Source organism: Spinacia oleracea, chromosome 2 (genome assembly GCF_020520425.1).
Source record: "Spinacia oleracea cultivar Varoflay chromosome 2, BTI_SOV_V1, whole genome shotgun sequence".
Taxonomy (NCBI): domain Eukaryota; kingdom Viridiplantae; phylum Streptophyta; class Magnoliopsida; order Caryophyllales; family Amaranthaceae; genus Spinacia; species Spinacia oleracea.
The window spans coordinates 48,713,144-48,857,322 of NC_079488.1; the positions used below are offsets into that span (position 1 = coordinate 48,713,144).

The 144,179-nt window shown below is 37.8% G+C and overlaps 5 protein-coding genes across 11 annotated transcripts; 2 read left to right on the forward strand and 3 right to left on the reverse strand.

Moving 5' to 3' along the window:
* Window positions 1-24,947: 24,947 nt before the first annotated feature.
* On the reverse strand, window positions 24,948-31,347 carry LOC110775559 (U4/U6 small nuclear ribonucleoprotein PRP4-like protein). Of its 2 annotated transcripts, none has more exons than XM_056836770.1 (6): window positions 31,107-31,347; window positions 29,781-30,744; window positions 27,408-27,861; window positions 27,126-27,323; window positions 26,956-27,037; window positions 24,948-26,320 (listed from the first exon to the last, which is right to left on the reverse strand). In XM_056836770.1, the coding sequence occupies exons 2-6, from the start codon at window positions 30,737-30,739 to the stop codon at window positions 26,139-26,141; spliced, it is 1,875 nt and encodes a 624-aa protein (XP_056692748.1). In that variant the 5' UTR covers window positions 30,740-30,744; window positions 31,107-31,347; the 3' UTR covers window positions 24,948-26,138. The 2 variants fall into 2 exon arrangements, with proteins under 2 accessions (XP_056692748.1, XP_056692749.1); XM_056836771.1 differs by having other exon boundaries at window positions 24,948-25,224; window positions 31,107-31,346.
* Window positions 31,348-34,488: 3,141 nt separating this feature from the next.
* Window positions 34,489-37,209, reverse strand: LOC130467406 (protein FAR-RED IMPAIRED RESPONSE 1-like). Its single transcript, XM_056835909.1, has 4 exons — window positions 36,975-37,209; window positions 36,150-36,411; window positions 35,010-35,520; window positions 34,489-34,710 (listed from the first exon to the last, which is right to left on the reverse strand). Exons 1-4 carry the CDS (start codon window positions 37,207-37,209, stop codon window positions 34,489-34,491), a joined length of 1,230 nt encoding a protein of 409 aa, XP_056691887.1.
* Window positions 37,210-38,162: 953 nt separating this feature from the next.
* Window positions 38,163-78,003, forward strand: LOC110775558 (CBBY-like protein). Of its 6 annotated transcripts, none has more exons than XM_021980166.2 (11): window positions 38,163-38,522; window positions 51,033-51,082; window positions 51,172-51,235; window positions 51,660-51,708; window positions 53,742-53,810; window positions 55,124-55,185; window positions 56,853-56,933; window positions 58,338-58,492; window positions 58,575-58,659; window positions 67,044-67,187; window positions 77,593-78,003. In XM_021980166.2, the coding sequence occupies exons 1-11, from the start codon at window positions 38,269-38,271 to the stop codon at window positions 77,702-77,704; spliced, it is 1,125 nt and encodes a 374-aa protein (XP_021835858.1). In that variant the 5' UTR covers window positions 38,163-38,268; the 3' UTR covers window positions 77,705-78,003. The 6 variants fall into 6 exon arrangements, with proteins under 6 accessions (XP_021835858.1, XP_056692753.1, XP_056692752.1 ...); XM_056836774.1 differs by having other exon boundaries at window positions 38,193-38,522; window positions 51,033-51,078; window positions 51,665-51,708; XM_056836775.1 differs by lacking the exon at window positions 53,742-53,810 and having other exon boundaries at window positions 38,192-38,522; window positions 51,033-51,078; window positions 51,665-51,708.
* On the forward strand, window positions 38,530-48,567 carry LOC130467849 (uncharacterized). The gene is made up of 2 exons (XM_056836777.1): window positions 38,530-44,785; window positions 48,258-48,567. The coding sequence occupies exons 1-2, from the start codon at window positions 44,069-44,071 to the stop codon at window positions 48,378-48,380; spliced, it is 840 nt and encodes a 279-aa protein (XP_056692755.1). The 5' UTR covers window positions 38,530-44,068; the 3' UTR covers window positions 48,381-48,567.
* A 20,010-nt stretch (window positions 78,004-98,013) lies between the features above and the next one.
* Window positions 98,014-102,941, reverse strand: LOC110775560 (protein CHUP1, chloroplastic). The gene is made up of 7 exons (XM_021980170.2): window positions 101,940-102,941; window positions 100,794-101,669; window positions 100,574-100,705; window positions 100,273-100,454; window positions 100,069-100,180; window positions 98,492-98,635; window positions 98,014-98,345 (listed from the first exon to the last, which is right to left on the reverse strand). The coding sequence occupies exons 1-7, from the start codon at window positions 102,714-102,716 to the stop codon at window positions 98,265-98,267; spliced, it is 2,304 nt and encodes a 767-aa protein (XP_021835862.1). The 5' UTR covers window positions 102,717-102,941; the 3' UTR covers window positions 98,014-98,264.
* Window positions 102,942-144,179: the final 41,238 nt, after the last annotated feature.

Here is a 144,179-nt window from a genome sequence, read left to right on the forward strand (position 1 = left end):
TGCATGGCTTCTTGCTATTGCTTGGAGCTAGGGCTCGTCATAGCTTGTTTGTAAGTCGCAGGTTCATCACTTTCAAGTAATAGAACGGCATAGCTCTCGTTCGTCAAAATACCTAAGTATCTTACCGGTTGAGATCTATATCTTTGTGATCTACGCGGGGTAACATTTCTAGATTGACCATGATTCTCACCAGATTCTTCTAAAGATCTCTGAGTTTCATCCTGAATGTCATCTTGAGCATTCTCTAGAGTTTGTTGTTCGACTCGAATTTTTTCGAGGTCTACTTTTCTCCCACTTGTCATTTTGGAAATGTGATCTTTCTCCAAAAAGACACCATCTCGAGCAACAAACACCTTGTTCTCAGATGTATTGTAGAAGTAATACCCCTTTGTTTCCTTTGGATAGCCCACAAGGATACATTTGTCAGATTTTGGATGAAGTTTGTCTGAAATTAATCGTTTGACGTATACTTCACATCCCCAAATCTTAAGAAAAGACACATTTGGAGGCTTTCCAAACCATAATTCATATGGAGTCTTTTCGACAGCTTTAGACGGAGCTCTATTTATAGTGAGTGCAGCTGTATTTAGTGCATGTCCCCAAAATTCTAATGGAAGTTTGGCCTAACCCATCATTGACCTAACCATGTCTAGCAAGGTTCTGTTCCTCCGTTCCGACACACCGTTCCATTGTGGTGTTACAGGAGGAGTCAATTCTGATAGAATTCCACATTCTTTCAGATGGTCATCAAATTCATAGCTCAGATATTCACCGCCTCTATCAGACCGCAGTGCCTTAATCTTCTTGCCTAATTGATTCTCTACTTCACTCTGAAATTCCTTGAATTTGTCAAAGGATTCAGACTTATGCTTCATTAGGTAGACATAACCATATCTACTGAAGTCATCAGTGAAAGTGATAAAGTAGCTGAAACCACCTCTAGCATTTGTACTCATTGGTCCACATACATCTGTATGGATTAAACCCAATAGTTCATTTGCTCTTTCTCCAACTTTAGAGAAAGGTTGCTTTGTCATTTTGCCAAGTAAACATGATTCGCATTTACCATAATCCTCTAAGTCAAATGGTTCTATAATTCCTTCCTTTTGAAGTCTTTCTAAGCGTTTCAAGTTTATATGGCCTAATCGACAATGCCACAGATAGGTGAGATCTGAATCATCCTTTTTGGCCTTTTTGGTATTTATGTTATATACTTGTTTGTCGTGATCTAATAAATAAAGTCCATTGACTAATCTAGCAGATCCATAAAACATCTCTTTAAAATAAAACGAACAACTATTGTCTTTTATTAAAAAGGAAAATCCCTTAGCATCTAAGCAAGAAACTGAAATGATGTTTTTAGTAAGACTTGGAACATGGAAACATTCTTCCAGTTCCAAAACTAGCCCGGAGGGCAACGACAAATAATAAGTTCCTACAGCTAATGCAGCAATCCGTGCTCCATTTCCCACTCGTAGGTCGACTTCACCCTTGCTTAACTTTCTACTTCTTCTTAGTCCCTGTGGATTGGAACATAAGTGTGAGCCACAACCTGTATCTAATACCCAAGAAGTTGAATTAGCAAGTATACAGTCTATAACAAAAATACCTGAAGATGGAACGACTGTTCCGTTCTTCTGATCTTCCTTTAGCTTCAAGCAATCTCTCTTCCAATGTCCCTTCTTCTTGCAGTAGAAGCATTCGGATTCAGAAGTGGGTTGACTGACCTTCCTCTTTACAGATTTGGCGCCAGTTTGCTTAGTTGGGCTGGCCTTGTTTCCACCTTTCTTAGCATTCCTCTTCTTTCCAGATTTCTTGAACTTGCCCCCACGCACCATAAGCACATCCTGCTTATCACTTTTGAGCGTCTTTTCAGCGGTCTTCAGCATACCGTGAAGCTCAGTGAGCGTTTTGTCCAGACTATTCATACTGTAGTTCAGTTTGAACTGATTATACCCGCTATGAAGAGAATGGAGGATGGTGTCTATAGCCATTTCCTGAGAAAATTGCTGATCCAGCCGACTCATATTCTCAATGAGTCCAATCATTTTGAGAACATGTGGACTTACGGGCTCGCCTTTCTTAAGCTTGGTCTCAAGAATTTGCCTATGAGTCTCGAATCTTTCGACTCGAGCCAGATCTTGTAACATGTTCTTCAACTCACTGATGATTGTGAAAGCATCTGAGTTGATGAACGTTTTCTGCAGATCTGCACTCATGGTGGCGAGCATTAGACATTTCACATCCTTGTTGGCATCAATCCAACGATTGAGGGCTGCCTGAGTGACCCCGTCGCCTGTGGCTTCGGGCATCGCCTCTTCTAGGACATACTCCTTTCCTTCCTGCATAAGAACTATTTGCAAGTTCCTTTGCCAGTCAAGGAAGTTTTTCCCGTTCAACTTCTCCTTTTCGATAATTGATCGAATGTTGAATGAATTGTTGTTTGCCATATTTAAAACTACAATTGAAAAGAATAAACAAATAAATAACCATTCACAGTTTCTCTTAATAAACTTAAATTCTAGCATACATGCATAATTCAATGTTCATTAAGCATTTTATTCAAGTTATGTGTTCCGGCAGGTGTGAATAAAATGATTCCAAGATCCTAAAATCATTGTAGAACTAAGCACAGTTTGTCGACTTAATCCTAAAACATCTTAGGTAAGCAAAAGCCTTTTGCTAATAGTCTAGAAACTATTCTTGGTTGATAGGTACGTCTAAGAACTTATTAGGTAAACCTATCGATTTTGCCACGACATAAAAGGACTCCTTACTTATATCGTTGAGTTTCACCAAAACTAACATGTACTCACAATTATTTGTGTACCTTGCCCCTTTAGGACCAATAAGTAACACCTCGCTGAGCGAAAACTATTACTAGATTGATGTAAAGGATATCCAAGCAAGTGTATATTTTGGCATGGCACCTTTTAACTCAATTTTTAAGTTTGGAACTTAAGGCTCTTACTATGTTGGTTAGATTTTAAGTGAACTAAAATCCTTAATCATGCAACATAATCAAGCTTTTGATCTCATGCATTTTAAGACATATTTAAAAGCAATAAATAACTTAAAACATGCATAAGATAAATGTGATCTAGTATGGCCCGACTTCATCTTGAAGCTTCAACTTCAAGGTCCGTCTCGAAAATCTCCGTGGGAGGCACCATTTTCTTCAAATAGGATAAGCTATAATTAAAACTAATTACAACTATTTGATGGTACGCAGACCATATTTGAATTAAAAAAAAAACTTTGGTACTTTAGACCAATTACATTCAAATTAATGGTACGCATACCATATTTTCTATCCTATTTGGGCCATACTAGTCACTTCATAACCTGCAAAACAGTACATATACAATATATACCATTCACCCATTCATTATCATGAATGGCCCACATAGCTGGTTAGTAAAACACATTATGCATCACATAAACATTTGCAGCAATTAATCAAGGGCACCAATAATCTACAAATTATTCAGTCCTTATTAATTCTAATCAAGTTGTTTTAACCTTAAGGATTTGTAGACCTAATCCAGAGTTTATGACTAAAAGTGCTCCCACTTAAACCAATAAATTCATATGCTTTACTAATTTTAAACATAAAAATGTATTTCTAGTCTAACCGGAAACATACAAATTTAATTAAAATTTAAAGCTTATATAAATTTATAATTGAATCCAAAAAGTTTAATTTAATTTCAGTCGTATTTAAATTAATTCATGATTTTAATTTTAGTAAAATAATTAGAATAAATAAAATTTATTATAATTACAATATTCAAAATTAAAATCCAAGAAAATAATTTAAATTATTAATTTTAAAATTAATTAAAATTACGTAAACTGAAAATTTCAAATTAAAATTTCAAAACGATCTAATCGCAACGCAACAACTCCACGCATCGCACGCCCATGGGCCACACGCACACAGCCATCGCTGGCCATGTGCGCGCAGCCCATGCGCTGCGTCGCATCGCTGCTGCTCACCATCGCAAGGCATCACGCGAGCTGGTGCTCGCTGCGCGCGCCAGCGCTCGACGCACGAGCATGCTGCCGCAGCCCATCGCTGGGCGCAGCACTCGTCGCACGTCGCAACAAGCAAGCTGCTTGCCATCGCTGGGCGCAGCGCTCGTCGCACGTCGCAACAAGCACGCTGCACGCCATCGCTGGGCGCAGCACTTGTCGCACGTCGCAACAAGCACGCTGCACGCCATCGCTGGGCGCAGCGCTTGTCGCACGCACAATAGCGCTCGCTGCGCGCGAGCGATCGATGCTGGGCGTAGCACTCGTGGCGCGCGAGCTTGCGCTCGCTGCGCGCGAGGCTCCGCACGCTTGCGCGAGGCAGTGCGCGCTGTGGCGCAGCTCGCTTGCTGCCCACACGCGACTGCTCGTGCCTTGCTCTCGCCCTCGCCCATTCGCCCATTGCACACAGCCCACGACACAAGGCAGGGCTGCTGCCTTGTGCTCGTGCACCATGGCCTTGCTCATTGCATTCGTACCGCATGGGCGACGAGCTCCCTTGCTCGTCGTCACATGCCCGCACTATACAACACCCCTTAAGGGTAACACGTAGCGTCCATTGCTTTGTGCGTGCAAGTTATATGAGCGAATCGCATAAAAATTTAAAATTTATATTCAAAATTAATGACATATTAATAATTAATATTAATTTCATAATTTTAGGGCGAAAAATCGAAAATTTATTATTCAATTGATTTCCGATTAACATGGATTCAAGTCTAGGTCATAAAAATTTAAAATTTAACATAAATTTACAATTTTTATGGTGGTTTTTAATCATAGGTATCTAATTAAATTATAACTAATTATGAAAATCAAATTAATTCCAAATTATTCCAATTTTCAACAAATTAATCATAATTACAAATTAGATTGCATAATTAACAAGTCTAGGCATTCAAACTTGTTAAACATATACAGTAGGTCAATCAAAAATTCAAGATTTATCAACAAGAATCGCAAATATTTAATTTAACATCTTAAATTTAAGAAATTTTGCATTCGAAAAACTAAAACCTTCGAAAAGTCATAGTTAGGCTTCGAATTTGAGATTTCTGGGTTCGGCCGAAAAATATTGTTTTTGTCAAAATTTTAGAATGCCTTTTACATGCGGATTTGACACAAAAATCACTCGATTTGGATGAGTAACGAAGAAACTGCCGAAAAATTGCGTACGTATAATTAAATAAACGCAATTTGCAATTAATTAACAATTATGAAAATTAATCACCCCTTTTAATTCTTGCAAATTTGTAATATTTAACCATGTTCATGCAATTTAGATTATGAAAATAATAAGAGGCTCGTGATACCACTGTTAGGTTATGATACATATGACAATTCATAAATCATGCGGAAAAACCATAAAGCCAGGAAAGCATATTATTTACACATAATCATTTAGCATAGTTTAGATGCATACTCTTTGTTGCGTGCCTTCCCTAGCTGCGCCCGAACCGAACAAGAACAAGTCTTTAGGACTCCAAGTGTCGTCCCTCCGTAGATAGTCCACAACACGTCCGGATCCGCCTTAAGCTTGACCAACTAGAATCGCCCTTAAGGTACTTAGAATTTTCGGCACTTATAGGCTATTGTATGACTGAATTTTGCTCTCAAAAATCACTTTGAATACTTGAATACTCTTTTTAAATATGTGACCCTAGGCACCTATTTATAGAGTTATGGAAAAGGATTTGGAATCCTATTAGGATACTAATTTATTTAATTATAATCCTACTAGGACTCTAACTAAATCTTTTAGGATTAGATTTAATCATTTGACAAATCCCGGTAGCCTTAGGATTCGAGTAACACACTTCGAGTGATACGCTAGCACCGCACGCCGGCCTTGCGGCCCACGCACAGCGCCAGCCCACTCGTCGCAGCCCCGCGCGCGCGCCAAGGCCATTGCTGGGCCTGGCCTTGCGCTGGACCGGGCGTGGCTTTGTAGCGTGTTTTTGGGCGCTTGGGCTTGCTGAGCGTAGGCCTGGCTTCGTGCTGGGCCTTCGTCTAGCAAGTCTCGTCCGATGCTAATTCGTACGACGCGCTTCCGATTAAATTCCCGATTCCGGAATTTATTTCCAATACGAACAATATTTAATATTTCCGATTCCGGAATTAATTTCCGTTTCGAACAAATATTTAATATTTCCGTTTCCGGAATTATTTTCCGATTCCGATAATATTTCCGATTCTGACAATATTTCCGTTTCCGGCAATATTTCTGATTCCGGCAATATTTCCATTTCCGATAATATTTTCCGATACGTACCATGTTTCCGTTTTCGGCAACATCTACGACTTGGATAATATTTATATTTCCGATACGATCCATATTTCCGTTTCCGGCAATATCATCGTTTCCGGAGTATTCATTTCTTGCCTGTGACGATCTCAGCTCCCACTGAAACCAAGATCCGTCGATTCCGAATATCCATAGATGGAGTATTTAATGCCATTAAACACTTGATCTGTTTACGTGCTATTTGTGTGACCCTACGGGTTCAGTCAAGAGTAAGCTGTGGATTAATATCATTAATTCCACTTGAACTGAAGCGGCCTCTAGCTAGGCATTCAGCTCACTTGATCTCACTGAATTATTAACTTGTTAATTAATACTGAACCGCATTTATTAGACTTAACATTGAATGCATACTTGGACCAAGGGCATTATTTCCTTCAAGAGGGCCCTCCATGTATGGTCCCCACCAAGGCTATGGCCAAGGAAGTGGGTATGATAGCCAAAATCGAGGTGGCTATAGAGCTCAAGGCTATCAAAGCCAAGCGCCCTATGGTCAAGCTCAAGGTTTTGGCAATCAAGGCCAATACAACCAAGGGGGTTATAATCCCAACCATCAAGGTGGAGGGGGTTATAACTACTCTTATGGGCAATTTAGGGGTGCCTCAAGTGGGGGTTATCCTTTGAACTCGGGAGTTCCTTATGGTGCATCTCAATTGCCACCTCCCGGATTCAATGGACCGAGGACCTTTGGCAACCAATATCAAGCAAACCTTAGTGGTTATGGCGTTGCACCCCCCACCACTCCCGCCTCTCAAGTCTAATCTTGAGGCTCTCATGGAGTCGTTTGTGGGGGCGCAAGCCAAGAAGAATGTTGAGTTTGAGGATGGATTCAAACAATCCAACACTCACTTGAAGATGATTGAGACCCAACTTGCTCAACTAGCTAGCATTATCAAAGAGCAACAAGTGCATGCTAGTCTCCCACCCCAAAGTCATACTCCAAGGCAAATGAATGCCATAGTGACAAGGAGTGGGAAAATCTTAGATGATGTTCCTCGAGCTAGTAAGGTTGCTAAGCCTAATGGGGAGGATCAAGGGGGAGTCATTGAGTCTAGAGACAATGATGTGGTAGAAGAGGAGCCTCCCATCAATGATGTAGGTGAAACTCCTATACCAAAGGAGGCAACTCTCCTACCTCTCCCCACTCCTAAACTTCTCTATCCCCAAAGATTCATAAGGCACAAATTGGACGTGCTATTCTCAAAATTCCTTGATGTTCTTCGAAATTTGCACATCACCCTCCCCTTTACGAAAGCATTGAAACAAATGCCTACCTGAAATCTTGAGTGGGAAGCGGGATTGCGACGTAAAAGAGACGGTGAACCTAACCGAGAATTGTAGTGCTATCATTCTCAACCAAATTCCACCCAAACTCAAGGACCCGGGTAGTTTTTCTATCCCTTGTGCTATTAAGGAGCTTGAAATAAGCAATGCCTTGTGTTATTTGGGTGCTAGCGTTAGTCTCATGCCTTACTCGGTGTTCGCCAAGCTTGAAGTTGGTGATCTTGTCCCAACTAACATCACCTTGCAACTTGCCGACCGTACGTTCGGTCAAGTACCCTATTGGCAAGGTTGAGGATGTACCCTTGAGGGTTGGTGGATTAGTGATCCCCGTCGACTTTGTAGTCCTAGACATAGATGAGGACGTGCACGTCCCTATTATTCTAGGCCGCCCATTCTTGGCTACGGCGGGGGAAATTATTTATGTCAAGCAAGGGAACATTACCTTGAAAGTTGGGAAGGATAGCTTATTTTTTGACTTGAACAAAGCCATGCGTTATCCTAGTTCCACTAACGAGAAATGTCTCTTTGTTGACTCTTTTCATCCCATTGTGAATGACATGCACGAGCACTTTCTCACCACTAATGATCCACTTGAGCTTGTTCTTTTGAATAGACATGGTTTAGGTACTTTAGGGCTCTAAGTGGCTAACTACAAGGAGCTCTTGGATGCCCCACCACCTTGAGCTCAACCCGAGCAATGCATGCTTGTGTTGGATGGGAAAGAAGCTTTGGATGCATCCGAAATTGGTAAGGAAGCTCCCAAGGTAGAGCTAAAACCTCTACCTTCGAGCTTGAGGTACGCATTTGTCGGACCCAACTCTTCTTACCCCGTGATTATCAATTCCTCTTTAGATGACGAGCAAGTGCTCAAGCTCACTCATGTCTTGAAACGTCATCAAAGGGCTTTGGGCTACACTATTGGAGATTTGAAAGGTGTTAGCCCAACCCTTTGCATGCATCATATAGAGCTTGAGGACAACGCCGTACCACATCGTGAGAGGCAAAGAAAACTTAATCCACCTATGGGAGAGGTGGTTAAGAAGGAAATAATGAACCTTTTGGCGGCCGGGATTATCTATCCTATTTCTAATAGTCGATGGGTATCCCCGGTCCATGTGGTTCCAAAAAAGGGTGGGATGACGGTAGTCAAGAATTCACATGGAGAACTCATTTCCACCCGGACGGTAACCGGGTGGCGCATGTGTATTGACTATCGCCAACTCAATCTATCCACTAAGAAGGACCACTTTCCTCTACCATTTATTGATCAAATGCTTGAACGTCTAACCAAACACAAGTATTTTAGCTTTCTTGATGGTTATTCCGGGTTCTTTCAAATCCCCATAAACCCGAAAGACCAAGAGAAAACTACATTTACTTGCCCTTATGGGACATTTTCCTATAGGAGGATGCCATTTGGGCTTTGCAATGCCCCCGGGACGTTCCAAAGGTGTATGATGAGTATTTTTGGTGATATGCTTGAAGAAGAAATGGAGGTGTTCATGGATGACTTTTCGGTGTGAGGATCCACCTATGATGAATGCCTCATCAATCTTGGAAGTGCCTTGCGAGGTGTGAGAAGGTCAACTTGGTGCTCAATTGAGAAAAATGCCACTTCATGGTGGAGGAAGGAATTGTTCTAGGGCATAAAGTCTCTCACCATGGGATCAAGGTTGATAGAGCGAAAATCGAAGTCATAGAGAAGTTGCCTCCCCCGGTGAATGTTAAGGGGATCCGTTCCTTTCTTGGGCATGCCGGATTCTATAGGCGATTCATTAAAGACTTTTCCTCAATTGCTCGACCTCTTACTAACCTCCTACAAAAAGAGTGTGATTTTCACTTAAATTCCGCATGTCTCAAGGCCTTTAACACAATCAAGAGTGCCCTTATTTCTACTCCCATAGTTCAAGCTCCGGATTGGTCTCTACCTTTCGAATTGATGTGCGACGCAAGTGATTTCTCGGTTGGGGGAGTTCTTGGTCAACTAAAGGACAAAAAGTTCCATGTGATCTATTATATGTCAAAGACTCTCAATCAAGCTCAAGCCAACTACACCACTACCGAGAAAGAATTTCTCGCCATTGTGCATGCATTTGAGAAGTTTAGGACCTATTTAGTAGGGTCAAAGACAATTGTGTACACGGATCATGCGGCTATTCGCTATCTTATGGCGAAAAAGGAGGCCAAACCGAGACTCATTCGTTGGGTTCTACTCCTTCAAGAATTCGATATTGAGATAAGAGATAAGAAAGGAGCCAAGAATGTGGTGGCCGACCACCTATCTAGGCTAGAACTTGGGAGTGTTGCTCCGGATGATGTCCCAATCGAGGATGCTTTGAGAGATGATACTTTGTATATGGTTGGGAGTTCCCAACTCCCTTGGTTTGTAGACATCGTTAATTACTTGGCTTGTGGGGCGATCCCGGAAGATCTCACCACTCAAGAGCGCCGCAAGTTGAAGTATGATTCTAGGCGCTATATTTGGGATGAGCCCACTTTGTTGAGGCGGTTCCCGGATGGCCTCTTAAGGAGATGTGTTCCGGATGAAGAGTTCCCTAGTGTCCTTCGTATGTGTCACTCCTCCCCTTGTGGTGGCCATATGGGAGGTGATAGAACCGCTTCCAAGATTCTTCAAAGCATGTTGTGGTGGCCTACCCTTTTTCGGGATGCTTGGGAATTTGTCAAATCTTGTGATCGTTGTCAAAGATCGGGTAATATTTCCAAGAGACATGAAATGCCACAAAATCCCATCCTAGAGTTGGAAGTGTTCGATGTGTGGGGAATCGACTTCATAGGTCCCTTCCCTTCTTCTTATGGCAACCTCTACATTCTTGTAGCGGTTGACTATGTTTCCAAGTGGGCGGAAGCCATTGCATCTCCCACTAATGATCATAAAGTGGTAGTCAACCTCTTCAAAAAGATCATCTTTCCGCGTTTTGGGGTTCCTAGGGCTTTGATTAGTGATGGAGGGTCCTATTTTTCCCATGGTAAGTACAAGGCTCTCTTGCGGAAGTATGGTGTCCGTCACAAAGTTGGTGTGGGCTATCACCCTCAAACTAGAGGTCAAGTGGAAGTCACCAATAGGGAGATCAAGTCTATCTTGGAGAAGTCGGTTGCCAAAAACCGCAAGGATTGGTAAATAAAACTTGATGACGCCTTATGGGCGTATAGAACGGCTTTCAAGACGCCAATTGGGATGACTCCCTACAAACTTGTTTATGGCAAGAATTTCCACTTGCCGGTGGAGCTTGAGCACAAGGCCATGTGGGCCATCAAAACTTTGAATTTTGAGCTCACTAGTGCGGGTGAGCGGCGCTTGCTCGATCTCCATGAGTTAGAAGAACTCCGCATGAATGCCTATGACTCAGCAAGCATCTACAAGGCGCGTTCTAAATAATATCATGACGCCAAGATTGAGAAGAGAGAGTTCAAGGAGGGGGAGAAGGTCCTCCTTTATAACTCTCGTTTGAAGTTGTTCCCGGGAAAACTAAAGTCCCGGTGGAGCGGTCCGTTCGATGTTGTTCGGGTTTTCCCCCATGGTGCAATCGAGATTCGGAATGATGATTCCGGATCCTTCAAAGTGAATGGGCATCGGCTCAAACACTATTTCTTGGGAGACTCTATTGGATCTTTTGCTTCCTTAGATCTCAAGGACCCCCCATGAATTTGGGGGGGGGGGGGGGATTCGTCAAGCTAATGACGTTAAACGAGCGCTCCCGGGAGGCACCCCGCGGCTTCAATGCATTGTTTTGGTATGTTTCATTGCGGTGGGTTCACACTTTTCACCTTTTTCCTTACCCGTCTTTATTTTGGTGAGTTTGTTCGGGTTTTAACGGCTCTTTGTGGAACTTGCTCCCACGACAATTCTGATAACATCCTTCTAACTCTATTGCATACTTTGGGGGACGGGCATACATCATGTTGGGGCATTTGGTTGGATGGGTAGTTGTGCCCCTCCTTGCTTGGTTTTAGGCCGTGAGGACATGGCCTAATTCTAGCTTGGGGGGAGTTTTGTTGTGTGGTTGGCTACTTGTTGATGCTCATTGCTATGAATCATACCATTATGTGCTTGTTTCTTTGTTTTTAGATTGATTTAGTTTGATTTTAGTTTCTTTTCTTTTTGTTTGTCTTGTTTGTTTCTTTTTGTTTCCCTTTTTGGTGTGTTTTCTTATTTTCTTCCTTTATCTTTTGTGTTGATTTCCTTTTCGTCAAGGCAAGTTTTTCTAGGTTTTCTTAGGCAATATTCTTGATTGGGGCATATAAAATTAGAACTTGTAGATTAGAATGCTTTTATTCCTAATTGGTAGATTTTTACACGGTCCTTAATGTCTTGGGTCGAGTCTAGGGTTTGGTGTCAAGAAAGTTGGTTGAACTATGGGTAGCATGCGTCATGAACTCTTGGCTTGTGGTAAGATGGTGTCGATTTCTCTAGTGATTTGAAGCCGGAGAGAATGGTATTTGCTCCCTTGTGAGGTTCATGCTCAAAAATAAGCCCAAACACATTTTCATATATTGAGTGGCATGGATCCTTAACATTGACTTTCTTATCTCCCGAGTTTGACCATTTCCTTCCCGAGACCGCGACCGAACTACTTTATGGGACGATAGAGGCATTTCTTTCGGTGACTACTTTTCTTTTTAGTTTAGGACTCCATTTTCTTATTTTTCTCATATGTTTTTGTTTGCATTTGCCCCTTTGCTAGCCATTTGAGCCTTGACCCTTCATTTCTTATGAGCACATTACAAGCTTAATAGCCTTTGTTTTGTTTTCACCCTTAGAAGTGATAGTGAAGCTTAGAGTTATGATGCTTGTTGTTTTGGAGTAATTATGCAAAGTTTAGGAATGAATGTTGTTTGGTATGAATGGCAAAGTTTTGGAAGAATGTTGTATATAGTGAATAATTGTTGCAAAAGCAAAAAAAAAAGAGTAAAGTTTTGAAAAAGCCAAAAATAGAGAAAAAACAAGGCATGAAAAGTTTCATTTGAAACACACAAAAAAAAGAGGAAAATCAAATCAAGGAAAAAACGCAAAAAAGAGTTGTAGTTTAGAATTGTTGTTGAATAAGCTTGGGGGTACCCCAAATAAGTGGTACGAGTTTGTGTTTGGTTCAAAATGCTTGAGTTTAGTTCTATCATTGCGCTTCACTTTAGGTATGAGCACCAAATGGCCAAATTTGTTTCGCGCCTTACCCCTAGCCTACGTTACGCCCTAAAAACCCTCTTGACCCTTTAGAGATGAGTCATTGTCGGTGGAGGGAGGATTTGGTCAAGCTTAAGGAACAAGGTTGTCATGCTAAGATGTCGGGTAGCCTAATATTGATTTTCTGGCGCCTTCGCGGTGTTTTGTGACGCTATTCTCAAGGGTGGATAAGATCTAGAGATTTGACGTGGTATGCCCGGATGTAGGGGGATTGATTAGTGCTTGCCCTTAGTTCACTTTGCTTGATGCTCGAATATTTCACTCGGTTTAGGACATTAGTTAGCGTGTACTCATTTATTTGATTAGTAATATTAGTGTTCTTCTATACTTGTTCCATAATAAAGCCCATCTTGAATTTTGTAGTTTAATTTCTTTTCTTCTTTTCTTTCTTTCTTTTCTTGGTTTGTGTTTTCCATTTTAGTCTTGCCTTGATTAGTTTTGCTAGATTTTGATTTTGGTAAATTTTTAGAATCTGATTAGTTGCTCATTCTTCCTTAGTTGAGTTTAGTTTGCTAGAGACTAGCAAACGCTTAGCTTGGGGGAGTTTGATAAGCGACATTTATGTCGCTCTTAGCCTAGGATTTTATGTTAGTTTTTATGATTTTTTATAGTTTTTATAGCTTTTTGTGTGAGATTTATAAGTTTTGTTCCATCTTGTGCCTTATAGGTGATCTTGATGAAAAATGATGGAAATCAAGTAGATTTGAGCCAAAATAGGGCTTGTGCGGTCGAGTGGCGTTTTGTGCGCCCGAATAGAGCAGTGCAAATGGACTTAAGGAATTTCCGATTTTGTGCGATCGAATGCCCTCTGTTGTTCGGTCGCACAGAATGGATTTCTGAGACAGAATGTCCCAAAGTTGGAAAACGACCGCACAAAGCCTTATGTTCGACAGCACAACATTTGTTCGACCGCACAGCTTTTTTTGTTCGACCGCACAAAAGTTGTGCGCCCGATTAGTTCTTCTTGTTCGATCGAATAGAGCTGCAAAGGAGACTTGAGCCAAAGAAATCCCATTCGAACGAACAGGATTTTACGTTCGGTCGCACAGGACGAAGGAAATGATCTTCGCTGTCTTCGCTCGCACAGGACCGCATTTGGTCGAACAAAGTCATTTATGTTCGGTCGCACAGTGGGTACGTGCGACTGAATCGCTGCGCGGGCTGCTATTTTTCGAACTTTGGCTTCTATTTGAGGAAACTTATAAATAGATTTTTCGATTTATTTTGTGAGAGGAGAATTTTAGTTGACAATTAGAGATTCCAAAAGTAGATTTTCAGCAATTCTAGAGAGAGAAACTCTCCTCCATTCAAGCTTCAATTTGTAATCCTTCTTAACTCTTCTTCAATTTTGCAATTTAATTCTTAGTTTCTTAATTCTTGCTCTTGCTTTGTTGTTAATTGTTCTTCAATTCTATAATTTCTTGAATTCTTGATTTCATTGATTGAAGTTACTTTGATTTTCAATTTGTGATTTGATTGTGCAATTGAACTCTTAATTCTCTTCTCCTACTCCTTCAATATCATGCTTGCTAGCTTATTCTTAATGGATTTCTTGATTTCTGGAATGACTAGTGAGTAGAATTAGGTTAGGGTAAGGGGAGAATCTAGGGGCTTAATTAGGGGAAATTGTTGATTGATTGTTGGTTGATTCATGTGATTAAATATGATTTGATGATAGGATATCCATGCTAGTTGAGTGGTAGTTGCAAATGCTATTCGATTAGAGTCACGTGGAACCATAGGATAGGTTTGGCGAGAGATTGTGGGCCTATCTTGTGTGATCAAATGGCGGTGCCTATTATATGCTAGTTAGTTTAATCTGGGATTAGGCGAAAGCTCTTCCGTGGATTAGACGCTTAGCGTTCCCTATCCGAGAGGTGGCGGGTTCGTCTTTAGATGCCATTTTCCTAATCACCATTTCGTTGCATGATCACCATTGCTAGATAGTTGAAATCATTTCCCCCGGTTTCCCTAGCCTATCCCCAACTCCCTAACGTTTCCCTTTCTTGATTCAATTTAGCATAATTCTTCGTTTTTAGATTCTTAAAAGTGACAATTCAAAACCAAATCCTTGTTCGAACTAGATTGACTTTAAAACTCATTAACCACCGTTTCTTTGGGACGATCCCTTTGCTTACATCTAGCCGGTAGTTGAGTGGTTTTATAAATATTGTTTTCATAGGTTGTTTTCTATCAACGACGGAAAATATACCTATCAACGCGTCACATGTATGTATCTTAGATTATGCTAATTGACTATGTGGCAATTAATTTGGATTCCTGGCTTAATGGTTTTTCCGCATGAAATATATGCTTTATATTTGTCATAACCTAACAGTGGTATCACGAGCCTCTAATTAATTCCATAATAAATTATAGTTAACATGGTTAAAGTTTATAAATTTGCAATGAATTAAAGGGGTGGTTAATTTCGTTGATGGTAATTAATTGCAAATTCGTGCGATTATTTAATTATATGTTCGCAGGATTTTCGGCAGTTTAGTCAATAATGGTCGGAATCGTATAATTTTATATATTGTCTACTTTTAAGTTTATATATACCATGCTTCACGATGTGGGGATCCACAGGTTTAGGCCTCTGGACGAGAAGGCAGCCACCATCGAAGATCTATCTCCATATGGCGTACCATAAAATGAAATTGAGCTGTTAAATTTTGGTCTCGTGTCAGGTAACTTTTGATGGCCTTGGAAGCTGAAGCTCCTAACAGGGTGGATGGTAGAACACGAGGGTCGGCCACAAGCTCTTCCCCGTAACTGGGAGTGTTAAGTAGTATCATCCCAGCTCCTCCTGCTGATTTTACTAATAAGCCCTTTTCAGTTTGGTCATTGATGCCACGCATACAGAGAACGTCCTTGCCTTTCACAAGGCTTGGTGATAGGGATTCTGGGAGACAGTACTCTGTTACCATTTTGCCACTAGTTGTTTCTTTTTATACAAGTGGCAGTTGCTTTGTTTTCTTTTGATTGCTGGAATAGATTGAGGAACCACGGAATTTTTTTCTGTTACTTAGCTTTACTAGGACTATGCTATGACCTGGCGCTTTGCAATGGCCTTTTTCTCCCAATCATGATCCTGTGTTTGATCATGTGAACTGATTATTGTAGATTTCATTTTCTGAAAACCAGGACTAGAACAAGTATTGTCTGTGCAGAAGGTCTGTATGACCTGCTATAACCTTCACCAAAACCTTTTTCTATCAGCGGCTACTACCATACCTGATTTGAGCGCATGACCTTCAGTGAGTTCATCATCAACTGCTATCATAGTTCAAAACATTAGTTGTTGCAGGCTTGTTCCTGAAAGAGCTGGGCTCCATTAACAACTGGGAATCCATTCCCTCCCACGTAGTTGTTACCATTGTTCGGTGTTGCATTAGAGTTGACACCACCAAGTCCGGTGAGCAAGGGGACATTGTTGTTAGGGATGATTGCACCATTGGGTTTAGCAAACGGGACTTGCACACTTACAACAGAGTTGGTTACAACACCAACGATTTCTTTGGCGGTTAGATTAGATCCTCCAAGGATATCATGCATGAAAAATATTAAACCAGGGTGGGTTCCATGTGCCACAGCTCCATCTCCACCAGTACCTGCACCAGTAGTAGAACCTCCTGTAGCAGCGCCTCCACCAGTAGCTCCACCTCCTGTGGAAGTGACTCTTGTATAAGGCTAATATATTATAAGATTGTTTTGTTTACTTTTAAATTTCTTTTTTTACTTTGGAGTTTCTTGTATTTACTTTTGAGTTTTTTTTTTAAATTACCTTTAGAGATAACCTATATATGTAGGAAGTAAGATTGTTTTGTTTACTTTTAAATTTCTTTTTTTACTTTGGAGTTTCTTGTATTTACTTTTGAGTTTTTTTTTAAATTACCTTTAGAGATAACCTATATATGTAGGAATCGAACCTACATCCCTATACTTCTGCATACTGCTCTACCATTTGAGCTAATAGGTTTAAGTACATTGATCTACTAACAAAATACCCCCACCAACCAGAACCTGCCCATATATTGTTTACTTTTGGATAATTTCTATTTATCTTTTCCATTTTTTGCTTTACTTTGGAGTCAGATAAATAAAAAGATACATGAAAGTGAAATATGATAACCAAAGCTCTACACACCAGGCAATTCCTCTAAACCAAACACAACTACTGCAAGACTCAAACCAGCAGACAAGATTACCCAATTCAGATCAGACTGCTGCACCAAAAGATCACAGATCAACATGAACACCGTCAGTCCACGATGCATCCCAACCTAAAGATATGCCATTTATGGGAAACGCTTATACGATTTCTCTTTCTTGCACTTCATTCTACTGGAACTCAGCCATACTTTAAGGTCTTGGGTCAGGCTAATATGTGCCCACTCATCTACAAAGATTTTTCTTACACTAAACAGAAAAGAGTAGAAACAGGCAGAGCAACCGTCAAAAACCGTTACATCCGTCTTTCAACATTTTTCAAGTTATTTAGTTTACTTTTACAGCAATTTTGTTTACTTTTGCACAATTTTGGTTTACAAAATTCCTTTTTGCTTCCTCCTATTTATGCTTAGCTTATGCCATCAGTTATTTGCAGTAAATAATGTCACTCAACATTCTATAAAAGCACTAAAATTCGTTAAAAAAACCGGGTTAATATCTCAAAAAACAGACACATATTTAAATAGCTATGATATAAGAAGAAACAATATTGATAGTAGAAGAAGAAACATAAAAAAAACGTATAAAATATCTCATTTACTTTAAACAAAACAACATCTACATTAAAATGAAATCAATCTACCCCAACTTTTCAGTCTACTTTTAAATTGAATCAAGGGTTTTATGAATTTCCAACTTGTTTCACGAATTGACTTTTCAGATTAATTGATTTACTTTTCAGATTAATTGGTTTACTTTTACCAGATTTCAATCTACTTTTTAAAATAAGAGGAAAAAAACTACGAGAAACTCCACACCAGACAACCTACATACTTGATGAAGAGAGAAAGAGAGTAATATATGATAACAAAATGACTTGTCACACCTCAAAAAGAGGTCGTCGGTCAGACAATGACAGCAAAATTGAAGCACCAGACAGAATGATGCTTAAGTAACCATCACTGAAACAATAGAATTCGTCTAATTCTGTAGAGACTTAGTTTACTCTAGAAGAGATTTCGTTTACTTTTGCTTATGTTTAGTTACTTTTAGTTATCATCCACACAAAAAGCAACAAACAAGCAAACAGAGATAACAACAAAGTATGACATGTAAGTACAAGAGGGAAAACCATCCACACAAAACACAACAAACACTAATAAAAGGCTTTATCATCTGGATATTTAGTTTACTTCAAGAGAGATTAAGTTTACTTTTGTTAAATTTTATTTACTTTAACACATTATTAATCAAGCTAACCGATTCACATACCAATCACAACACCCTAACCCCTAAACAGTCTGCACACTTAACAAGATGTTTAACCACATGCAAAACATGTTGCTTTTGTCTTTAAGAATATCAGTGGGAAAACATGCTTCATTGTTTCATCATACACCTGCGAATATAACGAGTGCAGGACAGTCTGAATGAAGAAGAATAAAGCAAGCATTAATTTCTATTTGTTAAAATTAGCAATGAAAATTGAATTAATTAAAAACCTAAAAATCTAATTGAACTAAATTGGCAGCATTTACCTCTATATTTGAGAAATTTGGAATGGGATCACGAAATTAAACAACAATCTTGACTAATTCAACTATGACAAATCAAAATTGTTCGTATCAACCTTCAAAATTGGAACAAAATTTAAGAAACGAAATTTTAATACCTAATCTAGGCTCAAATTTAGTTCGCAATCAAAATTTAAGAAATCAAATACATATAAATCAAACAAAATTCGAATGTTTACCTTTAAATTTGAGAAAATTGGCAGAAAATTCACCAAATGATACAATGTAGAGTCCGATTTTGAAATCGATTTGTAGATTCGAGTCAGAAGCTAAACAATCTCATAACAATTTGAAGAATTGGAGAGAGAAAATGCGTATTGGAGATCGACTTTGGGCAATTGTTGACGAAATTTTGATGAACCAGAAGGAAACCGAAGGAGGGGTAACCGCGCAACCAAATTCGCGAGATTTAATCTCAACTGTCCGTTTTGTTTTAATCCAACGGTTATCAAAGGTTCTCATTATAAGATGGGTTTGAGAATTGAAGTTTTTTTTGGGGGGGGGGGTAAAGTAAACCCCCAAGTCAAATGAAGGTTCCTCAAAAAGATAAACGGCCAACTGAAATAGCGGTTTACCTATTTAAACGGCTATTTCAGTTAGCGGTTTAATGCTGAATGATAAATAAAATTTTAGACCGGGTTGTTTGCTGCCGTGGACGATAATATGAGAACCAATAAAACATGGTGCGTATTTTTGGAATTTTAGCGTCTTCTAGCATTATTGCCGGAAATCGCTCTAAATAGTTTGGGAAAATAATATATGTAGAAAAGGATGGTAAAAGAGTAATCCACTCATTAGCGGTTGCAGTGTGTTAGCCGTGAAAGTACTCTGGTGTTGTTTCACTCTTTAATCATGATGAGTACCTTAATTTAATTTTTCTTAATGAATCCTATACTTTTTTTTTCATTTGTTGATCATTTATTCAATGAACCCACTCAACCATATTCCTTGGTGGTTGGAGATGGAGTCGTGGAGATGAAGATGACGATGGAGGTGGGAAGATGAGGGTGAGGGTGTTATATTGATGGTGGTTGGAGATAGAAGATGGGGGAGAGAGAAGATGAAGGTGAGGGGAGGCAAATTAAAAAGTACTCCATCCATTACAAATTACTCGTTGCACTTATTTTTGCACAAAGTTTTAGGTGATAAGTAGTTGTTTGGTTATCAATTGTTATTTTATTGAAAAAGTAGACGTGATAGGAGTTAGTGGGGTATTTTTTAATTTAATGAGAGAGGGTGTGGGGACAAAAAGATAAATTTAGTGGGAAGAGAGAGACAATATAATAAATGTGGGGTCATTCTTAATTTAGAAGTGTAACAACTAATCTGGGACGAACGGAAAAAAAAAGTGTAACAACTAATCTAAGACGGAGGGAGTAAAAAGAAAATGAAAAAAAAGGCTACATGATGGTAAACTTACCACAAAGGATCCATATGAAGATAAACCTAAAAGGTTGGATTATTATAATAATAATAATAATAATTTTAAAAAAAATCCTCATAGGTGAGACTAATAAAAGAACATCGTCCAAAGATATCAACTTAAAATGTCAGAATTAAGGCCCTGTTCTTTTGGACTTTATTGCAGTTCCATTCAGTTTAGTTCAGTTCAGTTCAGTTCAGTTCAGTTCAGCTCCATTCAGTTCAGTTCAGTTCAGTTCGGTTCAGTTCAACTTCATTCAGTTCAATTCAATTCAGTTCAAAATAACGAATTCATCTTTCTTTGTAGTTATTTTTATTCTTGATATTGCAATTAAAATTGACAATTATTACTTATATACGGAGTATATATATAAATTATTATTATCGTTATTATTACTTAAATATTACTATTATTATATTAATATTATATGTAATTATTGTTATTAATAAATAAATATGATTATTGTAGTTATTATTTATTATTATGAGTATTATTAATTATTATTAATTATTAATTATTAATTATTAATTATTAATTATTAATTATTAATTATTAATTATTAATTATTATTTATTAATTATTAATTATTAATTATTAACTATTAACTATTTTTTAAGACGACAATCTTTGACTGTAATTGTCTCAACCCTTTCTCTCTCTATCTTTCCTTTCAAAGAAGGAAACCCAAAAAAACTTCAAACCCTAGCCGCCGCCATCGCAGGCTCGTTGGTGGCCGGAGTTTAAGGTCGCCGGCGAGCCTGCCTTAGCAACCGATCAAACCCATCGCTTGATTCCTCTTGTTTGCGGTGGTTTCTCCGGGAGAGAAGAGGAAGACGGAGCCAAGCTTTCCGCCGACGATTGCTTCTACCTCCTCTTAGTTTGCTACTCTTCTCGTCGGATCTTAGTGTAATTAGTGTTCAATTCAACCGGTAAAGAGCTAGCCATCGTGTGTTTTGGGAAGGATTGCTTGTTCGGATTTTCAACCACCATCACCTAATTCAGATCTATCCTAAACGCCGCCGCCGATAATCTCGTCGGTAAAAGGTAAAATTTTAGGGTTAGGGTTTCTATTTTGGATTAGGAATTGCTAGTTTAAGGTGTTGATTCGAATTTCTAGGGATCTTTGGTTTAACTTTAAATTATTCCGTGTCGCCGCCGTCTTGTAGTGTCGGAAAATGCCGATCTAGACGGTAAAGGTAAAGATTAGGAGTAGGTTTTGCCCATTTTTCGTATCCCTTTGGCTTTAACTTCAAATTATTCCTTGTCGCCGCCGTCTTGTAGTGTCGGATAACACCGATCTTGACGGTAAAGGTAAAGATTAGGAGTAGGAGTAGGTTTTGGCCAAATTCGTGTCCTTTGTAGTCCTTGCCTTGTTGTTTATGGCTTTCTCTGGTTTTAGTATGTTAAGTAACTTTTGGGTTGTTTTGTTTATTTTGATGAAATTAGTTTGTTGGTGTCTCTTTGAACTGGTTAGCAAATTCCCTGTGGTAGTTATGATTTTTGGTAATTATGGTTTTTGGTTATGGTCGTTGTGGGGATGCTTTAAGGAAGCAGTAGGGGTGGAAATAGATTGCAGGAGGATGAAGGTGAGGAGAATAAGTGTTAGGTTATGATACATATGACAATTCATAAATCATGCGGAAAAACCATAAATCCAGGAAAGCATATTATTTACACATAATCATTTAGCATAGTTTAGATGCATACTCTTTGTTGCGTGCCTTCCCTAACTGCGCCCGAACCGAACAAGAACAAGTCTTTAGGACTCCAAGTGTCGTCCCTCCGTAGATAGTCCACAGCACGTCCGGATCCGCCTTAAGCTTGACCAACTAGGATTGCCCTTAACGTACTTAGAATTTTCGGCACTTATAGGCTATTGTATGACTAAATTTTGCTCTCAAAAATCACTTTGAATACTTGAATACTCGATGTAAATATGTGACCCTAGGTACCTATTTATAGGGTTATGGAAAAGGGTTTGGAATCCTATTAGGATACTAATTTATTTAATTATAATCCTACTAGGACTCTAATTAAATAAACTAAATCTTTTAGGATTAGATTTAATCATATGACAAATCCCGGTAGCCTTAGGATTCGAGTAACACACTTCGAGTGATACGCTAGCACCGCACGCAGGCCTTGCGGCCCACGCACAGCGCCAGCCCACTCGTCGCAGCCCCGCGCGCGCGCCAAGGCCATTGTTGGGCCTGGCCTTACGCTGGACCGGGCGTGGCTTTGTAGCGTGTTTTTGGGCGCTTGGGCTTGCTGATCGTAGGCCTGGCTTCGTGCTGGGCCTTCGTCTAGCAAGTATCGTCCGATGCTAATTCGTACGACGCGCTTCCGATTAAATTCCCGATTCCGGGATTTATTTCCGATACGAATAATATTTAATATTTCCGATTCCGGAATTAATTTCCGTTTCGAACAAATATTTAATATTTCCGTTTCCGGAATTATTTTCCGATTCCGATAATATTTCCGATTCTGACAATATTTCCGTTTCCGGCAATATTTCTGATTCCGGCAATATTTCCATTTCCGATAATATTTTCCGATACGTACCATGTTTCCGTTTCCGGCAACATCTACGACTTGGATAATATTTATATTTCCGATACGATCCATATTTCCGTTTCCGGCAATATCATCGTTTCCGGAGTATTCATTTCTTGCCTGTGACGATCTCAGCTCCCACTGAAACCAAGATCCGTCGATTCCGAATATCCATAGATGGAGTATTTAATGCCATCAAACACTTGATCCGTTTACGTACTATTTGTGTGACCCTACGGGTTCAGTCAAGAGTAAGCTGTGGATTAATATCATTAATTCCACTTGAACTGAAGCGGCCTCTAGCTAGGCATTCAGCTCACTTGATATCACTGAATTATTAACTTGTTAATTAATACTGAACCGCATTTATTAGACTTAACATTGAATGCATACTTGGACCAAGGGCATTATTTCCTTCAATAAGTGTCCTCTCCTGTACCAAATTAGGGTGTTTAAGTTTTGGTGAAGTGCGTCTTTGGTTAGTGGTCTTGGCATTGGTGTTAATCTGGTTAAGGGAAGGAGGTTTGTGTGGAAGTAGGGCTTGTTGTTCATGGGGTTTGGTTGTTAGTTGGTTCTTGAGAGTTAATATTTCAATTAATTCTCATTTTAGGTTAGCGGTTAGATTTATTCTGGTCGCTTTCAAAATCCTTTATTTAAACGCTGCTCCTCAATTTTTGAGGGTTCATAGCATGCTTTCTGAGTCATGGGTAATGACTCTTTTTTGTGAGCAAAGTGTTTCGCTTACAATGTTGTCTCAACCAACTCGTGAAGGTCCTTTTCTTCCCCTTCTTTTCTTGTCTGTCAAGTGTCACAGGTTTCCAGAGATCTCTCCTACAGTCTACCATTCCAGCTTCGGGTCTGTCCTCGGCGAAGAAATGACAACCAAATGTGGAAATCAACCACTGGTTTTGAGCAACCAGGGAATACAAGGAGAAGCAACTAATTTAGTTGTGTTAATTATTTTTTGTATAATAGCTACTAAAGCCCAGTGTAATGTTTTGGTAGCTTTTAGTTATAGGTTGTAATCATGTTTTTAAGTTTTATGCAAATTTAAGCCTATGTCAAAAAAAAAAAAAAAAAAAAAAAAAAACTATTAACTATTTATTATTTTATTATTTATCATTCAGTTCAGTTCAACCAAACAAAGTTCACAAGAACAGGACCTAATTCTTCAGGTATCTTATTTAAATCTAAGTTTTGTGGGACTAGTTTAGGCTTTTAGCAGTTTGGTCCGATGGTGACCAGTCGCAATATGCTGGGTTGGCCGCAGTGGTGGAGGTTGACAAAAAAAACTTTAAATTATCATTACTTTTTTAAAAAAAGAAATACATAATTTTAGTTAAAGAGTGTCATTAATTTTTAAATGGTGATCCCTCTACCTATAATTTCTGGATCCGACACAAAAAATACTCTGTAATAGATTGAAAAATCCTCTAAATTTGACAGCACTGCTACGAGCAGCAGATGAAGGGGAGGAAATTCAATCATACATTCCGAGTGACATGCATTCCCCATTACATAAAATCTATATATTCGAGTGACATGCATTCTCCGTTTGCAGGTACTAACAAAAGATAGTTCTAGCAGATTTTAATTTATTATACTAAGTATATGTTAAACAAAAAACAAAGATGGTGAAGTGGAAAAGGTTTTTTTTTTTTTTTTTTTGACAGGAAGTGGAAAAGTTAATTGGTGATTCTGGTGAAGAATAGCAAATAATTCTTCACAAATGGGGAAGAGACGAACAGCAAACAAGTACTGTAATTGACACGCTCTTCATCTCTTCCCCGTTTGTAAAATATTATTTGCAATTATCAGATAATTATAATTGAGCAGTTTAATTTTTTTTTTCTTGATTCGATCTTAAATGTATTGAATGTTTATCAGTACCCCTAGGACTGCAAAGAAACATTCAGTCCAGTTCCTAATTGAAATTAATTTTACAAATGCATACCAAAATCACACATCAATCGGTATATCATGTACCATTAACAGTTTTAACATCACCCACCCACCCCCCCCCCCCCCCCACCCCCAACCCAACCAATATAATTTTATGTTAAGTAGGTAAAAGACTACTTCCTCCGTCCCTTAATACTCGCACCGGTTTGGCCGGTGCGGAGTTTAAGACATTTGAATTGACTTATTAATTTAATGGATGTTAGTTGATAGTGAGATATTTTTTAATATAGTTAGTGGGAAATGCGTAAGAGGTGGAGAGTGGTGAATGGAAGTGTGAATTTTTAAATGATTTTTTGTAGGGAATATGGGTGTAGGTGGGGTTAGTAAGTAATTGTGAGAAATAATATAATATTGGTATGAATTTTCATTTATAGAAGCGGTGCAAGTATTAAGGGACGGCCTAAAAAGGAAAGCGGTGCAAGTATTAAGGGACGAAGGGAGTACTAAATAACCAGTGAAATTATACTCATATCCTTACATGTAATTTCATTACCTACTGTAAAACTAATCGCTAATAGATAACTGATTTAACATTTCATAAAAACAGCTAAAGACAATCACCCAATACAACGGTTACAACCCACTGTCAGTTATCAGGTCAGTTAGAACAGTACAAAATTGCCTCAGTCCAAGTCCATCGACTTCTCTTCAGAAGGGACACTGCTCGACCAGAGCTTGATCGTCCGATCGTGCCCAACTGTAGCGATGCACTGCCCATCTGCCAAGCAAATCAAGATATAAAGTGCAAGCAAAACATATATCCTCTAAGAAACAACACGTACTTGAAATACCAAATTCTACTAAAATACATAAATAAGCAAGATTAACTGCATTATGGGATAAAACGATCCCACTTCTTAATCATTATTCAATGTGATAGTGCCCGAGTACTAGTATAACTCAGCTAGTCGTTAAAAAGGTTCCAAATTAAGACAACACGTATAAGCTGATTATCACAGCATAGCTTAGACATATTATTCAACTATATCAAGTTTAGAAGAGAAGATCAACACAAAAACCAGTTATATCAGAAATATTACTGTCCTAAGTTAATAAGGTCTCTACGTGTTCAGAATCAGCTTAATCATTCATGAGGTTTAATTTAACACTTTTGATTCTGAGACCTACTGGTACGATCACCAAACTCAGACACTCATAGAATCATAGGTGCGTACATATAAAACTGCTTATGATCTTCAAACCATTCCATGATCAACACAGTTAGGGGTTAGGGGTCGTTTGGTATTCATGTATGGGTAAGAGAATCAACTTGGATGATTCCCTTTGTTATTGTTTGTCATTCCCTTTTAGTCCTTTACCTCTTTTTCTTTTTCACTTACCCCTAAAGGCCTCTACATTGATACCCTACCCCCCAGGTTTTTCCATTCCCTTTCCTTCAACACCCTGGACCAACCATGGAACACCATCCACCACCTGCAACACCCTGGACCAACCATGGAACACCATCCACCACCTGCAACACCCTGGACCAACCATGGAACACCATCCACCACCTGCAACACCCTCACCAGTCAACCCACTCACCGTGTATCCACCGCAGCAACACCCACCTGGAACCACCTTACCACCATCGACCCACCACCCACCATTGTCCACCTCCCAGACCACCAGCTATACCCCCGAAACCACCCTCCCAACACCGTAAACTGCCCCTACCACCATGAAACCATCCCGAAACCACTCAAAATCACCATAAAGGCATAAACCACTCGAAACTACCACAAAACCACCCTCAAGCCACACACAAACCACCCTCAAGCCACACACAAACCACCTACACCCCTGTATCTCACCTGAAAACCCAACAACAAACCCTAAGATTTCGGGAAAAAAATCAATTTACAAGAATGAATAGTGCAAAATACCTTTTCTTATTGTTAATTACTTGGCACTCAATTGCTCTCAGTAGTATGTCTTTAAATGGTAAAAATTGACCTTTAAAACACCAAATTTGGCCTCTTTAGAGAAGAAAGAGATAGAAGAAGAAGGCGGTGCGAGGGGAGGGGGGGGGGGGGGCAACAGATCGGAAGGGTGGCAGGATTTACTGTTTTCCCGGCGGATTTTGGTTGTTTAGGTAGTCAAATTTCAGATTTGTTGCTCGAGTGAGACTTAGTGAGAGAAGGTGAGCTCTTAGAGATAGGTTACCCATACAATATTTTATATCAAAGGGTTTCATTTCTATTCCTCCCCTTTCCCTTTCTTCGGTTCCCTTTACCCTGTGTGAACCAAACGCCCCCTTAGATTTTAAGGGACAAATTGCATTCACTCGTATTTTAATCAAATTCAGTTTTTGAGTGGTAACTTCCATAAACTTTACCATGATTCCATCCCAAGGTGACAGTTATAAACTTGTAATGAGATGCTGCTATAAGTTCCCATTTTGCACGCATCACTTTTACTAACAGTTTACCAAGAGAAAAGATCTTACCTCCTGTGACATCTAAGGATGTAACTCTTGCTTCATGTCCTGACAATGTCCTGATAAGCTTGAAGTCTCGAGATGACCATACCTGATGAAATAGGGCAAAATGAGACAAAACACTCCTTGTAACTTGACAAAACAGACTACTGAGAGCAATTGAGTGCCAAGTCTCATACCTTAACAGTTGTATCATATGAAGCAGTGACCAAATAATATCCCTCCTGAGGCTCAAATTTGACCTGTGAAATAAGCTTTGAATGGGCAGGAATTATGTACAATGACTTTTTCTTTCTCAAGTCCCAAATCCGACAAGTGTTATCCTCAGAACCAGTGGCCAAATGATAGCCATTAGGAGAGAAATCAACTCCATAAACCTGAGAGGAAAAAGACAAAACATGAGTCAACAATCAGAGTTAGTATCACAAAAATAAATGTTAATGACAAGAGAAGAAATTTACAGGTTTGATGTGGCCTTCCAAAGCAAGAATACTTCTCCCTGTTCGAAGATCCCAGACACGTGTAAGAGAATCCAGTCCACATGATGCTACCAATGATCCATCCGGATGGAAAGATATGGCATAAACACTCCTGCTATGGCCTTCTTGAAGAAGCAACTCAGCACCACTTTCGATATCCCACAAACGCCAAGTTTTGTCAAAACTTGTAGTGCCCAAGTACTTCCCAGATGGATGGAAGGCAATACGAGCTAGGCGGTCTAAATGACCTTCAAATGTTCTCAATAAAGTGCCATCTGTGTTCCACAACTTTGCAGTACGATCAGCTGAGGCAGTTGCTACATTGTCACTTACAGGAGAAAATGCAACATCAGTAGCATGCACAGTGTGTCCCTTCAAGGCAGAGACCTTCTTCACCTCAGGCATACTCCATATCTTGGCAACCCCGCTAACAGAGCTAAAGAAACAAAACAAGCAATAAACAGACCATTAGTACTCGCCTTCAAAAATGAGAAACCAGTCTCATAATTTAGGGCAATGGCCCCGCAATCCTGGCTAATTGAATGCACAGTTAAGCACCATGCTCTCCATATCTTGACAGATACAACAGATTAGTCAGCTCAATTGTCAATCTAACTCTCATAATTTATAAATCAAGTTGGACAAAGAAATTTATCTAATTTTAATTTGACCTGATTACCTTTCCATCAGCACCCTGGCAAAAATAAAACAAGCCCTCGCAGAATTATGTCCAGAAAACATGCAAAGAAAACTTTACTTTTCTGACTTCCTAAAAACTCTATTACCCAACTCATCACAGTAGATCATCTGAAACCTAAATGGTCACACGTTCAACGTCTACAGAACCAAATGGATAGCAGTCGGTTCCCTCGCATTCAATATTTTCAATTCTTATTCTGGTTCATTCATAAATGACAAGCAGCAATTACCCGACTTACAATACTTCTCTTCAGGGCAAAAAGATGCTAAAGTCCTCTTCCCCCTTCCAAAACATGCATCTTCTCCATGGAGATTCTTTCTCCGTCATTTTCACATACAAACAAACATAACATTCTGATTCTTACTAAAAAAAATTCAGTTTTGCAGTATCTTTCGTTTCTTAAACATTATAGCCAAATTTGTGAAGAGATTTTGAAGCGAAAAGATCAAAGTTTAACCATATTGCATAAATTGTAGCTGAAAAGGTAAATTGGAAACACAGCAAGCACTCATTACAGGTAATTGCAATCTATTACATAAAATAACGGAAAGGAAGAGAAAGAACAAATACATAGATATTTCATAATTATTTTTAGCCAACCGAATGAAAACCTCCCAGCCCCACCCCCAAAACAAACTAAAAATATAGAAGTAAAAGAAAAACAAAGAGAACAAGCGCACTGAAAGTTCTGAATGACATGAAAAAAATTGAATACTATTGAAGGGGGAAAGGGGGAAAAAGTTCAAACAAGTTTTCTTGTATGAAAACAAAAATTCTATAGCTTGAGTAAACCCTCTTAAATCTTAATCACATAGCAAAAACAGAATGACAGGTAACAACAAGTATTGATAAATACCATCCACAGTCTGGTCACAGGCTCACAGCTTCCATATGAAGTCCAAATGGGTATTTGACAAGCAATAGATAATATGACGATCAACTCCTACAACTCCAAACTTGTATCAAGCCTAAGAAAAAATAGTAAAATACTTTGAAACCATTCAATATCTACAATGAACTGATATTATGAGGGAGGGTAATTTAGATATTATCTTAATTAGTAGCTTGGGGAATAAGCTAGGTAGTTGGGCTAAGGAAATTACACTATATATAGAGATAATTAGAGAGAGAAGGCATGTTGAATATTGTGGAGTAATTTGGTTGAGCTTTTAAGAGCTCATTGGGAGAGAAATCAAGCCTCTCGAATGCTTGAATATCGGTTACTTTTTGTACTTTCAGTTTATTAATCAAATCTTCCTTAGTCTCTTGATTTATGGTCTGTGATCTATGCTAATTCATAGCAATATCCAATCAGGCAACCAGTTTAAGAGAGAAATTAGAGAGCTAAAGAACCTATCATGTAGCAAGCGAAACAAGTTTTCTTGGATGAAAACAAAACTTATATATCTTGATAAATCTTCTCAAGTCTTAATCACATAGCACAAAACAGACAGGTAATAACAAGTATTGATAAATACCATCCATAGTCAGGTCACAGACTCACAGCTTGCATATGAGGCCAAATGGGTAGTTTGACAAACAATAGATAATATGATGATCAACTTGTATCAAGGCTAAGAAAAATACTTTGCAACCATTCAATCTCTAATCAGGCAACCAGTTTAAGAGAGAAAATAGAGAGTTAAAGAACATACCAGGTAGCAAGTGAATTCCCATCTTTTGAAAATGAACATCCACAAAGTGGGCGGTCATCACCAATCTCACTGGAATCAAGAACAAAAGTTCCTGCCTGTCTAAGAGCCCAATCGATTTCAGCATCCTCATCTTCATCTGGATCATCCCTTTTTCTCCTTGCACGCTGCAGACGCTGAGATGCTCTGACAATAGAGAACTTAACTAAAAACTTACGAGCATCCAGTAATTCTTGGGTCCCTTCCGTATAAAATGGATACTGAAGCATTTCTTCTTCAACCTCATCCTTAGCTGAAGCTGCTTCCTCCTCTTCCTCATGGGCTTTCATCAGCTTTTCCAATTGCCCCTCAGCATCAAGCTTAGCCATAAGCATCCGGAGCCGGTCCCGTCTTTCCATCTCTCTCTCTCCAAAGAGAGTAATAGGTTCACCAAGCCGCCGAAGCCGAGTCCGCACAGACATATCGTTTGTGGGAACAGCTAGAGCAGCAGCACGCCGTTTCATCATGAACTCACGCATAGCTTTCTCCTGCCGTTCCCTTACCTGGCGACTTTCCTCTGTGATTTCATAACCAGCAGAGGAACCCTCCACACCCATATCAGAATCTTGATCATCATCATCAGAGTCTGTGTCACTTGCCTTTACCTCACCATTTTGCGTAACAGGGGGGCGGACAGGTAGAGGAGCTAATGGTCTAGGCATTGCAGGAGGTACAGCAGGTAAAGGAGCCATTGGTGGGACAAGCACCGGAGGTGGAGCTGACAAAGGGATAACTGTAGGAGGAACTGACGGAGGGACACCTGCAGGTGGGAGAACAACAGATGTGGGGATAGTAGATAGTGACTGGCTCCCAGGACCAGTGATTGCAGTAGCTGGAACTGAAGTAGCCATCATGTCAGCATCAGCCCCCGGAGGAGTTGGTTCAGCAGCTGAAGCAGAAGGAGTTTCTTCATCTATCTCCATTGTGCCTATATAGGTAACAAAAACTAATATTTAGCCCATCACAGTCACTTAAAAAATGTATCAATTCCAGGGAATGACATTTCCTCAAGCTCAAGAATTCAATTTTTTTTTAAAGCTCGAAATCTTATTCAATCAAACCTAAATAATTTATAGAATTCATTCATTCAATCAAATTAAACTTTATTATTTATTGCTCTTTTCTACTCTGCTACCTCCTTAAAAACAACACCAAATTAACCCCCAAAAAATACTATTTAATCAAAAACAAATTGAAAAAAGGATAATGTGATTTTCATCTACAATTACAAACTGGGTATAGAACTATAGAGCTACAAAGCACGGAAACGCCAAAAAAATCACGACTTACCGTTTCCGAAACGTCCTGGAACGGGGAAACCGGGAAACGCGCGCCGAAACCGTTTCAGAAAAATGGAGACGTGTTTGAAACGAATGGGAAACGAGATTTCAATCTAATATTCACGTTTCCCAAGCAAACTTGCTGATTGTATCAAAGTTTTTCCGCCAGAAAACTGAAATTAGGTTGAAGAAGATAGGTTGAAGAAGATCTCAGTTACTCTGTATTTCACACTTTTTTTTTTTTTTTGATAAAACAAAACTCTGTATTTCACACTTGGATAGCCTATATTCCAAACCGTGCTACAAATTTGGGCCTGGCCCAGGTGGACAAATGGAAATTAAGGGTGTATTTGGTTCAGCATATTTTGGAATAAGTGTGAAATTATCCAACCTCATACTTAATGTTTGGTTAACTATTTTTATAAAATTTAAAATTTGGGGACCCACCTCCAAAACCCCTATGGTATCGAGTTCTCATACTCAAGGGCGAGGTGGGTATATGGAATTATATTAACTGAAAATAAAATCGACAGTGCAAACTCGATCAAACAAACACTATGACAGCCTAACTAATGTTACTCCACCACCGTCGCCGCCCAAGCTACCCAAAAAATCAATATCATAAAAATTATACTACAAAGTTATTACCCTATCGATTCGCCATCAAATCCCCAATGCTACCTAACGCCACCATCAACACCCCCGTAAGAACCCAAAATGACGAAATTAGAATATTGAAAAATAATTTAACTAAACATATCTCTGAATAAAATACCTAGATATATTGTTAATCGTCGAAATTTTGGACATTGAAGTCTAGATTTGTAGCTTCAATTGTAAAAAAACAACCACCAAAAATCAAATTTCGTCCAGTGATAGAAAAATGTGATGGTTAGAGTTGAAGCAAAGCGAGCGATTGTGGTGGTGGAGTTGGTGCCATATATCAAAATATAATGCATGCCTTTTATATTTTTATTGAATTTAGTTTTTTTTTCCTTACATCTTTAAGTAGAAGGAGGAAGGGAAAGTGTAAAAAACAAAAAGATAAGAATAAGGAGTAGGAGAGTATATTATCGGTATGATTAAATTCTAAATTTATTTTACCAAACAGGTGGAATGAGTTATGATTATCTATGTATCGTTGATTATAAACCCATGGGTTTAATACTCAAACATATACCTTATACTTGTGGTCGAACCAAACGGGGTCTAACTGAATAGTCAACAAAATATGGATATAACTGTATGCATTAAAAATATCATAAATGCCACTAATTAGAACATTGTACACAAAACTTTGACGTTAAATTTGTGTTTACAATGACAATGGGTTTTTATTTATTTTATCTCTTCTCCTTACTTTACCTCGTAATAACATTTTGAAAATTATTTTTTAAATTTTAAAAAGTATTCATTAATAATTAATCATATGTTAATCAACAATTTTTTTTATTATCTATTTAAATATATATTTTTTAATCAATCAATAACTTCAATAACTATATACTAAAATACACATCATGATTGACACGTGTCATCTCTCGATGTGTCTTTGACTTCTTTTTTTAATTTAATTTAATTTTATAATGTCTACTCCATTAAAGAAACTTTTAAAAACTATAAATTTTCTAATTTGTTTCCTTCCATATCATAGAACAATATACGGAGTATATTACAAGTAATATTACGAGTTAATTTATTATGGCAATAATCGAAAATAATACACTGCACTATTACTATTGAATTTCTAATATTAATATGAAAAATATCAATCACGTAACATGGAAAAAATTGCAAATTATACACTGCACTATTACTATTGATTTTCTAATATTGGTTTATATGTTACTAATTATGAAGGAAATAATGCCCTTGGTCCAAGTATGCATTCTATGTTAAGTCTAATAAATGCGGTTCAGTATTAATTAACAAGTTAATAATTCAGTGAGATCAAGTGAGCTGAATGCCTAGCTAGAGGCCGCTTCAGTTCAAGTGGAATTAATGATATTAATCCACAGCTTACTCTTGACTGAACCCGTATGGTCACACAAATAGTACGTAAACGGATCAAGTATTAAATGGCATTAAATACTCCATCTATGGATATTCGGAATCGACGGATCTTGGTTTCAGTGGGAGCTGAGATCGTCACAGGCAAGAAATGAATACTCCGGAAACGATGATATTGCCGGAAACGGAAATATGGATCGTATCGGAAATATAAATATTATCCAAGTCGTAGATGTTGCCGGAAACGGAAACATGGTACGTATCGGAAAATATTATCGGAAATGGAAATATTGCCAGAATCGGAAATATTGCCGGAAACGGAAATATTGTCAGAATCGGAAATATTATCGGAATCGGAAAATAATTCCGGAAACGGAAATATTAAATATTTGTTCGAAACGGAAATTGATTCCGGAATCGGAAATATTAAATATTGTTCGTATCGGAAATGAATTCCGGAATCGGGAATTTAATCGGAAGCGTATCGTACGAATTAGCATCGGACGAGGCCCGCTAGACGAAGGCCCAGCACGAAGCCAGGCCGTCGCCCAGCTAGCCAACGCGCACCATCGCACGCCAAGCCTCGACCAGGCCCAGCGCAAGGCCAGGCCCAGCCAAAGCCTTGGGCGCGCGCGCGAGAGCACAGCAGTGGGCCGAGCGCTGTGCGCCTAGCGTGGGCCGCAAGGCTTTCGCGGGTGTACGGTGCTCGTGCAATGCTTGTGCGGGAATCCTGAAGCAATCAGGATTCGAAGTGTGATTAAATCCTAAAACTATTAGATAATGATTATTTAATTAGAGTCCTAGTAGGGTTATAATTAAATAAATTAGTATCCTAATAGGATTCCAAAACCCTTTCCATAACTCTATAAATAGGTGCCTAGGGTCACATATTTTCATAGATTATTCAAGTATTCAAAGTGAGTTTTTGAGAGAAAATTCAGACACATTCCTTGACTAAAAGTGCCGAAAATCTTTAGTACCTTAAGGGCGATTCTAGTTGGTCAATCTTAAGGCGGATCCGGACGTGCTGTGGACTATCTACGGAGGGACGACACTTGGAGTCCTAAAGACTTGTTCTTGTTCGGTTCGGGCGCAGCTAGGGAAGGCACGCAACAAAGAGTATGCATCTAAACTATGCTATATGACTATGTGTAAATAATATGTATTCCTGGCTAAATGGTTTTTCCGCATGATTTATGAATTGTCATATGTATCATAACCTAACAAATTACTATCATAAAAAATATGATTTTACAATCTTAATAAATGAATTTCAACTGCAATATAAAAATTTAGAGAAATAATTTAACTCTTATGTTTCTTAAACTTAACTTATTATTAAACATAATTTCTATTCAATTTTTGAAAAAAGTGAAAATAAATTAATAATGCCGATGTTCAATTTGTAGTTTACGTACGTAGTATAATTCAATTTGCAGCATTGATCTCCAATTGGTTTCAAATTCAACTACTGTGACACACTTATACAAGCAATAGTTGAATGTCTTCTTAAAAGTTAGATCTCGTTTCAATGCCCCAAATCTGGTAATAGCATTCTGATGCAAATGCCATACACACAATCTGTGTCTTGAATATGGAAAGACCTGCATATACAACCCAATCTTAAGTAAAAAAAATTATTCAAGTTTTCCTAACTTTTACTACATCAATCCTGACTTTAAATACAAAAAGGCAAACTTTAACTTTTTATAACTCAAAACTACATAACTTTAACATTTCAGGTTCCCCTCAAGTTAATAGTTAGCAATATCAATATAAAACTTAGTACAGTGTAATAAAAATTAAGAAAAGGTCTTTACCAGTTTAACTAACTTTTTTGGTAATTACATTATAACTTTAGCACAGAAAACTACAACTTTAAGAATAAATCTTGGATTTTTACCTGATTGATGGCATTGTTCATTGCTGCATCTTGATCTGTAAAGATTGATATTGGACTTTTTCCCCCCATTGACTTTTTGAAAGTTTGTAGAAGCCACACAAACGACTCAATCTTTTTATCTCCTATGAATGCACAACCAAACATGCAATTGTTCCAGTGGTTGTTTATTCCAACTATTGGAGCACAAATTAGGTTATACATGTTTGTTCTATAGGTTGTGTCAAAAACCACTATATCTCCAAATATTCTATAGTCTTCCATCATCATACAGTCCCTCCAAAACAAACTCCTCAATTTGCCTTTTTCATCTAATCTAAATCTAAAAAAGAAGTTTGGGTCACCTTCAAGCTCTAAATACATTATGTCAGTTACTGCTTGTGCACCACCTCCTTTTATTTGCTTCATTTTTAACCTCGTGCAGTATTTTAGATGGTCTTTCTTCGACTGCCCTAAATTTTCTTCACCCCCAGCTTCAATTTCCATGTAGTTAAAGAAGTCGTGGATGACAAACCTGTCAGTTGAGCATAAAAGAATGTAAATAAAATAATAGTTTAGGCAAAAGGTTTTGTTTAACTTTACTCAACTTTTACTTCTTTAGACATGACTTTTAGTACAAAAAGGCTAACTTTAACTTTTAAAACTTTAATTGCCAATAACTTAACTTTAACACCTTGTAGTTAATTTCTGTGTTAAAGTTGTTGTTATGTAGGTTAAAGTTAAGGAAATTGTTGTCAAAGTTAAAGATAGTCTTCATTCTACTCTAACCTAACTTTTACTTTAAAAAGCTTAACTTTAACTGTAAGTGTGACTTTTATATTTCCAACTTTTATCTTAGAAGGTGATTGCAGTAACACAAGGATGAGTATCATAACAATAACTTTTACACATAATAACATTTTTACTACTAAAAATGTAAGTTTAACTATCAAAATGTAATTATTACCAGATTTTTGCATAGTTTCAATTGCCTCCCCTTTCTCTTCCGTTATTTGCCTTTCAGATCTATGCAAGTAGTGCCATTGACTTCTAGTTAATTCATGGTTGTGCATTATCACGTGATTAACAACCGCATATCTGCCTTCGGAATTCATTTTCACTCTCAAGCATGCCCTACATTGAGTTCTTGTGATTGGAACTTGCCTTGGTTTTCTCTCTTTTTTGGGCACTACAGGAACAACTGTTTGCACTTTTTTCTTTTTTTTCTTTCCATTGTTTGTTACTCCTGCTGTTGAACAAAGAAATGTCTTTTCAAGCACGATTCTTGTGCCAACTTTGAATCTCGTGTTTCCTTTCCTTATGGAAAATCCAACCGCACTAGCATGTTTTTCGTAGAAACCTAGAAGTTCCTCCACTGTTTCGGCAGTGTAACCCATAAGCGTTCCAACAATATCTTGATCCGGTTCTGTTATTGCAATTATTAAAAATCAGCAGAAATTTTAATCATAATACCCTAACTTTTACGCATAATATTATAACTTTTACTAAAACAAGGCCAACTTTTACTAAAACAACTCTAAATTCTATGCATAGAACTTTAACTTTTACTAAAACAAGGCTAACTTTTACTAAAACAAGCCTAACTTTTACACATGAAACTATAACTTTTACTAAAATAAGGCTAACTTTTTCTAAAATAAGTCTAACTTTTATGGATAAAACTATAACTTTTACTAAAACAAGCCTTATCTCTATTAAAACAAGGCTAACTTTTATGCATCAAACTATAACTTTTATGCATAAAACCATAACTGTAAATTCTCTATTAAAATCATGTTATAAATCTAAGCAAATATTCTAAACTTTACATTTCACATACTTAACTTTTACTCTGAAAACCTCAGCTTTAACTTTGTCATCTGTAACTTTTTCAAACACCAATATTTCAGCCAAACCAACACATTTACATAACTTTTACAGGAATATCTCTAACTTTTACATTCCATAACTATAACTTTAACTTTGAACGTATAATTAATTTTTCCAACGCATAATTATTCATAACTTCAGAATCATAAATAATATGCTGTTCTTCAGCTTCGATTTCGTTAGTTGCCTCTTCTTCTTCACGTTCCTGTGCCAAAGCATTGTTTTCTATACAATTGTTGAGAATTTCCTCCATTGTTGCATCTTGAATATCAGGTTCAACCGGAACTTGAATTCTTTGAGTTGATTGAATCATACTTCGAATTAGGTTTTCCATTTTAAATTTGATCGAAAATTCAATTGATTTCTCGCGATGCAAATTCCGCGATTTCTTCTGCAATTTTGACGCGATTTCAGAGATTTCGATCGCGATTCAGAGGTTTCGATCTCTCGTGATTCATAGGTTTCTCTCGTACGTATCTTCTCTCTCCTTTTTCTGCGTTTTGTTTTCCGTGAAATTTTGTGAGAGTTTGTGAGTTTGTTGTGAGTCAGCAGTCAGCTCCTTCATTTATTTCACACGTGTGTGATTTTGGTGCACATTACTCCCTCCGTCCCTTAATACTCGCACCGGTTTGACCGGTGCGGAGTTTAAGACATTTAAATTGACTTACTAATTTAATGGGGGTTAGTTGATAGTGGGGTATTTTTTTTAATATAGTTAGTGGAAAATGGGTAAGAGTGTGAATTTTTAAATGATTTTTTGTAGGGAATAGGGGTGTAGGTGGGATTAGTAAGTAAGTGTGAGAAATAATATAATATTGGTATAAATTTCCATTTATAGAAGCGGTGCAAGTATTAAGGGACGACCCGAAAAGGAAAGCGGTGCGAGTATTAGGGGACGGAGGGAGTAATATTAATGTGCACCTATTGCACCCAAGACAAAAGGTCTTGCGCGCACAAGGTGTACAATAAATTTATTGTACACCAAGATAACTTTAACCCATTTTTTTATAACTTTAACCTAGTTTGATTAACTTTTATATTAGTAAAAAAAAGTTGATAGATAAACATTTTAAAGGATTAAATGATTAATTTTATACGAAATACATTATTAGTGATTTTGATGAAATAAGTTTTATTAAAATGAAAAAATTTATCACTAAAAAATAAATAACTTTTACCCATATGAGCATAATTTTTAAGCATTTTGAGTTAACTTTTACTCTGATGTACAATAATTATTGTACAACCCTTGTAAATAAGAATTTGTGCTTACTGTATCTTTCCGTTAATTTTTATTTTTCATTTCCTTTCAGCTCAAAAAAAATAATTTTCAATTCCTTTCTTGATTACGCAGGAGTCGAGTACCGAAACCACATCTGTTTAGCGTTCATCAATGGAGGTCGTCACTGCAACCTCACCTATACGCTACTTCTTCTTTATTCAATCCCCAATCAATTCCGCATTCTCTCAGCAAATCTCCACAACGCATAATCATTCATGGCCGTCAATTTCATCTATTCATCTCAGAAGCTCGAGTTTCCGTCACAAAGGTCGATTCTCCCATCGGTTTGTGGCTTGCAATTCGCTTCAAAACTCCGCTGATGACGCTACATCTGATCGAATCGCTGTTCTTCTTGAAGTTGATGGGTAATCTTTTGGTCATTTTTGTTTTTCAATTTTAATTTTGCAATGGTTTAGAAATTGGATGTGTGAGTTTGTTGGAAGTTTTGTGCTAGAAAAACTGAGAATTCTTCAAAAATGATGGAACTGGGTACGATAGAGGAACAAAGAGTGATAGAGAGTGTTTCCAAATTATGTGGAATTGTCTTGGGTGACAATTGATAAATGAACCAAACAACTGTAGTAGGAGTTTGATTACAGATTGTCCTTGCAAAACTATTAATTTATTAGCGGTTTTAGTGTTCATGAGTGTCTTGGATTGATCAATATCGGATATTAACATAGCCTTCCATCCATCATCTTCATTAGTTAATAGGACCCCATCAAGTAAAGCCTGTTTAATGTTTCCATTAGTTTGCATGGACGGAACTGAATATTTTGCTTGTGTTTGGAAACCAAGTTAATGGTGGAAATGTGAGGAAATGTAAAACTATGGAAATCTATAGAAAAGTAAATACCAAGAAATATCTTGAAATCTCTAAATTTTTATTTGTTTGGTTATTTTTATGAAAAATTATAAAAAATGGAATACTGCACATTTTTCAATTGTTTAATTTTATTTTCGCGTTCCACAATCTTTTCATTACTTTTGAAGAAAAAAGTGTGGAAAATAAAATTGGCAAAAAATAACTATGTGATTATAACACATTTCATTTTCCTCACTTTTTCATTTAAATTACCAAACAAGTTAAAAAATAAGGAATTTCATATTTCCACAGTTTTACACACTTTTCTTCATTAAACTAGAGTTCCCAAATACACAAATTGAAGAGGTGTTAGGGAGACAAAGAAGAATGCAAGGACCCATTCGGTATCGTTTTGTATAAAATTATAAACCAAAATATAAAAGCCACAAAAAGTAGTTTACCTTTTGTGTTGTCAGTTTTCAAAATCAACATGATTCCTAAAGTATGATTATATTTTAGTTCATGATTCAACCTAAATCATATGACTTATAAAACCAAAAAACTAAAAGCTGAAAATTGGCAGTGATACCGTACGGGTCCTTAAGCCGATAGAGATAGAGAGCAAGTGGGAAAATATACCAAAAGAGGTATGTCGCAAACTCAAAGGGGCAATAAAAAAAGACGGAAGGAGTGTGCTTCAATAATAATAATTATTTTCAACAAAAGAATGGAAAAAAGGTTACTTTTTTTACACAAAAACTATAAGAAAAAAATAAAAAGGAAAATTGGCGTGTAACTACCTTTTAGTGAACAACTACTTTTTACTTTGGTTTTTGTAAACTACCTTAAACTATGCTTTTGTGTTGGATCCTCTTTGATGGGTTTCACATTTTAACACTAAGATATTTTTTTTGTTTTTTAAGTGTTTGAAGTGATTCGAAACTCATTTTTCTTATTTTCTTTAAGAATTTCACAGAGACCGATATTTCAAAACAATTCGTTTGATTTTTCACCAAAATTTATACGGAGTAATTCGTTTGATCCTTCACAAAATTTGAAAATGGAATCCTTACACATAAAGGAGAAGAATGAACTTTGAATCACTTAAAAAGATTAAAAAACGAAAAATGAGAAAACCCTAAAGTGGAAGTGGTTCCAATATAAAAACATACGGACTTTTCATGAAATACCCCTGAATTTTTGCGAAATTCGCCAAAAGCCCCTCGACTTTCAGAATTTCACCAAATGGCCATCACATTTAAGTATTTAACTTAATACCCAAACTACCCTTACTAATGACGCACCGTTAGTCATCCGTTAGCCTACTTTCAAATTCATCAAATGCCCATAAAATTTAAATTAATTCACCAAATACCCCTAGATGTAAACATAATTCACCAAATGCCCAAAACAGAAAATTAGCTTTTCAAAGCCCAACGACTAGTTTTTGTGTTTGAAAAGTAGTCGTTGCTTATTGTGAGTGTTTATTGTAGTTTATAAATTGTTTTGATAGTCTTATCTCATTTTTGTCATGAGCTTTCATTCAAAATCGTCCTACAAATGGGAATACAAACGAGAATATTGATGTTTGTAATCTTACTATTTGTTATCATGAAGTGAATCAATCAATGAGCAATTACTTCATATTTCATGAATCATAATTGTTTTTGCATATTTTGTTTGTGTGCTAAATTAAGAACTTTATTACCAAAGGTAGGAACTAGTAGAAACCAAACAAAGAAACAACAACCTTTAGAAAAGGGTGTACAGACCGCAACCCAAACCAAAAAAACACAACTAGCAACTACAAGGGGGAGCAGCCGGTAGCACAAAAACAGCAGCACATGTCACAGCAGAACTAGCAACCAGCAACCAGAAAGAAACACAGAAGCAGACAGTATACTTGAAGCAACCTGCAGAGATACGCACATGCTGAACCACTCCGTCTTCACCGCAAGTATAAAATATGTGAGGACTTCCAGGTTCAATAGCCAACTTGTGAGCTCGACTTTCATGGCTACCAAGTAAAGAGGTCTCCGCACGTCCACCTTCAAGAATTTGTGCGTGTCTAACTGAAAGCATAAATATATTACAAAGAAGTAAACTAAAAGTCACTAATGTCAAGACTAAAGCATAAGGATAAGCAGAAACGTATCCAGGCATATGAAAGAAGTTTACAAGTTTCCAATTACAAAGATCAGCCTCATTGCATGCTGTAATCTTCAGACCAGGATATAACCAACAAAAAATCATATTAGATTCGCAAACAAGTAAACAACCTTTGAGCAGAATAAGTCATGGTTTGTTTTCCCTCCCTAGCCCCCAACCCAAAAAGCACCACCAGGGAAATACCTGGCCATCTGCTGCGCAAGTCAGTGGTCCTCACTGAAAGGCATGGATTTTGCCTGAAACACGTTGTTACAATGACCAGAATGAAATGAGAGTTTGGCATGGCCAACTTCCCAATCCCATAATATAACTTTTCTGTCATCAGAGCCAGACACAAGAATGTCACCAGACACATTGAAGCCCACTGTATTGACACAACCTCTATGCTTCTCAAGCTTCCTCAAAATATCAAGTCTTAGAACAAGATCCCGGGCCACAAGTACAATTTTGTTACAGGTAATCTGGCTAAAACATAATTTTATACCTTATAAACATATACTATGTACAAGTATACTGAAATGCACTAAGAAAGCTTTGTCAAACAACTTAACCAATAAATTTAGAATCTTTCCATTTTTGGTACATAAGGTTGAGCAAATCCAAGCCCTATGACTCAATTATAGATTCTACTCCTCCAACACGGTAACTAAATTGCCGTCTACTTTATAAAAAAACTCCTAATCAAATATGAAATTAGCTTCTTCCACCAAGTCACGAGCAGTCACAAACTGCCTCTGAACTCATTTCTCACTCCTAAATTATCATTCCAATCAATTCGTCGTTCAATTCAATACTCATCATATTTGAACTTAATGGAATAAAAAATCGCCAAATGCTGAAAAATTCAAGCAATTTTCTCATAATCAAAACCCTCGATTATAACCAGAAATTGATCAGAAAAAACATGAGGATCAATCTAACAATGCCGCCTTTTTTTGGAGCCATGAACATGTCCTGGTAGGGTGTCTCTACTGCTTGGGGGTTGAGCACAAAAGCCCTTATCTTCGCCGCGCTGACCATGAACCACTTGGAGGGGGTTTTGAGGTAGAAATTCATATCGTTGACATGAATCTCCGGGAAGGTTGGGATCGGTGCATCTTTGCAGACATAGTGGTTGGGAATGTGATCGCCGGTGTCCTCCATAACTGGGATTGGGAGTTCCAGAGGTAGAGGTTGAAAGGGTAGGGTGAAGTTGGGATTTGGGGTCTTGCGACTCTTGAAATATCTGGCTATGTATGGAGGTGGTTTGGAGAAATCGTTGTCCTCCGACGACTCGTCGCCGAAGTCGAACATGTCGGAGTCCAGATCGCTCGAATCCAAGTCGATCGACATTTTCAGTTTGAGAGTGAGTGGGTGAAGAAGGGAGAGAGATGGAAGTTGGATTGGTATTCAGATTGGAGGAGAGAGAGTGGGGTTTTGTAACTGTGGGGGGTTGGGAGAGGAAAGTGAAGGGTTTTGACTGATTAATGCTTTCATTGATTATGGTGGAGGTGGATGGTGTTTTGGCTGATGGGGTATTGATTGGTGGACTTTTCGGTGATTGAAGATCCGCCGTTAGATTAGGATTAGGTTTTTGTTTGGATGATGTTTTTTTTCCGATCTTTTGATCTGCCTTGCCTTCATTGTTTTGGGCCCCCAGTTGTGTGTTATTCTCGATTTGGGCCACTAAATTTTGGACCACCTTCTTGACCAGCACAGGTTGCTTCCCACTTGGACCCATTTTCTTTTTCATTTGAAAACCTTGCTTCTGTTTAGGCGCCGAAATTTCTTGTCTTTTTTTGTTTCTTCCTTCCCCTTTTTCTGGACTTTTTGTTGTATTCTTACTTTTCCTTGTACTTTTCCTGTAGCTTGTCCTTTTGTTGGAGACATTGATCCATGGGTTAGGATTAATCTCCCCTTCTTCCATCAACGGTTGTTGATCCCTTTGGTTGTTGTCGCTGATTAGGGTTTCCTCATGGCTCATCTTTGCGCCGCTCTGCAGTTCTTTCCTCTGCTCTGTTTCTAGCGGACATCTGCCCACTCCATGGCCGATGGATTGACATAGGGCACAAAAGAACGGGGTTTCATCGTAGATGATCATTTGTTTGAATGCCCCCAACCATACTGCTTCCTTCCTTTGCAACGCCAAATCTAATAGTACTTGGATTCTTGCAAAACGCACTCTGTTTTGCTCAATGGCTCTGTTATCAGTTTTTATGAAGGTGCCAATCTGACTTGAAATTTTTGTAACACTGATACAGAATGGAACTCAATTGGTAGCTCCGGGAGGGTAATCCATACCGGAATCTTAGTGATTGTAGCTTGCGATGGCTTGAAACCCGGTGTCCATGGTTGCACTAATACCATGAAGTTAGTGATGAACCAGGGTCCATTCGATAATACATTCTCTCTATCTTTCTCTGATGGCAAGGAGACATTGTAGAAACCCTTCCCCAGGGCAACAATTGCACTGGCGACTTGATTTTCCATATTCTTTGCAGGGAGCTTTTGAGAAACTCCACTGAGAACGACTTTCCCACCACTTTGATAATTAGGGAGTTAATCCATCTTACCGAAAGGGATTCAGCTTCTGCATATTCAAGGCTAATGAAAGCATCAACCTTAGGGTCGAAGTTGGGGGGTGGGTTGGCGGCTACAATTGGAAGTAGGGAGGCATGGGAGAACGAGATTGCGAAGGGTTCGGGTTGGTTTTTTAGGGTGGCTGCGTATGACATTTTTGGTTTGGGTAAAGGGGTGGAGGAAGGTGGTTGTTGGAGGGGTGGTTGGGAGTGAGTAACCGTAGACGAGAACCGCTGTGGGCGAATCGAAGGGCTGCCTGGTGGATCTGGCGGTTGCGGAGGGGGGGGGGGCTCTCTCTCACTTTCTCTCTCTAGCTCTCTCATCTCTTTTTAGGTTGCCAAGCAGGTGGATCCTGTGCATCTCCCAGATTTGAACACAATGAAAGCCCTATGCCCGATTCTGGAGATGTTCGTCAGATGGTGGATGACAAGTGCAGAAGCAAAAATGGGTCAGCTGATAGTACCAATGGAGTTGGAATTTATGCACGACCCCATCCCGATCTTCCCTCAATTGCGAAAGACATGGCAATTGTCATCCAGATCCCCACTGAGAGGAACAGTTGGAGCCACGACCAATGGCCTGATGGTCATATCAACAACAGAGAGCTTCCCTCAGGTGGAGATCAAGACTTATCTAGTGAAGGAGATAGAGCAGGAAATTTGGGAAGCGGAGCTGGAGTTTGTGGCGAGGAAGAAGGAGTTATGGAGTATGAGGAGCAGGGACTTTATCGACAAGATAGATCCACTGACTCAGAAGAAGTTCAAGGAGTTCTCCAGAACTCGCAACACACCTGATCCAATGATTATTGTCGCCTGGAACTGCAGGGGTATGGCTCGTCGAGGATTCAGAACCAACCTCTACCACCTGTATACAGAGCACCGTCCAGATATCATCATTCTGACTGAAACCAAAACCAGCCAAGCCCACACCAAACATATCCTCAAAACCATCCTCAGCTGTCAATCTAACCCCTTCGAGAACTATGTTATGGCGGAACCGTATGGGCTATCTGGAGGGATCGTAGTTATGTGGGACCCCCGAATCAACTTCAAATTGATTGGGTCGGACCAACATGCTATTCATGGCATTGTAGAGGTAAACACTAAACCTGAGTATCAATTCTTTTTGTCTGCTATATATGCTAGTACTAAATACAAGAGTAGAGTGGAAACTTGGCATGATTTAATAGAATTAGCTGCACATATGAGTATACCATGGGTAGTTATGGGGGATTTTAATGAGGTCACGTCTCAATCGGAAAAATTAGGAGGTCGTCCAGTTAAAATGAAAAGGGTAGATAAATATATTGACTCTATGGATAGATGTGGTCTTATTGATGCTGGTTGTGTTGGAAGTAGATTTACTTGGTATAACAAAAGGAAAGAAAAACCTATCTACCAAAGATTGGATAGAGCTTGGACCAATATGCATTGGCTTGCCCGCTTCCCTTCTACTACTGTAACCACCTTGCCAAGAGACTCCTCAGATCATAACCCAATTAAACTAATTGCTAATCCTGAAAGAGTTGTTGCCAAACCTACAGAAAAAGATTTTAAAATGGAACCACTGTGGTATTCTCAACCAGGTTTTGCAAAAATGGTAGATGATAACTGGAGCAATCTAAATGCTGAGTTTGTGGATAAACTGACTAATTTAAAAAAATTGATGATTAGTTGGGCAAAAGAAAACATTGGAAATTTTTTCAAAAAAAAGAAAAATCTGTCTGCTAGAATAGATGGCATCCAAAAAGCATTGGAAACTAGACCCTTCAACAGACACCTTCTTGACCTGAATGATGAGCTCTCAAAAGATTTAAATCTAATTCTTGAACAGGAAGAAAAATTTTGGATGACTAGAGCTAGAACTAATTGGTTAGCCTGTGGGGATCAAAACACTAGTTTCTTCCATAAGTCAGTTACTGTTAGGAGGAGAAGAAACAGAATCACCACCCTTAATACTGAAGTGGGTCAACAAGTGGAAGGAGATGAGTTAACTGGTCATATTAGCAGTTTTTGAGTTAGGACCTCTGAAAGCCCCACTAAGAGATGGTCTCCATGCCCATGTATACCAACAACATTGGGGAGTCATGTGGAAAGACATACACAAGTTTGTGGATGAAGTCATCCAACTTAAGAAATTCCCAGGGAAAGTTAATGAAACTGTCATTTGCATCATCCCTAAAACTGAGCACCCTGAAACCATTAAACAGTTTAGATCCATTAGCCTTTGTAATGCAAATTATAAGATTGTGTCTAAAGTGCTGGTAAACAGAATCAGGCCTCACCTGAGGAACATGATATCCCCTAACCAAAACAGTTTCCTCCCTGGGAGGGGATGTGATGTCAACTACATAGCTGCCACTGAAGTTTTACACTCTATGAAAAACAGGAAAGGGAAAAAGGGGTGGTTTGCTTTGAAAATTGATTTAGAAAAGGCCTATGACAGATTGGATTGGAATTTCATTAGATTTTGCCTAGCTAGAAAAGGTTTTGACAAGAGTTCTTGTGACCTAATTATGGAGTGTATAGCCTCCCCCCAAACTTCTATCCTAGTGAATGGGAAAGCATCCAATAGCTTCAAAACCTCTAGGGGAATTAGGCAAGGGGATCCTATATCCCCCTATATCTTCATTATATGCATGGAATACCTCACAGACCTCATCTATGAGGCATCAGATCAAGGAGAGTGGAAACCCTTCTTTCTCAACCCCAATCACACACCTCATGTTTGCAGATGACCTAATTCTTTTTGGGGATACATCTAGGGAAACCTTACATAGCATGCAAAGGGTTTTGGACCAATTTTGGGAATGCTCAGGGCAGAAAATGAACAACTCAAAAAGCAAACTATACTTTTCCCAACACACCCCTGGTGATCAAAAGGATCTTTTCACTCTAGCATTACAAGTAGAGCAAAGCCCAGATCTTGGAACTTACTTAGGCTTTCCCCTCACTGATAAGAGGCCAACCCAAACCCAACTAGCCCACATCTGCAGAAATATAAAAGGAAAACTGAACTCTTGGAAAACCAAATCTTTGTCAAAAGCTGGTAGGTTAGTGCTGATTAAATCTTCCCTTTCTGCCATTGCTAGCTACTCCATGCAGGTGCTGTCCCTCCCCAAGAAAATTCTCCATGAGATTGACCAAACCTGTGCAAGATTTCTGTGGGGTAGTGAGTCAGAAAATAGGAAAGTCCACCTTATTGCTTGGGACAAAGTGTGTAGTGCAAAAGAAGTAGGTGGTTTAGAAATCAGATCTGCTCTAATCATGAACCAAGTAGCCATGACTAAACTCTGTTGGAAAATGAATAGTGCTGACAACTTAGCCATCAACTTAGTTAGAGAAAAATATGTGTCTAATAGAGCTTTTCCTGCCTCCTTTAAGACTGGGTCCCATATATGGCAAAATATGGGTAAAGGGTGGAACCTGTACAACCAACTAACTGGGTGGTGTATAGGAAATGGGGAACAGATTAATCTGTGGAATGATAACTGGACTGGGAAAGGATCTCTGAGGTCAATCATTGCTGGACCCCTTAACAGAGGTGAGGAGGACCAAACTCTTGACTCAATTATCCAAAATGGCCAGTGGAAACTGAATGAACTAGCTGCCCTATTGCCCACTGACTTAGCTAACTGGATTCAGGCTATACCTCTGCCTAACTTTGGTTGTGACACCCCTTTTTGCAAATTATCCCAAGGCCTCCACTTTGACTCAAAAACAGCCTACAATCATATTTGGAAAAATCAATTTCCCAGATCAGTTCAAAGTAAAAAATGGAATGCAATATGGAAAGCTAGATGTCCCCCAAAAATCAAAATGTTTATTTGGCTCTGTATATGGGATAGGCTGCCCACTGCATACCATTTAGCTAGCAGATAGATTATCCCTAATGCCCAATGTAAATTTTGTCCTAATGTCCAAGAGGATCAGGAACATATCTTCTACAGCTGCCCTAGGGCAGTTGAGTTCTGGTCAAAAGTCAAGTTTATCCCCAAAGTCAGATGCTCCAACTCAGATTTTCAAAATTGGTTCATGGAAAATATTTCTGAAAGTAAAAATGTAGATGAGTTAGACATAGAACATGCAACTGTTTTTATCTTCTGTATTTGGAGAATGTGGTTGAGAAGAAACTTGTGGGTTTTCCAGAAAGAATCTAAGCCCATTGAATTCTGGGCCACTCAAACAATTTCCTTGACTAAAGAGTTTGCCAAAACTGAAATACCCAAATCCACCCCCATCAGACCAATGCATATTGTTCAAAGCCCTCCCTTTGTAAGGTATATAGTTAAAGTGGATGCTTCCTTTTGCTCTACCTCTTTGCTTGCTTCCTATGCAATTATCTGCAGGGATAAGAACAACATGTACATAGATGGAGTTGCTGGAACCACAACATCAGTGTCAGCCACAACTGCTGAAACTCAAGCCATTTTGCTAGCTCTCTCCTGGGCTGCTGTCAATAAGTGGGAGGATACTGTGGTAGTCTCAGATTGTAAGGTGGCAGTTGATAGCATAGGCGAGGAAACAACCCCAACAACATGGCTTTCTAACTTATATGGAAAATGCAGGGAACTCCTAAGAAGCCAAAGAAGCCTGTTTTTGCAAGCAAGAAGGCGAGATTCGATGAAGGAAGTGGATCATGTAGCAAGGAAGGCAAGGAGGCTGCTGAATCTGTCGCATCAAGGAGTTAGTCTACACCCCCCCTAACAAAATCTGATAGTATATCTGAAAACAATGATATTTCTTTTTTGGAAACTTTAAATCCTAATCCCGGTTGCGGCTGTATTTTTGTGCCACATGAAGTGGATGGCTGTAATTTTGCTCCACCAAGAGTGGAAACTATCTAAAACTATGATGCACTGTAAATTTTTTGCTGAAGTAATGGATTAAGTAACTCTTACGAACCAAAAAAAAAAAAAAAAAAAAAAAAAAAATCTAACAATGCCGAAAAGATGAATTAGGGCAAAAAGGCGATTAAATCGAAGACAGGACAACAAACAAACAAGTCATCTCCAACATCAAACAAGTCATCTCCAACATCAAATTTCCAGAAACCCTAAACCCTAAAATTTGCGCAACAGAAGTTTGAAAATCGAAAAAAATTAGTGCAATTGTCATGACATACCTTACACGATGCGCGAACCTAAGAACACGAAATTCTGAATCTTTTGGGTTATTGAAGGATGCAGTTATGGTGAATGAATGAGGAAGAACAGGGGGGAGAGAGAGAGAGGTAGTTTAGGAGTAGCGTTTTTTTTTAAAACTGTTGAAAGGAAGGAAGTGATAGGGAAGGGTTATGGCACCCAAAATCAAAATAAGGGTAAAATGGTAAAGTCATGCTAACGGAAACTTAACGTCTGTTAAGTGCTGTGTTACTTCGACACTCCTCTTTTGGGCTCATACCCGTGTCGACCCTACACGACACTGAGGGTATGGAATCCGTACCGGATCCTTAGTCGGTCAGTCAGACATGGCTTGTCAGCCCCTGCTTTAAGAAAATATCCAATCTAGTTTTAATTAACCCTAGATGTGTTAATTAGGAATAAAATTCACTTTGTTTTTTGTTTAAAGCATGGGGCTTCTTTAAGAAAACTTTTTCAATTCTTTTTTTCAAAAGAAATTTAATTGTTATTTTCTTTTTCTTTAATTTATTTACTTTTCTAGTAATTTTTTTCCATGTCCCCGTACCCGTGTCTAAAATTAGGACAGGGTCCCCGTGTCTTGAAATTTTAACTTTACCAGGTTCGACACTCGGATCCATACCCGTGTCCGACACCCGAACCCGAGTCCGAGTAACATAGGTTAAGTGTAAGGGTAGTTTGAGTATTAAGTTAAATGTGAGGGGCATTTGGTGAATTTATGAGTTGAGGGGCATTTGGTGAATTTGGCGAAAAGTCAGGAGTATTTCATGAAAAATCCGAAAAACATAATTCAAGGTAGTTGTTTACAAAAACTAAAAAATGAAGTAAAAGGTAGTTGTTCGCAAAATTAGTAAACTAAACGGTAGTTGCTCGGAAATTTTACAAATAATAATGTAATTAAAAAAATCGGAGAGCAAGAGAGAGAAAGACTTAATTTCAAATTCTTTGTTTCTTACTTAACACCGCTGTGCTTTACATACCTCACCATAACAGGAGGTTCCAGAGTAATAAACAAACTTCTAAAATAATAAAAGCTAAGGGTGCGTTCGATATTGGTGTTGTAGTTTTCTGTTTTTTGTTATTTTTAAACCAAGAATAACTAAATCGTGTTGGGCTACACCGTTGTAGAAAACAACTTTTCTGTGCATCCTATACAAAACACAAAACTGCAACTGAAATTACAAAATCATCTCTCTCCTTTGTCATCTTTTTCCATCTCACTCTCGGTTTCTTTTGTTATCTTCTCCTTCTCTTATGCAATGACCGACAAGGTGGAGGGAACGGTGATCGAATATCTGCTATCGACCGACAAGGTGGAGAAAATGACGACGGTCTTAAATCGGAGTTTATTTTGATTCCCGGGACATCTTTTATACGGCGTGCCAAGGAAGAACGAACTAGAATCCAGCCCGAAAAGTGCAGCCGGGAGAGGCGAAGTATACGCACTTGCACTCAAAATTGTTCTAGAAGGAGAAGGGTAGTGATTGAATTGATCATACTCGCGGTCGATGATTCTAGATGGGTTTGTGGGGCCCTCCTCCATCTACTTGTCCCATGAGAGAGTAGGAAGAGCAATCTTTGATTGATCAGATACGAAGTGGCGTTAGAGAGATCTTCGTCCGCCATTGTTGATGTTTTTTTTAGAAGATGCAAATTCAGATTTTTTTTTTTGTCTTTTTTTTATATTCCGATTTATTTTTGCAAAGGAGAGAAGTTGAAGATATACATATTTCATGGCTTGAATTGAGCAATTAGATGTAATGAGAAGATTAAGCTTCTAGATTAACAGAGACGTAAAAAGAACTTTGATATGAAGCTCCCCATAATTTCAATTGACATTTGGTTTTAGTTTTTACACAAATTAAGAACAAAAGATGTTGTGGAGGTGGACAAATTGCTGCCACCTGGTGTACAATATTTACAAATCGCTGACATTTGGTTTTTCATTTACACATTAATAATCCTTAGTTCTGTTTCTATTTACCATCAGTTTGGGAAAAATGAGAAAACAAAATCTAAAAACGTAAATTGGAAATAATGCTGAACACGCCCTAAACTAGTAGGGTTTAGGCTATTTAATATCGCGCTCACCTGTAAACAATTGTAAATGAAATGAATGAAAACACGGTTTCGAACAAGAAATATTGGAAGTGTATAAGCTAGGGCTACGTAATAATGGGAATGTTTATCTTGTTGTTTCAGGGTCCTCATTGACGCCTATCGATCCGGGAACCGTCATGCCTTCAACGTAGGTGCGGCAGAGGCAACTAAGGATATTAGCTTGCTATTTTGAGAGGGTGATATGAATCCTCACTTTCCTGTTATACTGATATTTTGTCAGCGTTTCAAAAGCTTGGATTGGACTGTGCAAACTGGACAGAACCTATATATTCGGACCTTTCAAGGTGTGACATTACTTCTTTTCCTTTTCCTTTTTCGTTTGGTTTTTGTTTCAATTTTTTGGAGGAAGGGTCATGTAGGTGGTGTGGCTGGGTGGATATGGTAAGACAGTAAGGTGTGGTCTTTGGGGATGGGAGGGGAGAAGATGAGATAATTTGTTGTTAGTATTCCCGGAATCTGAATACTTGGCCAGGGTATAAACAAGGGGGGACATTACTTTAAAGTAGCTTCCTTTGGAAGCTCATAGCAACTTACAACATATGATATCCTATGGGTCATACATTAGTATTCTGAGTACCAAGTTACAGGTCTCCATGAGCTTAGTTCTGGAAATAATTTTCCATTGTTAAATGCCTTGGTTTATGCTCTGCTGTTCGAGATATGATATAACTATTTATGTCTTACTCAAGGATATTGTACCATTGGCAGAAAAGGCTTTGGCGATGAGGACAGAATGCTTGCTTTGTATTTCAACCGGGTTAGTGATACTCACTTCCCTAAATAAAGCCCTAGTATTATGTTGCACGCGAAGCGTGTTGATTTTGTTTGAGTTTAATATAATTTAATCAATTTTTTGAGGATATAGCAACCTTGAAAATGTCTAATTTGAATTTAGACGAATGGAGTATGTTATCCATCTTATTTGCAGGCAATGCAAGTAATACGCCTGGTTAAGTTTACTAATTAATTTATAGTTGAGACACATCTTTTTTTTACAATTTGAAGCTGTTTTGTACCATTGCAACTGATTTTAGAATTTTGACTGACTATATATTTCTTTTACTGATTCATGAGTATATTATTCTTGTATGAAGTTTCTAATATATACTGGTCAATCTTGTTTTAAAGTGATTGCAATTTTTTTTTCAATAAAAATATTGCTCTTTTCCATCTAGAAGTAATAGAGTTGGCGCATTTAACTTTTTTGATGTTTATTATGTGATCAGCGAAGGTTTGGTGTTCGACCGTTCATTATTTTGCTTCCTATTTCACATGCATAAGTTTGTTGAAAAGTATCTACTGGTCTTATTTGAAAGATATATCTTATACATTTACATGCATATATATCATATAAGTTGCTTACGAACAAATAATAATAATTTAAATTAATACAGCCTAAACTTTTCAACCCATTTTAACCTAACTTCTAGGATTTGATCCTTTCATCGAAGGAGATGTAATAGCTAAAGCTATGCTTTTGGCTTGTTGTTCCCTTTTTTAATATTCTTACGTCTATCAAGTAAGATTAATTAGGAAAGAGAATCTGAAGAATCCTAAGTAGATGCATTGAACTTCAACACATATACAGAGTAGATAGACTAGTTTTCATAGTAGGGGTTTACTCATTTTTTAGGAGAAGTTTTGTAGCGGGCATTTTACTGGTTTAGGTTTGAAAAATAAATATGTCTGGAGACAGTGGGAATTCATTGTGGAGGTAATTTAATATTGAGGTGAGAGAAATGTTAGATGGGAGGGAGATATTAGGTAATTTTATATTGAAGAAAGATAGTGTTGTGGGGTCCTATGTCCTGACTCCTGAGTGTTGTGTTAAATGTAATTTGACCTACGTGGGATAGAAGAAAAAGGAATGTGGGAAATCTAATGTGGGATAGAGTAATTCAGAATTGTAATGATCATAAAATGAGTAAAACGTGCTACGGATTTCAATTCTTGATACATCATCATAGGCAGCGAGGGTAGCATACTGACAATTGAGTTCAATATTTCCTCCGTTTTTTTTTCTTGCACCATTATCCTTTTTTGGAAGTTGCATATTAGTTGTGCCATTTTCTTTTATGGTATGTTTTTACGTGTTTTCTGGTATGTTCACACACTAAATACCCACTTTACTCTTACTCACATTTCACATTTTCCTAACCTTTTCCCTCTCTTTTGTTTGTTATCATATGGACAATTTTGATATTTACAATTTTTCTTAATCTTTGTGGCCAACCCAAATGTTTCAAGTTAAAAAAAAAACGGAGGAAGTATTTCTTTTTCTGGAGCAAAAGAAATTTAATGGAATTATAGGAGAGGGAATGAGATGTTATATTATTGATTTTCCAACTGTTATATTTAATTTTAAGAGATGCATTGTTAAGTCTAATGAATAAGAGATGATAGATATCATGAGCTCTTTAATGGAGGTGGTATATGTTGAGGAGTTGTTCTTAACTTTATATTTTTTTCAGAACTTCCTTGAAAGTAATACTCCTTTTATGTAAGCGGGTACTTGTTATGACAATAAGACGCCTTTGATGCTTGTTGCCTATGTTCTCTCTTTTTTTTACAAGTGAATTCTATTTCAAAAGCTTCTGTGTTGATGCTGAGATAAAGTAACTAGGAAGAAAATCAAAAGTTCACACTTTGACAACAAGGGGGGAGTTGGGTGTATAATAGCAATGAGAAACTTCTTGGTTCATCGATCGTCCCTTAAATGTGTATCACATGGTCACTGGTTAAGTTTTAATTCTCACTTGGCCCTTCTTGATTTCTTTCCTTTTTTAACAGATTGGTTGGCCAACATCATTGCCCACAAGTGAAAAGGATTCCTTTATGAAAAGTGTCTTAGAGGAAAAGGTTCTCCCTTTATCTTTTTTTATACTAAGGTTTTTTTTCTGAATGAGCATGATCAAAATTTCTGAAGATATGAGGTTGCCTAGAACTATTATATGATTTTTTTTCCCTGTAAATATATTTTAATAAGAACTTAAATCTTTTTGGTTCATGTAATCGTACAAAAAGATGCAATATAATTCGTATACTATACTAAAGCATAATTTAGTGGAGAAGTATATCATAAAAGTGATTTAGGGGTTTCAAGAAAATTCTTAATGCTGTAAAATGTTGTCAAAAATACTGTACACAGCATATTGCATTATTTCAAGTAACTACATTTTTATTAAAGATGTTGATAGAATAATCATCATTAGTACAGGAACTTAAGTCCATGCTACCGTTTAACAAAAGGTATGTCAAGTGCTCCATGAATCGGCAGCAAAACTTAGGTATCTGGAATTATAAGTGTAAACGCAAATTTAATTCTGCAATATAATGAACTCAAAACAGTGAACAAAATAATACTTTTTTTTTTTTTGTAATTTCTGGTACAATCTCGAATAATTCGGTCCACTGATTCGATCACCACATCAGCTTGAGCTTGTTTGATTTGTTGTCTTGAACAAGGGCTGCCGGGCTTGATCTCTTTCAAGGACGTTAAATGGAGGTAGAACGACACGTCAAACTTCTTGTGATTGTTATTCTTCTGCCATCGGGTTTTGATGTTGATTTGTTTGCTTTGAAGTCGTGTTTAGGTTTTCTGGAGAGTAGTATTTTTTAGTACTACGTTCAATGTGTCTGGCAAATGTTAATGGAGAGCTCTATTTATGTGGCTCCCCTAGGCTAGGGTTTTCCCCTAAACAAATAAATGGGCCTCATAACTTAAACCCACTTAAATAACCCAAATCCATTAAATAAACGACATTTAATTGAAATGGGCTCCTTTAATTTAAAACTGAAATTAACTAATTTATTTGTCATTTTTAATTAATAGAATAACCTTTTGACTTTTTACGAGACAAAATAATGACGTGGCATTTAACAAAATTTTAATGCCTACAATAAGGTAGTTATATGTTTATGAAATTTTATATAAGTTATTTTTCAGTTTACCGATATGGTTTTACTTATTTGGAGTAAGTTTTTAACTTGTATTTGGCGATTTCTTCAGCTGTACACATAATGATATTTGGTACTTATACCTTTGTGATGACTAGAACTCAGGAGAAGGCTTTTAACTACCTTCACTTTTCATTATGGGCAATGTTGTTAGTCTCTTGTATATTTTAATTTGTTCAATATACAATCCTTTGATGTTTATTGCACTACTACAGAAGAAGGCATTGGCTGAATTTGTGAGTTCAAAGAACACCCCTTTACGACCCGGGATTGAAAAGTAAGCTTCTTAGTCCTTTGAGCATTGATGAATTTTCATGTATTTCGACGAGGGAATTCTGTAGTAATGAATCTATGTTTGATGCTGGCTTAAGATAGTATGAGCATTGACGGAGACTTACGTTTATAAGTTTTTTGATGGAATTCCTTGCTATGGCATTGCACCTACTATCCGCTCACCCTGAATCAATTTCCCAAATCACATGAATGAAATACCATTTGTACCACTGAAAAAGTTATAGAAGTTCTAGTTTTTTGAAATATGCAACCAATTAAAAAATCCTTGACTGCTTTGAAAATGAAGGAAAGGGAAATTTCTCATGGTGCCCTTAAGGATTGGACACTTTGATGATATAATCAAACCCTTAAATTTAATAGTCAAAATGCCATTGTCAATATTGGTTGTCTAACACTGTTAGTGCTTATTTGGTTGATATGTGAATAAATCCCCATAGGAATTTCTATTTCATGGGAATTAAAATCCCACAGCAAATTCCTAGGAACCACAGGAATTTCCCAAAAATAGGTGATATTAAGAAAGAGAGGTAGTTTGCTACGGGATACACCGTCCTTGATCCTTTTCTTCAGTAACTGATCTCATATAGGCTTGAATTTCTCATTATTTATGTCAATCTTCAACCCCAGGGCCAAACCATTGGATCTTCTAAGTTCTGTGTCTCTCCCAACTTTTTCTTCTCTCTTTGTGTATTTCTTAAAGGCTAATGCTATGGGACGTAGGCAGCTGACAGCTGTGTAAATTCTTCCATCTCTGTTTCCTCTTTTTGTTCAGCACTAGAGCCTATCTTATTACAAAGAGGGAGTAGAATGTTATACATTAACAAAGTTGCCTATGTATGTTAGTAGGCCTGGAAGAATGTCTAATGATTGGGAGTTTTGAAGTTGTGCCCTTTACTTAATGAGATTGGGACTTGGGTTTTGGTGGTGTGTTGTGTTCCAGTTCCTCGACAAAGGCATCATGGTGTACAGGAGGCTAAAGGGGATGGATATCATTGACCTTAACATTTTGATCTAGCGTTTATTAGCTATTAATGGCTTTAGCTTCACCTTTTTATCGGTCTCTCACTTGTCGAATTTACTTTTATACATAAATAATTTGCATCACCTCCTGTAGATGTTTCCGTGTTTTACCTTATATACTCCAACTTTGCTTGAACTAGATCGCATGTGTAAAGCAATCGGTTACTAGCTTTTCCGAAAGTCGTGATCGAGTGTAATTAGGGTTTAGGCTGGGAGCTTCTTTGAAAGTGTTAGGATTGTGGTGGTGTTTGTACATATGCATAGGCTTCTTTATCTTGCATAAAGTTATGATGGAGGACAGCAAGCAATACGAGCTTTTCGAGCTTCTTTATGATTTTGTTTAGGAGTCTGGAACAAAGTAATTCATCCAGCATCTACGGGCTAAGCGAGGCTGGGGCTTTAAAGAGCTATTCGATTGGGAGGTTCAAAGAGTCTTGCATTATTTGTAATTTAGATTCCTAATTAGAGGACAGCTTGTCTTCTTTTTATGTACTACATTTTTTAGCTGATAATATATTATTTTGGCGATCATGTATTTGATCATACATATTACAGATTCAAAAGCATCTACTATTATTACTGTTTCCTTCCCATGGGGTAATGCTGCTTCGGGGTTTATTCTTTCTTCAGATTTATTGATGATGCATGCGACGAAGGAATATGCGTTGTTATTTTGATAGCATCCAGTAAATTTGGGGAAGAGACAGCAAGGTACATTTTCTATTAAGTTTTGTGGAATATTGTAGAGCTTATTGAGTTAGTATGATGTATGTATGGATTACCAGTTCCGTTGTCTGGAATTGTGTACAATGTCATATACCACTTGGAGCAATGCTGGACAGTAATAATTGATAAGTGGCTAGAAACTGTATATTGAACTGTAGAAGATCATTCACATTTTTTTGCTACTTGAAATTATATGATTTGTCCAACAAATTAATAAATATCCTATTTACTGTTAATTTTCAAGGTTTTTCAGGCTTGTCTTGCTCATGCTTTCATCTTATACCTTGTAGTGTTTCTGGTGAAGATGAATTGGATGGCTATGAAATCTCAGTGAAGGCCAGATTGTTAATGGACCTTACCCTTCGTTATAGTTAGTACGAAGTGGTATCTTGGATTCCCTTGGCCTTAATTGCGTTCATTTTCTGCGACCCTGTACTCCCTATCCCCCCTGCCCCCAATAACTAATGAGTTGTTATGTTTCAGTTGCACTGCCTCTAATTTTCCCCCCTTTCGTTTTCCCTTTTCTTTCCTGACACTTTCTTTTAGTATATTATTATCCAAATGACCCTGAATGTAAAGTATGTTGTTGCATTAAAAATCACTTTCCATAGAAGTACATATAGTTTGATCTTGTACAGTTGGCCATATTATGTTATTGTTTGGTGTGTGCGCCTCTAATTGTGTGTGCACACACTTATATTACTCCCTCCGTCCCATAATTATAGTCCCGTTTGACCAAAAACACGGACTTTAAGAAAAATGGAACATAGTACATGAAAAAGTGGAATAAAGTACAAATGATGATTGAATTGTATGGAAAAGTGGAATAAAGTACATGTGAAAGAGAATATAGTACATAGGAAAGTGGAATATAGTACATGGGTGGGGTTTTCGATACATTTTTAATTAATATAGTACATGAGAAAGTGGGGACCTTGGTAGACAAAATTAGAAACAGCCAAACAGGACTATAATTTTGGGACGCCCGATTTAGAAAACAGGACAATAATTTTGGGACGGAGGGAGTATGTAAGAAAACTCAGCCCTTGGTCACACTATTGAACTGCAGCTACATTATTTCTGTGCTTTAGGTGAAAAAGTTTCGGGCTGTATAACTTTTTGAGCTTTAGGTTCATCATTGAGGTCTGTAGTTTAAAAAAAAGAAGTAAACTTGACCAAAAATATATGCACATGTAGTTCAACAGTTTGACACCCTTGATGAACATGAAGTTTAAAAATTACTGTATGTATCTACAGCTGCTTTTTTTTCTTTCTTCGGAGTACTTCTATATGTATATATGTATATATAGTCTGCTGCTTAATTTAGATTGCATAACTGCCTAATACCTATTGATATTGATATTGATAGTCAGTTCTCGTTTGACTTAGAGAAATTGTTGAGAAGCTTGGCGTTGAAAGGATGTTGAAAGTTAAAGTTGTTGGGAAAAAAGAGATAGAGGAGAGTTTGTATGGGCAACTTATACTTGGTCTGGGAAAATTCTCAGGTCTGGACGAGGAACTTGCTAATGCAGCAAGTAAAGCAAGTAACTTCTCAGTCTTAAACTCCCATGTAGTACTTTTTAATTTCTACATGCTTAAAATTTGGGTGGTCCGCTGTTGGAATAGTTGCTGCTGAGAAAAAAAGGATTGCTGAGGAGGTGGCTTCCATGCTGAAGCTCCGCGTTGACATCAATACTGGCACACCTGAAAGGTTTTCTATTTCTGCTTTTTAACTCCTTTCTCTCTTGAAGCATTTACTCTTTTTTATTGATCGTCTAGTTATGGGTCATCTATAATTTTATACTAAAACAGACATTAAAACCAAGAATGACACATGTTATTTCTTGTTGCAAAATATTCCCGCCCAAAAACCATTTTCTTTAAAGTAACTATAATTTTTTTATATTACTTCCTCCGTTTTTTAATACTCGCAACGTTGGTCACTTGCACGTATGCCTATGCACAACTTTGATCATTAATATCTCTAATTTTTTTTAAGCAAAAATTATAAAAAGTTAATATTTTGAAAATACAAATTGAGACGAATATAGCAAGATCGTACGTGATTATCTTTTAACTTACATGTAAATCATCAACAATAGTTAAAGTAGAATGTGCGAATAGTGTAAAATATCCAAACGTTGCGAGTATTAAAAGACGGAGGAAATATTTTTTTTCTATCCATTTTTATAAACTGTTTATGTATGGAAAAAAATATTGGTTTATGGCAATAATAGATACCATGTAATAATAGTTTGCTAATTTTTTTGGTAATGTTTTAGTCAAATAGGTATATTAATAATGGAAAAATATTCACTCAATATTTTATTCAAATTAGCATATTAATCATATCAAATATTTTGGTCAAATTTTAACATATTAGGTATATAAAAATATGTAATACGTAGTAGGGCGAAAATTGCATATTAGATGAATAACTGAGTATGTTTAAGATTTAACAATTCCCTCCATTCTTTTTTGTTTGCTCCCTTTAAAGCGTAAATATCTCCAATTCTACTCGCGTAAATATTCTTAAAAGTTGATATTATAAAAATATACATTGAACCGAATCTAACAATACCGCGATGACTATATTATTTCTTATAGGTTAATGAGATTTATGGTCAAGCATTTTAAAGTGTTACCCAAACAAATGCACGTGGGTAAACATTAAGGGACAGAGGGAGTATGCGGTAGCTCAAGGGATATTAGTAAATATTTGAAAATGGTCAAAAGATAATTTTAGAATATCGGTGCGCGCATGGGACCTAACCTAGTTGTCGGATAAATTTGTGTTCCTTGATTCCTTGTGGTATTACTGTATGGTGCGCTGTTTGGTTTTAGTCTAAATTTATTTAGGATGTTTGACACGCATATTTCCTTCATTAACTCCTTAGACTTAATCTACTTCCTCCACCCCTTTTTAAATGCATATCACTTGCTATTTTCAGCCGTCCCTAAATTAAATGCATCACTTCTTTTTATAGTAAGTTATTACCATATTTTATTATTTATGTCTCCTCCCTTAATTCGTCCAGGGTGCCTGTAAATGAGAGTAATATCAATCCACTCAATTTTTTTATTCTCTCTCATGCCCCCCCCCCCCCCCCCCCAATTTTTTTTTTCAAAAAACTATCATCTCTCGTATGATTTCTTTTTGATGGTCCCCGCCCATTGCCGTTTTTTATTATAATAAACAATTCTCCCACTTGCCTACTTGTTCAGTTTAATACTACCAATAAATGAGTTACCTAAACCTCCGTGCTTTTACAAAGTGATGCATTTAAAAAGGGACGGAGGAAGTACGCTTTATTTGTTTTTTATGTTTATGAAGAAATAAAAATTCTCCCCGGGAGCAAATTAAATTTACCAAGTCTTTCAGTTGATTTCTCTCTATAAGAGATCAAGTATGTATCTTCTGTATATAAAAGACAATATTTATGTTTCAGAAAAAATGGAATATGGTGGGCCATGAAGTACTGGAACAATTTCATAGCCGTGTTTTTTTCAGGCATCATTCCCAAAGAATTCATTCAAACTTTCATTACATGTATCCTAAGGTTAAGGTTCCAGAAGCATTAAAAATTTGAAACTTCATATTCATTAGAAAATGAGAGGGAATATGACAGTTCTAGTGGAAACTTCCTTTCCACTAGAAGATTGATTTACCAAAAGTTTATGACAGTCTCTTCAGCTTTTCTGACTGAACTAATTATGAGATTTGGGATTCCCTAACCAGTGGAATATAATCCTCTAAATTATGTGTGCTACAGTTCCTTATAATTTTCTGCTCAGCTGTGTTCTTTTAACAAGATTCCCAACCAGCTGTGTGCTGTTGCAAGTTTACCCACTTTCTCTTTATAAGCCCTTTTCTCGTGAGCTACTCACATCTTTTATCATAGAAGAAAGATCTGGTGTCCTCGAATGTAATTCAGTTGCTAGACGAGACCTCTGCATCTCATAAGTACCATTCTTTGGAGACAACCTTCTAGCTTTGTTTCATAGACATTCTTAATTCACAGTAGCTGGTTAATTTGTTAAGCTCTTCCTCCAGCCTAGTTGATTTTAAATAAGTGTTTAATGAAATTTAGCTATAAGGCTCATAAATTCCCTTGAAGTACCTGATAACATTTTATCGCTCTTTGAAGTGTTTTGTTATTAAAAGAGTAGTTGTTTTGGTTGTCTAGCGGAGCTTTTTGGGAGTAAGAAGAAAAGGTTTGAGCTTCATTTGGATTTATATTTTTTTCATATATATATAAAGGAAAGGTACACGTTGATCTATGGTATCCGGTATCCCTATCTCAGGGATAGACCAAAATACAAAAGAAACTAAAATAAAAAGACAAAAAAACAATAAAATAAAATAAAATAAAGTACAAGCTTCTCAAGGAAGCCAAAGCTAAGCTTGTACTTCCCATGGAAACAAAACTCGCCCGTTCTGTTATGGAACGCCCGAGTTGTAACGTGTTTCAGAGCCACCGTTCCGAGAAACCCAGTTATATAACCGTGGAACAAAATTCACACAAAACTCGGCGCATTTCTGTTACATAACGGTGGGACGCTGTTATATACCGTTATATGGAATTATTGTTCTGATGAACCGTTTTAATTGCCGAAGAAGAACAACAAGTCGGAAAATGAAGAGAAGAAAGATAGAATTCAGAGCTGAAATGAAGATCTGAAATTTTGAAAGAAAAGAGGAAACAGAACTTTGAAAGAAAGATGAAGAAGGTGAGTACAGCGAGTAGGTCTTTTTTTTAAGACAGGTACTTTAGTAGAGTCAGTAGCCAGCAGTAGTACCGACTAGTCCCTAGAGTAGCCTTTGTCATTTTGACTCTTTGTCTTCTTTGGCAATTAATTTATAAATTTTTTAAAAAGGAAATTCCAGCTACTGGTTTTATAATCTTGTTCATAATTTCATATTTGTTTGATACTTCCGTATTTAAATTTGTAACTTCAATTTTCTGTTGTTATTATCTTATATTAACAGTTTATAACTATATTACTTCATAATTAATAAAAACAGTAAATAATATTATGTTTTAAATATAAAGTGTCCTATATAGAGCATTTATAATAGTTTTGGCATTAGCATGACATAAATATAAAACCTACGAGCTTAGAAACTGAAAAAATGACTTGTGTGAATTTCTTTTTAAAATTCACGCGGGAAGTCCGCGATCCGTTCTATTTGACCATTACAAGCGATTTCCGCGACGTCGCCATCGTTACCACGACTGTGTGTTTTTCCATGGTACTCCATAGTAGAAGCCAACTCAAAAACATGTCGGCGACACCAAACCACCAGGTGAGAACGAAGGAGCACACGTTGCGATAAACCACCAACTCGGCTTGAAGAGGTGCTGGGCTGGCTGCCGAAGTTGGAAGGGCAGAGTGATGAACCACCCAGAGTTACCTGGTTCGTGGTTCGCTTAGGTACGGGGTACGGGTTCGAGTTCGCGGTTCGCAGGTAGCTAATTTTAGGTTCGCTGATTTTAATTGTGGGGTAGACGTCAAAAGTTTTTTTAAAAAAAAACCGAAAATCTAAGTAAATAATGCAGGAAAAATTTAGAGGCCTACACCTGTCCTACAGGCAATAAGATAAATGAGATAAACATAAAAATAGGGGCCTACAGTTGTCCATCAGTCTAGCAAGCCTACAACTGTCTTACAAGCCCAACCACTCCAAAGTTCACCCTCAAAATTTTTTTTTTTTTTTTTTTTTGGGTGTTAGCACCCAGTTCACCCTTAGGGCTAATCCGGATTCGGGGCGAGTTCTGGGTGGTTAGGATCCGGATTCAAATATTGAAATTGTAAATAAATGTAATTACTTTGTTTTTACAGCTCATGTTTTTCCAGAAAGTACAACTGTCATTTAATACTTTGCCGAGGTTATGCTTTGCCCATATATGTAGCTTTTTTTTTTGATAATCAAATTAATTCATTGATAAAAAGTCATACGACATCTACATAAAGATTTGAATCTAACAAATACATAACAATCGAATCAAATAAAAACTTCCTTTCACCATAGCTACGATCGTAGTAAATCAAACATTATGTATACCCTATTTTATATCGCTGTGAATTACAGCCTTCATCGACGAGGGGGTCTATAGATCTGTTGTAGCCGTGACAAATATGATTTCCGTCTGATTCGTCTGATTATAGTCGAAAGGTTGACCTCCTCTTCGATCTCGCATAAATCTTTACCAAAGAAACAACCTGCACTAAACTAAACACACAAAACTTAACTAGAATCAAACCCACCATAGGGTAATTACTAGAATCAAACCCACCATAGGCCCATATATGTAGCTTATTCCTCTTTTATTAATCAAATGCAACAATGATAATTACCCATGACCCATGTGCAGACAAAAGTATAATAATAAAGTACAAAAAATAAAAAACAAATAAAAAAAAACCCATCATCGTCATTCTTCAGTTCTTCACCATCGAGTTCCAGTTACTGCTCTCATCCATGGTGTTTATCTTCAGCAACACGAAAGAACAAAAAAACAACAATTGACAATCGCAATCAATGCGTATGTCTTTCTCAAACAAAAGCCCCAACATATTTTATCTTCTCTTCAATCATTAAAATTGGGGTTTTGGTTTGGTTCGCGAAATATCGCGAATTGGATCGCCAGAGAACCGCGAATCGGTATGGGCGAACCGGTTCGCGATTCGGGGGAGTTACCAGCGAACCAGGTAATGCTGGACCCACCATCAGCGAGAAAGTGCAAGATCCAAGGACTTCGAACACATACGATTTAATTGGATCAGTAAAAATCTCTAGTAGATAAAGGGAAAAGCTGGACTAAATTCCTAAATTAATGTGCTAAACAGAAGTCCAAAACATCAAATTTTCGAATGACAAAGACAAACTATAGACCATAAATTTCCATTTAAACCTTAAAAGGCAATTAAAGATGCAAAATCATAGATAAATTATTTCCTTGCTCGAATGGCAGAATAATTTCATCATCCAAGGAATAGGCAGTGGCATAAAAAAGAAAAAGAAAAACCAAATCTAAATAAAAGGCATCTTTCGATGTAGGGCCAGAAAACAAGAACATGCTTGCGTAAATTCAGAACAATTTGACATGATTTTTCGAAGGAGTAATTGCTCATAAGAAGAACAAATAAAGATGAAGGGAGGTGATCAAGGAAAAACTAGGCCGTTGCTAGTCTTACACCTAAATCAATTCAAATACCTAAACTAACCACTAGAATCAAGTAGAGTGGCAAGCAAAGGGTCGATATCCGCAGAGAATTGCGAGTTTCGTAGCTAGAAATGCTAACATAAGCTAGTTCGAAAAGGGGTTGGTTGTTGAAAAAGAAAATTCAAACTAAACGTTAAGAATGATAAACAAGGATTAAAAACACTAGGGAATTGGGGTTCACCAAGGGGTACATGCAATAGGGGATTAAGGATTTGGAGATTAACTAGACTTGCAAAGACAAATTAGGGGAATCGATCTTTAATACTCTCAAACAATGAATCATGCTTCCGCATCAACCCAAGGGCTAAGAATCAATCAAAATAAATCCGATCGAAATCATACAACGCAATGACTCACAATCCCTTGCCAAATCAATGCATCGTATTCCATTGACCAAGCAAAGTTACGTCTAACCAAGCAAGCAACAAGGAACCCTCCAACCCCCCAACTTATACATTTAATTGCAAAAACTAATAAATCCTACCTTAAAACCCCATACATGGAAACCCTAGGCTACACCCAAACCCCTAGATGAAGGTTCTCTTTTCCATTCTTTTTCCCGTCTTTACCTCTCTTGTAATTCTTGTCACTATGCTAGTTTTCTGGTTAACGAGGATTAACACTTTTGATTGATGGTAGTTTCTGAACTTTCACGTGTTTCTTGTTCTAAAATCAAACATCTTGCGGGCGGATTTTCTTGCATTAAGAATGATATTAATTGGCGAGCAATATATGAATGGAAAGGCAAGGATTTTATTGCTGGATAAGATAAGGAAAAATGGTGAAAAGGACATGAAATAAGAGCACCCAGGTTCTTGGTTCACTAGGCATTTCAAAATACCCAAGAGTGCAGTTTGGGATATGATAGTAATTACTCCCTCCGTCCCGGAATACTCGACCCGGTTTGACCGGCACAGAGTTTAAGGGACTTGAATTGACTTATTTAATTTAATAGGTAGTAGTTGATAGTGGGGTATTATTTTATTGTAGTTAGTGGGAAATGTGTAAGGGGGTGGGGTTGGGGGAGAGTAGGAGTTGAATTTTTAATTATTTTTTGTATAGAGTAGGGGGTAGGTGGGTTAATATGGGTGGAGTGAGAAATAATATAATATTGTTAGAATATTTCCATTTTTAGAAACAGGTCAAGTATTAAGGGACGGCCCGATAAGGAAAACAGGTCAAGTATTCCGGGACAGAGGGAGTATGTTTTAGTGGTGAATATCATTGTCTAATGGAACTTGGAAGTTACAATTTTCACTGCAATGATAAATTGATAACTACTTTATCCCAATTCTACATTCCTACTAATGCAACTACTAATCCGTGTCTAATGGGTAGGGTAAGGGGGATTGGATGTAAGTAGCCTTCCCCAAATGCTACTCCACGATGATTAAGAAACATGTAAGCAGTTTTGTGAGCCATTTGAATAATAAATGTCTGACTTCATTGAGAAATGGGTAGAACATATTTCAGGTAGAGAGATATTGACATTTCGCTCGTTATTTGGCAAGGAAAATTGGTGATTTAATGTATTACCAAGGATCATTGGTGATTATTCTCTTTTGGAGAATCATTTGGAATTCATGACAATTTGATGTCCTAAAATAAAAATAAGTGATATGGCTTGATGAAGATATTTAAATGGGAGTTGAGTTCTTTTGGTGTCTTAGTCTTTATTTGGTTATATTTCCATTTGAGGATACTTTGTTCTTCTATTATAGTCTCACGTTCTTTAATGATTGTTTTTCTTCTAAATTTAATTTCTTTAACAAATCTTAGGCTTCTGATCGTTGTCATTTCTAAAACAAGGTGACCGATTCTCCCTCTGTTTTGAAAATTTTGTGAGGTTTCCTTGTGAGCATTGCTTGGTATACAAAATAACTGTTGTCAAGCTTTGTGCCTTGGCCCCTGGTTTGAATATCTGTTTACGTAATTCTCATCAATTCCATATTTTTATTACAGTTAAAGGACATCTCTACTTTATGATGATCAAAATTCTTTCCCAAACCCGATCTGTTTCCAACAAACCTCAAGATTAGGGGAGGGAACAACTAATATTGCCACTCCTTATGTTTTACCAAGTCTTTATGTGTTTTAATGATAAAAAAGGTATCTCTAATTTTAAAATACTACTTTATAATTGACAAATGGAACTCCATATGAGTTATCTGCAAGAGTCAAAGAAGAAGTTTATTTTGGGGTATAGTACACTATATAGAGTGCAGTGGTTCTGGCTAAGAATAAATTTGAAGATGAACCTGTAATTACTCAATAAAAATAGTCGAATGCAATTTCAAAGTCAGCAATATCAGTAAAACAATATACATGTTGATAGTATTGTACTTTGGGCATGTTTTCAAATTACAGATCCTGGTATCCGCGTACATCAGTTGCATTACTATTTATGTCCTCCATTGATCCTTAAAAATTTATCCGTGTAAACTTTTGTTTGCATTACTATTTATGTCCTCCATTGATCCTTAAAAGCTTGTCCATGTAAAACTTTGACCATACGTTTTTTTTATGCAATATAAAAAAATCATCATGTAAAAGCATCTTTTGGTTTATTTCTAACAGTGTAAATTTACATGATGAATTCAAGTTTTTCTTTTCAAGCCAAGTAGTCAACAATAAAATTTTGACATTGAGGCCCACAATGGACACTCGTTAAACGAACAGAGTCTGCAATATCAGATTGTTGCATTGATCTAGTTTTTTTTTATCTATAGGGTGTTTTTACTTTCATCTATGATTGACAAGAAAACTGTACATCAGTTATCAGTGGTGCCAGTTATCTTGTGCTTTTCTGCAAAATGTCTTTTGGAGTCCTTAAAAATTATGTTCTGATATGATGAGTGTTAATTAGGCTGCGGGAGATTGTGGCTGCACTTCGAGCAGCTGCCGAAAATGCTGTAGCACCTATCAGCAATTGTGTGCTTGTTGCTGGAAGTCAACCTCTAATTGCCGCTGCTGAAACTGCAGGCTTGCCCTGCATTGTTCTCAGAAACAGGTATTGTGCTTTCTTGGCTTACTGCCCTGGAAGTTTCTTTATTAGAAGTACTTCCTTGATTTTGATTTGTGCCCTTATTTAGTATTCCAAAGTATCCTTGTATAAAGCTTAAAGGGCCATAATATCCGTTGCACATATCTAATGAGAAAACAGTATCAGTCTTTAATGTCATGTGTTATATGCTTCCCGTGCCTTACTCCGTGAGCCCCTGGTTATTGTTTCTTATCAAGTCCCAGTTTTTGAAACAGGGCATGGAGACTCCCTATATAGGTAATACAGCCTCCTTAAGTTTACGTGATCACTCTCAGAATCTTCATGGGTTTACAGATTTCTTCTTTTAACCTTTGCACCCTGGGTGCAATACCTCTCTTTGATTTGAATGCCCAACGTGTAGCAGAACTTCCACTGTGTGGTCTCTCCTGTCTCGTATAACCTTAGTGGTGTTCCTTCAGCGTAAATATCTGAGTAAACCAAAGGGTCAAAGGTGCATCTTTGTTGGGTTAGGTCCTTCTCAATTTGAAGAGAGCTCAATTATTTGGTGGACGAGATCTCTTGAAAAATGTTGTTCACATTCTTGTTGACATTCTTTGTTATCCTTGGTTTATACTTCTTAATTTTTCAAGGTGTATTTGCTTCAGAGGCCTCAGCTTTGGTTAGCAATGAGGAAACCCAATTGATTCTTAGTGGATACATATGGTGCAATTACAGTCCTTTCGGGTGGTCATCCCTCCCTGAGTTTGGCAACTCTTTTATCCTGACAACTTGCCTTAATGTTTAGAATAAGCCTTGGATGCATTAGGGATTTGGGTTGAACAATAATAATGTAGTATGAGGCATATGAAAGGGCCGCACTCGAAGAAAGTGAGCTGCTGCAGCATTGCTTGTCCTTGGTGTTGCATATGTATCCCATGACCACAGGCACAAATCAGGTAGAAGCCCATCCACGACCATTGCACAGAACAAGCCCACCATTATGGGCTTAAGTGTCGCTTCCAGGTTCTCATGGCCTTGGTATCCAAATCCATCTAGGAAAATCACAGCTGGTAATATACTGCCACGACCGTGGGTATGCGTATACTGCCACGAATGTGAAAATGCGTTTCAGAGGATCATTTAGCAAAGCTTTTCTCCATGGCCATTGTTACCATGCTCTTAGGTAGCAAAGTCAAATTAGTCAAATGTAATCTTATGGCTTTTAGTAGGGATTGTTTAGGGTAATGTTAGCCTCTCTATAAACTGGTTGCAAGCAATAATCTAAATTTGTTCGATGAGAGATGAAAATTTTCTAGATCTTTTCTCTTTTTAGATCTGTAGTGATTAGTGAACCTTGCTTTGTGACAAAATCTCTTCCTCTGTGGATAGGATACTATACTTCGAGCTATTCATTTAATTTGTTTTTGATTAGTAAATAGTTCTTGATTCAAGGTGATCAATCTCGGATCCAGCCGACTAGCATCCTTTTCCACTGCGCAACAAAAAGCTGCTTGTCTTTGGTTAACTACTTCACTGAATTGAGGTTCTTTCTCGCGTCTAGCATAGAGGCGCCCTCACAGGGCACGACACTGAACGTATTGATACTCCGCAATTTGTGACACAATTTAGGCTGACGAGGGTTATTTTCTGATTCAGATTAAGTCAAGCCTGGAGTAGCACAGAGGTGAAAAGTGTTTAGATAATAGATATGTATGAAGTCGCTAAAGCGGGCATTGAAATGAGTGACATTCTTGTTCTGGAATTTCGAGGGGCCGTTGGTTTGCTTATCTTTTTGCTTGATTTTCCTTGGCATAAAAACCCTCAAACAACTAAAAAAATAGGGCTTGTTTTACTTGAAAATTCTGCAATTTCTTGGATTTCATGATTATGGATAAACGTTCTTCTCAACTTCTTAAAGATTTAATGAGATACTTTCTAAATGAGCTCTTTACAGTTAACAAACTGCATTTTCCTTAGTAAATCACCCATAGCCGAAAGCTCGATCATTCTTTTAACAAACTGCATTTTCCTTAGTAAATCACCCATAGCTGTTTTACTTATTGTTGAGAGTACCTTGTTGAGATTGGCCTTCTTTCCTCTGATTAACTCTATAACAGAAGAAGAAACGCAACTTTTGAGGTGAAGGTTCATGGTATACACTTTAAGGGTTTTATATTGATCAGGAAAATAGGCATCCTCTTATAATGTCAGCAGGCTTCCATGTTATGGCCTCATTCGTTGTGATGTTGACCATGTTGACCTATCGGCTATCACTGGTACATTTTGTAGCCTAAGTGGTATCACTTTAATCGCCATTTAAACTTCTCTCTATGATAAAGTACTCTTTTCTGATTTGTAGTAGAAGTCCTACCTGAAACTCAGCATTGCATTGACAGACTGTTAAGTCCACCTAGAAAAATCCAGATTGTTTACGTGAAGAAGAGGGTAACCATCCTATGGCATGCATTGTTTTTTCTGTTCATTGGGTTGATGGCTCATGCTGTATTATTTGCTGTATATAATTTTTATTTGTTAGAATGGACATACAACATGTTCGTTTAACTTGTCTTGCATTCCCTTCTAACATCTATTGTGCTCACTGTAGTGCTTCAAAGCAAAGGAACTTAAGGGTCTACAGTACTTATTTCATTCCTATTCTTGTGTGCTGTTGTCATGACTCTCATTAGGGTAGGATCTTTCTACCACCTGTCATCCTTGATCTCCATCGACATTGATAGTTGATCTTTCTGTTGGTGGTTGTGATTCCTTCTTGGCCATTTGTTGAATGGACATTATCTCACCCATTGTTGATTATAGCATTATCATTCTATGCATACTAACAGTTTAGTGATGCTGCTTCCCTAATGTTGTAGTGTTGCTGCTGATGCTATGCTGTTGTTCTGCTGCTGATGCTGCTTTGTCAGCATACAGTCAGCAAGTCAGTTATGAGTTTGTTATAACAAACTTTAGAACAATCTAGATCCCTAAGCTGTACTATATATACTTCATTGCTGTAATAATTATATTATCATCAAATACAGAAAATCAGAAACTGAATTCTGCTTTCTTCTTCTTCTCTCAATCAATACTTTTCTATTCTGTTTCGTTTTTCTTCATGGTATCAGAGCAGGATCAAGGATCCTTGGCTCAATTTTTCTGAAAATTCCGCAAAACTGTTATCAGTTCTGTTTTTTGTTTGTTGACAAATTGATCAATCGATTCTGGTGATTGTTCACTGGATTTGTGGTATTCTTTTTGATTCTGGATTTGTTTTTCCATTGGTTTCTGGATCTGTGTTGATCATCTTGATCAAAACTGCTGATATTAATCAAAACTGCTGATAATGGCTGCTGGTGATGAGAATGTTAACACCAATTCACACAGAGATCTTCCACCTAATCAAGATCCAACTAGCATATATTACATACATCCATCTGATGCTAATTCAGCACAACTGGTTTCATTCAAGTTCAATGGTGAAGAAGGATTCACTAGCTGGAAAAGATCGATGCTATTAGCTTTATCAGCAAAGAACAAAATTGGATTTGTTGATGGAAGCTACATGAAGCCAGATGCTGGAACAGTAGAATGCAAAGCTTGGGAAAGGTGCAATGATTTGGTATGCTCTCTGATCCTAGGGAATCTGAATGAGGTAATTGCTAAGAGTGTTATGTTTCTCAAATCTGCAAGAGACATTTGGCTTGATTTAGAGGATAGATTTGGATTTGCTTCTTTGGCTCAAATTTATTCACTCGAACAAAAATTAGCTGAGATAGCACAAGGAAACAAGTCTGTGTCTGAATTTTTTACTGAAATCAAGTCTATATGGGATGCAATTGAAGAGGCTCATCCCTTGCCTTATTGCACCTGCAACAATTGTACTTGCAATGTGACCAAGAAATTTTTCCAAAGACAACAAGAAAAAATGGTCATGCAGTTCATGATGAAGCTCAATGATCAGTTTGCTACAATTAGAGGCAATGTACTCATGGTGCCTACTTTGCCAAAAGTTTCTGAAGCCTACAGGTTGTTTGCTCAAGAAGAAAGACACAAAGAGGTGTCTCAGGCTAGTAATCAAGTGGAAACATTGGCATTTGCAGCTGAAAAGAGAAGATTCAATGGAGATCACTGGAACAATAACAACAAGAGCTACAAGACTCAGCAAACAGGATTTCAATCTGGTTTTCAGAAAACTGGAACTAATACAAGATATGGTAAACCAGGATCCAACTATTATTGCACTCATTGCCAAATCCAGGGTCACAGTGTGGAGAGATGCTTCAAGATCCATGGTTATCCACCTGGTTTTAAGACTAGGGACAACAAAACAGCTGCTGTTTCTTTTGGAGGTGATTCTAATGAAGGAGAAACAACAGTGCCACAATCTGAAACTAATCCAGTGATTACTATGGACCAATATCAACAGCTTATGGATATGTTGGCTAAGCAACAGCAGAGTGCAGGGACTGGAACAAACTCAGCTATGATGGCAGGTAATATTTGTTTACTGTCTCATACAAATTCTAAGTGGCTTTTAGACAGTGGTGCTTCAGACCATTATTGCTATGACCTGACACAATTTACTAGTTATGAAGCTGTTAAGAAACAAAACACCTACATAACTATACCTGATGGGAGTAAAATAGCTGTCACTCACATTGGTTCAGTACCTCTTAATGATGACATAACCCTAAATAATGTGCTGTATGTACCAGATTTTAAGTACAACTTAATATCTGTGCACAAACTGTGTCAAGATTTGGATTGTGAGATTCACTTTACTCATGACAAGTGTTTTGTTTGCTGTCAGCAAGGGAAGTTGATTCCTCTTGGTGATGTGAAGTCAGGCTTATACAATTTGGCAGAAAAGAAGTTGGGAGAAGCTAATTCTGTGCAGACACACACATGTAGTGTAGCTTGTCTCTCTACTGTAGACAATGCCAAGTTGTGGCACTTAAGACTTGGTCATTTACCTTTCAGTAGGTTGAAACTAATAAACCCTAGCTGTGTGATCACACCTTGTTTACAGGATACTATCTGTCAAGTATGTCCTGCTGCCAAACAGACTAGACTTAGCTTTCCTTCTAGTAGCATTAAGTCAACTAGTCCTTTTGATCTTATACACATAGATATTTGGGGCCCTCATTCTGTAAAAACTCCTACTGGATGTAATCAATTTCTGACAATTGTGGATGATTATACCAGATTTACTTGGTTACATTTTCTGAAACAGAAAAGTGATTGTGTTACTGTCATGAGCAATTTCTTAAACATGGTGAAAACACAGTTTGGAATGACAGTGAAATGCATCAGATCAGACAATGCTAAAGAGTTTTGTGAAGGTGACATGAAAAAATTATATCAGACTCTTGGTATTTTGACTCAAACTAGCTGTAGTCATACTCCACAACAGAATGGTGTTGTAGAAAGGAAACACAAGCATTTACTAGAAACAGCAAGAGCATTGTACATTCAATCTAAGGTGCCAGAGAGGTATTGGGGAGAGTGTGTCCTTTGTGCTGCTTATCTGATCAACAGGATGCCTCTACAATCCTTAGATCTTGAAACACCTTACTACAGATTGTTTAAACAAACTCCAAACCTCTCACATTTAAGAACCTTTGGTTGTCTTTGTTATGTATCCACATCTAAGGTTGGGAGAAACAAGATGAATCCTAGAGCAACACCTTGTGTGTTCATGGGATACTCTACTACTCAGAAGGGATACAAAGTACTGGAGATAGACACAAATAGATTCTTTGTAACCAGAGATATCCATTTTCATGAGAAACATTTTCCTTTTCATCTCTATCTAAAACACAGCCTTTCACCTTCTCCCTATACTAATGCCATCTACTTACCTAGCTTCATGTCACCTACAATTTTTGATCCACCTGATTTCACTTCTTCTGCAAACATCTTTCCACCTCACTCTTTGCCTGTACATTCACCACCACCCACAGAATCAGCCACATCTACAGATTCTGTGCATACACAGTTCAATTCTTCTCCATCTCCAACACCACCTCCCTCAAACACCACTCAAACTCCTAATAACTCTAACTCTTCTTCTGAATCCCACCCAAACACCACTCATTCCACAGATTCCACTTCCAGTTCCTCCAATTCATCTCTCCCTTATCCTATTATCAGACAATCTGCAAGAATACATAAACCACCAGGTTACTTAGATGCTTATGAGTGTTTTGCAGTTTCATCCACCAACACAGACACCCCTGTTGTCACCAAGCATTGGTGTAATCTAGTTTCATATGTCACATTTCCAGATGAATTTCAAGCTTTTTTGTCTCAAGTTTGTACTATCACAGAACCAGTGTCCTATACTCAAGCTGCTAAACATCCATTATGGCTTGAAGCAATGAAGAAAGAACTGGAAGCCTTGGATAGAAACTACACTTGGGAATTAGTGGAATTACCAAAAGGAAAAAAGGCTATAGGGTGCAAGTGGGTGTTCAAAGTGAAATTGAGATCCACAGGTGCACTGGAAAGGTGCAAAGCCAGATTAGTGGCTAAAGGGTACAACCAGAAGTATGGCATTGATTATGAGGAAACTTTTAGCCCTGTTGTGAAGATGAGTACTATTAGATGCTTGCTAGCAGTTGCAGCTAGTAGAAAATGGCCCCTTTTTCAGCTAGATGTCAATAATGCTTTCCTACATGGGGATCTCAAAGAAGAAGTGTATATGCAGATGCCTGAAGGGGTAGACAATCCAACCAACAAAGTTTGCAGATTGGTTAAATCCATTTATGGCTTAAAACAAGCATCAAGACAATGGCATGAGAAGTTGTTGACTGCTTTAGAGACACAAGGTTTCATACAATCCAAGTATGATTACAGTTTGTTCATCAACAAACAAAATGGTCACATCAACATTGCAGCAGTTTATGTAGATGACATCATTTTGACAGGAACAGATGTTGATACACTGAAAGCATTAAAAGCATATCTTCATCAAACATTCAGTATCAAGGATCTAGGGAGGTTAAACTATTTCCTTGGTATGGAGGTGGGCTATACTACAGATGGGATTATTCTGAGCCAGAAGAAGTTCACTAGAGAACTTATTGAATCTTGTGGTTTTGATACCACTAAGAGAGCAATCACTCCTTTGCCCATGACTGTTAAATTATCAAACACAGAAGGAGAGTTCTATTCTGATACTGAGAAATATAGGTCTTTAGTAGGAAAACTCAATTTCCTAACCCACACAAGACCTGACCTTTCTTATGCTGTCCAAACTCTCAGTCAATTTTTGAAGAATCCTAGAGAACACCATGTGGCAGCTCTGCACCACACTCTAAGATATCTAGCACACACTGAAGGTCAAGGGATATTGCTGAAAGCATCAGATGCTGTTAGTTTACAAGCATTTTCTGACTCAGATTGGGCATCTTGTCCTGATACTAGAAGATCAGTCACAGGGTACATTTTATTGCTTGGTGGATCACCAGTCTCATGGAAGTCTAAAAAGCAAGGGACAGTTTCTAAATCCTCTGCAGAAGCTGAATATAGAGCAATGGCAGCAGCTGCCTCAGAAGTTACTTGGATTGTCAACCTGTTAGAGGACTTGGGAGTTCATCATTTGAAGCCAATCACACTACACTGTGATAATCAGTCAGCTCTCCACATTGCTAAAAATCCAGTGTTTCATGAACGCACTAAACACATAGAGATTGACTGTCACTTCACCAGAGATAAGGTTTTGGAAGGGCTACTGCATCTAAATTACTTGCCTACTCAGCAACAATTAGCAGATATCTTCACTAAGCCATTGTGTTCTACACAATTTCAGACACTTCTTTCCAAGATTGGAGCTTGTGACGCCCCATCTTGAGGGGGGATGTTGATTATAGCATTATCATTCTATGCATACTAACAGTTTAGTGATGCTGCTTCCCTAATGTTGTAGTGATGCTGCTGATGCTATGCTGTTGTTCTGCTGCTGATGCTGCTTTGTCAGCATACAGTCAGCAAGTCAGTTATGAGTTTGTTATAACAAACTTTAGAACAATCTAGATCCCTAAGCTGTACTATATATACTTCATTGCTGTAATAATTATATTATCATCAAATACAGAAAATCAGAAACTGAATTCTGCTTTCTTCTTCTTCTCTCAATCAATACTTTTCTATTCTGTTTCGTTTTTCTTCACCCATTGCTTTCTTGGTGTCCTATGTGGTGCTCCTTTTTTTTTTTTGGTGAATTAGAATTATGTGACACGACGAGTGCCATTGGATATTTGGATTTTGAACTGTCCTTTCTTTTTCTTTACCAACTTAAACATAGACTCCCTTTTATTAATATTTTAAACATAAATTCTTAATTACAAATGGTGTATAATAAATATTTTATGGCAGATGTGAAGTTAACCTAAAATATTTTAAGTACCCCGTATAAATAAAAGTTATTTGTTTTCTTTTAAATAAAAAGTATCATTTAAAATCACTCATAATGGAGCGACTTCCGACAATAATGCTAGAAGATGTTAAAATTCCTAATACATGCCTCATGTTATGTTAATTCTCATACTACCATCCACGTAAGCAAGAAAATCGGTCTACTCTTTTTTGTTATTAATATTGGTGTCCTATGTGGTGCTCCTTATAATGTATAAAGATAATAATTTATCCCTTTAAAAAGTTTATCCATAAAAAAAATTCATAATATTAAAAGTTACCCCGATATACAATAAATTTATTGTACACCTGATACATGCAAGAGAGCTCATCGGTGAATCTTTTAGCATAGTCTTTTAAGACTTTTAACCCGAAAATGGATTGTGATCATCTCGATAATGTCATAGAAGTTAGGCATAGTGTTAGGTAGCATACCTAACTTATGGCTAAACCATTTTTGGTTCCTGGTTATGCACCAAGTATCATCACATGTTACTTTAAAAGTATGTTGTATGTTTATATGCCGATGAGCATATAAACATGGTGGGAAACAAGAACTTAAAAACATGGTGCAACTGCTATTCCATTTGAATACTGAGATTACTTTTTGTTGAATGGTGGTAAATGTTTAACCAGCTTCTGTCAGTGACCACCAAGCCCTATGATTATTAGATTTTCCAAATTCTCAAAAAACGTTTGCTATTGATCAGTTCACGAGGTAGCCACCTGTGATTGGTTGCAGGTGTATGACACTAAATTCTTCCTCAGTTGTTTCATCTTGATGCATAGCTAGTAAAGCTTCCCTCAGTGCTTGCAAAGTGTGACTAGGACTCCCGGAGTTTGTTCAGGCTGAGAAATGCCAAAATTCTCTTCACATAATGGAGTTTCTTTCAACTTCATTGGTCCACTGATCCTCTCTAAAGGTGAATCCTTTGGAAGTACCCTATTGATTTGACAAAGTGTAGAGACTTTCGAAGGAAGTTAAGAATATCAAGCGTGGCTTTTTCTTGGGATTTCTAGAGAGTTTTCTTTTCATATTTCTGATTTCTGCATAAGTTTTTGTGTGTTACAACGGCTCTAAAGCTAAGAGCTTCTTGTATACAAGATCTTCTAACAACATTAAATAATTTTCTGTACATGAAGACAGAACAGAAGGAGAGATTTACAAAAAGAAACAAAATCCCCCTAGGATCAATACAAAAAGCAGAAAGCAAAACACAGAATTCTAGCAAAATAATCCCGTGAGTGTGAGCCATTCATTACACGCATAAACCCCTAATCAAGTAGGAGCTGATTTAAGAAGTGTTAACTTGAAAGAAATTTTAGTGTTGATGGTCACTTTAGGACTTGGTGATCAAAGCAGCTAATTGAAGAAAGGATCTTATGTGAGTTGTATCGGGAGTTCCATCCACAATGTGATCCCTTACATAATGGCAGTTAAGCTTTAGATGCTTTGTCCTCTCATTAAACACTGGGTGATGTTCTACATGGATAGCATCTTTGTTGTCACATAACATATTGAGAGTTAGGCATCTTAAATTTCAAATCTTCCAGGATTCCCTCAATCCACACTATTTCGCTGCTTGTGATTCTTCTGCATATGATATTGAGACAATTTTTTGTTTCTTGGTTTTCCATGAAACTAAGTTCTTTCCAAGGAACACATAATATACGTTAAGAGACCTCCCAGTGGCTCCCACTATAGGCACTTGTTCCCTAATCTGCGTTTTGGCATCACAAAATGCAGACAACTTAACTGCTGAATCTGCATGATAATATAATATGTCTAGACTTGGGAGATTCAGATACCATGATTCTTCTGGTTCTTCAAGTTCATCTTCATCTGTGGAAACTTTAATTCCTTCGGTACCTTTAGACGAGCACGAAAAACATAGACATTTTGATATACTGATCTTAGATTTTGGGTTTGAGTATACTGTGGCTGTATGAAATGATAGTATTTTCAGACACATTGCTTGTCTGATGTCTGACTCAGTTTCAATGTTTGTTCCAGCTTGACATCCAGAGCAGAATTCCCATCAGCAGCTGCCGTCATGGATGGTTTCGGAGATGCAGACCTAACAATATCCAAAGTACGATTGGCGTTGTCAAGATTGTCGCAATGATGACACTTCTCATTGAAGCCTGCTGCATCCTCCTTCCCCGGCCTTTTCCCTCAAAAAGTAAACTAGAGAAATTAATTGAATGAAACTTAGCTTCTCTATTTATCCTATCTTTATATGTGTTAAATATTGATCGCAACACTTTTTCCAACATAATTTTCCTTTCCCAGTTTAAGTGACTTACTCTTCAAATCAGCTTACTGAAGAAAGGATCTTATGTAATGCGAGGATATTATGTTGAAGACAGATTGTGGAAGATATTTAAATGGAAATCTTGGCCAACGATAAATATTTATTGTGGACACGATTCTCCAAAAGTACACTATTTCGAGCAAGTAAGCATTATGTTTTCAATATTAGTGGTAGAATATTACCCTTGTATTTCATTTGAATAAATCACAATGAATCATGTATCTATACTTGGGACTTAGTTTGTGATATGCTTAAGTCGTATCACCTAATCAAAGATAAACCTAAATCCACTAATCAGGTAGTAAGGGAAGTCAGGACCGAATCCACAGGAAACATCGTTCTTTCTATTATTAAAACTAAGGTCTAGACTATTGGGAAACAAGAAATTGGTAGGTTTGAATAATTGAACTACAACAATACTCCCTCCGTTCCTAAATAAGTGTCACTTTTGGGCCTCGACACGGTGCTTAAGAAAATTGTAAAGTGTGTAAGAGTTAATGATTGAGAATGTTTTTTTTGGGGAAAGGATAAAGTAGATAATTGTTTAATTGAATAAAGTACAAATAAAAGTGTATGTGGGGATTGAAAAGTGGAAAAGTGTAGAATGTGTAAGTAAAAGTAATTATGATTTATAGAAAAGTGGGAAAAATGTATGGAAAAGTGTGAAAAGTGTATGGAAAAATGAGAAAAGTACATGTTTAAAAATAGAAATGTGACACTTATAATGGAACACCAAAAATGAAAAAGTGACACTTATTTAGGAACGGAGGGAGTATAAAATAGGGGTAAATCAATTAATAAAAGACCTAGGGAATACGTTCACTAATGAGCAATAATCCGGGATATAAACAATCACTAATAATCAATAAAGCGATTAATCAGACTAATATGCTCTCTCGAATCGGTACTAATCATAGACTTGGAATTAACAGTCTCTCGCAATTTATCAATCCCAATTCTACCTATTGAAACAAGCCTAAACATCAAATTGCATCACTCGAATTTTAACTTGATATTGCTAGGCTAATACAATTAAACATGCACAAATCTAATAGCATAGTAAATGAAATCAATCAATAGGAAATCAATCAACAATGCCAACAATCAACAATAATCAATCATCCCTTCATATTAGTTCATGGATTCCCAAACCCTAGATAATAAACTACTCACGCATAATTGAGGTAAACAATGCAAACATATTAATTGAAAACATGATTAAAATAGGAAAATAAAGCAAGGAATGAATTAATACCTAATTGAAGAACGGAAGATTAAATTAAAGTTTCGAAATTTGATTGAAATAATAAAAGTGTTTGGAATAAGTTGAGAGAATAACTTAAGTGCAAAAATAAACTAAGTACTGAAAATTAGAAAACAAGCTCCCCAATACAAATAACTAAGGGCTATATTTATAGTCTTGCCCAAAAACAAAACGAAAAACCGGAAATAAACTAAGTAAAAATGCGCCCCTGGTTGTCGTCGCCCGATCGGGCATTGGGCCGCCCAATTGGGCGAACAACTCGTAACTCGCCCGATCGGGCAGGCATCCACCCGATCGGGCGGATAGAAATCCTTCCGAGTCTGCTGCAGGGTGGGCGCCCGATGGGCACCTGGTGACGGACGCCCAATCGGGCGCGTGGTGAAGAGAATAATTCTCCTTTTGTCGTCGCCCGATCGGGCGAACAACTCGTAACTCGCCCGATCGGGCAGGCATCCACCCGATCGGGCGGATAGAAATCCTTCCAAGTCTGCTGCAGGGTGGGCGCCCGATGGGCATCTGGTGACGGACGCCCAATCGGGCGCGTGGTGAAGAGAATAATTCTCCTTTTGCTCGCCCGATTGGTCTCCCTTCGCCCTCCAGTCGTAGGGCGACAAGCTCAACGCATCCATTTTCAATAATATCACCAAGTCTAACTCTTAGGGCTCAATCATGAACATCCTAGGCTCCCAAGACAACGAGCGTCCCGAATCTACTCGGGATCATGTAGTGGCCCGTAATGGCACGAAACAAGCCTAAAAAGGCCAATTTCTCTTCAAACAAACATGAAACTCAAGGCACACTCCATAACACATATTAGTACTAAAATAGCTCCTAAGAGCTCATTTAACACAGAATAGTACTAAGGGACGGGGGGTAAAAACTCTATACTCCCTCCGTCCTAGATTAGTTGTTACACTTTCCTTTTCCGTCCATCCCAGATTAGTTGTTACACTTCTAAATTAGGAATGACCCCACAATTATTATATTGTCTCTCTCTTCCCACTAACTTTTTTTTGTCCCCACACCCTCTCTCATTCAATTAAAAAAAATACCCCACTAACTTCTATCAAATTTGCTTTTTCAATAAAATAACAATTGATAACCAAACAACCACTTATCACCTAAAACTTTGTGCAAAGGTAAGTGTAACAACTAATCTGGGACAGAGGGAGCACAACATGTTATCATTGTTTGAACACTTGAGTCTTCTAGGTTCTCCAATGAGCGAAAGAATGGATGTCTCCATCTTGCCGAATTCAATTAATGATCGGTGGATTTAGTTGCTTCAAGCTTTTCTATCAAAGTTAACCAAGAGAAGAAACATTTGGTGAGTTTATTCAGCTTGTCAAAATGCTAAAATAGTACTCGACTTTGAAGCCAAAGATTACTCAAGGCTAAAGAGAGACCATTCAAGAGAAGTGGAGAGTCCAAGACAATGCTAATTCAGTTCCCAAAAAGGAAGACAACGCAGGACAAGTCAACATCAAATTGTCTCTATTATGATGGAATCAGCCATTACAAGAGAGAATGCCCCAAATACAAGGAAGATCAGAAGAATGGAATTGTCGTTCCATTTTCAGGTACTTTCGTTATAGATTGTAAACTTGCTATTTCAACTTCATGGGTATTAGATACAGGTATTGACTCACACTTATGTTCCAATACACATGGACTAAGAAGAAGTAGAAAGCTTAGCAAGGAGAAGTGGACCTACGAGTGGGAAATGGAGCAAGGATTGTTGCATTAGTTCTATACACTTATAGTTTGTCGTTGCCCTCTGGGCTAGTTTTGGAACTGGAAGAATGTTTCCATGTTCTAAGTATTACTAAAAACATCATTTATGTTTCTTTCTTGGATGTTAAGGGATTTAAATTTGAAATGAAAGACAATAGTTTCTCGTTTTATGTTAAAGAGATGTTTTATGGACTGCAAAATTAGTCAATGGAATTTATTTGCTGGATCACGACAAACGGGTTTATAACATAAATGCTAAAAAGGCCAAAACAAAAGATTCAGATCTCACCTATCTGTGACATTGTCAATTAGGCCACATTAACATGATACACATGGAAAAGCTTCAGAAAGAAGGGATTCTAGAGCCATTTGACTTAGAGGATTTTGGCGAATGCGAGTCATGCTTACCTCTCTCTAAATTTGTAGAAAGAGCAAGTGGCCTATTGTGAGTAATCCATACAGATGTATGTGGCCCAATGAGTTCAAATTCTAGAGGTGGTTTCAGCTACTTTATCACTTTTACTGATGACTTCAGTAGATATGGTTATGTCTACCTAATGAAGCATAAGTTTGAATCCTTGGACTAATTCAAGGAACTTCAAAGTGAAGTAGAGAATTTAAGGAAATAATGCCCTTGGTCCAAGTATGCATATAATATTAAGTCTAATAAATGCGGTTCAGTATTAATTAACAAGTTAATAATTCAGTGAGATCAAGTGAGCTGAATGCCTAGCTAGAGGCCGCTTCAGTTCAAGTGGAATTAATTATATTAATCCATAGCTTACTCTTGACTGAACCCGTACGGTCACACAAATAGTACGTAAACGGATCAAGTATTTAATGGCATTAAATACTCCATCTATGGATATTCAGAATCGACGGATCTTGGTTCCAGTGGGAGCTGAGATCGTCAAAGGCAAGAAATGAATACTCCGGAAACGATGATATTGCCGGAAACGGAAATATGGATCGTATCGGAAATATAAATATTATCCAAGTCGTAGATGTTGCCGGAAACGAAAACATGGTACGTATCGGAAAATATTATCGGAAATGGAAATATTGCCGGAATCGGAAATATTGTCAGAATCGGAAATATTATCGGAATCGGAAAATAATTCCGGAAACGGAAATATTAAATATTTGTTCGAAACGGAAATTAATTCCGGAATCGAAAATATTAAATATTGTTCATATCGGAAATAAATTCCGGAATCGGGAATTTAATCAGAAGCGTATCGTACGAATTAGCATCGGACGAGGCCTGCCAGACGAAGGCCCAGCACGAAGCCGGGCCATCGCCCAGCAAGCCAGCGCGCCACACGAACAGCCAAGGCCACGCCAGACCCAGCGCAAGGCCAGGCCCAGCAGGCCGTGGCAGCGCGCGCAGCTTCGAGCAGTGGGCTGCGAGCATTGCTGCTGCTCGCGTGGGCTTGTAGCTCGCATGGGCCGAGCGGCCATGTGGGCTGTGCGCGGGCATGGCCTGCACACTTGCGGGTCATGCTCGTGTAGAGTTTGTGTTCACATACGAAACCTAAAGTGTATAGGATTTGTTTAATGATTAAATTCCTAATCCTAAAAGATAAATTAATTAAATAAGAGTTCTACTAGGATTCTAATTTAATTAATTCGTATCCTAGTAGGATTCGATTACTTATTCCATGGCCTATAAATATGAGTTGAGGGCTCATAATTTATACAGATAATTTCAAGTATTCAAAGTGATTTTTGAGAGCAAAAAATCCAGTCACATCATTGCCTACAATAGCCGAAAATTCTAAGTACCTTAAGGGCGATTCTAGTTGGTCAAGCTTAAGGCGGATCCGGACGTGCTGTGGACTATCTACGGAGGGACGACACTTGGAGTCCTAAAGACTTGTTCTTGTTCGGTTCGGGCACAGCTAGGGAGGGCACGCTACAAAGTGTATGCATCTGAATTATGCTAAATGATTATGTGTTAATAATATGTTTCCTGGCTTTATGGTTTTTCCGCATAATTTATGTTTATTCATATGTATCATAACCTGACAGTGGTATCACGAGCCTCTTATTATTTTCATAATCTAAATTTCATGAACAAGGTTAAATTTTACAAATTTGCAAAGAATTAAAGTGGTGATTAATTTTCGTAATTAATTGCAAATTGCGTTTATTTAATTATATGTACGCAGTTTTTCGGCAGTTTCTTCGTTACTCATCCAAATCGAGTGATTTTTGTGTCAATTCCGCATGTAAAAGGCATTCTAAAATTTTGACAAAAATAATTTTTTTCTTCCGAACCCAGAATTCCCAAATTCGAAGCCTAACTATGACTTTTTGGAGGTTTTAGTTTTTCGAACGCAAAAGTTTGTAAATTTAAAATGTTAAATTAAGTATTTGCGATTCTTGTTGATAAATCTTGAGTTTTTGATTGACCTACTGTATATGTTTAACAATTATGAATGCCTAGACTTGTTAATTATACAACCTAATATGTAATTATGATTAATTTGTTGAAATTTGAATAATTTAGAATTGATTTGTTTTTCATAATTAATTAATAATTTAATTAGGTATCCATGATTAAAATCCACCATAAAATTGTTAATTTATGTTAACTTTTTAATTTTTATGACCAAGATTTGAATCCATGTTAATCGAAAATTAATTGATTAATAAATTTTTGATTTTTCGCCCTAAAATTATGAAATTAATATGATTTATTAATTTGTCATTAATTTTGACTTAAAAATTTTAAATTTTTATGAAAAACGCTCATAAACGTTGCACGCACAAAGCAATGGATTCTACGTGTTACCCTAAAGGGGTGTTGTATAGTGCGGGCACGCGACGACGAGCAAGGGAGCTCGTCGCCCGTGCGGTACGAATGCAGCGAGCAACATAGCATGGCGCACGCGCGAGGCAAAGGTGTTGGCCGTGTGTGCTATGCGATGGGCGAGGGCGACGATGCAAGGCACGAGCGACGAGCAAGACGCGTGTGGGCAGCGATGGTGCTGCGCCACAGCGCGCCTGGCTCGCCCAGCAAGCAAGCAGAACACGCAAGCAGAGAGCGATCCCTCGCTCGGCGCGCGCTGGCCTGCGCAGCAGCATACGCGACACAGCACAAGGCTGCGCGCAGCGTGGCCAGCAATGGCTCCGTGTGCGTGTGGCGTGTGGCTGCCTGTGGCGTGTGGCTGTGTGTGCCTTGTGCAACGACCGATCGAGCGGGGCGCGCTGCCTCGTGGCTTGATGGGGCTTGGGCGCAAGCCCAAGTGCCTCGTCTTGCGACGATTGGTACGTTTTGATTTTAATTTTGAATTTTCAGTTCGGAAATAATTTTAATTAACTTTAAAATTAATAATTTAAATTGTTTTCTTGGATTTTAATTTTGAATATTATAATTATTATAAATTTTAATTTATACTAATTATTTTACTAAAATTAAACCTTGAATTAATTTAAATTCGTTTAATTCAACTGAAATAAATTAAATTAATGGATTCGATTATAATTTTATATGAGCTTTAAATTTTAATTAAACTTGTATGTTTCCGGTTAGACTAGAAATACATTTTTATGTTTAAAATTAGTAAAGCATATAAAGTTATTGGTTTAAGTGTGAGCAATTTTAGTCATAAACTCTTTATTAGGTCTACAAATCCTTTAAGGTTAAACAACTTGATTAGAATTAATAAGGACTGTATAATTGGTAGATTATTAGTGCCCTTGATTAATTGCTGCAAATATTTATGTGATGCATAACGTGTTTTACTAACCAGCTATGTGGGCCATTCATGATAATGAATGGGTGAATGATATATATTGTATATGTACTGTTTTGTAGGTTATGAAGTGACTAGTATGGCCCAAATAGGATAGAAAATGTGGTCTGCGTACCATTAATTTGAATGTAATTAGTCTAAAGCACCAAATTTGTTTTTCAATTCAAATATGGTCTGCGTACCATCAAATAGTTGTAATTAGTTTAATTATAGCTTATCCTATTTGAAGAAAATGGCGCCTCCCACGGAGATTTTCAAGACGGACTTTGAAGTTGAAGCTTCAAGATGAAGTCGGGCCATACTAGATCGCATTTATCTTATGCATGCTTTAAGTTATTTATTGCTTTTAAATATGTCTTAAATATGCATGAGATTGTGGCTTGACTATGTTGCATGATTAAGGATTTTAGTTCACTTAAAATCTAACCAACATAGTAAGAGCCTTAAGTTCCAAACTTAAAAATTGAGTTAAAAGGTGCCATGCCAAAATAACACTTACTTGGATTTCCTTTTTTCATCGATCTTAGTAATAGTTTTCCGCCATAGCGAGGTGTTACTTATTGATACTAAAGGGGTAAGGTACACAAATAATTGTGAGTACATGTTAGTTTTGGTGAAACTCAACGATATAAGTAAGGAGTCCTTTTATGTCGTGGAAAAATCGATAGGTTTACCTAATAAGTTCTTAGACGTACCTATCAACCAAGAGTAGTTTATAGACTATTAGCAAAAGGCTTTTGCTTACCTAAAATATTTTAGAATTGAGTCTAAATACATAATGTGCTTAATTCTTCAATGATTTTTAGGATCTTGGAATCATTTTATTCACACCTGCCGGAACACATAACTTGAATAAAATGCTTAATAAACATTAAATTATGCATGCATGCTAGAATTTAAGTTTATTAAGAGAAATTGTGAATGATTATTTATTTGTTTATTCTTTTCAATTGTAGTTTTTATTATGGCAAACAACAATTCATTCAACATTCGATCAATTCTCGAAAAGGAGAAGTTGAACGGGAAAAACTTCTTGACTGGAAAAGGAACTTGCAAATAGTTCTTATGCAGGAAGAAAAGGAGTATGTCTTGGAAGAGGCGATGCCCGAAGCCGCAGGCGAAGGGGTCACTCAGGCAGCCCTCAGTCGTTGGATTGATGCTAACAAGGATGTGAAATGTCTAATGCTTGCAACCATGAGTGCAGATCTACAGAAAACGTTCATCAACTCAGATGCTTTCACAATCATCAGTGAGTTAAAGAACATGTTCCAAGATCTGGTTCGGGTCGAAAGATTCGAGACTCATAGGCAAATTCTTGATACCAAGCTTAAGAAAGGCGAGCCCGTAAGTCCACATGTTCTCAAAATGATTGGACTCATTGAGAATATGAGTCGGCTGGATCAGCAATTCTCTCAGGAAATGGCTGTAGACACCATCCTCCATTCTCTTCATAACGAGTATGATCAGTTCAAGCTGAACTACAGTATGAATAGTCTGGACAAAACGCTCACTGAGCTTCACGGTATGCTGAAGACCGCTGAAAAGACGCTCAAAAGTGATAAGCAAAATGTGCTTATGGTGCGTGGGGGCAAGTTCAAGAAATCTGGAAAGAAGAGGAATGCTAAGAAAGGTGGCAAGAAGGCCAGCCCAACTATACAAACTGGCGCCAAGTCTGAAAAGAGGAAGGTCAGTCAACCCACTTCTGAATCCGAATGCTTCTATTGCAAGAAGAAGGGGCATTGGAAGAGAGATGGCTTGAAGCTAAAGGAAGATCAGAAGAACGGAACAGTCGTTCCATCTTCAGGTATTTTCGTTATAAACTGTACACTTGTTAATTAAACTTCTTGGGTATTAGATACTGGTTGTGGCTCACACTTATGTTCCAATTCACAGGGACTAAGAAGAAGTAGAAAGTTAAGCAAGGGTGAAGTCGACCTACGAGTGGAAAATGGAGCACGGATTGCTGCATTAGCTGTAGGAACTTATTATTTGTCGTTGTCCTCTGGGCTAGTTTTGGAACTGGAAGAGTGTTTCCATGTTCCAAGTCTTACTAAAAACATCATTTATGTTTCTTGCTTAGATGCTAAGGGATTTTCCTTTTTAATAAAAGACAATAGTTGTTCGTTTTATTTTAAAGAGATGTTTTATGGATCTGCTAGATTAGTCAATGGACTTTATTTATTAGATCACGACAAACAAGTTTATAACATAAATACCAAAAAGGCCAAAAAGGATGATTCAGATCTCACCTATCTGTGGCATTGTCGATTAGGCCATATTAACTTGAAACGCATGGAAAGACTTCAAAAGGAAGGAATTCTAGAACCATTTGACTTAGAGGATTATGGTAAGTGCGAATCATGTTTACTTGGCAAAATGACAAAGCAACCTTTCTCTAAAGTTGGAGAAAGAGCAACTGAACTATTGGGTTTAATCCATACAGATGTATGTGAACCAATGAGTACAAATGCTAGGGGTGGTTTCAGCTACTTTATCACTTTCACTGATGACTTCAGTAGATATGGTTATGTCTACCTAATGAAGCATAAGTCTGAATCATTTGACAAATTCAAGGAATTTCAGAGTGAAGTAGAGAATCAATTAGGCAAGAAGATTAAGGCACTGCGGTCTGATAGAGGCGGTGAATATCTGAGCTATGAATTTGATGACCATCTGAAACAATGTGGAATTATGTCAGAATTGACTCCTCCTGGAACACCACAATGGAACGGTGTGTCGGAACGGAGGAATAGAACCTTGCTAGACATGGTTAGATCAATGATGGGTCAGGCCGAACTTCCAAATAGAGTTTTGGGGACATGCACTAAATACAGCCGCATTCACTATAAATAGAGCTCTGTCTAAAGCTGTTGAAAAGACTCCATATGAGTTATGGTTTGGAAAGCCTCCAAAAGTGTCTTTTCTTAAGATTTGGGGATGTGAAGTATACGTCAAACGATTAATTTCAGACAAACTTCATCTAAAATCTGACAAATGTATCCTTGTGGGCTATCCAAAGGAAACAAAGGGGTATTACTTCTACAATACATATGAGAACAAGGTGTTTGTTGCTCGAGATGGTATCTTTTTGGAAAAGGATCACATTTCCAAAATGACAAGTGGGAGAAAAGTAGACCTCGAAGAAATTCGAGTCGAACAACAAACTCTAGAGAATGCTCAAGATGACATTCAGGATGAAACTCAGAGATCTTTAGAAGTTTCTGGTGAGAATCATGGACAATCTAGAGATGTAACCCCGCGTAGATCGCAGAGATATAGATCTCAACCGGAAAGGTACTTAGGTATTTTGACGAACGAGAGCTATGACGTTCTATTACTTGAAAGTGATGAACCTGCGACTTACAAACAAGCTATGACGAGCCCTAGCTCCAAGCAATGGCAAGAAGCCATGCAATCTGAATCAGACTCCATGTTTGAAAACCAAGTTTGGGATTTGGTCGATTTTCCAGATGGCTACCAAGCCATTGGAAGCAAATGGGTTTTCAAACTGAAAAAGGACAAGGATGGGAAACTTGAAGTTTTCAAAGCTAGATTGGATGCAAAAGGTTACAGGCAAGTCCACGGTGTGGATTACGATGAAAACTTTTCACCAATTGCAATGCTAAAGTCTATTCGGATAATGTTAGCAATCGCTGCATATTACAATTACGAAATATGGCAGATGGATGTCAAAACCGCTTTCTTAAACGGCGTTTTAACAGAAACTGTGTTTATGACACAGCCTGAGGGTTTTGAGGATCCAAAGAATGCTAAAAAGGTATGCAAGCTAAAGAAATCAATCTACGGATTGAAGCAAGCATCCAGGAGCTGGAATATACGTTTTGATGAAGCAGTCAGTGACTTTGGTTTCATCAAGAACGCAGACGAATCTTGTGTATACAAGAAGGTCAGTGGGAGCAAAATTGCTTTCCTAGTATTATATGTCGACGACATATTACTTATCGGAAATGACATTCCTATGTTGAACTCTGTCAAGATTTGGCTTGGGAAATGTTTTTCGATGAAAGATCTAGGAGAAGCACAGTACATATTGGGCATCAAGATTTACAGAGATAGATCTAAAAAGATGATTGGACTTAGTCAAAGCACTTATATCAATAAGGTGCTTGATAGGTTCAAGATGGCAGACTCCAAGCGAGGCTACCTACCCATGTCTCATGGAATAACTCTAAGCAAGACTCAGTGCCCAAAAACACTTGATGAGCGTAGACGAATGAATGGGATTCCATATGCATCATTGATTGGTTCAATAATGTATGCTATGATATGTACACGCCCGGATGTTACGTACGCACTCAGTGCTACGAGCAGATACCAGTCAGACCCAGGAGAGGCGCATTGGACTGCTGCCAAGAATATTCTGAAATACCTGAAAAGGCACAAAGATGACTTCCTGGTCTATGGTGGAGATGATGAATTAATTGTTAAAGGCTATACGGACGCAAGTTTCCAAACCGACAAAGATGATTTTAGATCACAGTCTGGGTTTGTCTTCTGCCTCAACGGAGGTGCAGTAAGCTGGAAAAGTGCTAAGCAAAGCACCATTGCGGATTCTACAACTGAAGCGGAGTACATTGCTGCACATGAAGCAGCAAAGGAAGCTATATGGCTAAGGAAGTTCATAGGTGAACTTGGTGTAGTCCCCTCCATTAAAGGACCAATAGCCCTGTATTGTGATAATAACGGAGCTATTGTACAGGCAAAGGAGCCTAGACACCACCAAAGAGTCAAGCATGTACTTCGTAGATTTCACCTTCTACGAGAGTTTGTTGAAAGAAAAGAAGTCGAGATAAGAAAGATTGGAACTGATGATAACATATCAGATCCATTGACTAAACCTCTGCCACAGGCGAAACACAACTCGCACACTGCAGCTATGGGAATCAAGCATATTGGAGAATGGCTTTGATGTCCTGGTTTAATGTTTAAAGTTTTAGAGTTTAATACTTTGTAAAACATTATTGGTTAATCATTCACAATAAATGAATAGAATTCATTTTCCATTTAATTTGTGGTTTATTAAATGATGAGTCCCTTCAATTTGAAGATATATTCAAGATAGACTGTCAGGACCAGTCCTGTGACTAAGAAATGTCTATCAAGTGAACTTGAATGTCAAAAGTTGAAAATGGTCCCTGGTCGGAGTTTTCTATAAAGATGGACGCAGAGAAAACGTTAGACGACTAGAATGCAAGATGACTAGTAGTTCGGTTTCTTGAACTATGTGGACATGGCAATGTCGTAATCATTTGCATAGATACTTACTTTGGGAAGACTAGTATCGGACATACCTATGAAACTTTACTGTAAGAGATGAAAATCTGTCATAAGTAAATTTCATTAAAATTATTAGACACTAAATCCTCAATACCTGAGTGATTTGAGATTACTTGTTTGAGAACTGCTTACTTTGAAGTTGACCAACCGTCGCACCGTAAAAGGAGGCTATAAAGGCAACGCTCAGGTAATCACCTATCAAACGAAGTCTAATCTCAAGATCGCAAGATTGGGATTGTCCTCCCATAAACCGGGATGAGATGCTTAAAAGTTGTACAAGGCCACTCGGAGAGCTAGAAACTGTAAAATGCATGGCCGTGCTCAGATGAATCATAGGCTATGATTATCTGTTTATTTGATCAGTTGAACTCTGAAACCGAGAAACACCTCTGGACGTAATAAGGATGACAACTCTTACCTTATGTTCAAGAGCAAGCATCGAGCGACAAAGGAATTAGGAAATGCACACTTGTCCCTAAGCACAAGTGGGAGACTGAAGGAAATAATGCCCTTGGTCCAATTATGCATATAATATTAAGTCTAATAAATGCGGTTCAATATTAATTAACAAGTTAATAATTCAGTGAGATCAAGTGAGCTGAATGCCTAGCTAGAGTCCGCTTCAGTTCAAGTGGAATTAATTATATTAATCCACAGCTTACTCTTGACTGAACCCGTAGGGTCACACAAATAGTACGTAAACGGATCAAGTATTTAATGGCATTAAATACTCCATCTATGGATATTCGGAATCGACGGATCTTGGTTCCAGTGGGAGCTGAGATCGTCAAAGGCAAGAAATGAATACTCCGGAAACGATGATATTGCCGGAAACGGAAATATGGATCGTATCGGAAATATAAATATTATCCAAGTCGTAGATGTTGCCGGAAACGGAAACATGGTACGTATCGGGAAATATTGCCGGAATCGGAACTATTGCCGGAAACGGAAATATTGTCAGAATCGGAAATATTATCGGAATCGGAAAATAATTCCGGAAACGGAAATATTAAATATTTGTTCGAAACGGAAATTAATTCCGGAATCGAAAATATTAAATATTGTTCGTATCGGAAATAAATTTAGGAATCGGGAATTTAATCGGAAGCGTATCGTACGAATTAGCATCGGACGAGGCCTGCCAGACGAAGGCCCAGCACGAAGCCGGGCCATCGCCCAACAAGCCAGCGCGCCACACGGACAGCCAAGGCCACGCCAGGCCCAGCGCAAGGCCAGGCCCAGCAGGCCGTGGCAGCGCGCGCAGCTTCGAGCAGTGGGCTGCGAGCATTGCTGCTGCTCGCGTGGGCTTGTAGCTCGCATGGGCCGAGCGGCCGTGTGGGCTGTGCGCGGGCATGGCCTGCACGCTTTCGGGTCATGCTCGTGTAGAGTTTGTGTTCACATACGAAACCTAAAGTGTATAGGATTTGTTTAATGATTAAATTCCTAATCCTAAAAGATAAATTAATTAAATAAGAGTTCTACTAGGATTCTAATTTAATTAATTCGTATCCTAGTAGGATTTGATTACTTATTCCATGGCCTATAAATATGAGTTGAGGGCTCATAATTTATACAGATAATTTCAAGTATTCAAAGTGATTTTTGAGAGCAAAAAATTCAGTCACATCATTGCCTACAATAGCCAAAAATTCTAAGTACCTTAAGGGCGATTCTAGTTGGTCAAGCTTAAGGCGGAACCGGACGTGCTGTGGACTATCTACGGAGGGACGACACTTGGAGTCCTAAAGACTTGTTCTTGTTCGGTTCGGGCGCAGCTAGGGTGGGCACGCTACAAAGTGTATGCATCTGAATTATGCTAAATGATATGTGTTAATAATATGTTTCCTGGCTTTATGGTTTTTCCGCATGCTTTATGTTTATTCATATGTTTCATAACCTGACAAGAATCAACTAGGCAAGAAGATTAAAGCTTTTGGTTCACTGGTTTCTTTTCAAGTTTGTTGGTAAGTTTCCTTTTGTGATTGTTGGTTGTGGTTGTCAAATGTGGTTCCTAGTTGTCGTTCGAAGGTGGTTTAAAGGTGATGAATATTTGGATTTTGGTTACATGTTTGCAAAGGTAAAGATCGATGGGTCAACTTCTACTCTAAGGTTGGTAGTTCAACTATTGGAGGTAGTGTTGTTATGTGTGGTTTAGAGGACTTCGTCTCATGAAGTTGCGGAATTGGAGGTATTGGAGTTAGTGGTTGGATGAGGAAAGAAGAAGTTGGTTTTAGGAAGGGTCATTGTCCTAGGGTCTTGGGTTTTGATTTGTTCCGGAGGTTCACTGTTGTTAATCTTCTTTTTAGGTTAGGGTTAAGATTTATTCTTGACGCTTTCAAAAATCCAAAATTTGAACGTTGTTGTCCAATTTTTGGGGCCTCATAGCATGCTACTCAAGTCATGTTCTATGACTCTAGACACTTGTGTGCAATTCACAAGGTCTATCAACCAAGACCATAACTTTGTCTCACTTCCTTTGCTTTTCCCGTCTCCCAATTTCTACAGATTTGTAAGGGTGCATCTTAGTGGTAAGCAATCCAATGTTACCACCATTTTCTATAAGGGAATCTCAACCACAAGGGGCATTGGCACGATAACGCCTCAATGGTGGTGTAAACAAGGTAGTTACAAATTTACAATAATCAAGGGCCAACAAGGGAAGAACAACTACTTACTTGCCTTTAAGGATTGTAATTGTAGTAGTTTATTTTGTAATGTGTGTAATGGTCTATAAAGACCTATGACAAATTAGGCTCGAAACTCTACTATTCTCATTCATTAACTCCATATATATATATTACATAGGAAGGGTATTCTAGGTAACTCCATATATAACTAGAATATCAAAATATTAACATAATATAACAATATATACTGCGTATACTCCATATATATACCGTAACATCCCCCCTCAAGGTGGAGCATGAAGATCTCGAATGCCCATCTTGTTTAGAAAGAACTCAAATTGCGCCTTCCCCAATGCTTTGGTAAAAATATCGGCTAACTGAACCTTCGTCGATATGTAAGAAGGACAGATGATCCCCTCCTTTATTGCATCTCGGATAAAATGACAATCTGACTCAATATGCTTCGTCCGCTCATGAAAGACTGGATTTTGTGCAATATGCAACGCAGACTGACTATCACAGAACATACTCATTCCTTGCTTGTGCGATATTTCCAGATCCCGTAGTAATTGCTTCAACCACTTTAATTCACAAGTCAATGCGGCCATCGAACGATACTCTGCCTTTGCAGACGAACGAGAAACTGTATGTTGTTTCTTGGTCTTCCAGGACACATGTGACAGACCAAGTAACACAAACCACCCAGTCAGCGATCTACGAGTCAACGGACAACTTGCCCAATCCGAGTCGCATCAACCTTCTAACTGCAACTCACTATCAGAACGGAGTAATATTCCTTGCCCCGGACATTTCTTCAAATATCGTACTACTCTCAACGCTGCTTCCCAATGCTCCCCCTTCGGTGCTTGCATAAATTATGACAGAATATGCACCGAGTATGCCAAGTCTGGCCTTGTAACTGCCAAGTAAATCAAACGCCCAATCAAGCGCCTATACTTCTCTCCATCTGCTAATTCCTTCCCTTCTGCCAAGGCTAGTTTGTGATTCTGCTCCATCGGAAAGTCTGCGGGCTTTGCTCCCAATAGTCCGGTCTCCGAAATAATATCCAGAGCATATTTTCTCTGGCAGACGTAAAATCCATGGCTACTACGAGCCACCTCTAGCCCTAGAAAATATTTCAGAGCGCCCAGATCCTTCATTTTAAAGCATTCACTCAAGTGTCCAATGCAAATTTATTATTGCCTGCAATTATCATATCATCCACATAAATAAGCACACTCAATTGCAACTCACCTTTGGACAAAGTAAACAGTGAGTAATCGGAATAAGACTGCTTAAATCCGTATTTCATCAGAGCCGTAGACAATTTCTCAAACCAACACCTGGGTGCCTGTTTCAGGCCATATAAAGATTTTTGCATTCTACATACTTTGTCTGAATTGTTTTTCTGGAATCCAGGTGGAATTTTTATATAGATTTCCTCCTCCAAATCTCCATGCAAGAAAGCATTATGAACATGCATCTGATGCACCTCCCATTGTTTGACGGCCACAACTGCTAAGAAAGTACGAACCGTTGCCATTTTTGCCACTGGGGCAAATGTTTCATTATAATCTAGGCCTTCCTCCTGATGATTTCCCAAACAGACCAACCTGGCCTTCAACCGAAGCAAGTTTCCATCCTCGTCACGCTTTTCTGTATACACCCACTTGCTTCCTAGTGCTTTCTTTCCCACGGGTAAACTCTCCAATGCCCACGTACCCTGTTCCTCTAGAGCATTAATCTCTGCCGCCATTGCTTTTCGCCAACCCTCATGTTGCATAGCCTATTTAAATGTTTTAGGTGCCTTTCCTTCCTGCAACGCTGCAATAAAATTTCTGTGTTTTGACGAAAAATGTTCATAATTAACAAAATATGTGATAGGATAAGGAGTACCTGAGGAGGATGATGTTGTAGATGAATTTTCAGATGGACTATATTTTTTCCGTATGGTATGCAAAACACAATCTCGTAATTTTTTCGACGGAAATTTCTCACGTTTCCCCCTCCCCAACTCACTTTCATCCTCCCTCGATTGACGTGAAACCCGTCTCACGTCATCACCCATCGTATCACTCCTTTCACCTTGCTGTCCATTATTATCACCCACACATTGCCCTTCAATTGCAGCACTCATAGAACACTGCCCAGCAGTCGCAGAGCACACACCAGCACTCGCTGTCTGCGCAGGCACAACAAGGGTAGCACGCGCATTGCCTTGCGCCTCGTTCAGCGCCTCCTGCGCCTCGCCTTGCCTACTGCCCTGCGCCTCGTTCAGCGCCTCTTGCGCCTCGCCTAGCGCCCTGCCCTGCGGCTCGCCCTGCACTCCTTCCTGCACTGCAAGACGCACATCAGCACGAATGTCCTGCTGCAACTGCTGCTGTGACTGCCCATTTACAACAAGTGTTTCACCCCTATACACACCCTCAGTACTTCCAACACATCTCACACCCTCATCCGATTGTACAGAAGGCTCACCCTCCAAATTCCAATGATCATACGAGCCATTCACGTCACTCACATCATTTGACGAACTCAATGTCTCACTCAACGTAGTCATATACGGAAACACTCTCTCATGAAACTTCACATCCCGAGACACAAAGAACTCACGAGACTCGAGATCATAAACCTGCCACCCTTTTTGACCAAACGGGTAGCCCAGAAACACACACTTCCGACTTCGTGACTCAAATTTATCGCTCTTACTCCGTTGATTGTACGCGTAACACAAACAACCAAATACGCGAATCGGGACATACGATGGAGGTTTACCAAATAGTATCTCATAGGGAGTCTTATTATCAAGAAGCGACGTAGGAGTACGATTAATCAAATAACACGATGCCAAAATGCATTCTCCCATAACCTCTTCGGCAAATTTCCTTGAAATCGTAACGCCCTACCCACATTCAAAATATGTTGATGTTTACGCTCTACTCTCCCATTATGTTGTGGAGTCCTAACGCATGAAGATTCAAACAACATGCCGTGCTTTAAAAAATAACCTTGTAAACAATTCTGTACCATTATCACTCCGAACAACTTTAATGACTTGATTAAATTGACACTTGGCCATAGCAATAAAATTAAGAAACATAAACTCAACTTCAGTTTTATTGCTTAATAAATAAATCCACACGCCTCTTGAAAAATCATCAACAATTGCAAGAAATATTTAGCCCCACAAGACGAAGGTGTCTTGTATGGACCCCACAAATCAATATGAACTAGTTCAAACAACCGACTAGCCTTACAATCACTAATTGGAAAGCTTTCCCTACATTGTTTCGCCCTCGGACATACATCACAAATGTCTTTATTTCTCCTAACAAAAGTACTAACAGCAGGAATTAACTTCAAAAATTTTTCCGACGGATGTCCCATACGTTGATGCCGTAGATCCACCACACAGTCCACAGCTAGCACCCTCACTCGCGGGACGCCACGAAAAAAATATAGTCCTTCCTGCCGTTCACCCACGCCAATCACCGTCCTCATCAACTGGTCCTGAATCACACAAAGTTTTTTAGTAAATTGAACGGAACAATTCAATTCGTCACTTAATTGCGTTACAGAAATTAAATTGCAGTTTAATCTAGGCACAAACATAACATTATCGATAATGCAACCACCCGTCAAGACTACAGAACCAATTTGATTGCAGTTTGCCATTTGACCATCCAGTAACTCCACCGGATTGTTTCCAATGGTCTTGATATTTTTCAAAAGAGACAGATTTCCTGTCACATGATTACTCGCCCCTGAATCAATTATCCAACACATGTCTGTATTACCTTGCAGTTTATTATGAGTCTTAGTGGACAGAAGATCAATAATCTGTTGAACTTGATCGTTGGAGACCCCTGCAAGGCCAACAGTAGCTGTTGTTTGGGAGGTGTTCTGGTTGGCAGTGCTGCTGCCCACCTGCACTGCATTGGCACGGACAGGTGTGCCACTGCTCCCAGATGTACGTCCTCCCCGTCCTCTGCCACGTGCGCTCTTACCTCCTCGACCAGGACCCCTTCCACCCCTCTTTTTCTCATCCCACCAATCAGGGAAACCAATAAGCTGATAACAACTTTCCTCGTCATGCCCAACTCTATTACAGTGGACACAAAATTTGTCACTCGTGTCCATGTGATTCACCCGCGCCTTTGCCTCAACCTTGAATGCCATGACTGTCCCCTTCTCCGTTCCACCCTTAAGTCGCAGACGCTCCGTATTAATGACCTGCTGATAGGCCTCGTCCACAGATGGTAATGGATTTTGCGCCTGCAATTGTGAACGGATAGCTTCATAAGGATCGTCAAGACCAATCAAGAAATAGTGGAGATGATCCTCCGCTCTAATCTCCCCTACCTGTCGTGCAATATTGCACTTACAACTACCGCAGGAACACTTCGGAACACGAGTGTACTGCACAACTTCCTTCCACAGCTTCGACAACCGACCATAGTACTCTGTGATGGTCTCTGTAGATGCCTGTTTGCACTCACTCAAGGAAATCTTCAATTGACAAACTCGGGTACCACTGACCACGCAGAATCTGGTCTTCAAATGCAGCCATAAGTCAAGTGCAATATCAAAATCCTCAAGAGTAGACCTCAGTCCCTCGTCCACTGTGTTGTTGATCCACGATACCACAGTCGAGTTTACAACAATCCAGTGCTTCATCTTCTTAGCATCCGTTGTTGGCTCCTCAATCGAACCATCAATAAACCCGTACTTTCACTTGGATATCAACGAACGTCACATTGCCTTTGCCCATTCATCATAATTCGAGGCACCACGTAACTTGACTGGTGTAATCACAGCCCCTGGTCCGTCGCTTGATCCAAGGAAATAGTCAAGGTCTGCTGTGGTATCGCCCTGTGAGACATCGTCATCTTTACCCATGATTCAACGTGAAACTCGTGCAATCGTATGGTGACTGCGAACTCAGACTTCTCTTTTACGGAAAAAAAATTAATTAGGGTTTAAACCTAGGCTCATGATACCATGACAAATTAGGCTCGAAACTCTACTCCGTATATAACAATATATACTCCGTATACTCCATATATACTCCATATATATATAACAATATATACTCCATATATATATAACAATATATACTCCGTATACTCCATATATATATCGTAACAACCTAGTACTTTAGTTTGTAGTTTGCAAACTTTGATTTTATGCAAATTTAGCCTATGTCAAAAAAAAAATTTAATGTTATTGCTTCTGATTTTTGTTTAATTACTGACAATAATAAGCGGCCGTTGCCGTTTCCCTCAAACTTAATAAGTGACTAGTGCAAAAGTCAAAACAATATAGGTATTATGAAACGGAGAAGTATTTGTTGTATGTTGTAGATAAAAAGGAGAGGCCAGTAGAGGCAGCATGACAGATGCATCATAGTGGTTGATTAACTAGTTAAGGCAATTGCAAAAATGTCTCTGTACGGAGTATATCATTAGGAAAAGCATCTTCTGTATGAGTACAATAGATTTCACACTAGTTAGTTACACAAAAGATGGGGTTAAGACCTCCAAAATAGTTCTGCTGAAAAGCTCACTAAGATACCTTACGACATCCTCTAAAGAAAATTTCAATAGTAAAATCCTAAAATGTACATTAATGATTAGATTTATGGAAAGATAACAAACTTGTATAGTGGGCAAAACTTCTGCTGTTTATCTTTTGTCAAGTGCATGGGCAAGTTTACGAAGTTGCTCGAATGCTTGCATGGTTTCCCAATCAAATCCTCCAGCAAACTGTATTTGGCAAGGAAGAAATGCATATTTTAACAAGAGTGAGAATCAAAGCAATAAAACACAATACAATAACAAAATCTAACACAATTATTTTGCATTCACTCCGAGGATTGATCATCAATGAGATTTTAGATTTTATAACTAACCTGATGAATTCTGAAAGCAAACCTCACTCCTTGAAGAAGCATGTAGTCCATAGCAACATCTTTTTCAAGTGATGATCGCAACTGGAGTTCTGTAGCCACTCTATTCATGTATTTCTTTGCTAGTTTTACAGACCCAAGTTTTACCTGTCCATTATAATGAAATACAGTGATTACCTTACCTAACTTGGAATAATTCTACACAAGTTAGTTCTTCATAAGAACAGTAAAAACTTGGAACAATTAACTTAACCAAGACAAATTAACTTGGAATAATTCTACACAAGTTAGTTCTGCATAAGAACAGCAACGTGTTTCTTGGATCAGTCTAATTGATGCGAGTTTGCGAAAAGGGTTTGATTTGTGACTTGGCACAGTCTATCATGTGTGTAGATACGTTGTTTAAATGTGATTCTAAGGAAGCGACTGTCTAGAGACTTTATTGAGCTAAGTTAATGGTGCCTTGCAAATGTTTCTTTTTCTTCTTTTTAATTGGTGATAAAATCTTGGAATATTACAATAATCACATCCGGAGAAGATTGTGTGATGAGGCAAACCCAAACAGAAAGGGAAATAGAAACTTAAACAGCAGGCAGCAGCAACAGCTACTTAAACTGGAACAATGTGTTCAAATAAAGATATTATTTCCTTTCTGTCTAAAACCTCAGCATAAATCTATGATTTAGAAAAGGCCAATTACAAAACCTATATTATAGATAATTAGCCATCAACAGTTCAATGTCTGCAAAAGAAAATAAAAATCACCCAACGCGCAATTCGGATTATACACCCGGGTGCACAGTGTTCATTGTGCACCCTGTTGAACATTTATTGAAAATCTAATGAACATTGAGAATGATTTCAATGTACATATACTAGTGAAATATTTAAACTATATATGCTTTATGGATTTGAACTATATGTTCATTGGCTATATGTTATTTGGGTATGAACAATATGTTCTTTGTATTTGAACTATATGTTCATTTAAAAACAGGGTGCACAGTGACCATTGTGCACACGACACGAGTGTTGGTTATCCCAATTTAAGATGGCACATATCTGCTTGCTGAAGAGGTAACTTTATACTTGGTACGTGGTAGTTTATCTCCCATATGTAACAATTCTCAAATATACCTAATGATTCATATGCATACACAAGCTAAGACCTAATGTAATCAATATACTCAAGACAGACATTTCTATGGTATTATATCTGTAAGGAGCGTCTAAATTTTGCATTCTTCATGACATCTCTCAATTTTATTATATTTTCCCGACAAAAGGACTACAACATAACGATCCCAAAATGAACATATGCACAATGACCTGATCACCTCATACTGAATAGCAGACGCATACTGAATTAGTAGCATCCCTAGCAGGTAAGATTGATAGACGCATAGTGAATTAGTAGCATCCCTAGAAGAGGGAGATGTAAGATTGTTTCAACTATCGGTAACATTTTGTTACCTTCCTCATTACCAAATGACAAAGTAGTGTTGAGCCATGTAATTAATAAGGGAAAAACAAGCATGATTAATTAATAAGGAAAAGTTTGCATTAAAACAAAATCACACCTTGCTTATGATGCCACTATCAAGCATCCAATCTGTAGGAATTTGGAAGTCTTTACAAATTCGCATCAACGGTTCCCTTGTTCGAAGAATATTGTAAATAGTACGTTCAATCCTGAAAGCAGATATCAAGAAATACATTAGATCAAATAAGCTAGTAGAGTATATAAAAAAGTTGAGATGAAAATGCAATTTTAGAAGTATTACTTTTCAGACAAGGAAACCATCTTCCTGAGGGCGATGTCACAGGGCAACCGAGGATCATCATGATAATAAGTGACTTCCATCTCCAACTTGTTTAGATCTTTGTAGCCAAATGCAGCTTCTCGCAAGGTGTCAGCCTTCTTTTCTGGCCAATCAAAGTGCTTTAAGACTGCCCTTTCATCCACCTTACAAATAATAATTATAGGATGATAAACATGATCAGGTTCATCAACATTCTGAAAAACGCTGTCAACAATAATATAAACATAAGGATATGAACTACTTGGGTATACACTTTACTCACAAGGAAGCAGAGCTCATCATCCAGCCACTTGACAAATGCAACAACGTCGTCTATATTTCGATACACAGCAGTATTAACTTCTCTAATCAATGAATTGACAAATTCTCCTTGTGTCTCAACATCTGCTTTTATCTATACAGAAATAGCAAATACAATTAAAAACTGATACTGTACAACTTTCTATCTTAACTCATTAAAACTCAGATGATATAGAACTCACAGCAAGCAAATAGGAAGACCGATTCTCAATTTCTCCTATCATGTTGCTTCGAACACTTGATAAATTGGGGGAATCAGATGTTGCTCCTCCAGATGAATCTCTATGTGTATCTCTCTTCATTAATGAATGATAAAATTCCACCACTTGTGGTGCACGTTGCACGGCTCCTACATTACTTCCTACTGAAAGCCTTTGAGGAGGCGGGGGAGGTGGTGGAGGAGGTGGGGGTGCCACAGGACTATGACCATCACTGACTTCTTTTGCCTCATTAGACTTTCCTGATGAAGGTCTTGGAGGGGGGTTTGGAATCCTTAAGGCTCTCTTCTCAACTTCTGTAGGGAAAACAACTTTAATAGTTTCTTGCTTTTGATAATCTATTGACTCATCTGAATTTACCTTATAGTCCACTTGTTTTAAGCACATAAATCCCTGTGATTGTCTTCTTCTATTTACCATAAAATCTTCATCACAGCATTTTGATCCACTTATAGAGTGTCTTCTTCCTGAACTAGTCTCCTCTAAGTGTCCCTCCCACCTTTTCTCAAGCATCGAATTGATTGAACAATCTAAACCACTTAGCTTCTTTACAACACTCAATCTCTTACCACTGCTGCATTCTAGAATTTCATGAGGAAATCCAGCCAATGGAGTCGAAATTTCTTCTGAATTAGAGCTCAATTCGACATCACAAGTAGCATGTAAACATGGACTTGTTCCAAGTTCATTGCGTAATTGGGCATTAACCCATCTTAGGTAAGCAAGCTCTTCAACCTCATTCAATCTACTCATCTGCAACCCTTCCACTTGTTTAGACAAATCTTCATTTGTACGCCTCAACAATGATGCCTCCGCTTTTATTTTCCCCATGTTTTCATTCTGACATATTCAAACACATTAGTCCATTGCTAAATATTCACCATAAATATAACGAAACCCCAAGTAATATGGGGTAACATTTATGTTACTCTAACTCTTCATTTCTCCCTTAAGCATCCGTGTCGAATACTCACTAATCAGACATGGGTAAGACACCCCCGGACACTTCATTTTCGACCAAAATCATACATAATTTTCAAAACAGAATCAGCATAGAATAAGTATATCCCTAAAAATATCAAAAACTTCAGCAACCTAAAAAAAAATTACCTCAGAAACTTTTGCAAAATTTGACAGCTGAGACTCCAGGGAAGTTACTTTACTTGAAAGATTTCTTTTCTGAAGCTGCAGCTCCTTGTTCAAACGCCGGAGTTCAACCACTTCCATTTCCACATTTTTTGGCTTCTTCGATTTTTCATTGAAACCGTCCTTCTCACATTCGTCTCTCCCACCAATTCCATTTTTACTATCAGATTCCAAGAATTTAATTTTCCTGGTTAGGCTTTCAACCTCGTTTTTTTTACCCTCAACTTCTCTCTCCAATTCCAAAACCTTCTGATTTTTCCTAGTTTCTGACAACTCAGATTGCAATTGAAACTCCCTCTGCTTAGATTCTTTCAAAAGGGTCCTTAAATTTTCAATCTCAACAAACAAATCTTGCGACGACGAAACCTTGACCTTATTATTATTATTAGTAGTGCCCTGTAAAGCATGAGGGTGAACTTGGGTTGCCACAACAGAGCAAGATAAATCACCAATCAAACCTCTTCCTTTTACCTTACTCGAAATAGGTCGATTCCCAACTAGGTTGTTTTGAGAATCAAATGACCCAGATAATTTGTTGGCAGTCATTGTTGTTGTTTGAAACTTGCTTTTTCTCTCTCCTCCTAAACCCTTGACTATATGAGAACCCCATGATGAAGCCGATTTCAACTTGGAGGAAGAAGAATTATTGCCTGATTTAACATTCTTTGGTGGCTGATTTTGATCAGAGAACTTAGATTTTTTGGGTTTAATTTCCTTAGGTTTCTCGGTCTCTTTTTTCATTTGTTCAAGCTGATTTTTAAAATTTTTAAGGACAAACAGAAGTATGAATTTGGGTTATGAAAGGTTGAAGGAGAGAAAGATGAGATTAAGTAATTGCAAAGTAAAGCTCTTTTATCAATGAAATTAGGGAGCATGGGTTTAATTTTAAGCTGAGAGTTTGCGAGAAATATGGCAGGCTTTTCCTTTAGACAGCATTTGGAAGTTTTGAAATTTGAATGGGTAAGAAGAGGGCTTTGTAGAATTCGTAGATAGGGCAACGGTCGTAATATTTGTTGGGCACAAATTCTTATTTACAATGGGTGTACAATAAATATTGTACACCGAATTAAAAGTTGACTTAAAATGCTTTAAAGTTACATTTATATATGTAAAAGTTATCTATTTTTTAATGATAAATTTTTCATTTGAATAAAAAATTATTTCTTCAAAATCACTAATAATGTATAAATTAATCACTTAACCCTTTAAAATGTTTATCTCTCAACTTTTTAATTTTACAATATAAAAGTTACAGAAAAATAGGTTAAAGTTACGAAAAACTGCATAAAAGTTATCTTGGTGTACAATAAATTTATTGTACACCTTGTGCGCGCAAGACCTTTTGTTTGTTGGGAGTTTAACACAGAGATCGAGTAAAATCTTATAAAATTTTCGCTATTTGGGACTGATAATTTCTGAGAATCCTACGGATCATTCTATCATGAGTTAAGCATAAAGGTGGGGACTAATCTTTCAAAATTTTCACCGTTTGGGACTTATAACTTTTTTTTTCACCGTTCAGGACCTACTATTCACTTTTCGGCCAAAATTAACTAAAGTAAATAAAAGATTAATTCTCTTAGTTAAAAGATTAGTCCCCTTGGTTAAGATCCATGTGGCAACAACTTATCGGTTCTATGTGGCAATTCCTGCTGCATTTCTTTTCCTTAAAAATATTTTTGCTGCCAAAATCCGTCTCTTTTCCTTTAACCACCATTCTTAATCAACTAAAATAACTAATTAAACCTCCCCCCCCCCCTCAATAATGAGAAATCTGATCTCATTTCCGGCATTATTGACGAATGCAGGGTGTGCAAGGCATGGTCGTGGGTTTGGCCGGAATTGTGTTTTATTGGGTTTTATCTTAAAATTTGGGAATTTGTTAGATTTTGTTGTGAGTATTTTAATACGGTGAGAGTTTATGAACTTTTGTCAATATAGAATTGGAGGGAGGGAGAGTTGTTGTTGAAGTCTAAATAGATGGATGATGGGATAAAGGGATTGTATGATTATGTGAGGAATCTCCCATAGCAGCTATTTGTTATCCGCTCTCACAAATTTCTCGTTCCTCTTCTTTGTTTTGATCTCCTCTCAAATTCCATTTCCACCATTAATGACGAACCCAAAGTCTTCTTTTCTCTCTCTTTAATTGCTCAATAGATCTATGTTTATGCAATTATGTTGGGAGTTTCTGTATTTTCAATTTTAATTACATAATTATTTTTATTTTTTTAGGGGTAATTACATGATTAACTGTTAGGTGTTAAAATTATTGATGAATATTCTGTTTGAAATTTCCAAAGATCCCCATCTCCTCCCTATTTGATTTTCTATCTCCTCAAGGCAATTTTTTTTTGACATATCCTCAAGGAATGTTGTGGATGTTGTTGTTGCGTATTTTTTATTTTTGTTTGATTATCAAAGTAACTCCTTTTTTTTTGGTAGCACAAAGTAATTCATTGAAAGATGGTGTTGGCTTGTTGCGTTTGTTTCTTCGTGTGTCCTACGTATTTGATATATGTTGTATTTTAGTTGTATTTTGGGTAAATTTCCGTTTATTTAATGTTATAAACTTGATTAATTGTATTTAAATGTTTTGTGTTTTATTTTTATATTGTTGATATGGTTAACGGTGAGTTAGTCTTGGGTTAACTTATCAGAAAGTTAGTTTGAGGTCCTAAAGGGTGAAAAAAAAAGTGTAGGTCCTAAAGGGTGAAAAACATGAAAGTTGAGTCCCCATTCTTTAGCGTAACTCATTCTATCATGGTCATCATAAAAATGACCATTGTTTATAATTAATACTAGTCTATGCACGAGCACGGGTACCTGTTAAAAATATAAAATCTCTTAAATTTATATAAAATGTATCTAAACATTGTATGTGTCTTAAAAAAACCACTTAATTCGAAGTAAGAAGCTCAAAAATATCCAGAATTAAGTTCTAGTTCCATGATGGTCTAAAAACATTCGAAATAGTAAAATTGACTATGTAGATACTTTGATTTTGTTGATGTTCTCTTGTAAATAACGAAATTCCTCCTCCCATTTCACTTGAAAAATTGCAGCGACCCTTATTTCTTCTTGCTCTGTTTGCGGGGCACGTATGATAAAACTGAATGAATTTATAAGACGTTCACTTAAATACTTCCTCAAAACATTGTCTCCGGATTCCTAAACACAAATAAAATTTAGATATAATGGTTAGACGTCTTCAAATCGATGTTATTAAACTCAACAAAGTGTACACTTACATGAGTTGCAAATTCTTTAATACGTGAAGCTTGACAACCAAGGATTATCTCGATTCTTTTTGTAATGTAATTGCCCACTATGTTTTAACTAAATTACAAAAGATCCACGCAATGGCCAATTATATCATTTGGCACGTCATTGTTCGTATTCAATGGGCAAGTATATCCGTTGGCTTCTTTCTCCAGTGAGAGACGACGCCGTGTGAAAGTCACGTTGTTATGATCTAAATTCCTTTTAAATAGTAATCTCCGTCTAGCCGCCAATCTTGCTATCTTTTGTTGCAACCAAGCTCTGTATCGGTTTTCATTTGTATCTATATCCATACTAATCAACAGAAGGCAAATCTTTATCAATTTTTTAAATGTTACTGTATTGACCCTAAAGTTTTGATGATGACAAAGCAAACTCCTGACAATTGGTTAAGTTATGTTGCATAATAGGTTCCGAGATCCTTAGAGGGATAATGCTAAGTTAAGGAGATCCTGAGTTGGATAAACTAAGCAACGTGGAATATAAGCAAGTAATTGATCCATGTCACACACTACATTGAAGAAATAATCATTAAGCAAGGCGAGATCCTTAGGCGAGTTCCTAAGGCGAGATCCTCATATATTATGTGGATCCTCGGCGTTCCAGAGAAGGAACAAATTGGGAAGTCTTCGAGTGAAGCTTCTAAAGGTGCAACATGAAGACTACAACATATGAGTTTATGTTTAGGATTTATGTAAGTATTTAATATTGTTTATACGTAATTTGGAACGAAAGGAACCTAAGTATTTTGGTACGTTTTAAATTGAAATATATTAACTGTAATTATAAAAGAGTTTTAAGTTGGAAAATCTTTGTTAATAAATAAAATGAATTTAATTAATAAATGTAAACATAGGATTCTGTTTTCATTCTCCTTGTTTCTCAAGCAAAAGATTTTCCATGATCCTTAAAACTCTCCCACGTATTTCTGTTTAAACGTGCATTTAGTGTTTTGATTTGGTCTCCCTGTTTCTCTCCAACTATGCCCATGTTACTGAGCAGTAACTGTTAGTGGGTAGTTGAGGAGAACATGGGTACCCAACCCTAAGTAAAACTCTCCTATAAAAGGAGAAGAGTTTTAGCTTTTCAAAACACAACTGATTTCTACAAAATCTATCTTAAAGAGCTTAAACGTTTTAAAAGAATCAGTTGGCAAAATAGAGTGTTCCTTGAGTTCCTTATTACTATAAGCTTTATTACGTACTAGAATCTATCTATCATATTGTATTTTGGGTTTAAGGATTGAGTAATCCTTGAGTGACTTAGAGTTAAGTCAAAGAGAGAAAGAGCGACTAAGAGTTTAGTCAAAGAGAGAAACAGTGACTTAGAGTTAAGTCAAAGAGAAAAGGAGCGACTTAGAGTTAAGTCAGAGAGAGAAAGAGTAGCATAATAATCGAAGGGGATTGCTGTGGGGAACTCGTGTTCGAGAGGAACTCGAGTTAAAGAGTGTATTTGTAATAGAGTTATTGCATTAATACAAAAGAGTAGTGAGGTTCTTCTTGATTAGGGTCAAGAAGGTTCCTCCGTTTTATATCTTTCTTCGCTCATTGTTCTCAGTCTCTTTTTTGTTTAAATTCCGCAAGAAACTTACTCAAGTTCCCAAGAAACAATTCACCCCCCCTCTTGTCAAGTGTTCCTACTGAACTATCAGTTGGTATCAGAGCCAGATCTCACAAAAATACAGGAAACCCTGTTGAGAAAAAGTTCCTGGAAAGTATGAACGCTTACGAGAAACTCGAGGAAGGTTATTCCACTCAAAGACCTCCAATGTTCAACGGAAAATTCTACACCTACTGGAAGAACAGGATGGAGATCTACATCAAGGCAGAGAACTATCAAGTATGGCGAGTCATAGAAGTCGGTGATTTCGAGGTAACAATGACCAATGCTCAAAATTAGGTAGTTCCTAAACCCATGTCTGAATTTACTAAGGAAGATTTTGAGAAATTTGAAATCAACGCAATGGCTGTGAAAATCTTGCATTGCGGCCTTGGACCTCATGAACATAACAGAGTTATGGGGTGCAAGAGCGCAAAGCAAATTTGGGATCTCCTTCAAATAACTCATGAAGGAACTAATGAGGTCAAACGTTCAAAAATTGATTTATTAATGTCTAAGTATGAACGTTTCGAAATGCAACCAAGAGAAACAATACAGGAAATGTTTACTCGTTTCACTAACATTACTAATGAGCTAGTTTCTCTTGGAAGAATTATTCCCTCTGATGAACAGGTTAGGAAGATCCTAAGGAGCATGCCTCAGGATGATAGATGGAGAACCAAGGTCACTGCGTTATTTGAAACAAAGGACTTCACCAAATTCAATATTGAACAATTGGCGGGATCCTTGATGACTCATGAATTACATCTAGGAGCAGCTATTCCTGAGAACCGAGGCCTTGCTCTTAAGGCTGAGGAACAGGAGGACTCAGATCCTGATGAAGATGAGGTTGCTACGCTGGTCAGAAGAATGAAAAGATTTTACAGGAACTCTAAACCTGGAAATCTAAGAGGAAGGAACTCAGTGAGAAAACCAAGCGGTTCCAAGTCTGACCAAGGATGTTTCAAGTGCGGTGATTCTGACCATCAAATCAAAGACTGCCCTCAGTGGAAAAATGAAAAAGGGAAAGGCAAGGAAAAGGATCAATACAAGGAAAGATTCAACAAATCCACCTTTGCCAAGCCCAACTTCAAGAAGGCAATGATTGAAGCTTGGGAAGAAGCCACTGACTCAGAAGAAGATGAGGATCAATCAGATGAAGAAACAACAAACCTTTGTCTTATGGCAAAGATCGATGAATCAACACAAGATCCATCAAGTGAAGTAAGTTCCTCAACTCTTCAATCTCTGTCTGTAAATAAATTAGTGGAATTATTGATAGAAACTCTAGACATTTTTAAAAAGCTTATCGTAATAAAGGCTCAAAGTGACAAGGCAATGGAACTTAGCAAAGAACACACAACCTACCTCGATAATGTTAAATCTGATGTACATGGTAGGTTCTTTCAGTTGCCTGACAGGAACACCTATCTTAAAGACTCTTTTAAAAGAGTTGAAAATGTACATATTATGCTTGATGAAACTAATGAAGTTCAGGAACAGAAGGATTTCGAAAATGGTTTGATTCACTTCACAGATAACAATGAGGAAACTTCTCCAGCTAGACAACATAAAGAGACAGTTGAATCAGGAGTTCAAGAAATCAAAGTGAATCAGGGAGTTCCTACTCAAGAGGAACAAGATCTTAGAGTTCATGATCCAGAAGTTCCTGTTCCTGAGGATCACCCTATTATTAAACAGGAACAAGGAACTCGAGGATCTCAAGGAACTCAAGAAACAGAAGTAACTGAGGAAAGTTTGAATATTCTTGTGGCTCAATCTCAACCTAAGCCATGGAAACATCAGAGTTCCTCTCCAATGGATCTGACCGTCAGCGACATTGAAAGAGGAATTGTGACAAGATCTGAACTCAGGAACTTCTGTACTTTCCATGCGTTCCTCTCCATAATCAAGCCAAATAACCAGAAGGGGATAGAACTCAAATGGATGTACAGGATCAAGCTTGATAAACGTGGAACAATGGTCAGGAACAGAGCAAGGTTAGTTGTTAAAGGCTACAATCAACAGGAAGGTACTAATTTCGAAGAAACTTTTGTTCCTGTTGTTAGATTAGAAACTATAAAAACTTTAATTATTTTTGCAGCCTTTACAGAAATTAAGTTGTACCACATGGACGTCAAACGTGTCTCCATAAATGAATTTTTTAAAAAGGACGTATGTGTGGAACAACCTCCCCATTATAAAAATCATGAATTTTCAAATCACATCTATAAGCCTGACAAAGCTCTCCATGGGTTAAAGCAAGTTACAAGATCGTGGTGCGAAATATTATCTAAAATCCTTTTGAAAAATGATTTTAAACGAAGCAGATATGACAAAAATTTATTCTTAAAATCAAAAGGAACTGACTCACTAGTTGTACAATTTTACGTTGATAATATACTGTTTGGTACAACTAATGAAAATTTGTGCAAGGAACATGCAAAGTAAACAAGCAGAAAGAAGCACGGGAAAATGAGATTGGACCTCGGGATGATCAAGCTGAGATAAGTAAGCAGGAAAGTTCCTCACAAGGTATTACTTTTATAGATTTATGCATAACTACTATATACCATTATAAATACATGTGCGTAAAGCATAACTGAAGTTTACCATTGTTAAGGAACAACTAAAACTTTAGAATTAAAATATGTATTTAATTAGTCAGTAATATGAGATACGTGATTCAAACAGTTCCACTAAAATATGAGGATCATGGATATATATTTTTTCTTTTACAATTTTTTTCCCTTTTATTTATTTTATTTTTCCACCAATTATTTTTATTTTCTTTTATAAATATATCCAATTTCTTTTATTCCATTAAATTTTATTTTTTCCAAAATTAAAAGCTGATGGATCACACCTATGGATCTCTCATACCCAAGGCCACTACAAATTCAAATCTCACCAATTCAAAACACATGATCCTTTCCAAACACAAGGAACCCTAAAAATTAAAAATCCCCAAATTAAAACCCTAGCCATGAAAAACACCCAAACTGAAAACCACCACCACCACCATCACCGGCGGCCGGACCCAACAGACCACGACCACCGGCGACCTCGGTTCGGCGACCGGACTCGACCCGGCCAATCGACTAAGCCCACCCGCTAGCCTCGAGCCCAGCCGCGAACCACCACACATTCGTACTTCTCCCCAGCCACGAACCACCACCTCCTCACCCCACAACAACCCTCGACGCCGGCCACCCACACTAACCCGTCGTCCGACTCCGACAAACCAAACACCGTTCCTGTTCCCCTAAACACCGAACCGTCCGCGAACACCAACCCTCACTCCACCCAGTTCGCGAACGCAAACCCTCGCCCTGCCCGTTCGCGCCCACCATCGATTCCCAGACCCGTTCGCGACCCGCCTGCCCTGTTCGCAACCACAAACCAAGCCCCGACCCGTCAGAGAAAAACCCACACCCCCCCGTGTTTCTGTTCAGTTCGCCGAGAGATAAGGAGGCCCAACACCGACCCGCGTTGGGTGGTGAGGTTATTGCATAAACTGAAAAAAAAAAAGAAAAAAAAAAAAATACGGATTGTTCTAAGGGGGAAATTACCTCATTCCGTGTTCCTTCGGTTGATGATGTAAATATGGTGACAAGGGTTTGCAATTAATATTGAAGATTTATGGATTATGTGTTATATTAAAAGGATGGCGTTGTTATACAAAAAAAAAAAAAAAAAAAAAAAAAAAAAAAAAAAAGAGTAAATATGAAAGGGTTAACAACGTGGTTCCTAAGGTAAACAGTCCTCTGTTGTTTGTTGATACATCTTTTGATAATGAGAATATTGATGAGAAAGTGGGAGAATTAAAGGAAGCAGTAGAAATTGAGAAAAGATGTGGATCGATATATAGTTGTGAAAGGACCAACCTACACTTGCTACATACCAAAACCATCCTCCTTGATCCCAGCTGTGTTACATTATGCTTTTGATTTTTTTTGGAATTTTTTATTTTATTTTTCATATTCTTTTTGGTATGTAACCCTCTGTTGGGAAACATACGATTTTTATTCTTTTATTTATGTGGAACTCCTACAAGATCGTATCTCTAAGAACTTGGCTTGTTAATTATTATGTTTTATATTCGAAATTAGTACGTTGTAACTTAACTTTGAGGCTAACTTAGTTTGCCAACCGTTGATCGGAGGGCGCTCTAATCGGTATATATTAGTATTGTGTATTTCTACTTTTTGTTAATGCCAACAGGGGGAAATGAATGCAAACTTAACTTAAATTGATCACTTGAGTCCGTCTCACTACTCTCTTCTCGATGTAAGTTTATAAAATTTTATTTCTCGTTTTTAATTTTATTTTCGTTTATTAAAATTAATTTCAATTTTCCTTAATTTCATTTAGGAAGTTTAGATTAATTTTTATAAAAATAATTTATTTAATTTATTGCTTTATATTTATGCTAATTGATTATTGCTGCATTTAGTGAAAGTTTGTTTTTGTTGTCATCACCAAAAAGGGGGAATATTGTTGACCCTAAAGTTTTGATGATGACAAAGCAAACTCCTGACAATTGGTTAAGTTATGTTGCATAATAGGTTCCGAGATCCTTAGAGGGATAATGCTAAGTTAAGGAGATCCTGAGTTGGATAAACTAAGCAACGTGGAATATAAGCAAGTAATTGATCCATGTCACACACTACATTGAAGAAATAATCATTAAGCAAGGCGAGATCCTTAGGCGAGTTCCTAAGGCGAGATCCTCATATATTATGTGGATCCTCGGCGTTCCAGAGAAGGAACAAATTGGGAAGTCTTCGAGTGAAGCTTCTAAAGGTGCAACATGAAGACTACAACATATGAGTTTATGTTTAGGATTTATGTAAGTATTTAATATTGTTTATACGTAATTTGGAACGAAAGGAACCTAAGTATTTTGGTACGTTTTAAATTGAAATATATTAACTGTAATTATAAAAGAGTTTTAAGTTGGAAAATCTTTGTTAATAAATAAAATGAATTTAATTAATAAATGTAAACATAGGATTCTGTTTTCATTCTCCTTGTTTCTCAAGCAAAAGATTTTCCATGATCCTTAAAACTCTCCCACGTATTTCTGTTTAAACGTGCATTTAGTGTTTTGATTTGGTCTCCCTGTTTCTCTCCAACTATGCCCATGTTACTGAGCAGTAACTGTTAGTGGGTAGTTGAGGAGAACATGGGTACCCAACCCTAAGTAAAACTCTCCTATAAAAGGAGAAGAGTTTTAGCTTTTCAAAACACAACTGATTTCTACAAAATCTATCTTAAAGAGCTTAAACGTTTTAAAAGAATCAGTTGGCAAAATAGAGTGTTCCTTGAGTTCCTTATTACTATAAGCTTTATTACGTACTAGAATCTATCTATCATATTGTATTTTGGGTTTAAGGATTGAGTAATCCTTGAGTGACTTAGAGTTAAGTCAAAGAGAGAAAGAGCGACTAAGAGTTTAGTCAAAGAGAGAAACAGTGACTTAGAGTTAAGTCAAAGAGAAAAGGAGCGACTTAGAGTTAAGTCAGAGAGAGAAAGAGTAGCACAATAATCGAAGGGGATTGCTGTGGGGAACTCGTGTTCGAGAGGAACTCGAGTTAAAGAGTGTATTTGTAATAGAGTTATTGCATTAATACAAAAGAGTAGTGAGGTTCTTCTTGATTAGGGTCAAGAAGGTTCCTCCGTTTTATATCTTTCTTCGCTCATTATTCTCAGTCTCTTTATTGTTTAAGTTCCGCAAGAAACTTACTCAAGTTCCCAAGAAACAATTCACCCCCCCTCTTGTCAAGTGTTCCTACTGAACTATCATACTGCGTATGTTATTAAAGTGTAATTGACTATAATATAGATTATCATGGTTTTGAAAAATTTTGAAATTAGTCAGTGAGTCATTACCATTTTCGATGGGTAATTGTTCTTCTTGCCATATTCAAGACTTAATTAAGAGCGTGATTATTGCTTTTGATTTAGTAAATTGCCGGAATAATTCGATTGTGTAGTTTGAATTATTCTCGTTGCCATATTATCCTGGAATTAGACAGTGAGTTACCATTTTAGCTGCTTAATTGTTGTTCTTGCCATATTAAAGACCCAAGTAATTGTGTGCGTGAATGTGCTACTGATTTAGCCCTTTTCCTTTTTCTTTTTTATTTTATTTAATGGTCCGGAATTTCCTAAAATAACGACGAAGGAGAGTTGAGGGATGGGATTTTGGGGGCCTCACGTTCACCATCATTCTGCTTTAATAATATAGATGGGCCATATAAAATTCTTTTCTTTTATCTTTAAATTTAATGAAAATAATATATTTTAATCAATTTATTTATTTTATCTTTAAATTTAATTACACAATTTCTTTTATGAAAATACCTTTTGTAATTTTTTAATTTTCCAAAAATATCTTTTGTATTATCTGAAATGAATAAATAAAATAATTAGGAAACTGAATTAACAATTAAGTTTATTTCCCTCTCCTCTTGCTTAAGCTAACCCAAGGTTTCGCCGGAGTTCCGATTGCCGGAAAATCGGCCTGCAGTGATGGACCTCACAAAGCTCGTTCGTCGTTCATCGTTCATGGGTATCGCCGGAGTTCTTTTATATTCTCATAGTTTCTTCCTTGTATCTTAACACGAAATTATGGGTTTTGGGTTGTTAGATCTGGAAATCAAAAGAGGGAGGTGTTGTGAAGCAAAGAGCAATGAATTTCGGTACATGGTTCCCCGAATAGGAGATCGAAGTTGGTCGGTATATCGATGACCAGGAATTCATCATTGTTGTAGTAAGTCTCGAAAGAGAAAATCAAATCGAGGACCCCCAGGATCTTGTATGTGATGCTATGGAATTTGACGATCCGCTCTGTAGTTAGCACCAGGGCGTACTCAAAAAATCCCAAAGCTTTCAGGGTTGTTAGGGGACAAATGTTTTCTTGGATGCCAGTGGTTACCCTGGGTTCGGGGATTACCCAATATTGAGTCTGTGGAATGAGGTGGTAGAAGTTCGGAATCATTAGCTCGAAGCTTGGCTTGTACATTGTGGAGATAAAGTTGCATGGGAAGTCCTCCTCTTCATCCTCATAGTCGTAGGAGATACCTTGTATCAAGGGTGACTGTTTGACTCCTGGAGGTAAGGGAAAAGTCTTGTTGTCGACCATATTCTGGATTAGGTGTGTGAGCTTAAAGCAGTTTTCGATGTCATGCCCGTTCCTCTGGTGGAATTTGCAATAGGCCTTGGGTCCCAACTTTTGGACCTTTTGTCCGCTGGAGGATCCTCGGTGGGACCAATGGGAGTGATGACTTGCTTCTCTGCCAGTCGGTCAAAAGCGTCGCTATAGGACATCCCGAGGTTGGTAAAAACCCTTTAAGGCCTGCTTTGGAAATTGCGCTGATTAGTGTTAATCTTGAAGTTTCTTGATTTTGGACCTTGAGGAGCTTCTAAGGCGTTGACCTCGTGGACCTTATGTGTTGCTTCAGCCTTCTTGCCCTTCCACTTCTCAGCTTGTGGAGTTGGTGCCACGGGTGCTTTCATGAGGTCATCTTCTATGTCAACCCCGATATCATATCTTCTCTTGAAACTTTCTAGGCCCAGATACTTCATGTGAGTGTTGTACTTTGGAAGGAGCCCAACAATAAAAATCTTGACCAGTTCTCTCTAGGAAGGCCGAGTGACCATTTGAGATGCCATTTCCCTCCATCAGTTGAGGTAGTTGGTGAAACCTTCTTGGGATCCTTGCCTGAGAACCTCCAATTCTCGAAGAGTGGTTTCAAGTTGTATGTTGGGTTGGTATTGTTCCAAGAACGCTTGAGCTATCTCATCCCAAGTACTAGTTTGATGGTCCTTGAGGGAGTAGTACCACTTCCGAGAGACTGGTTCTAAGGACATAGGGAACACCACGGAGTACAACTCAGAATCAACCTCCTTGATGGCCATAGTGGCTCTGAAATTCTTGAGATGGTACTTGGGATTGTCAGTTGACTTGAATTTTGGAATATCATTGGAAGAGAATTTTTCCGACAAATTAGCCTTCCCCTTGAGACTATCATCCATTGAAGTACCAAAGTAGTTCTCTTGATTGGTTACCTTGTTAACCATGCTCTTGATCTTCTTGGTCAGATCGACCGGGGGTGCGGCCTGCTCTACTACACCCAAGCGGTTGCTTACACACTCCAGATTGGTGTTGAGGTTGGCTACGACGGCCATGAGCTGGGCAATTTGATCTGCAATGGCCATTTGAATTGGTTCTTGAAAGGGAGTGGAAATTTGATTTGTAGAAGATGGACTTGCTGCCTGTTCGATGCTGGCTATAAGGGAGGCTAGGGCTGATGGAGCTCTCTTCAACCTTTCTCCTCTTCGGCGAACCCACAAGATCTTTTGACTCCTATTTAGGGCACATGACATGACTTTAGAACTTGGACTTCCCGAAACATGGTATGATATGCATGCAATGAATGAGACCTAGACTTGACTCTAAGTGCCACTCAGAAGATTCGGGATTTTGGATTTTATATTTGTATCCGGGGTTTTGCAACCTGTTGGAAATATTTTGGAGGCATTAAAACCTTTTAGGACTTGTATAGGCATTTGTACTTGTATCAGGACTTACAACCCGTTGGAAGTATTTTTGAAAGGAGCTTCATTCTTTTGTGGAGGCTTCCTCCTTGTACCATTTCTAAAGATTTACAACCTAGCATTAGAACTCGGAATATCGAAAGGGAATTTTGACCCATTGGATTTTGTACGTTTGTTCCGGGATTTACAACCCGTTGGAACTATTTAGGGGGGGATCTCAACCCAAAATAGAGTTTGGAATATTTTAGGGGAATTTCAACCCGATAGAATGTAGAAATTGAATTTGTATTATTTCAAGGGATTTTCAACCCGGGATAGAGTTTGGAAATTGGATTTGCATTATTTCTGGGGAGTTTCAACCCATGAGAAGGGAAATTGGATTTTGTACTATTTCAAAGGGATTTCAACCCGTCAATGGAACTTGGAATATTTTAGGGGAATTTCAACCCATTAAAATTTGGAATATTTCAAGGGAATTTCAACCCAATAATAGAGTTTGGAGTATTTTAGGGGAGTTTCAACCCATTGGATTTTGTACTATTTCTAGGGATTTTCAACCCATTTGAATTTCTTTAGGAAGTCGAATTTGTATTATTTCAGGGGATTTTCAACCTGTTGGAAATGTGTTTGGAAATCGAATTTGTATTATTTCTAGGGATTTTCAACCCGTTGGAATTGTTTTTGAATTTTGTATTTGGGAGCAATGGTAAACAAGAATCTTGAAAGTGAATTTGAAACTTGAGCTTGATTTGGAGTTTGGACATAGAACTTGAGGTTCGAATTGAAAATCCGGCATTATGACGCCATTGGATTGGGTTTTTGAATTTTGAATTTGAAATAGGACTAGAAAATCCGGCATTATGATCCCGTTGGATTGGGTTTTGAGATTTGGAATTTGAAATTTGGACCAGAAAATCCGACATTATGACGTCGTTGGATTGAATTTTGAATTTGGAATTTGTGCGTGAAGCATGTTTAGGGGTTTTGAATCAAATGGAGTGGCACTCCTAAAAGACCCTAAATCGGCGATTTTAGATGCATGAGGTTGAAATGATGCTCCTAGGGTTAGGTTTCCTAGTTGGAGGCCATTGGTTTTGGCAAAGCTAGAACTCGAGGTTAGTCATTCACGCGTGCAAAGACGCCCACACAATGCACAAATAGCACGTTGTCACACTAACATGTATATGAATGCGACATGCAATGTTCTCAACCTAAGGTTGGTCTAAGTTTTGTATGATGCAACTGGTCGGCTTTGGGTGTCAAAAGGGTGCTTGACTAAGAGGCGGATCCGGCAACAACTGTTTCACCTCCTCAAGGGAGGTGTTGGTTGGCGGACGACCTCCATACTTGACGTCAGGAACGTCAAGCAAATGTCACGTTTCGGTAGGCGCGGAAATGGTGACACACTTTGGTCAGGAACCGTATGGAGAGTGGCCATTTCGTCGCCCCTAGGGCTAACCCGAATGTAGAACACATTCATGTTGGGCAAGGTGGAAATTCGTTTTGCACAAATATGGTTTTCGAAAATATGCATGTCATGCCTAGAAATCACAATTGTACTCGAATATTGTATTTGAAAAGCTCGTTTTTCGGCATTAGTTCTCAAGGTTTGGGAGCGTTCTTCGAAATTCAAAATCTGAACTGAACTCCCACTCAAAAATTTGGGCAGCATGGGCAATCAACCATTGGAAGCCACTGTGTTGAATGAAGGCAGCAGTGCCTGGCGCAGGGGCTACGCCCAACGCTACTGCCGGCATCCAAAAATTGAGCGTGGCAGTGGCAAGTTGCTCAAAGTCTGCTCGTATAATCGAATTGAAATTTAGTACTCCCCAGCAGAGTCGCCAGAATTGTAGGGGTTTTTTTTCGGTGAGTATCGGGATTTTGAATTCCCCTACGGGTTTTGAAAGATTTTGAATTTCGAAGGAGTCGCCACCAAACAATATTTAAGGGTCCGGTTTGGAAAGACCAAAGTTGACTCTTTTGGATAAGGTATTGAATCTTAGAAACGGATGGGTGAGATCCGGGCAAGGGAACGAGATGCTTATTTTGCGAGCTTTAGAAATACATTCGAGTGCAAGACAAGGATTGTTTTCGGATAACCCTAATCATGACACTAGGTTGGTTTGAACATGCATTTAGGACCTAGAAATTGCTACTTGTATGTGATCACTTTGATTTAAAGTTAATTAAAGGAACCTAAGACCGGTTTGTCCAAGAATTATCTTTGTTAAGCGTGATGTGACCTTTTGTATGTTGTTGAATTTAGCATGTGAGGTGATGAAAGCAATAAACAAATAAAGCATCATCACAATAAGTAAAGAAATTATTGAAAGTGCGTACAAAACCATATCACCTAAAAATATGGTGAGTAAAGAGTGCGGAATTGAAATTGTAAGAATAAAGGTGCGATATTGAAATGCGATATTGAAGTGCGATATTGAAATGTGCGTTATTGAAATGCGGTATTGAAAGATGCGATATTGAAATGGGTTATTGAATTTGCGGTATTGGAATTGTATTATTGCATTTGAGTTCCGAACGCCAAACAACTACTTAATAATAAGTGCGTCCGACACAGATTTAATTCTAAAAATCTCAACTTTAAGATGAGTTGCTCATCTTAAAGTGTAAGAGATTTTGGTTATTGAAACTAAACTTTGAACATTGAACTTTGAATATTGAACTTAGGAGGCTTAATGCTTAAATTCCAAATCCTTTTATGTGAAAAAGATCTCAACTTTAATGTGCTCCACAACTTTGATATTGATTCTAGTTTAAGAAAGTGATTGCAAACAACGTTAAACATGAATCTTGAAATATGACTTGTATTTTAATCATGAAATATGTTCAATTCATGAGTTCTAGTTTAGAAGATTGATTGCAATTTTCTAAACATCAATGAACTTTTTGAAAAGATTTTGATTTTGTAAAAATGTGTGATTGTTGTAAGTAACACTTTTGAGAGCAAAAGTGTCAACTTTACTTACCATTTTTGGAAATTAAAGATTGAATCTTGTATGACATATTTGAAATGGTGCTTTGTACAATCATTTGGAGAGGATTTCAATAGTGAAACCTCCCAAAGATAACACCTTTGGCATAGTTTTCCTAGTTAATCAAGGGTATGAACCCTAATGATAACATCATTGGATTTTGCATTTAGAAAGGTAGAAGAGTAGAAAGCATTGTAGATTTAATTAGGGATTCGAAATTACCTATTTAGGATTAGTTTAACTTTCCGATTAGTGCTCCCAATTGCTTAAGTGCTTGAAATCGTGTAGGAAATTGTAGTTTAGGATTTTATTTTAGTGTTTGATTTTGAAATTACGACGATGTCTTTATGATTTTCCGCCCAAAATGCTTAGGAAATGAGGGTTTAAATAGGGGATTAATCGGCTAAAATATATCCAAAAGCCAGCTGCGCCTGGCGCAGGGCCTGCACCTAACGCAGGTGACGTGGCCCAGAATCCGCCAAAGAAAGGACGATGACACCGTCCTTGCCTTTGTCTTGTATAGATGTACCTTTGTACGGTTTGTACGAAATTGGCACGTAGTGATTTCTTGGGGATTAAGGCTTGATTTGCGTCTAAAAACAAGCCGTTTCGAATTTCGATTTCGTGTTTGGACTCGGTTTTAAGGGATGGGGCCCGGCATGCTAGGTTTTGTGCGTCGGCGCCCGAATTTGGATTGCTTAATATCACTTTGACTGGAAAATGCCTTGTAAAACCAATGGAGAGGTCCATTGGGTGAGATTGTGTTTGGATTTTGAAATTGATTTTTGGAAATTGAACTTTGTAGCGAGTTCCGTGATGGGAACGGGCTTAGGAATTGGACTTTGGATTTTGGATTTTGGAATGCATTTTAGCAATTGGGACTTCCGCGTGGAGTTGCACCAACCACCTAGAAAGGATAATAGTATCGTCATCATGCCAGTTGGGGAGACACGATTTAGGTGTCTACAGTGGTGCCTATCGAAATTTCTCCCGACGACCCGCTAGCGGCAGAACTGGTGCACTTATTAAGGGAATACGAGGATATATTCGCATTTACTGTAGAAGAAATTCCTGGTATAGACCTAGTCGTGGCCGTTCACAAGTTGAATGTGGACGCAAATATGAAACCGATTCTTTATAAGAAAAGAAATCATGGAGAATCCAATAATCAGGTGGTTGCACTGGAAGTTAAAAAGCTAATGGATACAGGGTTTGTTCGACCAAGCCAATATCCTGATTGGGTAGCAAATGTAGTCCTTGTCCCTAAACCCAACGATACTTGGAGAATGTGCATCGATTACACGGATTTGAACAAGGCATGTCACAAAGACAGTTTTCCACTCCCCAAAATTGATCGCCTTGTTGACTCTACGGCAGAGCATGCTATGATGAGCTTTATGATGCATACTCTGGTTTTCATCAGATACCACTTTGGCTCGAGGATCAGGAGAAAACTTCGTTTGTTACTGAGCAAGGATTGTATTGTTACAAGGTGATGCCGTTTGGATTAAAGAATGCACTGGCCACATTCTAGCGGCTAATTAACACTGTCTTCAACAAGCAACTTGGTAGAAATATTAAGGCTTACATTGATGACATGACTGTGAGGAGCAAAGAGCGGACGAAACATTTGAAACGCTTTGTACTTAAAATATGAGGTTGGACCCTAAGAAATGCATCTTCAGAGTAACTTCAGGAAAATTTCTCGGTTTCTTGATTGATGAACGGGGGATAGAGGCAAACCCAGATAAAATACAGGCGGTGATAGACCTGAGCTCACCAAAAACTGGAAAAGAGGTCTAGCAGTTAACAGGTTTTCTGGCGGCATTAGGATAAGTGCCATTATTTTAAAGTACAATCAAGAAGAAGTCTAAGTTTAAGTGGACGGCTGAAGCCGAGGTAGCCTTTTTGAGATTGAAAGATCATTTGCACACCTTACCCCGACTTGTCAGTCCTTTACAAGGAGAAGTCCTATACATATACCTGGCAGTATCAGAGCACTCGTTGAGTGTCATCCTCCTCAGTGAAAGAGAGGGAGATTAGATGCCCGTCTATTTTGTTAGTCATGTCTTGCAGAATGTAGATATAAGATACCCCGCGGTAGAGAAGTTTGGTTTGACCTTGTTCTTGGCAAGCAAGAAGTTGCGTCCCTATTTTTTAGCTCACAGACTGGTGGTCTATACTGATCAGCTGTTGAAACTACCCTTCACATAGCTGGAGGCAGTCGACCGCATGTTGAATTGGGCTATGAGCTTTGTTAGGTTATGATACATATGACAATTCATAAATCATGCGGAAACAACCATTAAGCCAGGAATACATATTATTTACACATAATCATATAGCATAGTTTAGAAGCATACTCTTTGTTGCGTGCCTTCCCTAGCTGCGCCCGAACCGAACAAGAACAAGTCTTTAGGACTCCAAGTGTCGTCCCTCCGTAGATAGTCCACAGCACGTCCGGATCCGCCTTAAGATTGACCAACTAGAATCGCCCTTAAGGTACTAATAATTTCGGCACTTTTAGGCAAGGTATGTGACTGAATTTTTTTCTCAAAAACTCACTTTGAATACTTGAAAACTCCTTATAAATTGTGAACCCAGGCCACATATTTATAGGGGTATGGAAAGAGAATTGGAATCCTACTAGGATACGAATTAATTAAATTAGAATCCTAGTGGAACTCTTATTTAATTAATTTATCTTTTAGGATTAGGAATTTAATCATTAAACGAATTCTATACGCTTTAGGATTCGAGTAACACACTTCGAGTAATACGCTAGCACCGCACGCAGGCCTTGCGGCCCACGCACAGCGCCAGCCCACTCGTCGCAGCCCGCGCGCGCGCCCAAGCTTCGGCTGGGCCTGGCTTTTGCGCTGGGCCTGGTCGCATGCTTGGCGTGTGGTTGTTGCGCTTGGCTTGCTGGGCGATGGCCCGGCTTCGTGCTGGGCCTTCGTCTGGCAGGCCTCGTCCGATGCTAATTCGTACGATACGCTTTCCGATTAAATTCTCGATTCCGGAATTCATTTCCGATACGAACAATATTTAATATTTCCGATTCCGGAATTAATTTCCGTTTCGAACAAATATTTAATATTTCCGTTTCCGGAATTATTTTCCGATTCCGATAATATTTCCGATTCTGACAATATTTCCGTTTCCGGCAATATTTCTATTTCCGATAATATTTTCCGATACGTACCATGTTTCCGTTTCCGGCAACATCTACGACTTGGATAATATTTATATTTCCGATACGATCCATATTTCCGTTTCCGGCAATATCATCGTTTCCGGAGTATTCATTTGCTTGCCTTTGACGATCTCAGCTCCCACTGGAACCAAGATCCGTCGATTCCGAATATCCATAGATGGAGTATTTAATGCCATTAAATACTTGATCCGTTTACGTACTATTTGTGTGACCCTACGGGTTCAGTCAAGAGTAAGCTGTGGATTAATATCATTAATTCCACTTGAACTGAAGCGGCCTCTAGCCAGGCATTCAGCTCACTTGATCTCACTGAATTATTAACTTGTTAATTAATACTGAACCGCATTTATTAGACTTAACATTGAATGCATACTTGGACCAAGGGCATTATTTCCTTCAGTCTCCCACTTGTCCTTAGGGACAAGTGTGCATTTCCTAATTCCTTTGTCGCTCGATGCTTGCTCTTGAACATAAGGTAAGAGTTGTCATCCTTATTATGTCCAGAGGTGTTCCTCGGTTTCAGAGTTCAACTGATCAAATAAACAGATAATCATAGCCTATGATTCATCCGAGCACGGCCATGCATTTCACAGTTTCTAGCTCTCCGAGTGGCCTTGTACAACTTTTAAGCATCTCATCCCGATTTATTGGAGGACAATCCCAATCTTGCGATCTTGAGATTAGACTTCGTTTGATAGGTGATTACCTGAGCGTTGCCTTTATAGCCTCCTTTTACGGTGCGACGGTTGGTCAACGTCAAAGCAACCAGTTCTCAAACAAGTAATCTCAAATCACTCAGGTATTGAGGATTTAGTGTCTAATAATTTTAATGAAATTTACTTATGACAGATTTTCATCTCTTACAGTAAAGTTTCATAGGTCTTGTCCGATACTAGTCTTCCCAAAGTAAGTATCTATGCAAATGATTATGACATTGCCATGTCCACATAGTTCAAGAAACAGAACTACTAGTCATCTTGCATTCTAGTCGTCTAACGTTTTCTATGCGTCCAATTTTATAGAAAACTCCGACTAGGGACCATTTTCAACCTTTGACATTCAAGTTCACTTGATAGACATTTCTTAGTCACAGGACTGGTCCTGACAGTCTATCTTGAATATATCGTCAAATTGAAGGGACTCATCATTTAATACTAAACCTAAGATTAAATGGAATATGAAAAATACATTTCATATATGATAAATGTTTAACCCCAACGTTTTACAACCATGGGCCTCAAACCCATCTTTAAAACAGTTCATGGAATTCAAAGCTATGCTTGATTTCCAGTGCTACAACGTGAGTGTTGCTTCTCACTTGTTGCATAGGTTTAGTTATCATGCTTTGCCAATCTTAATATCATTTTCATCGAATGTTCTTCGAGATATGATGATAAGATCTTTTCGAGTTTGTTTATTATGTGATCTAGTCTTTCTTACTTTGATGGTGGTTTTACTCATTTTGCAATGAAGAACCATCAAGTTAGCAGACGTTTTTCTTGCTTCAAGAGTGGTTCTACGCGTTTTTCAATGAAGAACCATCAAGCCAGCAGATATGTGATCTACCTAAGTTCAATGAAGAACTCATTAATACAAACAACTCTCTTTTATTGCTTCTTAGGCAATAAGTACTTCTACTTCAACTGTTTAGGTTGCTAGTGATGCTTTGTTTGGATTTACTTATCCAAGCAGTTCACAGATATGTGGAAGACTTTCCAGCTGTATCTTTGAACATAGAAATTAATATTTTAATTTCCCACGCAACAACTCATGGTCTTCAATCCATGTTGCCATTTCAAAACACGATGCTCTTTAGCTCGTCCTTGTCAATGGTTAACTCCAAAGGGTCTTGCTTGATCCTTTGCTAGTGTTTATGCGTGTAGCATCAATATTTAGCATATCTTTATTTTCTTGAATCAAGAACTATTCATATGTACCTTTTCAAGTACCATAAGTATTCTTGATCTCAATCTAGTTGATCTTCACTTAGATCAATAGAGATTGGTATATGTTCGTCATGCCTAAAGTCATACGATACGTTTTTGGCGATCCTCATATTATATCATACATGATAAATTCTTTTGCAGAATAATTCCCAATTGAATTCTATTCATGTAACTTTAGCTCATTCAATTTCAGTAGATACTGAATCCAGCTAAATTCTTTGACATATAATATAGGTTAAGAATCTCACTTAGATCCTTTGATGTTTTAACTTAGTAAATGCTTATACATAGTTCAAACATTCTTTTACTTAGATTTATTCACATGGGTCGAATATCTCCAATGGAGTATTTCGTGTTTGATTTAGTAAATGCCATTACTTAATCCAAAACAATAATATAAGATCTTTGTAAATAGATCCTAATACCCAGTATGTACTAAGTTCTGCCATGGTCCATCATTGATGAATAATCTCAAATCTAAGTCATTAGCATTTGAATGTTATTTCTCAATAGAGAGATATGTGTGTGATACACATAGGACCAATTAAGTTTTATGTACTCCCACTAAACTTCTTATATATCTATAAGAATCATGTACATTATATGAAACTAAAATACTTATTAGCTTCACTAAAATACAATTCCAACTCCCAATTGCTTGCTTAAATCTGTACTTAGATTTCGTAAGCTAGCTTTCTTTTCAAGCATTTATTTGGATCCACAAATCCTATGACATTCTATGTACATAGTTTCTTCCATCATTTGATTGAGGAATACGTTTTGTCATCCAATTGTCATATGTACCAATATGCAATCAATGCTTGAATTATAGACTTGAGCATTACGATTATGCATGAGGTTTCAACACAGTCCACACCGTGAATTTGCTTGTAACCTTTTAGCAACTAATCTAGCTTTGTGTTGTGAACACAATTTCATGTTTGATGGTTTTTATCCTTAAAACAAACTTGCAACCAATAGGTGTGAAACTATTCTTGCAAATCAACAAAATTTCAATTTTGTCATCAAAACATTGAGTATGTTTTATGGCCTCTAACCATTTAAAACATTTGAGTCTATATATGGCCTCTAACCATTTTAGGGAATCTGGGTTTCGTCATAGCTTTCTTATAAGTCACAAACTCATTAATCTACATGATAATAGTTTGACTGCAAGTTGTAGGTTTCTTCACTATCTAATAGAAGAATCGCATAGATTCAGTGACCTGAACTCTATGCCTACTTGGGTATAGAACATCAAACAATAGAATATCAATAGCCACTTGAAAGTCCTTTGAATATTCTGTTCTCCTTGAAGCACTTGTAAAGTCTTCTAAGAGAAGTCTATTCTTTAAAGCCACTTCTAAAGTCCTTAAAGAATAAGTTCGGATTTTCTGAAGCACTTCGAAAAGCCTCCGGAATGTCCGTTTATGTTGGTTGTTCGCCTCGAAGACTTTCGAGGTCTATTTTCTCCCACTTGTCATTTTGGAAACGAATCTCCAAAAGGACATCATTTCGAGCAAACAAACATTATGTTCTCAAAAATTCGTGGTAGAAACAATACCCTTGTGTCTCATTTGAATAAATCACAGTGAAACATATATCTATACTTGGGCCTTAGTTTGTTGAATAACAAACACTAAGCTCCCACTGAGTTTAGCAACTCTCTAGATATATTTTATGAAAAGTTATTCTGAAATTACTTTTCAATAGCTTTGACGAATTTGGTTTAGTTTGGTGGTAGTTGAGCATTTTGTTTTAGAAATTATAGGAAAAGTCTTTATGATTCATCATTGATCGAATCAAGTACTAATTGACTTCGATTACTCCAACGTAGATATGCCATATCTTATGGAGCTAGATTGTGAAATTACAACACACAATCATTGATGATCATACTTGATTTAAGTAATCATCAACATGATCTAACCTAGATCTTTATGATTTCCTTACCAAGTGGGATTTATACTTCTGAATCTTTGAACTAGCCAAACAGATTCAAACTTATATCACATTGAGTAAATAAACCTACATTCACTCAAATCTGTGTGAAATAATAAAGTCATAAAACCTTTCTTTAGCTTTGAACTCTATTGTCTAGGCGTTCTAACAATAGTTCATATCTTTTGTTACTTTCAACAAGTAAGACTAGTCGTCTTAAATTGATCTAGAAATCAATGAACTTTCAAAAGTCCATTAAAATAGAGCTTTTGAATGTTAACTTGTTGATATGGTCTAAGCAACAATGCCAAAGATTAGTGGAACTCAAATCAAGGGTTTGATTTGAACCTAGTAAAGTTTTTATTGTTAAAGAGTTGTTTGTTTTAATCAAGCAAATTGACTCAACCCGTAAATGACCATTTCATTCAAATAAACAAACAAACAAGAATTGTTTTTGTTCTTCTGAATGTGAGTCTTTCTGTGTTTGAAACAGAAATTTAGGTATGCTGATTATGGAACAAAATATCCATTAAGTTCCAGCCTTTGAAAGGACTTAAAACAAACTAGATGACCCTACAACTAATGTAGAATTGCCATGCTTCATTTCCCACATGTAGGCCATTAGTGTAGCCTAGCTTCCATTATTTGAGTTATTACCGAAGTAAGAACCTCAAGCGGTATATGATACCAAGGAAGTTTGATTCCTAGGTCACTTTTCTTTAAACATAAACTTATAGGTAGAAACGGAATTATAAATTCCTTTCATTTGTTCCTTTGTTTTCCTATTTCTTGTACCCTTTCTTATAGTCTTAAGAATTGAATTCTTTAGTGTTGACTTTTATACTTTGTTAGACATGTCCAATGTCACCAACAAGGTTCTTTACCATTTTAATTTATGTTGAATATTTTGTTTCAACTAGATGATCTTACTAGAAGCTTCTAAACTTCTCTAAGCATCGATCTATTCGAATGTCTAGGGACTAGACTCATTCGAGAATTAAATGGAAAAAGATATTAGGTTGTTAACCATTGGTAAGGCTGAGCGTTTAAACTCAATGCTTTATGATCTCAAAACTACATTGTATTTTGAATTCACAAGCACCAATCGGTTTTCCATTCGACTTTGATACTCGAAAACAACCATAAAAGTCGCTAAAAGAAACGTACATTTTAAATCGCTCATTTTCTCTCATTTCCGTGAATCGTTCTTGAATTCACTACCAATTGAGGAAATTTACTGTTACCTTTCTAAAAGGATTTATTGCAGTGCAAGATATTTAATTATAAACAATAATTAAAACATACATTGAAGCATGCAAAGTCTAAACATTTATCATGAGTAATAACTTGAAAATTAAAGCAATCATGCAATTTCAACAAGTTATTAGCATTTTATTCGAATTTATTGTTCCGGCAGGTGTGAATAAAATGATTCCAAGATCCTAAAATCATTGAAGAATTAAGCACAGTTTGTCGACTTAATTCTAAAACATCTTAGGTAAGCAAAAACCTTTTGCTAATAATCTAGAAACTACTCTTGGTTGATAGGTACGTCTAAGAACTTATTAGGTAAACCTATCGATTTTGCCACGACATAAAAGGACTCCTTACTTATATCGTTGAGTTTCACCAAAACTAACATGTACTCACAATTATTTGTGTACCTTGCCCCTTTAGGACCAATAAGTAACACCTCGCTGAGCGAAAACTATTACTAGATTGATGTAAAGGATATCCAAGCAAGTGTATATTTTGGCATGGCACCTTTTAACTCAATTTTTAAGTTTGGAACTTAAGGCTCTTACTATGTTGGTTAGATTTTAAGTGAACTAAAATCCTTAATCATGCAACATAATCAAGCCGTAATCTCATGCATTTTAAGACATATTTAAAAGCAATAAATAACTTAAAACATGCATAAGATAAATGTGATCTAGTATGGCCCGACTTCATCTTGAAGCTTTAACTTCAAAGTCCGTCATGAAAATCTCCGTGGGAGGCACCATTTTCTTCAAATAGGATAAGCTATAATTAAAACTAATTACAACTATTTGATGGTACGCAGACCATATTTGAATTGAAAAACAACTTTGGTACTTTAGACCAATTACATTCAAACTAATGGTACGCAGACCATATTTTCTATCCTATTTGGGCCATACTAGTCACTTCATAACCTGCAAAACAGTACATATACAATATATACCATTCACCCATTCATTATCATGAATGGACCACATAGCTCGTTAGTAAAACACATTATGCATCACGTAAACATTTGCAGCAATTAATCAAGGGCACCAATAATCTACCAATTATTCAGTCCTTATTAATTCTAATCAAGTTGTTTTAACCTTAGGGATTTGTAGACCTAATCAAGAGTTTATGACTAAAAGGGCTCCCACTTAAACCAATAAATTCATATGCTTTACTAATTTTAAACATAAAAATGTATTTCTAGTCTAACCGGACACATACAAATTTAATTAAAATTTAAAGCTCATATAAATTTATAATTGAATCCACAAAGTTTAATTTAATTTCAGTCGTATTTAAATTAATTCATGATTTTAATTTTAGTAAAATAATTAGAATAAATTAAATTTATTATAATTACAATATTCAAAATTAAAATCCAAGAAAATAATTTAAATTATTAATTTTAAAATTAATTAAAATTACATAAACTGAAAATTTCAAATTAAAATTTCAAAACGATCTAATCGCAACGCAAACACCTCACGCATCACACGCCCATGGGCCACACGCACACAGCCATCGCTGGCCATGTGCGCGCAGCCCATGCGCTGCGTCGCATAGCTGCTGCTTCTACCCTTCGCAAGGCATCGCGCGAGCTGGTGCTCGCTGCGCGCGCGCCAGCGCTCGATGCACGCGAGCATGTGCTCGCTGCGTTCGCTCGCTAGCGCTCGCTGCACGCGGGCCAGCGCTCGCTTCGTGCGCTCGCCAGCGCATGCTGTGCGCGCTTGCTAGCGCTCGCTTGGTGCGAGCCAGCGCTCGCTGCGCGCGGCATCGACGCTGGGCGCAGCACTCGTGGCACGCGAGCTTGCGCTCGCTGCGCGCGAGGCTGCGCGCGCTTGCGCGAGGCAGTGCGCGTTGTGGCGCAGCTCGCTTGCTGCCTACACGCGACTGCCGTGCCTTGCCTTCGCCCATGCCCATTCGTCCATTGCTCATAGCCCACGACACAAGGCAGGGCTGCTGCCTTGTGCTCGTGCACCATGCCCTTGCTCATTGCATTCGTGCCGCATGGGCGACGAGCTCCCTTGCTCGTCGTCACATGCCCGCACTATACAACACCCCTTAAGGGTAACACGTAGCGTCCATTCCTTTGTGCGTGCAAGTTATATGAACGAATCGCATAAAATTTAAAAAATTTATACTTAAAATTAATGACAAATTAATAAATAATATTAATTTCATAATTTTAGGGCGAAAAAATCGAAAATTTATTATTCAATTGATTTCCGATTATCATGGATTCAAGTCTAGGTCATAAAATTTAAAATTTATCATAAATTTACAATTTTTATGGTGGTTTTTAATCATAGGTATCTAATTAAATTATAATTAATTATGAAAATCAAATTAATTCTAAATTATTCTAATTTTCAACAAATTAATCATAATTACAAATTAGATTGCATAATTAACAAGACTAGGCATTCAAACTTGTTAAACATATACAGTAGGTCAATCAAAAATTCAAGATTTACCAACAAGAATTGCAAATATTTAATTTAACATCTTAAATTTACGAAATTTTGCATTCGAAAAACTAAAACCTTCGAAAAGTCATAGTTAGGCTTCGAATTTGAGAATTCTGGGTTCGGCAGAAAATTACTATTTTTGTCAAAATTTTAGAATGCCTTTTACATGCGGAATTGACACAAAAATCACTCGATTTGGATGAGTAACGAAGAAACTGCCGAAAAACTGCGTACGTATAATTAAATAAACGCAATTTGCAATTAATTAACAATTACGAAAATTAATCACCCCTTTTAATTCTTGCAAATTTGTAATATTTAACCATGTTCATGCAATTTAGATTATGAAAATAATAAGAGGCTCTGATACCACTGTTAGGTTATGATACATATGACAATTCATAAATCATGCGGAAACAACCATTAAGCCAGGAATACATATTATTTACACATAATCATATAGCATAGTTTAGAAGCATACTCTTTGTTGCGTGCCTTCCCTAGCTGCGCCCGAACCGAACAAGAACAAGTCTTTAGGACTCCAAGTGTCGTCCCTCCGTAGATAGTCCACAGCACGTCCGGATCCGCCTTAAGATTGACCAACTAGAATCGCCCTTAAGGTACTAATAATTTCGGCACTTTTAGGCAAGGTATGTGACTGAATTTTTCTCTCAAAAACTCACTTTGAATACTTGAAAACTCGTTATAAATTGTGAACCCAGGCCACATATTTATAGGGGTATGGAAAGAGAATTGGAATCCTACTAGGATACGAATTAATTAAATTAGAATCCTAGTGGAACTCTTATTTAATTAATTTATCTTTTAGGATTAGGAATTTAATCATTAAACGAATTCTATACGCTTTAGGATTCGAGTAACACACTTCGAGTAATACGCTAGCACCGCACGCAGGCCTTGCGGCCCACGCACAGCGCCAGCCCACTCGTCGCAGCCCCGCGCGCGCGCCCAAGCTTCGGCTGGGCCTGGCTTTTGCGCTGGGCCTGGTCGCATGCTTGGCCTGTGGTTGTTGCGCTTGGCTTGCTGGGCGATGGCCCGGCTTCGTGCTGGGCCTTCGTCTGGCAGGCCTCGTCCGATGCTAATTCGTACGATACGCTTTCCGATTAAATTCTCGATTCCGGAATTCATTTCCGATACGAACAATATTTAATATTTCCGATTCCGGAATTAATTTCCGTTTCGAACAAATATTTAATATTTCCGTTTCCGGAATTATTTTCCGATTCCGATAATATTTCCGATTCTGACAATATTTCTGTTTCCGGCAATATTTCCGATTCCGGCAATATTTCTATTTCCGATAATATTTTCTGATACGTACCATGTTTCCGTTTCCGGCAACATCTACGACTTGGATAATATTTATATTTCCGATACGATCCATATTTCCGTTTCCGGCAATATCATCGTTTCCGGAGTATTCATTTGCTTGCCTTTGACGATCTCAGCTCCCACTGGAACCAAGATCCGTCGATTCCGAATATCCATAGATGGAGTATTTAATGCCATTAAATACTTGATCCGTTTACGTACTATTTGTGTGACCCTACGGGTTCAGTCAAGAGTAAGCTGTGGATTAATATCATTAATTCCACTTGAACTGAAGCGGCCTCTAGCCAGGCATTCAGCTCACTTGATCTCACTGAATTATTAACTTGTTAATTAATACTGAACCGCATTTATTAGACTTAACATTGAATGCATACTTGGACCAAGGGCATTATTTCCTTCAAGCTTAAATGCATTCGAAATCTCTTATGACCCTAGGAAATCCATTAAAGGGGCAAGTTTGCTGATTTCATTGTGGAAATGACAAGGCCCATTTTCTTCGAGGATAGAAAGACCTTGTGGACGGTCTTTGTGGATGGCTCCTCCACGCAAAATGGTGCGGTGCTGGTATTATATGTCAGTCAACCGAAGGTGACACTTACGAGTATGCAATGCACTTTAAATTCCAAGCGCCAAACAATGAGGCTGAATACGAAGCATTACTCTGTGGCATTAAAATGTACAAAGTGGCAGAAGCCGAGGAAATTTTGGCACTGTCCGACTCTCAGCTCGTTGTTAGCCAGGTAAACGGAGATTATGAAGAAAGGGATCCTACAATGATCAAGTATATGAATGATGTTCACCAGGAAGTAGAACACTTGAAGAGCTTCAAGGTGAAACAGGTCCCTCGATCAGAGAATAATTAGGCTGATGCATTGTCCAAACTCGCCAGTTCGGCCTCTTGTGACACCCTGCTTCATGTGTTCTGGGAAGTGAAAGAAGAAAAAAAAGCATAGAGCATGGAGGCGGCAGTATTGGAAAAAAAATCTACTTGGATTGATGATGTAATCAACTTCAAGGTGAATGGTGTCTTATCGGACGATCAAAAGAAGGTGGTAAGACTTAAAAAGCAATGCTCTTGGTTTGAAATGTGGAACGGTACGATGTACAAATTAAAAATCATATGCCCGTCCTCTTATGCATTGTGTGACGCCTGAAAAAGGACAAGAAATCTTGGAAGACCTTCATCAAGGACTCTGCAGTTCACAAATTGGGGGAAGGGCCTTGGCTGAGAAAGCACTTAGAACTGGCCATTATTGTAATACCACGTATTTTTCGTAATTTATAAATATATTTTTATTGTATTTATAAAGATTTTTATGAAAATAATTGCATTTAATAAGAATTAAATGTATTTTATTTTTAAATAATTTAATTATTAATTATTTACGAAAACCGGATTTTTATTAAATAAATTAAACGAGTTTATTTAATCGGGAATTGTTGGGTCATATTTTGAAAACGAATTTAATTCAAATCTAAGCCCGGTCCAATTTCATTGTCAAACCCAACAAGGCTTGCAAGGAATTAATTTTAATTAAGCCCGTGAGCAAGCCCAACTCAAAACCCTAAACCCTAGCCCATGAGGGAAGGAAAAGCTATAAATACAACCCTTGCCCTCATTAAATCCCCACATCAAATTTCTGAATTTTCTCTCACTCTCTTCTCTCTCCTTGCGGAACTTTCTCTCTCCTCTCGTGCCTTGCCTTCGGCTGCAAGCAACGAGCTTGCCTCGCCCAGCCGTGTGCGCACAACCGTGTACCCCCACCCTTGCCGAGTGCTGCCCTTGCCCCGTGCCTCACGCACAAAAACTCCCTCGCAGCCCTCGCTCCTCACTCTCTCGTTGCCTCGCTTCCCTCGCTGCCCAACAACGCACACGTGATGTGTGTTGTTGCTACGTCGCGCCAAGCAGCGCCCCTCAGCGCGGGCAGCGCACCCCACTCGCCCACGAGTGCTCGTGCTGCTGCTGCTGTTGCTTCATGTCGCTGCCCCACGCGTAACACACCCGTGTTGTGTGTGTATTGTTGTTGTTAACCGATTTCCGTATAATTTTTAACTTTTCCAAATTTCGTTTTTAAATTATTTAATTGTTTTCGATTATGTAAATTGCTGGGAACGGTTATGAACACCGTGTTTTAATGATTTCGTATTTGAATTGATGGGATTGAATTTTAATCATAAGAACTATTATTTTAAGATTTAATGATTGAATAAAGTGTCAATTTTTAAGGTCAAAACATGGGTTATTAATGACCTATTGATAGGATTTTCATTCCAATTGTTCAAGCGATTGATTCACATAATTTAATGACGATTTAAATTATAGGAATCAACTTAAATTTTCAGATTTATTATAAAGCTTAAAGTGTTGCTTTTAATGATTTTTAAGGCCAAAAAATCAATATTTTATGCTAGGACTTGTGTTGACTATTTGAGACTATTAAATTAACGAATAACGATTAATTTCTAAATAAACCAGAGGTTTTAGATTCTTAAATAGTTGCTGGAAATTTAGTAAACATGGATAATAATATAGTTTCTCCTTTGTGTTTATAGGAGTTGATTTCTAGCTTGAGTCGTGATTCGCACAGTGGCCCCTATACTTAGGTATTCCAGGTACGTACATGACTAGGGTGACCACCTATCCCATGAGGACTTTATGATGTGTATTGATTGTGAATCATGTGAACTTAAGTGTTGAGAATTCATGTTCGATGTGTGAACAAGCAGGTTGAAAATTGTTATTGAATCTATGTATTCTACGTGAATGAGCATGTTATGGATTGATTAAAGCTTTATAGATTCTATTGAACTATCATGTTATGGACTTTTATAATCGTTGAATTATGTCAAGCATGTTGTTCAAATTGATATGCATGTATGAATATTTCACATGCAAGTTATTATGATTATGCTATTGTACGGGATGTCTAGCATACAGTGAGCCTATTGAATATTGCCCCAGTGCATCGTTTATTCTACCGCCGTGTAGAATACATTCAAGAAGTTTTTGTGAATTGAACTAAGGACTATTTGTGCTAAGGGCACACCCCGCTTGATAACAGACAATGTCGGGTTATCTCAAACAGTGTTTTTGAGAAGGAACAATGGAGTAATTTCACTTGAGTCCTATGTTTGATAACAAGTCCTAAAGGATTAAAATGAAGTGTCATTGTTTGATTATTTAATTGTGTAATTGTTGAGTTGCTTGTATGTTATGTCTTTGGGTTGAGTCTTGAACATAACATACTAATGAACGTAAAGTGTAACCCGAATGAGCTTCAAAACTCTTGGAACGTATATACCTTGAGTATGAACAATGGGGGGAGTCGCGTCGGAGAAACTCGTACTCCTTGAACGATACAAAACGTTGTTTCATTCTTTTGGTTAATCGCTTATAAAATGCGCAGGAATTCCGTCGGTATGGTCCGACTGTCTGTAGAAAGCCCGACCTTATTTATTTGGTGCTTGGTGGGCTCCCAACACCCTCAGTTCCCTTAGTGGTCTTTGTTATTATATTTTACCCGTTCGAAGCTAATTCTTATTAATCTATGAGTTAAGAGTCGTGTCAAGTCTCGAGTATGTCTTCATGATTAATTGTTTACTTGAATGGCTTTTTCATGTGGATTATCTGTAACACCCTAATAATTCCTTGATTTTTATAAAAAATTTTCCAACTTAAAACACAGGAATTACCAAGATATTACCGCCACCGTGATAACGGCTAAGGCTATTTACCAGAATTACGCAGCGGAAATAACTAACTTTTAAAATGTATTAAATAGTTAATGGTCAATTAACAACTTGGAACCACTAAGGCCCAAAACCAAAGTATTAAAATCCATTAACTATAGTATAGATAAATTAAATAGTAATAGTCATGACTAGAAATTAAATAGAGTTTATAAAATACGGAAGAAAAATAACTCTCAACACGAATCCCATGATAACTTCTCCCGCAAGTTATCTCTACAAACCTGCTTTATTAAAATCTACTCCCCAACAACGCAAATGCAATGGTGGATCATCATAGGGTCATTAAGGCGAAGGCCATGACCAGAAGACATGAAGCACGAAGTCAGCAAAAGTTGTGCACGAACAAGCTAGAATAACGTTCTATCCAAACATGCTTCACTCAACGAATTAATAATCCACATGCAAAAGCCAATTAATAAACAAGTAAACATGGAGACAAGACTCGACACTTGACACGATTCTTGACTCACAGTTTAATAAAGAAGTAGCTTCGAACGGATAAAATAAAGTATCCTCAAAAGGAAAGAAAAGAGTGATGGGAGCCAACCATACACCAAATAATAATAAGTCGGACTCCTACCGACAGTCGGGCCATATCGACGGAATTCCAATGCACAACGACACAAACAGAAAGAATTAAACAACGTCTTGTATCATTCAAGGAGTACAAGTTTTCCGGCAAGACTCCCCCCCATTGTTCATACTCAAGGTATATACGTTCTAAGAGTTTTGAAGCTCATTCGGGTTACACTTTATGTTAATTAGTATGTTATGTTGAAGGCGACTCAAGACTCTACACAAGACATAACATGCAACCAATTAAACAATTAAACAACTCAACAATGACACTTCATTTTAATCCTTTAGGACTTGTGATCAAACATAAGACTTAAGTGAAATTACTCCCATTGTTCCTTCTCAAAAACACTATTTGAGATAACCCGACATTGCCTATTAACAAGCGGGGTGTGTCCTTAGCACGAATAGTACTTAGTTCAATTCACATAGACTCTCTAACCATATTCTACACTTGCGGTAGAATAAACAATGCACTCCGGCAATATTCCATAGGCTCAAAGTATGCTAGAAATCCCGTATTATAGCATAATCATAATAACTTGCATGCACAACACTCATACATGCAAACCAACTTGAACAACATGCTTGACATAATTCAACGATTATAAAAGTTCATAACATGATAGTTCAACAGAATCTATAAAACATAATTCAATTCATAAACATGCTCGTTCACATAGATTTAATAATAATTCTCACATGCTTGTCTACACATCAAACATGAATTCCCAACATATAAGTTCACATGATTTGCATTCAATACACTTCACAAAGTCCTCAAGGGATGGGTGGTCACCCCTGTCTTGTACGTACCTGAAATACCTAAGTACTGGGGACACTATGCGAATCACGACTCACTAGAAATCAACTCCTATACACACAAAGGAGAAACTTAATTATTAATCATGTTTACTAAATTTCCAGCAACTATTTAAGAAACTAAAACCCTTGGTTTAATTAGAAATTAATCGTTATTCATCAATTTAATAGTCTCAAATAGTCAACTCAAGTCCTAGCATTAAAACATTGACTTTTTAGCTTTAAAATCATTAAAATCAACTCTTTAAAGCTTAATAACAAATCTGAAAATTTAAGTGGATTCCCATAATTTAAATCGTCATTAAATTATGTGAATCAATCTATTGGACAATCAGAATTAAAATCCTACTAATAGATTATTAATAAAATCATGTTTTGACCTTAAAAATTGACACTTTAATTAATCTTGAAATCTGAAAATTATAATTCTTTTGAATCAAAACCAATCTCATAAATTTGAATACTAAATATTAAAACACGGTGTTCATAACCGTTCCAATCAATTTAAATAACCCAAATAATTAAATAATCACAATTAAATAATTAAAACAATTTAAAAACTGAGGGGCAGCGAATGGTGCACGTGAGGCGCGGCTGGGCACACGAGCAAAGCACTCGTGCCTTGGGGCTGAAGCAAGGGTGGAAGAAAAAGAGGGAGAGAGGAGAGAGAAAATTCAAAAATTAAAGTTTGGGGATCTCATGAAGGGGAGGGGTATTTATAGGTTCTCATCCCTTCATGGGCTAGGTTTTAGGGTTTAAGGTTGGGCTTGCTTACGGGCTTGTTTAATATTAATTCCTTGCAAGCCTTGTTGGGTTTGATCATGGGATTTAAATGGGCTTTGATTAAATTAAATTCATTTTCAAAATACGACCCAACAAATCCCGATTAAATAAATTCGTTGAATATACTTAATAAAAATACGGTTTTCATAATTAATTAAATTAATTAAAAATAAAATACATTTAATTCCCATTAAATGCAATTAAATTCATAAAAATCCTTATAAATATAATAAAAATATATTTATAAATTACGAAAAATACGAGGTATTACATTATCGTTATTGTTGAGTGAAGCATGTTAGACTAGGATTTCATTCTAGCTTGTTCGTACTCAGCTTTCGCTGACTTCGTGCTTCATGTCTTCCGGTCATGGCCTTCGCCTTAATGACCCTATGATGATCCATCATTGCACTTGCATTGTTGGGGAGTATATTTCAATAAGCAGGTTGGTAGAGATAACTTGCGGGAGAAGTTATCATGGGAATAGTGTTGAGAGACTATTTCATCTTTCGCATTTATATACTCTATTTAATTTATATTCATAACTATCATTATTACTATAGTATGGTTTTAAACCTTAGTTAATGGATTTTCTAAACTATTTAATGTTGGTTTTGGGCCTTGATGGTTCCAAGTTTTTTTAAGACCATTAACTATTTAATATGTTTTGAAAGCTAGTTATTTCCGCTGCGTAATTCTGGTAAATAGCCTTAGCCGTTATCATGGTGGCGGTAATATCTAATTGGTAATTCTTTTATATTAGTCGGGAAAAGGTAATTATAAATGTAAGGAATTATCAGGGTGTTACAAAGTGGTATTTTTAGAGGCTCTAGTTTGAGAGCTGCTTTGCATTAATTAATAGTGCAAAGTGGTAAATCCTTAAACTACGATTTTAAAAACTACTTGATAGTAATTAACACTATTTGAGTAGGATTTGCGGAACTTTAGGATTTTCGAAAATTGTTTTTCTAAAGTCAAAACGTTATTTTTGAGTACTCAATAATTTGAAAAAGTCAAATACCAATTATTTAAAGTTATTTGAAAATCTAATGATTTTATTTAATATTTCTCAGATTTATTAAATTCGAGCAAGTCGAATTAATTAATTTATTTTTTAAAAAAAATTCCGAATTATTTATTTATTTATTTTCGGAAAATAAATAAATAATTAATTAAATTATTCGATTAATTATTTTAATTTTCGATTTTAATTTTAATAATTTCGCTTATATTTGAAGTTATTTATTTAATTAATTTCGAAAATTATTCTTATTTCTAAGTGAGAAAGGGTAGATTAAGAAGGGTATATTTAGATTAAGTATGCATTTCATATGAGTATGCATGTGATTAAGTGCTAATTGTTAAGTACTAATTGTATGCTTATGTATCTAAGTTTGATCATGTTTTATGTTGCTTTATGTGATTAATTGCATCACGATTCATGATTAAGCATGTATGTGTGCATTGAAATTGTATGGCTCCACGAACTTACTTTGCTTTGGAACGTATTAGTAAGACTTTTAGTTGTGTACTTTCAAGACTAAGATGTTGCTTTCAAAGTTCGCTAACCTAGGACACCTAGAGAAGTTAGATTGTGAGACCCCGCACATTTACGTGCAGAAGATTGAGTTCGCTTGCAACTATTTTGCTACAGTGCAGAATTTGCCTCAACTAAGGAAAAAGGATGTCATGGCCGAGATGGTTATTCATTGTTTTCCCCATAGGAACCCATACATAGAGCTTAAGAACCGATCCCATGATATGCACTCTGACAGTGGCATTCCTAATTACTTCAAGTATGGTACTCCAGATGGTAAGTGGAGGTATGACATGGAGATTATGACCACTATTCTGGAGGTTGCGGAACAATGTTTTGAGGATGGTAAGATGGTGGAAAATATCAACCACGCAGAATTTGATAGAGATACAGAAACCCCTATGAATGAGGACATTGATGATGATGTTGTTGAGATTTAAAACCCTAATCCTATCATTCTTGAACCCACTATTGAGATTTCTAGCGACACGGAAGTTGAGCCTGAAACAAATGATGAAGTAAACAGTGAGCGACAACAGAATAATGAGGATATGGAGTATGAATCTGACTCGGAGGAAGATATGGATGACTTTGAAGACCAGGATCGCTCTCCGCAAGTCTGTAGGGGGGGTTGGCTAGTAGAATAGCATTTAAACTTTTCTAATGCAATAGCTAGTGCTTATTTTAGTGGATTAATAAAGTAGCAAGCTACTATTTTTGGTTTTAGAAAAACTCGTTTTGTGGTTTCTCGAATAAAGTACTATCCAAAGGATGTATTATTTTCTCATTGAAGCAATAAAAGTTTAGAATTCTTTTTATTACCTCTAACTCTAAGTTTTAAGTTTTCTTTGAGCGACTATCGCAAAAGAATTTCATGTATTTCTTCAATGAAATCGTGCTTGCAAGGTGGTTCAATTCTTCACCACTTAAACATTGTGACGCGAATTAAAGCGGGAATTTGCCCAAGAATAGGCGCCAATCTTGCCTTAAGGGTCAGAAATTTTGGTGCATAATTTGTGCTATTGTGTGACTTTTTAGTGCAATGCTTTAGCAAGGTAGTGTCCAGCCCAGTTGTTAAAGTTAGCCTTTTGTTTTATTCAGGAGAAGGGACATGACTACCCAAGGGATTGCCGATGTGGTTAGGCAACTAGCTGAAGTAGTGCAGAACTTAGCACATAATAGAAATAATCAAGGACTTGATCCAGCTGGTGAAATGTTTAAGAAGGTGGCCCAGAGTAAGCCTCCTTTGTACCAAGGGGAAGTAGACCCAACTGTGCTTGACAACTATCTAAGGGAGTTCGATAAGCTTATATTAGCTGTGAATTGCCCAGAAGACCTTAGGGTTAATAGTGATGTGTATTACCTTAGGGGAGAAGCGGATTTGTGGTGGCAAAGGTGTGAGAATGCTTTGAGAGCTACACCTGGATTTGAATGGGAATCATTCAAAGTTTCCTTGAGAAACAAGTTTTATCCACCGTATCTGAAAAAGCAGAAAGCCCAAAAGTTCATCGAGCTAAGGATGGAAGGGATGTCTGTAACTGAATACTATTCCAAGTTCATAGAGCTATCTAGGTTTGCATCTGAAGTGGTTGCAACGGAGGAGCTTAGAGCTTAGAGATTTGAGAGTGGATTAGCTATGGATTTGCAAATGATGCTTGATGGAGAGACCTTTACCTCTCTTGACACCCTGTACGGGAAAGCTGATCCCATCTGTATGGTGTACAGCAAAGGAGAAATGGAGTTGGTGAAAAGAGGAAGGATGTTGGTAACCAAAATCAAGGTGGTGGCCAACAGAATCAGGGAAACTTTAAGAAGAACAAAGGGAATAATCACTTACAGTTTAAGGGAAATCATGGTGGAAACAGAAGCAATTTCCACAACAACAATGGGAATAAGAACCAGTCAGCAGGGAATGGAATGAGAGTCTATGAGTGTAGACGTTGCCATAATAATCACCCAGATCAGGACTGTAATGGAAACCCAATTGTTTGTAGGTTCTGTGAGAAACTAGGACATAGAGAATTTGAGTGTTGGGCCAAGAATGGGAAACCCAACCAAGGCAACCGCCAGAACAACAACTGGAATAACCAGAACTAGAATGGAGGAAATAATAGTTGAAACCAAAAGGGCTACCAAAATAGTAACAACGGCAATAATGGCCAGAGTAATGGCAAGTCTGGGGGAAACTATCAGCAGAATGGGAACCGAAACACCAATGGAAATGCCAATGGAGGTGGCTATAACAAAGGAGTTGCCCAAGGAAAGTTGAATGTAATCATTAGGCAGGAAGCTGAAACCTCGTCTGACGTCATAGCTGGTACTTTTTCTATTAACTCCATTTTAGTTTAAGTACTATTTGATTCTGGTGCGACTTGTTCGTTTATATCGAAGGGTATCTTAGAGAATTTAGAGTCGAAAGAACCCGAGGGAATTGAAGTACCCATAGTGATACCAACCGGTGAGATCGTGAAGTGTACTAAGATCCATGGAGATGTACCTTTGACCAGAGCCAAGACCATATTCTTGTCTAGCCTAATCGAGTTTGAGTTAGGAGATTTAGATGCGATTTTGGGAATGGATTGGTTGGCAATGTTCAAAACCAAGATTGATTGTGAGAAGCAGAAGATTCACTTGAAGTCTAGTTTAGCAAAGGTAGTATCCTATCGTCGTTTTGGGAAATTTAGAAGTGTAGAAATCATCACGGCAATGGAACTCGTGAAGCTAGTCAGTAAAGGGAACCTTGTTTTGTTTTGAAATGTGAGAGACTTAGAGCATGTGATGAAGGAGCAACCAGAGGACATTGCAGTGGTAAATGAGTTCTTGGACGTGTTTCTGGAAGAGATCCCGGGAACGCCTATTGACTTTACCGTGGACCTAATACCCGGAACTGCACCTATCTCGAAAACCCCATACCGGATGGCTCCGGTAGAAATGAGTGCATTGAAAGGTCAACTTTAAGAATTACTAGAGAAAGGTTATATTAGACCAAGTTCATCGCCTTAGAGAGCGCCAGTCTTGTTTCTGAAGAAGAAGGACGGAAGCATGAGACTCTGTATAAACTAAGGGAGCTCAATAAAGTCACAATCAAGAATAAGTATCCTTTGCCTAGGATAGATGATCTGTTTGACCAATTGAAAGGAGCAGGAATCTTTTCAAAGATCGATTTGAGGTCAGGTTATCATCAGTTGAGAATCGCAGAGCACGATATACCAAAGACTGCATTTAGGACTAGATACGGTCATTATGAGTTCACACTTATGCCTTTTGGATTAACCAATGCGCCTGCAATTTTTGTGGACTTAATGAACCGAGTATTCCATGCATTCTTAGACAAGTTTATAGTAGTTTTCATAGATGACATTCTGGTATACTCCAAAAGTGAGGAGGATCATGCTAAACACTTAAGGTCAGTGTTGAGTACCCTGAGAGACAACCAGTTGTACGCCAAATTCTCGAAGTGTGAATTCTGGCTGGAGAAAGTTGTGTTTTTAGAAAATTTGTATCTAAGGAAGGAGTTGCAGTGGATCCTGCAAAGATAAAAGTTGTTAGTGAGTGGCCTACACCTAAGAGTGTCACCGATATTCAAAGTTTTCTTGGTTTAGCGGGTTATTATAGACGCTTTGTGCAAGATTTTTCTAGAATTGCCAAACCAATGACAACCTTAATGAAGAAGGAAGCGAAGTTTGAGTGGAATGACCAGTGTGAAGAGGAATTCCAAGCTTTGAAGACGCGATTGACAACCGCGTCGCTGTTAACCTTACCAGATGAGCGTGGTACCTATGATGTGTATAGTGATGCCTCTAAGAATGACTTAGGGTGTGTATTGATGCAGAATGGGAAGGTGATTGCGTATGCATCAAGGCAGTTGTAACCATATGAATCCAATTACCCTACCCATGACTTAGAACTAGCCCCCAGAGTGTTTGCATTAAAGATATGGAGACATTATCTGTATGGTGTGAAATGTAGGATATTCACGGATCATAAGAGTTTGAAATACATTTTCACACAGAAGGATTTGAATATGCGCCAACGAAGGTGGTTGGAATTGATCAAGGATTATGATCTGGACATTCAATACCATGAGGGAAAAGCCAATGTAGTCGCAGATGCCTTGAGTAGGAAATCAAGTCATTGTGTGAATGCGTTAGTAGTTGCTAACGAGATGTGCAAGGACATGCAGCGATTGAATCTAGAGATAGTGAATGGAGAATGTCTTGATGGATGATGAATGCCGTAACTATCCAACCGTCTGTATTTGATGAAATCAGGGAGAATCAGGCTGGAGATGTTAAGCTAGAGATAATTAAGGAAAAGATTTCGCAAGGAAAGGATATGGATTTTAAGATCCACGATGATGGAAGTTTGAGGTACAAAGGACGATGGTGCGTGCCTCAAAAGTGTAGTGAACTAAAGGAAAAGTTGGTGAGAGAAAGTCATAATACACCATATTCTATTCATCTGGGTGGTGATAAACTGTATAAGGATCTGAAGAAGGTCTATTGGTGGCCAAGAATGAAGAACGAAGTGGCTGAATTTGTGGCAAGATGCTTGACTTGTCAGAAGGTTAAGATTGAGCAAAGGAGACCTCAGGGAAAGGTCCAACCCTTAGAAATTCCGAGTTGGAAATGGGACTGTATCTCAATGGACTTCGTCACTTGTTAACCCAAGTCGAAAAGTGGAAATGACACCATTTGGGTGGTAGTAGATAGGTTGACTAGGTCGGCAGTGTTCATACCAATGAAAGAAACCTGGAAAATGGAACAACTTGCCAAAGCTTACATCAAATATGTAGTGAGACTACATCGAGTTCCTAAGGATATCGTATCAGATAGGGATTCTAGGTTCCTTTCGAATTTCTTGAAAAGTGTACAGAAGAACTTTGGTACGACATTGAAAATGAGTACAACGTTCCATCCAGCAACATATGGACAAACCGAAAGGACTATCCAAACCTTAGAGGATATGCTAAGAGCTTGTGTGATATATTTTCAAGGTGGATGGGAAGATAGCCTAGATCTGATCGAGTTTTCATACAATAATAGCTATCATGCAACACTAGTAGAAAAACATTCATTTGAGGCGTCACTTTTATATTGATTAGCGGCGTTTTAGGCGTAGCAGCAAATAAAGTGGCAGCAAATGAATGGTATTGATTTGCGGCGTTAAAAAACGCCGCAAATTAAACATTCATTTCCGGCGTAATTACTGAAAAACACCTCAAATTAATTGAATTATATGGCGGTGTTTTGTTCCTAAACGCCTCAAACTTTGATAAAATTGCGTGAGTTTTATTGATAAAATTAACAATGATTACGAGTTTGATGAACTAAAACTGAAATCTAGTGTTTGATTTTGTGAAATTGAAACCTAAAATCTAATCTAACAATACTCTAATCTAAGCTACGCTAATCTTCGATGCTGCCTTGCTACGCTACTCTAATTCTCGCTCTAATTCTCTACTCTCTGCGCTAATCTAATCGCTGCCCTTTTATACTGCTGACTGCGTGCCTGCTGCGTGCTACCTGTGCGAACGCACGTCTGGGTAAGCCCGATCGCACGAATCATAGCTGAGTTCCTGCATCGATTTTGCCATTTCGTGTGGTCGCACAAAAGTCCAGTGTGCTCGCACACCAAACTTGTGTGTTCGCACAACTGGCAGCTCTTGCTGTTTTTGCGTGTTGCTTTGGCTGCTATTCTTCTTGCTCGTTGCTTTTATTCTTCTTGCCATAAGGCTGCTGTAACACTTGCTTATTTCTTCTGTTGTGTAGCTACAAGGCTGCTATCAAGGTACTCAAGTGAGCAGCAACGAAGCTCAAACAACAGCAGCCAAGTAGATGCTCGTGTAGCTGCTGTACTTGTTCGATTGCTGCTGTTGTTGCGTGTTATATTCAGTGTTGTGGCAGCTATTCTATGCTCGTGCACAGCCACTATCAAGGGGCAAGCAAGGCTCGTGAAAAAGAGCTCAAAAGGGGCTTCTGCAAGGCCTGTACAAGGCTGTTTGTTGCGTACAAGTACAGCAGCTATGGCTGCTGTTTGAGCGCACTTGTGGGCTGTCTCTGTGGCTTTTCTTGCTGCTGTTGGCGTGTAATACTGCAGGGATATAGCTGCT

What these genes read in the sequence shown, in the direction of transcription:
- LOC110775559 (XM_056836770.1), bottom strand. Translation starts at nt 30,739, where the DNA reads ATGGAGATAGATGAAGAAACTCCTTCTGCTTCAGCTGCTGAACCAACT. An exon ending in GGGAATTCACTTGCTACCTG is followed by an intron (nt 27,862 to 29,780) that starts GTATGTTCTTTA and finishes TTGTTTCTTTAG; the next exon opens with CTCTGTTAGCGGGGTTGCCA. An exon ending in TGGAAGGCCACATCAAACCT is followed by an intron (nt 27,324 to 27,407) that starts GTAAATTTCTTC and finishes TTTTCCTCTCAG; the next exon opens with GTTTATGGAGTTGATTTCTC.
- LOC130467406 (XM_056835909.1), bottom strand. Translation starts at nt 37,209, where the DNA reads ATGGAAAACCTAATTCGAAGTATGATTCAATCAACTCAAAGAATTCAA. An exon ending in GTTGGAAAAATTAATTATAC is followed by an intron (nt 36,412 to 36,974) that starts GTTCAAAGTTAA and finishes TTGCAATAACAG; the next exon opens with AACCGGATCAAGATATTGTT. An exon ending in AAAAAAGAGAGAAAACCAAG is followed by an intron (nt 35,521 to 36,149) that starts GCAAGTTCCAAT and finishes CTCAACTGACAG; the next exon opens with GTTTGTCATCCACGACTTCT.
- LOC130467849 (XM_056836777.1), top strand. Translation starts at nt 44,069, where the DNA reads ATGAAAGCCCTATGCCCGATTCTGGAGATGTTCGTCAGATGGTGGATG. An exon ending in CTATTCATGGCATTGTAGAG is followed by an intron (nt 44,786 to 48,257) that starts GTAAACACTAAA and finishes TGGAAAATGCAG; the next exon opens with GGAACTCCTAAGAAGCCAAA.
- LOC110775558 (XM_056836772.1), top strand. Translation starts at nt 70,504, where the DNA reads ATGGCTGCTGGTGATGAGAATGTTAACACCAATTCACACAGAGATCTT. An exon ending in AAACTCAGCTATGATGGCAG is followed by an intron (nt 71,654 to 71,970) that starts GTAATATTTGTT and finishes GTTTGCTGTCAG; the next exon opens with CAAGGGAAGTTGATTCCTCT.
- LOC110775560 (XM_021980170.2), bottom strand. Translation starts at nt 102,716, where the DNA reads ATGAAAAAAGAGACCGAGAAACCTAAGGAAATTAAACCCAAAAAATCT. An exon ending in ATTTTGCAAAAGTTTCTGAG is followed by an intron (nt 101,670 to 101,939) that starts GTAATTTTTTTT and finishes TGAATATGTCAG; the next exon opens with AATGAAAACATGGGGAAAAT. An exon ending in ATGATGAGCTCTGCTTCCTT is followed by an intron (nt 100,455 to 100,573) that starts GTGAGTAAAGTG and finishes ATTATTTGTAAG; the next exon opens with GTGGATGAAAGGGCAGTCTT.